Consider the following 144,179-nt stretch of genomic DNA (forward strand, 5'->3'; position numbering starts at 1 on the left):
TAAACTCCATCTGAACAATGGAGAAGCTCTACTGAACCAGCCAACATAAGGAATTGCACATCCCAACATTTCTTTCCACCTTTTTTCTTTTCTGTCAGACTTTCACTCTTTTGCTGATAATAAGGACCCTTAATCTATTAAAAGAAATACGAAAACCACTTCTGACTTGCCTATTCTCTTTCATTACATGCATATTTACATCACCACTGTATGACAAATTATTTCACCTCATAGACCCTGTTTTCTCATCTGTAAAAGTGGTTAATGGTACTTACCTAAAAGGTCGTAACATTTTTTAAAATAAAGTATGTAAAACTTTCAGTGCAATGCCTTGTATTTGTCAAGTACATTGTAAATGGGAGTATTATCTACATCAACATCTTTATCAAGGTTACAATACTGCTCTGACTCATTCCTAACTGATTAAGGTCATGCATTACTTAACAAGGATGTAGTCTGAAAAATTCATCATTAGGTGATTTCATCACAGTGCAAACATCATACAAGGTACTTACACAAACATAGATGGTATAGTCTGCAACACATCTAGGCTATATATGGCATTGTCTATTGTTCCTAGGCTGCAAACCTGTACAGCCTGTTATTGTACCGAATACTGTAAGCAATTGTAACATAATGGTCAGTATTTCTGTATCTAAATGTAGAAAAGGTACAGTAAAAGTAAACTATAGAAGATATAAAGTGGTACACTTAGGCCAGGCACAGTGGCTCACTCCTGTAATCCCAGCACTTTGGGAGGCAGAGGTGGGAGGATCTCTTGAGCCCAGGAATTCAAGCCCAGCCTGGCCAACATGGTGAAACCCTGTCTCACCATGTTGCTGGATGTGGCGGTGCGTGCCTGTGGTCCCAGCTAGTCAGGAGGCTGAGGTGCAAGGATCGCTTGAGCCCAGAAGGTAGAGACTATGGTGAGTTTTTTTCTTTTTCTTTTTCTTTTTTTTTTTTTTTTTTTTTTGAGGTGGAGTCTTGCTCTGTCGCCCAGGCTAGAGTGCAATGACGCAATCTTGGCTCACTGCAACCTCCACCTCCCAGGTTCAAGCAGTTCTCATGTCTCTGCCTCTCAAGCAGCTTAGAACACAGGAGTGCACCACCATGCGTGGCTAATTTTTGCATTTTTAATAGAGACAGGGTTTCACCGTGTTGGCCAGGCTGGTCTCAAACTCCTAGCCTCAAGTGATCTGCCTGCCTCAGCTTCCCTAAGTGCTGGGATTACAGGTATGAGCCACCACGCCCAGCCCATAACCTTTCTTCTGTTTAAAAATTTTTTATTTTTATTTTTTCGCTTTCAGACTTTTTGTTTAAAAATGAAGACACAGCCAGGTGCTACAGTGCAAGCCTATAATCCTAGCTACTCAGATGGCTGAGGTGGGAGGATTGTCCAAGGCCAGGAGTTTGAGGCTGCAGTGCAATATGATTGCACCTGTGAACAGCCACTGCACTCCAGCCCGGGCTGACATAGTGAGGCCTAGTCTCGAAAAAGAAAAAAAAAAAAGGCATAAACACACATTACACATGAGACTAGGCCTAATAGGGTCAGGGGTTTCAATATCACTGTCTTTCACCTCCTTATCTTCTCCCATTGGAAGGTCTTCAGGAGCAGTAACATGCATGGAGCTGCCATCTCCTATGGTAACTATGCCTTCTCTGGAATACCTCCTGAAGGACTGTTTTGCAGTTAACTTTTTTTTAAGTATAAAAAAGGCATTCCAAAATAATAATACAAGTATAATACAGCAAGTACACAAACCAGTAATGCAGTTGTTTATTATCATTATCAAGTACCATGTACTGTACATATTGTATGTATTATACTTTTATAGGACTGGCAGCACAGTAGGTTTGTTTACACCGGCATCATCACAAACATGTGAGTAATGTGTTGTCTCACAATCAGCTCTGACGTATCTGGGCAATAAAAATTTTTCAGCTCCACTGTAATCTTAAGGAACCACCATTGTATATGAAGTTTGTCATTGACCAAAAGGTCGTTATGTGGTGTGTAACTGTAATATAAAAATAGTTATTGTGATGAAATTATTTTAAGGGAGGGAGACAATGGGTTTGGAAATAAAATTAGTCGTTTTGTTAGTTTTTTATTGCTGCTGTAACAGATTATGACAAACTTAAACATTAAAATAACACAGATGGGCCAGGAGCTGTGGCTCTCACACTTATAAGTCCAGCACTTTGGGAGGCTGAGGCAGGAGGATTGCTTGAGCCCAGGAGTTGGAGACCAGGGTAGGCAACATAGGGAGACCCTGTCTCTACAAAAAAATAAAAAACAAAATTAGCCAGGCATGGTGGCACATGTCTGTAGCTCCACGTACTCAGGAGGCTGAGGTAGGAGGATCATTTGAGCCTGGAAGGTTGAGGCTGTAGTGAGCCCAGATCATGCCACTGCACTCTAGCCAGGGCAACAGAGCAAGACCCTATCTCTAAAAAAATTAAAAAAAAAAAAACACAGATGTATTATTGTATAGATCTGGAGATCAGAAGTTTCAAATGGGTTGGCAGGGCTGCTTTCCTTCTGGAGGCCCTAGGAGGAGAATCCATTTCCCTGCCTGTCTCAGCTTCTAGAGGCTGCCCACATTCCTTGGATCTAGCCCCCACATCACTCTGACCTCTACTTCATCACATCACCTTCTCTCCCTTTGTCTCACATTTCCTTTTTTATAAGGATCCTTGTGATTACATTGGGGACATCAGATAACCCAGGATAATCTCCCAATCTCAAGATCCTTAACTTAATCACATTTGCAAATTCCCTTTTGCCATATAACGTAACAGTGATAGGTTCTGAGGATTTGCGTATGGAAATAATGGAGGCCATTATTTAGTTTAACACAGGCATTTTTAAAAAAAGAAATCGGGGCATTTAACCTTCTAGAAACTGAACTGAAATTTCTCCATAATCAATAGAAAACTTTCTATTTTCTCATGTTCCACACTAATGAAACCTGCTTTTCTTCAGTGACACCAGTTGATAAAAATAAAACTATTTCTGATTCAATATGTTGCTTTCCCATTTGGATATCAGTATTTTAATTGAATCATTGACCACAGTTTTATGGCAAATGTGAATTCTGGGTTAAACAAACTAAATTGAGATGCAAATAACAATTTATAACATTGATCCTGTGGGTGAATTATTTCATAGTTCCAACAAATGTACTTATGTTTACCAACTTACAATACAAGGTCTTTTTAAAAGTCATTAATTTATTTTTATTTTTATTTTTTTTGGAGACAGGGCTCATTCTGTCTTGCAGGCTGTTGTGCAGTGGCGTGATTATAGCTCACTGTAGCCTTGAACTTCTGGGCTGAAGTGATCCTCCTGCATCAGCCTTCAAAGTAGCTGAGACTACAGATATATGTCACCACACCCAGCTAAATTTTATATATTTTTTGTAGAGATAAGGATATATAGCCCAGGTATTTGACCCTCCAAATCTGATGTTGAAATTGGATACCCAATGTTGGAGGTGGGGCCTAACGGGAGGTATTTGGGTCATGGGGCAGATCCCTCATGAATAGATTAATGTCCTCCCTGGGTTGCAGGTGAGTGAGTTTTTGGTCTCTTAGTTCCCCTGAGAGCTAGGTTTTATGGAATTATTATTATCATTATTATTATTATTTTTTAGGCTAGTCTCGAACTCTTGGGCTGAAGAGACCCTCCCACCTCAGCCTCCCAAGGTGTTGAGATTACAAGCATGAACTACCTCACCTGGCCAAGAGCTAGTTGTTAAAAGAGGCTAGCCCTTACCCCCTCTTTCTTGTTTCCTCTCTCACCATGTGATCTCCACATACACTGGCTTGCCTTCCCTTTCTGATATGAGCGGAAGCAGCCTGAGGCCCTCACCAGATGTGGATGCCAGTGCCATGCTTCTTGTACAATCTGCAGAATCATAAGCCAAATACACCTCTTTTCTTTATAAATTTCCCAGCCTCGGGTATTCCTTTATAGCAACACAAACAGACAAAGATGTATGCAATTTGCCATTTTAATCATTTTTAACTGTACAATTTGGTGGTATTAATTATATTTACAATGTTGTGCAACCATTACCACCATCTATTACCAAAACCCTTTTGTCACCCCAAATAGAAACTGTGCTTATTCAGCAAAATCTCCCACTTCCCTCTCCTTCCAACCTCTGGTAACCTCTGGTAACTTCTAATCTACCTCCTGTCTCTATGAATTTGCCTACTGTAAATATTTCACATAATGGTATCATACACTATCCTTTTGTGTCTGGCTTATTTCACTTAGCATAATGTTTTCAAGGTTCATCCATCTTGTAGCACGTATCAGTACTCCATTCTTCTTTTCTATGGCTGAATAATATTCCATTGTATGTATATACTGCATCTTGTTTATCCATTTATCTTTTTGTCTGTCTGTTTGTTTGTTTTTTAAAGATGGGGTTTTAACATGTTGGCCAGGCTGTTCTTGAACTCTTGACCTCAGGTGATCCGCCCACCTTGGCAAAGTGCTGGGATTACAGGTGTGAGCCATCGTGCCCAGCCTATCCGTTTTTCTTTTGATAGACATTTTGTTTGTTTCTACCTTTTGTTTATTGTGAATAATGTTGCTATGAACATTAGTGTACAAGTCACTGTTTAAGTTGTTGTTTTCAATTTTTGGGGGTATTGTATTAGGCCATTCTTGCATTGCCATAAAGAAATACCTGAGACTGGGTAAGTTCCAAAGAAAAAAAGGTTTAGTTGGCTCACAGTTCTGCAGGCTGCACAGGAAGCATAGCAGCATCTGCTTCTGGGGAGGCTTCAGGAAGCTTCCAATAGTGATGGAAGGCAAAGTGGAAGCAGACATGTCACATGGCAAAAGCCCGAGCAAGAGAGGAAGTGGGGAGGTGCTGCACACTTTTAAACAACCAGATCTTGTGAGAACTCACAATCTTGATGACAGCTGGAGATGGTGTTAAGCCATTCATGAGAAACCACTCCCATGATCCAATCACCTCCCACCAGGCCCCACTCTAACATTGGGGATTACATTTCAACATAAGATTTGCGTAGGGACAAACAGTCAAACTATATCAGGTATATACTTAAGAGTAGAATTACTGGGTGATAATTCTGTTTTACATTTTGAGGAACTGCCAAACTATCTTCCACAGCAGCTGAACCATTTACATTCTCACCAGCTATATACTAGGTTTCCAATTTCTCCACATGTTCAACAACACTAGTTATTTTTTCTTCTAATTATAGCCATTCTAGTAGGTATAAAGTGGTATCTCATTGTGGTTTTAGCATCTTTTGAGTTGCTTATTGACTATTTGCATGTCTTTTTTTTTAGAGAAGTGTCTAAGTCTTTTGTTCATTAAAAAAATTGAGTTATTTATCTTTTATTTGTTGAGTTGTAGGATTCTTTATGCATTCTGTATATTAGTTTTTTGTCAGATATATGATTTGCAAACATTTTTTCCAATTTTTTGTGTTATCTTTTCACTCTCTTTATAGTGTCACTTGATGCACAATTTTGATGAAGTCCAATTTATCAGTTGTTTCATCACTTGTACTTTTGATGTTATATTTAATGGCGATCATTAAAAAGTCAGGAAACAACAGGTGCTGGAGAGGATGTGGAGAAATAGGAACACTTTTACACTGTTGGTGGGATTGTAAACTAGTTCAACCATTATGGAAAACAGTATGGCGATTCCTCAAGGATCTAGAACTAGATGTACCATATGACCCAGCCATCCCATTACTGGGTATATACCCAAAGGATTATAAATTATGCTGCTATAAAGACACATGCACACGTATGTTTATTGCAGCACTATTCACAATAGCAAAGACTTGGAATCAACCCAAATGTCCATCAGTGACAGATTGGATTAAGAAAATGTGGCACATATACACCATGGAATACTATGCAGCCATCAAAAAGGATGAGTTTGCGTCCTTTGTAGGGACATGGATGCAGCTGGAAACCATCATTCTTAGCAAACTATCACAAGAACAGAAAACCAAACACCGCATGTTCTCACTCATAGGTGGGAACTGAACAATAAGATCACTTGGACTCAGGAAGGGGAACATCACACACAGGGGCCTATCATGGGGAGGGGGGAGGGGGGAGGGATTGCATTGGGAGTTATACCTGATGTAAATGATGAGTTGATGGGTGCTGACGAGTTGATGGGTGCAGGACACCAACATGGCACAAGTATACATATGTAACAAACCTGCACGTTACGCACATGTACCCTACAACTTAAAGTATAATAATAATAAATAAATTTAAAAAAAAAAAAAAAAAAAAGAAACCATTGTCAAACCCAAGGTCATGAAGATTTTTCAATATGTTTTCCTCTAAGAGTTTTATAGCATTTAATATTTAAGTGTTTCATAGCTTTAAATTTAGGTCTTTGATCCATTTTGAGTTAATTTTTGTACATTATGTAAAGGTATAGGTCCAACTTCATTCTTTTGCTTGTGGATATCTAGTTTCCTCAACACCATTTGTTGAAGAGATTGTCCTTTTCCCCATTGAGTGGTCCTGGAACCCTTGCTAAAAATTAATTAACCATAGATGTGAGTGTTAGTTCTGGCCTCTCGATTCTGTTCCATTGGTCTATATTGGTCTATATTGTCTATCTCTGGGCCAAGTCCATGCTATTTCAATTACTATAGCTATGTAGTAAATTTTAATATCAGAAAGTGTGAGTCCTACAACTTTGTTCCTTTTCAGATTATTTTGCCTTGGAGTATTTTGGGTTCCTTGAAATTCTATATGAATTTTAGAATAGGTTTTTCCGTTTCTGCCAAAAGCACTGTTGGGATTTTAATAGCGTGATTACATTGACTCTACATATCATTTTGAGTAACGTTGTCATTTTAACAATATTAAGTCTTCCAACTTATGAACACAGGATCTCTTCCTATTTATTTAAGTCTACTTTAATTTCTTTCCAGAATGTTTTGTAGTTTTCAGTGTACAAGTCTTCTGCCTTCTTGGTTAAATTGATTTCTAAATATTTTATTCTTTTGGGTACTACTGTAAATGAAACTTTCTTAATTTCCTTTTCAGATTTTTTACTGCTAGTGTGTAGAAACATGACTGATTTTTGTGTGATTTTGTATTCTGAAGCTTTACTAAATTTGTTTATTAGCTTTAAGAGGCTATTTTTCGCATTCTTTAGGGCTTTCTACACTCATATCACTTGCAAACAGAGATAGTTTTACTTCTTCCTTTCTAATTTGGATTTATTTTGTTTCTTTTTCTTGCCTAATGGGTCTGACTAGAACTGCCAATACTATGTTGAATAGAAGTGGCAAACACAGGCATCCATGTCTTCTGATTTTAGTGGAAAAGCTTGACATTATTCTCCATTGACAATGATGTTAGCTGTGAGTTTTTAATGCATGGTCTTTATCATGTTGAGACAGTTCCTTTCTATTCCTGGTTTATTGAACATTCCTATCATAAAGGAGTAATGGATTTTGTCAAACGTTCTTCTATATCAATTGAGATGATCATGAATTTTTCGCTTCTTCATTCTATTACTTGGTGTATTACATTGACTGATTTTCATATGTTAAACCACTCTTACATTTCTGGGATAAATCTCAGTTGGTCATGGTGTATAATTCTTTTAAGGGCTGCTGAATTTAATTTCCTAGCATTTTGCTGGGGATTTTTGTATCTATAATGCATTTATAGGGGACATTTGGCCATAGTTTTCTTGTATTTCCTGTCTAGCCTTGGTATCAGGGTAATGTTGACTTCATAGAATGACTCAGTAAGGATTCTGTTTCTCAATTTTTTGGAGGAGTTCGAGAAGGATTAGTGTTAATTCGTTTTTAAACGTTTGGTAGAATTCACCAGTGAAGTCATCAGTTCCTGGGCTTTTCTTTGTTAGGAGAGTTTTGGTTGCTGATTCAACCAAAATTGAATATCATTACTTTTTATAGATCTATTCAGATTTACTCTTTCTTCCTGAGTCAGTTTTGTTGGTTTGTGTGTTTCTAGGAATTTGTCTATTTCATCTAGACTATCCAATTTTTTGACATGTAGCTATTATACGTATTCTCTTACAATCCTTTTTATTCCTATAAATCAGTAGTACTGTCTTTCATTTCTGATTTTATTTGTTGAATATTCTTTTTTCTTAATCTAGTTAAAGTTTTGTCAACTTTGCTGATCTCTTCAAAGAAATAATTTTTTGTTTCATTGACTCTATTGTTTTTCTATTCTCTATTTCATTTAGTTTTGCTCTAATCCTTATTATTCCTTTCCTCTTTATGACTTCAAACTCAATTGAACATAAAGTATTAATAAATTGACTTTTTTCTCAAATGTCTAAAATATTAAGCATAAATATGTCTAGAGTCATCAAAGAGCAGCCTCTTTGTCAGATTTGCTGTTTAATCCATGTAAACAGCTTTCATATAATTCATGATAGACTATTACTATGTTCTTTGGAAGACACTTAGGAAAGACAAAAGGTCATTGGGCAGAACCACCCTAGATTGAATGTTAAGGCCATCTTATAGTTTGCAGGACTTGTGGCAGACAGAGAGAATAATATCCTGGACCTCTTGGGTGTATACAGGACAAACTGAAATAAACTCTCATTTTTAGATCATAATGTCATCATGAAACATATCAATCTTGTCTATTTCTGAAGAAAACAAGCACAATGATACAGTTTGAATGTTTGTCTCCTCCAAATCTCATGTTGAAATTTGATCCCCAATGTTGGAGATGGGGCCCACTGGGAGGTGTTTTGGTTATGCGGGCAGATCCCTCATGAATGGCTTGGTGCTGTCTTCATGGGATTGAGTTCTCACTCCTACCTCCCATGAGATCTTATTGTTAGAAAGAATCTGATACCTTCCTCCCCTCTCTTGCTCTCTTCCTCCCTGACCATGTGATACACAGGTTTCCCTTTGCCTTCCACCATGATGGAGGCTTCCTGAGGCCCTCAACAGAAGCAGATGCTGGTGCCATGCTTCTTCTACAGCTTGCAGAATTGTGTGAACCAAATAAACCTCTTTTCCTTATATATTATCCAGCCTTAGGTATTCGTTTATAGCAATGAATACAGACTAAGACATATGATGAAGACCCTTCGACATCCTATAAACATTGATTTCTCTCTGTGAGAGAAGAGCATGAATCTAAGTGATGCCATTACTGTAACGTGAATTCCACAACGCTTCTCAAAGATGTGGCCCATATGTTCCTAATAATGGCTTTCTAAGAATCTGTTCTGAAGAGGTACCTTCTCTCTGATTTTCATTTGCATTTCCTGCTTAGCTTACACACTTCACCTTGCCTACCCACCTGTCCTGACCCCAATAACCTCCATCATCAGACATCTCATCTTAACTACCTACTTCCTACTTTTCCCAGTGCTTCCCATGCTTCATAAACCATGATCATGAGCCAGAGACACAAGGTCATAGCTAAGGAGATAGGATCAGAAAATCACCTTCTGTGATTTTCTATTATTCTCAATACATAACTTCAATAAAATCAAGAAAAGCATGAAAGGACATCCTAAGGGGTCAGGTGAGGTTGCAATGGGGTTAATTGGTCAATAGTTTATGCCAATTAGGATTTCTGCGGAAAACAATGAAACACTGGTTTAAACAGTAAAGATATTTTAATTCCTTATGGACGCCCATGGTAGATACACTCCAGGTTTAATTCATCAGCTCAATAGCATCATCAAGGACTTAGGTTCTTTCCACTTTCTGCTCTGTCATCTCACTGTGTTGGCTTTATTTTCAAGCTAGCTCCTTCCTGGTTGCAAGATAATTGCAGCAGGTCTAGCTATCATATTTGGACATGCCAATGAGCAGGGCAGTAATCCCGTCCTTGCATTTCTTTCTCATTTTAAGAAAAAAGTGTTTAAAAAATTATACTTAAAATTACTGGCATCTCTGTCAATTGAAAGATGTCAATTTCTTTCATTTTTCCTAATCACTAATAACATCTACTAAAAACAAAATGTCTGTATAAAATAATTTATTTGAATAAAATTAAAGTTGTTGAGTGAGCTTGGCTTTTTAGCAGTGGGAAAGGAGGGGTGCATAGATTAGTGGAAGACAAGAAGCTAGTGGGGCTCAAGTCCAGCAAGAGCAGAAGTTTGGAACCAGGACTTCCCGGCCTCTCAGGGTTTTTTTTAACCTCCTTATCTCAAATGATTTGTGCTATATAACTTGTCCTGGCTAAACTTTCTTAATCTCAACTGTTTCATTTAATCAGTAACAACTACTGCACCACCTTCAAAATATCAATTTTCAGCATTTCATTTACTGAATATCATTTCCTTTCCTTACAGGCTATTTTACTGTGTCAAATTCAATATTCCTTTGACTCAACAGGATCTCCAATCCAGTGATCTCACAAAGTGTTGAAGCTTTATTACCCCATTATTTGTTTATTTCTTAGGACAAGAAAAACAAACTTTCCCAGAAACTCCCCAGTAGACTGCTCCTCATATCTCATTGGCTAGAACTGAGTTGCACGCCCATTCCTAAAACAAAACTGGCAAGAAAGATAGTTACCAAGATTGGTTTAGACCAAATCAGGATTTTCTCCTGAGGAGAGGATAAAGAGAGCTTCCTGGGAGGCAAATACTTACACATTCCAAAGATTCCAAAGACAAAAAGAGAATAAATAGTGGGTCGTTAACTAATAGTAAGTGCTACAGTATTACAGGTAAAGTTTATCCCTAGCAACAAGTGACACCTTCTGAAGCCATTATACATTTGTCATGAATAAGGCAAGTATCAGGAAAAGAAACACCGAAATAACTCTATTTCCATTTATTGCATTCTAGCCCTGGTTCTACCAAATATTTGTTGGATGACTTTAGGTAAAGCATTTAGCCTCTCTGTCTTGATTGCCACATCCGCAATATGAGATAAATATTGTTCTGCATACCTCCTGGGAGAGCTGGGAAGATAAAATGAGATCGTTATACCACGTAAAGCGAAGCAACAACACTTCCATATTTTAGCTTCCCACATTGCCTATCTTATTTTCATTTATTCATTTATACTTTTCAACAAACAGTTGTTGGTAGTTTGCTTAATGTAAGATATGGGATGAATATTTTCATGATGGCCCCTGCATCTAAGTTATCATTTAGCAGTACCCGCCTTATCTCTTGTACCGAATCAGATTAGACAGCATAGGAAGTAAGAATGAAAAGGTGAGGTGGGATAATAAGGAATGTTTGTGGAACCATAAAGGTTGCTTCAATTTGAGTGTAAACTGTCCTTTTTACTGAAGCAATTGCAACCAAGTGTGTGAGTTCACAGGTGCCTACGTTGCTTTTCTGGCTTAGATACTGTTTGGGTTTTCATACTGACTGATATATAATACAAAGCAACTCAATCAAAGAACGATGGGTCTATATACAACAAAACTGAACAAAATCTGAAAAAAGAGTGATTCCTACATGGGCTACTGAGGCAACATGAAATGGACATTAATCGACTAAGTAAAAAACAGATTTCTTGAAGAATTAATAAATAACTTTTGTTTTGGAAGTTCTCTATTGTTTAAAAGTAGCCAGATGTGGTGGCCTGCACCTATAGTCCCAGCTACTCAGGAGGCTGAGGTGGAAGGATCACTTCAGCCCAGGCGGAGGTTGCAGTGAGCTGAGACTCTGCCGCTGCACTACAGACAGTCTCCTGCGTGACAGAGCCAGACCCTGTCTCAAAAAGAAGGGGGGGTGGGGGGCAGAAAGTTCTCTATTGTTTGAAATAATAAGGAAATATTAAATGCTCTAAAGTCAGCTAACCAATAGTCCTAAAGATAGAATGACTCAAAAAGATTTTCCAATTTTGGAAAACTAACATTTCAAAAAGTTCTTTTCTTTTTTTTATGAATCCTAAGATTTCCATATCCTAGAAAACTAACATTTCAGAAAAAAAAAAATAAGATGGTAAAACATAACTGCTATCATCTATGCCTGTTCTGGAAAAATATAGAGAAGAAGAGAGTGTTTGGTTTTTTTAAACCAGGATTTGGAAAGCCATTATTTATCTTTGTGATAGAGTAACATTATGTTTTGGATGGAGGGTACTTCTGGGGGAAATTATATTTCTGAACAATAATTTTGGTTTGTGCAGGAAAATCACCATAGAACAGGACTAGAAAATGTATAGCTAGTTTCCCTCTTTGAAATGGGAATAGCAAAACATATAAAGAATATTGATAATTTAAACCTACCATAATTTTGCATCTGGTTTCTCAAGTAGTTCTGTGGATTTAGAACCAACATTTGCTGGGGGGAAAGAATTACCAACATCAAAGTCCTAGGATGTGTCAGGGCACCAGAAGAGAAGTTTTGTCACTATAAAATAACTCCCTTGGCAGAGCATGATAGACTGTAAACAGCAGGTTACTTCAATGGTTATGTGTGGTTCGGTGAAGTTCTCTACATTAATTGAAGCGCAACTCAAGCAATTCAGTGTAGCCCTGATATGCTGGAGAACAGTCTAGCAGTTAGCTATCAGTGATGGTGTGGTTCCTTTTAAGCAAAGGTAGCTTGTAGTCTTCAGACTTGTGACCTATGCAGCCTCCATATTCAAGTGAGGTTAAATGGCCTGCTGTTGGAACATGGATCACTCCAGCCCTATCTGTACACATGGACCCCTCTTCTGTTGGCTTCCACTGCAACAAAAAGCAAATAAACACTAAATCAACATCTGGCAACTGTTAAAAGGAATGATGCAACAGTAGGGCAGAAAGATAAGAAAGCTCAAACTTTCTTGGCATAGGCACAAAGTTCGTTGCTCAATGTAGTTATGAGATAATAAATAACTATGAAAAACTATTTGTCAGTTTATTTGATTAAGAGAGAAGTGATAATAAGAAACCCTTTAATTCTGCTTAATAAAAGCAACTGATATTTATTTTGGGGCAGGAACTATATAAAGTCTTTATGTAAACTGTTTAATCCTCTCAACAGTCTCATGACTAGGTGTTATTATCCCCACTTTACAATTAAAAAGAATTGAGGCAAAATAATTTAATTTGTTTAATATTTACAGGTAGTAAGAGATGAAGCTGGAATCTGAAAACCAGAAAGTCTAACTTCTGAGACTATGTTCTTAGTCCAGTATTGTATATGCTTACATAGAGAGCCTTCCTATTTCCCTACAGAATTTAGCTGTTTCCTTTCCTTTATTGTTTCATCCCCAGAAAACTATCTTAGTAACCTCTTTAAAAGTAGATGGCTGTAACTTAAAATACTATATATGATACCATGTAATCTATTTTTTTTTTCTTTTTTTTTTAGATGGAGTTTTGCTCTTGTTGCCCAGGCTGGAGTGCAACAGCATGATCTCGGCTTACTGCAACCTCCACCTCCCAAGTTCAAGTGATTCTCCTGCCTTGGCCTCCCAAGTAGCTGGTATTACAGGCATCTGCCACCATGCCCAGCTTCTTTTTTGTATTTTTACTAGAGACGGGGTTTCACCATGTTGGCCAGGTTGGTCTCGAACTCCTGACCTCAGGTGACCCGCCCACCTCAGCTTCCCAAAGTGCTGGGATTACAGGCATGAGCCGCCGCACCTGGTCGACACCACGCAATCTTAAAAGTGGAATGACTATTTTTGAAGTCCTATGGATAATCTAGCAAAAATAATTGAGCTTATCCTTTAGTATAGTAGATTGATTAGAAATGAAGTTCTACTCAAGACCCATTAATGTAGGAACATCAAGTTAAACTTTTTTTCTTTTCCACTCTGAAAAAATACAACAGATAATGTTTGCTTCTAAATAAAATTGCACAACCACTAGCAATTCATTCTCAGTTGGATCTCCAGAGCTGACCATACAAACTTCTACTTGTTTCTCCCATTCCTCTTAGTTGTCAATCCTTTCCCATTATTTTCCCATTTCTCTCAATTACAAATACAAACCACTTCCACATTCCAAGACTTAATTCCTATTCCCCCATCTTTCAAACTTGTCTCCTATGTTACTGTGGAAACTGAGGCCATCAGGCTTGAATTCCGTGAACTCCCTCCTGCCAGATCTACAAATTTATCCTCATGTTCACCCATCCTTCTAACATTCCCTCAGAAGATAAGGTCTCATCTCCTTCTGGCCCAAATCAAAATCTCTACCTGTGTTTTTGGTTCCATCCTCTCCCATCTCTGCAAGGACCTTGAACCATTAATTTTCCTTTCTGCCTCTTGTATTCTGTTAATTTGCCAAATATATTGCTCCCATACTACCAATTTCTTATGAGGGGAGGCGATTTTCCCATGATCTCTGCAAAAGGATAGCCATGTTTTGCACACTGCAAACTTCTCTGTACTACATGATTGGACCAAGTGGTCACCTATGTCAAAGGGCAGCCAATTTACAGACTGCCCAGATAATTCAGACATGGTCTGGTATGAAACGATGAGCACGGCCAGTGACTTCTAAATTTTTTCAAAGGCTGCTTAGTGCTCTAAGAATGAGATATCCATTTTAAGTGAGATGAGTGGATTTTTATCATTAGAAAAGTTATGAAATAATCTTTCATGCATGTGGTGCCTGTGAAAGTCATTCACCTTATTGTTCAGTGGGAGTAAGTATAATCCATATAATTGCTAGAAAGCTAGGCATCAGTTCTATTATTGGGACCACATTTTCATAAGTTAGCTTTTCCTTTAAAGACACTGTTACATTCCTCTTTATAAGCCCATCACCATCTTTACTCCTTTTCTCTTTAAGTGTCTCTTTGGTTTAGAGAGGTGTGCCTCTAAGTTTAGGCGTGCCTGTAAATATTAACCAAGAAGAAAAGTGGCGAACCTATGAATGCTGAAAATTTGGAGACGTTCTGTGCAGGAAACCATCTTTAGGGCAACAGATGTTCTTTTTGATATACTATTTTGTAGCATGTCAATGTCTGAACATTAGTAATGATGACTAATATAGTGGATTGATTAGAAATGAAGTTCTACTCAAGACCCATTAATGTAAGAACATCAAGTTAAACTTCTTCTCTTTTCCACTCTGAAAACATAGTTCTCACTCTGAAATCATAGTTTCTACTCTGAACATAGTAATAACATTAGTAACGATAAAAATATTTATAGCAGCCTATTATATGCATTTTAAATACATCATCTCTGATTATCATGATAATCCCATGATATAGGTTCTAATATTACCAATTTTCAGTTTAAAAAAAAAACACACAAAAAAACTAAGGCCCAGAGAACATGGTAACTTCCCAAGATCACTCAATGAATCAGCAACAGAGGTAATTAGAGTCTGGGTCCAAAGCTTAAGTACTCTTTGTCTTCTTTATACTATATTTGGCTTTTCCCTAGCCAAAAACAAGGAGGTATTGCTTACTTTTACTTTATCATTGTTATCTTGGCATAACATCAAAATAATTAGGAGCAGATGTACCTAAGTGTATAAAACAGGATAAAATCAACTGATGAGGAATTAGGATAAGGAAAGTAAAATCAAACTACGGGCAAGTTTCATGTATAAAAATATGTGCTGTGCCATACATTTTGTAAGTAAGAGTCTCTAAAGATTGCTTCATAAGAAGTGAATAATGACTTTGGGAACACTTGGTAACCCCTAGGACTCAAAACATTGGGTATGAGAAGTGATCATTAATAAGCATATGTATTAGGCAAAATACAGTGAGATGAACCTGGCACAAATGCTCGCTGAATGCACTTAGAAATATCAGGCAACTCATCCTATAGAGCATACAGGTTAGAATGTCTATTTTAAGAAGGAGCGGATATTTACTAAGTACTAATTTAAGCAAAGTTCTACAAAAATATCACTGGCCATGAATATTCAGGCATTGACATGCTACAAAATAGCATATCAAAAAGAACATCTGTTGCCCTAAAGATGGTTTCCTGCACAGAACGTCTCCAAAATTTCAGCATTCATAGGTTGGCCCCTTTTCTTCTTGGTTAACATTTACAGGCACGCCTAAACTTAGAGACACACCTCTCCAAACCAAGGAGACACTTAAAGAGAAAAGGAGTAAAGATGGTGATGGGCTTACAAAGAGAAATGTAACAGTTTCTTTGAAGGAAAAGCTAACTTATGAAAACGCGGTCCCAAGTTCCTTAAATCTGGATCACCATACGACTTTTGTAATACTTATTATTTCCCCAGCTGGCATATAAACTGGAGTTTAAGTGGGAAAAAACAACGTATTGTTCAGATTTATGATTTTTTGGATCAGGCAAAGATTCTGAGCAATAACCTATTAAAAAACCCAGCTGCTGATTTGAGTATGTAAGTATATGGGAGGAACGTATGAGGAACACATGTATCTGGAGTGGTGGTAAATACAGAGCATGTTTGCTTCACAAAGCAGATTAGCTCATACTTAATAATAGAGTAAATCTGCTGGGCCATGACTCAATGCACCCAAATTTTCCAGATTGCTATGTCTCTACTCGCTAAGCCTTCGGGATCAACAAGCACAAAACTTTGAGGGTGCTGTCTCACTGATGTCCGTATGAGCTCTGGTAGTCCAGGTCAAGATTATATCAAAGATTCAGGACTCAAATTCCTGCAGAATGTAAGCCCCTTTCCAAGTTCTCTGCTTTATTGTATCCTGTTTATTTTCAAACTCAAATGGAAAAACAAACAAACAAAAAAAGACAAACACCTTGAGCTTCAAGAGGCACCCTGCGGCAAGGCCCAGCGATGTGAATTTTCAACAACCGTCTCAGGCAGATTTCATGCTGATGGTTCAGGCACTATACTTTGAAAAACACAGTATCACAGCTGTCCTGTTTTGGCAGCCTGGGAGGCTAAGGTTTAGTCTGGGCTTTATTCACACCCAAAACAACTAAAAAAGCGGAGGAGTCTTCGAGTCAATCCCTGAAGCTCTGGCTAAGAGGAAACTCGCCCACGCTCCAGGGCAGCGACGCCGGCTCCACCTCAGCCACGGCTGTCTCCAGCTTCTCCGGGTTTTCCGCCGGCTCCACCCGAGCCACAAGTCTACTACAGGGCTCCTCGGAGCTTTCCGCCGGGACGCAGGACCCACCGCCAGCTGTCGGTACCTCCTCGACTACAGCGAAGCGCATCCCGACGGCCGTCGGCCGGAAGCGCCCTCCAGACCCGCCCCCTGCCCTCCGGAGCCGGAAGCTTGGCAGCGGCAGCCGGCTCGGCGCCCTCCACGGTCTGCACCGACAATGATCCGCGCGCCCCGCTGCTTCCTCAGGATCTCCGTAGCGCCTGCCGCGGCCCTGGCTGCGGCGCTGCTCTCGTCGCTTGCGCGCTGCTCTTTTCTAGAGCCGAGGGACCCGGTGGACTCGTCGCTAAGCCCCTATTTCGGCACCAAGACTCGCTACGAGGATGTCAACCCCGGGCTGCTGTCGGGCCCCGAAGCTCCGTGGCGGGACCCTGAGCTGCTGGAGGGAACTTGCACCCCGGTGCAGCTGGTCGCCCTCATTCGCCACGGCACCCGCTACCCCACGGCCAAACAGATCCGCAAGCTGAGGCAGCTGCACGGGCTGCTGCAGGCCCGCGGGTCCAGGGATGGCGGGGGCAGTAGTACCGGCAGCCGCGACCTGGGTGCAGCGCTGGCCGACTGGCCTTTGTGGTACGCTGACTGGATGGACGGGCAGCTAGTAGAGAAGGGACGGCAGGATATGCGACAGCTGGCGCTGCGTCTGGCCTCGCTCTTCCCGGCCCTTTTCAGCCGTGAGAACTACGGCCGCCTGCGGCTCATCACCAGTTCCAAGCACCGCTGCGTGGATAGCGGCGCCGCCTTCCTGCAGGGGCTGTGGCAGCATTACCACCCTGGCTTGCCGCCGCCCGACGTCGCAGGTGATCCCTCGGGCGGCCCGTGTGCTGTCCCGGTCCTCCCACCCGCCTTGGATCCTCTCCTGCCTTCCCCAGACCCTGGGCTTTTCCGATGCCCACAGCTCTCTTTCCCTTTTTCCCAAGCCGTCATCCCTCGGGCTACGTCCTCCCTGTCGCGGGATATTACAGACTTGGCTATCTCTTTTTCCCCTTACACGTATGTTCATGTATTCATCAGGTGTAAATTCAGCATCTTCTACATGCTCCCTGCTTTAGTAGAGTTGGGGATCCAACAGGAAAGGGGACAGACAGGTCTCCCGCAATTTTTGCGCTCCCATTCCCAAATTGAATTGCCCCTTCGAGCGCCAACCCATCCCTTCCCCCTTCCCTGGCGTCCAGTTTCACAATTGGGCGCACTTTTTAAAAAACAGAATCTAGAATTTTCTTCCTCAGGCTTTGCTTCCGATACTAGTTTTTCCTCCTTCTTTTTTTTTTTTTTAAACTCATCATCTTCTTCAGATGGCAGTTTTAGACCTACAGCCTGTTTTAGGAACCTGATCTCAAGCCTTTGTGCCCTTCTTTTTTCTTCTGTTTTGTTCATGTTTTTACTCTAGCGTTCCCATCATTGTAGCTGTGGTGCATGGTCACATGCAGCATTTATTCCATTAATTATACTTTTTCGAAATTTGAGAAATCATCTAGTAAGGCCCCATTGTTTCACAGGTGAAGAAACCGAGCCCAAGAGTATGCCTTCTTAATTGTCTTTTTTAAGGTCTAGAATCCAAGTCTTCTGTTTTCCTAGAATGGGTCTTTTTCTCTTAGAAAATGTTGTAATAGTTACAAATAATAATGATAGCATACACCTCATGCTTATTGTGTGCCAGGTATGCCTCACATTTATTTTACAAAATCCTTACAACCACAATCCAGAGTTGATAGTATTTTCCCCCGTCTCAAAAGATGAGGAAATTGATACACAAACACATTAAATAATTTGCCCATTTTCGTACAGCTAGCTGTGGACCCAGGAAATCTGATTGAGAGCTTGCTGTCTTTACCATTTTGCTATATAGCTTCCGTTTGTCCAATAGCATACCTGATAAGAAAAAACAGGTAACACTTTTGTACCACAGAGATGAACAAGCGTTAATCGTTTCTTGTTCACTTTTAAGGCCAGAACTGAAGTGAGGATTATTGTTTAGCTTCAAAGCCCAAGTGAAAAATTAGAAGTAGGCTGGTTTGTAATTTCTTCTGTAGCTGTTAAACAGTGAAACCATCTGTAAGGGATTTCTCCACTGATTCTGTGTCATGTTATTGTGGGTAATTCAGTTAGCTGACCTGTGTCTAATTATTTGTTGAATTGTGTTTTTTTAAAGATATACTTTTTCCATTAACATGAGTGAAAATTCCTCATAAATCTGTTAAATTAACAGAATGTTGAAAGCAGAGCATATTTTAATAAAACGCAATATCTATAGTGACTTTCTGGAACAAGTGAATTTTTGTTCTCGGATGGCATTGTGAAGACTGGCATTTGTCTCTCAATACAGAGCCAGGGATGAAAATATTACAGTTCGGAATAAGCCCACTCCTGACTGTTTTCAGTCTCAGATGGTAAACCCTTTGCCTAGCCACTTTGTTATTCTCTATAGACAATAGTTTTGCCTATTATGTACATCTGGTCTTTTGAGGGAGTCTGCTGAATTAGATTTGTAGTTTTATAGAAACAGAACAATGCCTTTGTTTTTGTTTAAAGACTAGCAATAATTAGATAGTAACAAGGATAAAATACCCAGATCCACTTGGGAAATTACATTTTAGCAGCCACAGAAAAAAGGTGATAAAGTTAGCTTATTTTCCTTGTCAAGATATTTTCTTAAGAATTGCAATCCAATTGACAAAGTGGGCAGAATTATCCATTTCAAGAGAGACACTTAAACATACATATTGATATTTTTTTGCATACACATCCAAAGCCCAGATAAAACTATATTCAGTTTTCTCGTATTTTATGTACAGAAATGATATACTTGGTGTTCTTTTCATGGCAAATTGTTGGATAAGTGATTGAAAAAAAAGCGTGTTTTGAATATGACTGAAAATAAGGGCATGCCAGTAGTTGAAGAATGATTATGCATGCTTCTCCAATACATATTTGTTGCCAAATTGGGGGAATAATGTAATTTATTAAAGACTAAATAGAAAGTTATCTGGGGCTTCAGTTAGAAGATAAACTAAGTCACAGGCACCAGCACAGTGAAGCATAGGAGACCCGGAACATCAGTGCGTTTTGTGCTTTTGTCAGTCGTTTTTGTCCAAAGCAGAATCTTTTGTAAAGTAACACAGAGTTGTGAAAGTCAATTGAGAAAATAAAATACTCTGTTTAGACTTTGGCTTAGAGTGAAAAAATAGATTCCATATGTTGAATTCTCTCTCACCTTGTAAGTGGAAACTTTGCTGATTTTTAGTTTGGTTTCTCAAGTTTTCCGTGCCTGACAGAAGCAGTACTTATAAATGTATAAAGCAGGTTCATTGCGTAGCATCACTACAACACATTTAATCTTCAATCTCTGTTTCTTTAGTCTTTTCTAGCTATTCTCATGCATTACAGACATTATAAATCAGGAATAATTTTACCCTATGACTTTCCTGATCAATATGTGCTTATTTCAGCTATGCGGATTAGTAAGATGTTAGTGTTCCTTTTTCACACTTAACATTTTCAATAATTTGAAACTCGTTTATGTCAGTGATTTACAAATATATATATATATAAATTTTTCTCTCTTTCAGATATGGAGTGTGGACCTCCAAGGGTTAATGATAAGCTAATGAGATTTTTTGATCACTGTGAGAAGTTTTTAACTGAAGTGGAAAAAAATGCTACAGCTCTTTATCACGTGGAAGCCTTCAAAACTGGACCAGAAATGCAGAACATTTTAAAAAAAGTTGCAGCTACTTTGCAAGTGCCAGTAAATGATTTAAATGCAGGTAATATGCCTGTTGTCTTTAAACTTATGGTTTCAATAATTTTGAACTGTGAAAATGAAAAGCAAGGAACCAGAATTTTTTTTAAAGGCCCCAATTGATTTAGGTTAAGAAAATAATATGTTCTAGGTCAAAAATATTGTATACCTTGTGCTTACTATTTACCGTTTTTAGATTGATATTCTTCTTTGAGTGTTATTTAAATTAATGCACAAGATTCTAGCTATATTCTGGAATTTTTTTGAGGGCAGAGTATATAAAGCCTCAACTGTAGGCATTATTTTTAAAACAAATTATCTTTTCTGAATTTCCCCCTCACAAAGTGATACAAATGAAAAAATCATATAATTTCTTTAGCTTTTGAAGCAGTTCAAATGTACCTTTTAATGTGTAAGAGAGGTAAGTTTTAGAAAGTGGAAAGCAAAGTACTATGATGTTTTTTGAGTCTTTTATATGTAGCCATGCTGAGAAGATGAGCAGTCATGTCTATTATAAGTTATTGCAGTGGATGGGCTGACCATGCAGCTTAGCATCCAAACTGGTGGGACACTTTTGAAAGTGAAAGGGAACACTATTAATAATTTTGCCAGGAAAGCAGGTGGGAAACCAGGGCACATGGTCACCCAGCAATGGGAGATTAAGAAAATAAGATTTTTTTCTGTTTTCTAGGAATTTATATGCCGTAGGGCAGATGTTGACAAAGATATGTGCAAAGATTGTAGATTACATTATACTCTGAATTAATTTCCAAAAGACTGGAAGTAGATGTTGGGGAAAAAAAATAGATTAGAATTTGTCAGTCACAGGGCCTGGATGCTTTATAAGGATCAAAAAGAAGATGTCTAGACTAGCATTTGAAGTTGAATGTTTTCTGTCTCTCCAAACTGGCAGTACATTGGCATCACCCATGGAGCTTTAAAACTTATTTACTTTATTGGGAAATAATTCAAACATAAAGATAACAAAAAAGGCTAATGTAGTGAACATCCCTATACCCATCACTTGTTTTTACTCAATTTTAACTTTGTGCTTCACTTACTTGCCTTAAATAAATTGAGGTCCATTGGTCCCTTTCCTGGATCCCATTCTTCTTCCCTTCTCACCAATGGTAATTGTTGTCATGAATTGAGCATTTATATTATCCCATGTTTTATACATAAATAGGATATTGTTTTGCAGATTTTAAAACTTTTAAGAATGATATCAAAGTTTATACCAGTCTGAAATTTGATTTTTATGCAGCTTTTTGTTTTTGAGGTAATGTTTGTAATTCTAGTCCTACATTTTAAATGTATGTATTCCATTCTATAAGTATACCAATATCAAGCCATTATTCTGTTAGTAGGCATTTAGGTTGTTGAAAAAGATTTTATTTAACCTATTTTTAGTCTCTGAATGGGCAAGAATTATGTATTTTACTGATGGAGTAACAGCTACTTCTTTTCGGAGGCAATATTAATATAGTGGTTAAAATAATGTATTCTGGAATTGGACTATTTGCATTTGAATCTTGACTCTACTATCCTATTGAATAACTGTGATTTTTCACAAGTTTCTTAATATCTTTATGCCACAGTTTCCTTCTTTGTAAAATGAATGTGGGAATTATTCTTGTCTTGTAGGATTATTGCAAAGATTATATAAGATTAATTCATACAAAGCATTTAGTACCTGGTACAGTAATTGCACAATAAATACTTTTGCTATTTAAATACCTTTTTGTTTACATAGAGGGGTGATGCTATATGTATTTTCAGTAACTTTACTATTTTTACTTAACAGCATATTTGTCTCTAGACAAATACAGAACTGTCTCGTTCTTTTAAATCCTGTGTTATTTCATGGGACATATGAATGACTCAATTTGTAAGTCAATGCTAGTTAAATTATTTAACCCATCATCGAATTTTACTGCTGTAAGAGGCTGTTGCTAATGCAGTCCAGATTCTTTTTATATAAACCGTTTTCCTACTGAAGTTTTTCTTAGTTTTTAACTCTTTCAGGTAATGCTACAGTGAACACTCTTGTAGTCTGTTTTTTATACTTGAGAGTTTATTTGTAAGATAAAATAGGTGAGGCTGGGTGCCGTGGCATAACCTATAATCCCAACACTTTGGGAGGCCAAGGTGGTTGGATCACTTGAGCCCAGGAGTCCGAGACTAGCCTTGGCTACATGGTGAAACCCTTCCTCTATCAAAGATACAAAAATTAGCCAGTCTCATAACCTGGTCTCCAAATAAATAAATAGATTTTAAAAAACGTTTTTTATAGGTAAATAGGTGAAATTGCTGGGTGAACACACATGAATATTTTGTATCTTGACATATACTTTGAAATTATTCTCTGAAGGTGTAGTAAAAATTTATATCCACGGTATATGAGAATGTTCATTTTCCCATATCTTCCAACAGTAGATATTATTAGTCATTTTAATTTTTGCCAATTTGATTAATGAAAAATAGTACCTAGCTTTAATTTGCAGGTCTTTGATTACTTCTGAAAGTGAACATCTTTTCATGTTTAGTAGCCATTTGCATTTCTTCTGAGAATTGCCCCTTCATAACTTTGTTCATATTCTGTTGGGTTATTTTTGTTTTCTTATGAATCACAAATACCTTTTATGTGTTATAGGTATATTAATTATATCTTTTAATTCTGCCTGACAAAAGATTCTCCCTTTGCTTGTTGTATGTTGCTAATATTTTAATTTTTTCCTTATTTCTTAGGTTTGTTGATGGTGCCTTTGATTGCACAGAAGTTTACATCTTTTAAATAGCCATATCTGTCCTTCATTATGGCTTCTGAGTGTTGTATTTTGTCCAGGAATCCTCCCACTCCAAGATTATTATATTTTTCTATTGTCTTCCTTTTTTGTTGTTTTATTTTTTTCTCAGGGGAGCGGAGGGAAAGGGTCTGTTTCGTTTCTTAAATATTTAAATTTCTTACCCACCTGAAATGTTTTTGAGGTTCTGAAAGATTGACCAAGAAATCAGAAGGGTCATAACGGATAAGTCAGAGCTGCAACTTAAATAAGATCATGTGTCTAACTTCTTTACTTTGTAAGTGGGGAAATTGACACTTAAGAGAGCTTACCCAGGATAATTAGTGGCAAAGTCAGGTCTCAGCCTGTCTTGATCTGATGCTTTTTCTCCCTGTACTCTGAAGAGTTGTTTGGTGATTTTTTTTTTTTTCCAGTAAACTCTCTTCCAGTTAAAGAATATACCATTTGGACTGACTTCATAGTTTCGGAATTAGAGCTTTGAGTGTAAATAAGCCAGGTCCTTTCATCAAATGTACCTGGTACTTACAAGCCACTATATTGTATCAGGTATTGAGATTATAAAACTTTTTCTTTACATGAGCAAAGTTTTGAATGGCTTTTCTGTATATTCCCAATGAAATATATTTTTTTGTGTTGTATACTGCTTCAGGGGAATTCTGTAAACTCAGAACTAGCACAAAATGTATGTAACATCAGTTGATTTTTGGTCCCATTTGCCTTTAGGAAAACAGGAAACGCAGTAAAATTAAAGAAAAATCGAAGCAGTGGAGGCAACCACAGCAGTTGACTTTTTTTCTCTCTAGCGTTAAATATCATCCACTTCTCATGGACTAGCAAGCAGCAGTGTTTTATTTACTAACAAAGGCTACTTTTTATAGCCCAAGCATTCATTCCCTTATCCCTTCTCTTCAATACCCATATGTATCTCAAAGTAATGTAATCAGCAAATTAGCAGTGTAAAAATCCTAGATAACTTATTCTGAAATCCACTTCTGAAATCATTTAAGCAGCTAAGTTTGAAAAACTGATGTTGGTACCAATGTTTCGCTCTAGTGTGTGATTTTCCCCTTTGTGCTTCTGTTCTTTGGCTGTCTCTCCTTCCCCCTCACTTACCTTGCACCTCTTCCCTCTCTATCTCTGTAGTCTTCTCTCTCCTTTTGTATCTTCTCTGTACTTACTGCTACTTCTTAGTTATAAAATGAATTGTATAATTTAAACTGTTCAATAAATGTACTTTGTTATTTGTAATTTTTCAAGTCGGGTACTAAAACCTTTATAACCTTAGCCCCCCCTCCTTGAACCCTCTAAAATTAACAAAATCATGTTAAGTTTTATATAGCAAGTCCTTGGATTACACTTTTTGTTGATATTGCTAGGCAAATATGTTCTTAACAAGTAATTACCTGATACAGGAGGATTGCTTGAGCCCAGGAATCCGAGGTTGCAGTGAGCTGTGATCACCACTGCACTCCAGCCTGGACAACAGAGCAAGACCCTGTCAAAAAAAAAAAAAAAAAAAAAGGCGGGGGAGGCAGAAAAAAGTTACCAATTACAGAAAATTTCTTAGTTTTTTTGGACTGAAATTTATACTTCTCATGGTTTCTTCCTGATAGTTCAGTTCTGCCCCCTTAGATTATACAGAGCAAGTCTCTTAATGCTTTGATAGCCAGGAAGAAACTAAATAATTTCTTCCCCAAACCAAAGATTTCCATTTTATTGAACTGTACCACACAAAGATATTTAACCTTTGAAAAATTGCAGAAAATAATGACCCACAAAATTTTACCTTTTTTTCCCCCCCCAGATTTAATTCAAGTAGCCTTTTTCACCTGTTCATTTGACCTGGCAATTAAAGGTGTTAAATCTCCTTGGTGTGATGTTTTTGACATAGATGATGCAAAGGTAAGTATTATTTTTGCAGTTCCTTTGCTTTTCTAAAAAAATTTTTTTTGGCTTGCTTGTCTGCATTTGGTTACTTGAAGCAGCTTTTCAGAAAATGAGCAGTTAGGGAACATAAGCTGTTTTGTGACTAACTCCTAATTTTCCTTGAATAAAGAGAGACTAAAGGTTCACATTGGTCCCACCTACTTGTAAATAGTTCAGGTTCAAAAAACTCTGGAAACATTTTTTCCATGGTGATTTGATTTCTAAATCAACCCATCTACAGACCTACCTTTAACCAACCCATCATCAAATTTTACTGCTCGGAAGGGATTGTAGATCTGATATAATCCCAGATTATTCTTATAGGAAGCCAAAGCTCAGAGAGAATAAATGGTTTTCGAAAGTCCTAGCGACTGTTTTATAACCTTTTTCATGGGAAATTGTGTTCTGTGTTTTACAGTGAACACTCGTATGTCCTTCGCCTATATTTACCAGTTGTTAACCTTTTTTGCCACATTTCCTTTATGAGTCTCTCTACTATATGAGTTTCCTATTGCTGCTCTAACAAGTTATCACAAACTTAGTGGCTTAAAACAATATAAGTTTATTATCTTATGGTTCTGGAGGTCAGAAGTTCAAATTGAATCTTACAGGGCTGAAATCAAGGTATCAATAGAGCCGTATTCTTTTAGGGGGCTTTAGGAGAACATCCATATCCTGCTTTTTCTGATCTCCAGAAGCTGCTTGCATTTCCTGTCACTCAAACTTCTGATGGGTATATCTCCAACTCTTAACTGTCCTTCCTGCCTGCCTCTTGTAAGGATACTTGTTGATTACACTGTTGATTACACTGGGCCCACCTAGATAGTCCAGGATTTATCTCTCCATCTTGAGATTAATCACGTTGGCAGATTCCCTTTTATCAGGTAAGGTAACATATTCATAGGATGTCAAGGATTAGAATGTGGACATATGGGAGCAGTTTTTTCTGTCCACCATGTATATATAATCTTCTTGTACCCCCCACCATCAGGATGCTTCACTCTTAAATACTTGGGCATGCATCTAGGACAAGAACATTCTTTTGTATAACCACAATACAGTATACCATAGTTATATTTATGTGTATAATGTATACCACAGTATTTTCTAATATACAGTCAACTTTCAAATTTTCACATCCTAAGTCTTTTATAGCTGTTTTTTGTTTGTTTTGTTTTGTTTTGTAAGATTCAGGATCTGATAAGGGGTCATTCATCGCATTTGGTTGCATTTCTTTTAGTCTCATTTAACCTGAAAGAGTGCTCCAGCCTTCCTTTTGCCCTTCGTACATTGGTGTTTTGGAGGAGTCTAGGCCAGGTTTTTTGCAGAATGCTTTTGGATGTGTCTGATATTTTTTACTTAGGATTAGATTCAGATTAAACATTTTTGACAAGAGCCCTACATAAGTGATATATCCTTTTCAGTGCATCATGTCAGAAGGACTGATGTCCATTTGTCACATCATTGATGATGATGATTATTATTATTTTTGAGACAGTGTCTCTCTCTGTTGCCCAGGCTGGAGTGCAGTGACACAATCTTGGCTCACTGAAGCCTCCGCTCCCCAGATTCAAGTGATTCTTGACCATTTGATCATTTGATTACAATGGTGTCTGCCTGATCTCTTTATTGTAGAGGTACCTTTTTTCTTGTAAATAAAGAACTTCTTGACCGGGCATGGTGGCTCATGCCTGTAATCCCAGCACTTTGGGTATTTTCTATTATTTTCTTCTTCAGTGATTTGATAGAAAATAATTTATCCCTGCTTTGGACTTTCACTGTGAAATAGGTTTATATACTGAAGTATTTACAGGTGAAATAAAATGATACCTGGGATTTGCTTCAAAATAATTCAGTGGTAGTGGTAGGAGCAAAGCTGAGATGTAATGCTGATTATTGTTGAAACTGGATGAGTACACAGAGGTTCTTTATACTACTGTCTTATATTTTTTATGTGTTTAAAGTTCTTCTTTAAGATTTTTTTTTTCTTTTTTTTTTTTTTTTTTTGAGGCAGAGTCTCCCTCTGTCACCCAGGCTGGAGTGCAGTGGACCGATCTCAGCTCACTGCAACCTCTGCCTATTGTGTTCAAGCAATTCTCCTGCCTCAGCTTCCCAAGTAGCTGGGATTACAGGCGTGTGCCTTCACGCCCAACTAATGTTTGTATATTTAGTAGAGATGGGATTTCACCATGTTGGCCAGGCTGGTCTTGAACTCCTGACCTCAAGTAATCTTCCTGCCTCACCCTCTGAAAGTGCTGGGATTACAGGTGTGAACCACTGCGCCTGGCCAAGAATGTTTTTTACAATTAAAAATGAATAGACATTTATGAAATTCTGAGATAATTAGATATCCTGGACCTTGAGTACCTTCAGCAAGCATTTTTTGAGTTTCTGTTCTGTGACAAGCACTTGCTTGGAACTGAAGACACTAATATTAGATAGATACTGTCCTCAAAGAATGCTGCAAGGAATGAAAGACATGTAACTAAACCATTGCAAGATAATAGAATGTTTATACAGTAATAGAAACATACGCAGATGCTCCTTGACTTACTGTGGGGTTGCATCCAGATAGACCCATGGCAGGTTGAATATCTTAAGTTGGAAGTGCATTTCTGATTTACAGTGCGTTTATCCAGACATAGCCTCGTTGTAAGTCAAGGAGCGCACTGAATGTGTATTGCTTTTGAACCATTGTAAAGTTGAAAAATTGTAAGTCAAACCATCATATGTTGGGGACTACCCGTAAAAGGTGTAGTGATGCACAAAGGAGAAAATTAATTTGTAGGATAGCCTTTTTGCAATTTGTGTCTTTAATAAGTATGTCTAGATTTTCTCTCTCTTGGAATTAGTTTTGGTATTTAATGTACCTATAAAAGTCAGTCATTCATGTTATCCATTATTTGCTGAATTAAGCCAATATATCTTTTGATTTTAAAAAGTGTTTTCCTTCTCTGAAATTATTTCCCCATAATTACGTGTGTATTTTTGCTTTCAATTTTTTCTTTATGACAGTAGTTTATTGTTTACTAATTTATTTTTTCCCCAAGAAACAGTTTAGCTTTATCTGTTTTTGAACTTTATATTATGGAATTACTCTATGTATGTTTTTTTCTTTTGGTATCTAGCTCTTGTTCAACATTAAGTTTTTAAGATTTATTTGGGAGCTAAATGGTGAGAACGCATGGACAGATAGAGGGGAACAATATACACTGGGGCCTTTCAGAGGGCAGAGGATGGGAGGAGGGAGAGGATCAGGAAAAATAACTAATGGGCACTAGGATTAATACCTGGGTAATGAAATAATCCATACGACATACCCCCATGACACAAGTTTAAAAAAAAAAAAAGCTTCCCATTTATAGATTGCTACTTAGAAGGCAGGAATTTGAACTGGGAGGAATTTAAAATGATCTTGACCTGTTGTGTTATGAAAAGGTTCACAAATTTCAGGAAAATGTACCTCTTCTCAAATGGATTGTGAATTATGAGGTCACAGACATTTCTCAGGATTCTGTAAAACATATACTTGTAGCAGAGTATTAGAGGAGATTGAAGCAAAGGGGCATGAGGTAACTTCTTGGGGGTGATTAAGTCATTGTATTAACACGGCGGGGGTGGGTTATACACGTGTTTATATTTGTCAAAAATCAACCTGTATATTTAAATCACGTGTATGTAAATTACAATTTAATAAAGTTTTTAAGTTGAAAAATATTTATGAGATTGCATATAGCTACAGTTTTTAATTTTCATTACTATATAGTATTCCATTATATGAATATTTTACCGTTAATTCATTATCTTTTTGGTAGACATTGTTTTTAGTTTGGGGCTGTTATGAACCTTGTTGCTATGAATATTATGTATATGTTTGTTGGGGTACAGGTATACCTGTTTCTGAAGGTGTATGTCTGTGGTAGAATTGTCGATTCTCGTGTTTCAGCCTCCTGAGTAGCTGGGACCACAGGCACCCGCCACCACACCTGGCTAATTTTTGTATTTTTAGTATAGAAGGGGTTTTGCCACGTTGGCCAGGCTGGTCTCTAACTCCTGACCTCAAGGGATCCACTTGCCTTGGCCTCTCAAAGTGCTGGGATTACAGGTGTGAGCCACCGCACTGGGTCTTTTTTTTTTTTTTTTTTTATATAAAGTTTTAATAGTAAGCACTTGAGAGTTTTAAAAATCTCAGTTGCCTCTTTTTATTTCTAATAGTAGATTTTATTTCTTGAATAGATTGAACAGACTTTTATCTAATTCCTTTTAATTCCTTTTTAAATTTCTTAAGTGTTTATGTCTCTTTGCTAACTTCTTGATTTAATTGCCTTTGGGTAAGGACAGACTCTCCAAAGCTGTGTTTTTCCTCCGCTCTCACACCACCCCCACAATCATCAACACAGAAGACTTCTGTGACCAAATGTGTGGGAGCCTTTCCCCTGCACACCAAGCAGGAGACACCAGCTGGGTGTCCTCCAGTTCGGTTCTGACACTGTCTACCTGGAGGTAGTGTTAGATCCCACAGGTTGAGGGCTCAGTCCCCAGGTGCCCCATTGGTACTCTTCTGCTCAACTGGCTTCAAGTTGGCGTTCCCATGACCTCTTCTTTGGGTTCAGTTAATATGCTGTAGCAGCTCACAGAACTCAAGGAAACATGTTTGCTGATTTATTATAAAGGATGTTACAAAGGATACAGATGAAGAGATGAGTAGGGCGAGTTGTGGGGGAAGGGGCGTGGAGCTTCCATGTCCTCCCTGGGCATGCCACCCTCCAGGAAGTTCCACATGTTCAGCTTTCTGTAAGCTCTCCAAATCCAGTCCTCTTGGGTTTTTATGGAAGTATTCCTTCCCCCCAGGATATGAGGCAGGACCCTTTCAGGGCAGGATCTTAAGACCCCCAGAAAGGCAGAAAGATGAGAGTTCTGCCTCTGCACTGTGGAAAAGGAGGCAGGAGAGAGATTCTGTTTCCTGAGGCCTGCCCCTGAGGCCTCACACACCCAGTATTATACCAAAAGACTTCAACAAGGGATATGGGAGTTACAAACCAGAAAGTGTGGACGAAAGCCAATATATACATATCATAACACCACAGGTCAGCCCCTGGTTTTCAAAGAGGGATACCTTACATCAAAAGAGTATACACAGTCATTAATAATTAGTCCAGTCCATCATCTTATATGAATGTCTTCCAGGGCGAGGCCACTAAGGTTTGCCAGCTTCCTTTCAATCCGGATGGTCAGGTTCCAAAACCAGGAGTGGTTTTGGCAAATATATAGCTTCACCGTCTCATGCATCTGTCAGTTGAGCTAAGAGACAGTGTCACCTTTTGCTCGGAGCCTCGTTCAAGGCGTTCATGTAATATTTCATTTCCTTTATAACCCACTTATTCATCGTTTTACCCTCAGCTATTCTCCTTTTCTTCATTAATAAATATCTACACTTCTGCCTTTGGAAGGGACACAAGTTGCCATTGTGCTATGCTAGTCTAGATTGCAGGCAGCAATGATAGTGTAGCAAGCAGCTCCTCCTCACCCCTTTAATGTATTTTTTATTTTGTTTTTACATATGGCACTGACCCACCCCTGCTCTTAAAACTTACTATGACTTGAACTTTGTTTCTCTAGGAGCTCTTTTGGGAAGAAAGGTTCGTGACTATTGAACCTCTTTTGGGTTACATATTTTAGTCCTCTAGTTGTGGTTTTAGCTACAGGTTTTAGTTCTAGATAGAGGTTTTAGTTCTCCACTTCTACATGAGCAAATGATCAAATGATACATAAGTGCAAAATTTAACCCTCAGATAAAGGCTACTTAATTACCAGCTCTCCATTCCAGACCTTGCAGCAGAGATTAATCACTGTAATCAGTGATAGGTAAGTTTCAAACTGTTCTCTATACTTGTATAATATGTATCATTCTTAGAAATATAAAGGGTATAATGTATATGTGTGTGGGGGGGGTAATAAATGGTATTATAGGGTATGTATTATTTTTAACGGACTCTTATTCAACATTGTGTCTTGGAGCTCTTCCATGTCAGTACATGGAGATCTATAATACAGAACTTTTTGATAACTGCAAAGTATTCTGTAGTATGTGTATACCATAGTTTATTTAACCATCTACCGACTGTTGGAATTTAGTTGTTTTTGGGGATTTTTTGGCATCTATAAGCAGTGCTACTGTAAGTCATTCTTGTATATTCTCGCTGGTGTTCCTCTGTGAATATCACTTTATAAGAAATGGAATTAAATGGGTCATAGAGTATGTGTGTTTTCATGGATTTTGCCAGTTTTGCCAGTTTGCCCTCTTGAATGTCTATACCAATATACATTCCTCCCAACAGTACCCATTTCCCTGTATCCTTGGTACACTTTTATTATTATTTTTTTCACCAATGATACATGAACCAAAGTAACTCATTTTCTATTTGACTTCTGCCTTCTCAAAATTCTTAAACATTTCTCATCCACTGTTGTTATCTTCTGTGTTTTAATGAATATTCTTCTTCTTTATTCTTTCTTCTAAATGTATCCTTGACATATGACATAAATACTATATTTTGTGCAGAATGGTAATTAAACACTGTAACTATTTCTTAGAGAATCATTATTAAATCAGGGAATCTGTTATGTTTTTGAAAATATATTAGAAATGATTTTTTAATTTTTTTTAGGTATTAGAGTATTTAAATGATCTGAAACAATATTGGAAAAGAGGATATGGGTATACTATTAACAGTCGATCCAGCTGCACCTTGTTTCAGGATATCTTTCAGCATTTGGACAAAGCAGTTGAACAGAAACAAAGGTAAGAACTTTCTAAAAACTTTGAAGTACATTTTGAGTTTACTATTAAACTTCTGGAAAATTTTTTATAATGAGTAATTTTAAAAAATAGTTTTTGCTTGTGTTTTAAAAAATATTTTTTAATGTAATGTGATACAAAAGAATTAGATAACATGTGTAAGTTATAAAACATATGAAACCTTCCACTCTGCCCAAGAACTACAATATTAATAATAACTTGGATTTGTTTACTTATGTGTTCCTCAACTGTTCCGTTTTCCTGCCTCCTCTTGCTCTTCCTTTCTCCAGAAACTACTGTTTGGAATTTTGTATTTGTCATTCCTTCGCCTCTTTAAAATGGTTTATATTATTAATGTATTGCTGCCCAAATAATATATTTAGTTTTTCTTGGAATCATACTGCTTATTGTCTTTTGGACATTGCTTTGTTTCCCCCTCTCAACTTTATGTTTTTAATATTCAACATATTATTGCATATAGCTGTAGTTCATTTTCACTATAATACAATATTCAATAATGTGAATACACCATAATTTATGCCATGTACTCTTGTCGGTGGGCATTTAGATAGTTCCTATCTTTAGCTATTATAAATAGTGTAATTGTGAACTCTATGTGGCTCCTGCTATGAATGTGCGAAATGTTTTTAGTTTGAAAGAGAAAACTTTTGTTAATATTTATAATCAATTAAAAATAATTTTTCAAGACTTTAACCTTTGATAGAACCTCAATTCCATTTTATTTGTCAGATTTGCTTCAGTGAAGGCTTATACACTTAAAATTTGAGACAAAAATCATGCTCTAAAAATTGAGATAGAAAAAAACTAGAGATGGTGTGTTTCATTGTGTTTCCAGTACTACATTTTATTTACAAAAATATGTTTTGTTTGTGGATATGACTCTAGTTTGTGGAAATTTCTTGAGTTTGTTGGGAGTTCAGGAAGAAAAACCAAATTGAGTATTTAGTTTCTGCTACCAAAAAGTTGTGTGGCGATTTCATTCAAGGCAAGTACCTTTGAAATAGGAGTTAACTTTTTTCCTGCTCAATTTTATGAATGGTTTATAACCCTTAGACTTTATGAGATAATATATCTTTATTATTTGTTCATTGCTTGTCTTGCTTTTGGATATGAGGTATGATAAACTTAAAACTGTGTTTGGAAGATTTTAAATAATGTTTGCTATTTTATTTTATCTTCAATTTAGCACTTTAAGAAGTTTATCATTGGTGTTTTAAAATAAGTATTTCTGTATACTGAAAACTACAAAACATTTCAGAAAAATGACCCAAATAAAGGAAATATATATAATTTTTATGGATTGGAAAACCCAAATTAGTAACCTGTAGATTCTCTATCAAAAATCTCAGTACTTTTTTTTATAGAAATTGAGAAACTAATTCTAAAATATATGCAGAAATTTAAAGGACCTAGAAGAGCTAAAATAATTTTGCGAAGGAACATAGGGACTTAAAGCACCAGACTTCAGAACTTATATAAAGCTATATTAATAGTCAAATATTAATAGATCAATAGGACAAAATAGAATCAAGAAATAAACTCAGATATATATGGTAAATTGATTTTTGACAAAGATGCCAAGCTAATACATTGGGGAAAAGGGTAGTATTTTCAACAAATGGTACTGAAACAATTGGATATACATCTTGTCAAAAAATGGCACCTAGACCCCTCACACTGTACACAAAAACAGATTATTTAAAGTAATATATAAAACTGTAAAATTTCTTAAAGAAAATACAGGGGCAATGACCTAAATATAAGAACTAAAACTATAAATCTCTCAGGAAAACCTAGGGGTAAATCTTCATGACCTTGGATTAGGCAAGAATTTCTTAGATGTAACACCAAAAGTGTGATCTGCTAACAGAAGTTCATAAAATGGTCTGGGCGTGGTGCCTCACGCCTGTAATCGGCCTTTGGGAGGCTGAGGCTGGGCCGGCAGATCACCTGAGGCCAGGAGATCGAGACCAGCCTAGCCAACGTGGCGAAACCCCGTCTCTACAAAATATATAAAAATTAGCCAGGCATGGTGTTGCATGCCTGTAGTCCCAGCTACTCTGGAGGCTGAGGCAGGGGAATCGCTTGAACCCTGGAGGCGGAGGTTACAGTGAGCCAAGATCGCACCACTGCACTCCAGCCTGGGTAACAGAGCAAAACTCAAAAAAAAAAAAAAAAAAAAAAGTTGATTAAAATGAACGTCAGAATTTAAAACCTTTTACTTCAAAAGACACTATTCAGAAAATGAGAAGACCAAGCCAAATATTTGAAGAAAGTGTTTGCAAAACATACATGATTAAGGATTGAATTCAGAATATGCAGACAATTACAACTTATACCAAAACAACCAGTTTTTAGAAGGGCAGAAGATTTGAACAGATTTCACTAAAGAAGATGTATGGATGGCAAACAAGCACATGAAGGGTTGTTCACTGTCATTAGATATTGAAGCCACAGTGAAATACCACTAATGAATCCTCTAAATTAGCTAAAATAAAAAAGAGATTGTCTTAAGTGTTGGTGAGATGTGAAGTAACTAGAAACCTCATACATTGCTGCTAGGAATATAAAATTGTATAGCCCCTTGGGAAAAGTTTTGCAGTTTCTTAAAAAATCAAACATGTCGGGCTGGGCTGGGCTGGGCTACGCGGCTTGAGCCTGGCTCTATCCAGAGCGAGACCCTGATGGCTGCGGTGTTTCTGGTAATGCTTTATGAATACTCGCCGCTTTTCTACATTGCGGTGGTCTTCACCTGCTTCGTTGTGACCACCGGTCTAGTATTGGGATGGTTTGGTTGGGATGTTCCAGTAATTCTGAGAAATTCAGAAGAGACCCAGGTCAGCACAAGAGTTTTCAAAAAGCAAATGAGACAAGTCAAGAGTCCTTTTGGCTTAGGGATCACTAATCCATCTTCAGCTTCAGTTACAACTGGCATAACCTTGACAACAGATTGCCTTGAAGATAGTCTCCTTACATGCTACTGGGGGTGCAGTGTTCAAAAATATTATGACGCTCTGCAGAAGCATGTTTATTGCTTCAGAATAAGCACTCCCCAAGCATTAGAAGATGCTTTGTATAGTGAATATCTCTATCAGGAACAGTATTTGTATCCTGTTATCTGATATACCCATTAGCACTGAAAATTAGACTTCTTATGGATAAAGTGTTGCTAACTTATTGATCATTTTTGGTATATTTTTGTTCTTATGGTTGTAGTGGCAATTTACCTTTACATTTTCAAAAAGTATTAAAAAGGATAGCAAAGAAGAAATATATTGCCCGTTACCAAGAGATAATAAAATTGAAGACTTTGGCACAGTGCCCACATCTCGCTATCCATTGGTAGCGCTATTGACCTTAGCTGATGAGGATGACCGGGAAACTTATGATATTATTTCCGTGGTGTCAGTGATTCATATTCCTGATAGGACTTATAAGCTATCCTGCAGAATATTGTATCAATATTTACTCTTGGCTCAAGGTCAATTTCATGATCTTAAGCAACTTTTCATGTCTGCAAATAATAATTTCACTCCCTCCAACTGTTCCTCTTCAGAAGAAAAAAACACAGGCAGAAGTTTGTTGGAAAAGGTGAGACTCTCTAAAAGTGAAGTTGAGCCATCGGAGAACAGCAAGGACTGTGTTGTTTGCCAGAATGGGACTGTGAACTGGGTGCTCTTACCATGCAGACACACCTGCCTGTGTGATGGCTGCATGAAGTATTTTCAGCAGTGCCCAATATGCAGGCAGTTTGTTCAGGAATCTTTTGCACTTTGCAGTCAAAAAGAGCAAGATAAAGACAAACTGAAGACTCTTTGAAGACATTGTAACACTGAAAATTATACTTTCTACTAAAGATGCAGAAATTGATGATCTTGGAATTCATTATAACATGGAATCTACAGTATTGGCCATCAATGAAAATTATATTTGAACTTCATATTTGTATGGTACATGGATGATAAAAATTAATTATTCCTTTCTGCTTAGTGAGTGAATACTGAAATCCATCTGTGTTGATACATAAAAATTCATTCAACTCTTGAAAAGAATCTAAGAGTTTGGCCTTTTATTAGCTAGATTTCCTCTCACGTTAATTAGAAAAATCATTCTGAAAGGCAATCCATTGAAAATTTGAGGAAGTTAAAGCCTTAAGATCACTAAATGTTTTACCTTTGATGTAATCTGGAGAGCAATTAAGAAAAAACTTAATTCTGCTTAAAGTAATTGTGTGTTCCCTAGTTTATACAAAGGAGTTGGAATGAGCTTCTTTAAATCTTTTCCTGAAATACCAGTTTTTATAAATATCCATCTGTTTGGTTTCTAATCTCCCTTATAGTTACATAAATACAGGTCATAGTTTTTAAATACTCGTTCTTAAATCATAAATACAAGATATATATATATATATAAAGTCAAACATGTATCTATACGACTAAGCAAATTTATTCCTATCTACCAAATAGAAATGAATGTATGTGTCTATACATAGACTCATGTCAATGGTTACAGCAGTGTTATTCGTGATAGCTAAAAACATGATAGCTATAAACAGCTCAAGTGCCCATCAACTGATAGATGGATAAACACGTGGTACATACATATGATGGAATACCACTCAACAATTAAAAAAGAATGAACTACTGATAGTCAGCCAAATGGATGACTTCAGAAACATGCCAAATGAGAGAGGCCAGATACATAAGACTATATATTGAATGATTCTGTTGGTTTGAAATTTCTAAAAAGCACAAAACTTTGAAGACAAAAGCAAATCGTTGGTGGCCTGGGTCTGGAGGTAGGAGCAGAGATGGGCACAGGGAACCTTTTAAATTAAAAAACAAAAATGTTTTTGAGACGGGGTGTTGCTGTGTTGCCAGGCTAGTTTCAAACTTCTGGGATCAAGCAGTCCTCTCCCTTTGGTCTCCCAAAGTGTTGGGATTACAGGCATGAGCCGCTGCACCCAGCTGAGCACAGAGAACTTTTTAGGTGGTCCAAGTTTTCCCAAACTGGATTACGCACACAGCTGTATACATTTGTTAAGATATCTCACTCTCTAATTAAAATTGGTAGTTATGCTTCAGTAAAACTTAATCTGAGTATTTAACAAAAGTATTTAAAAAATGGAATGAAATAATTTTTTGGTAAAAGTGGAAAAAATTTTTTTAAAGAAGACTCCATTTTTCTGAATTAGTAAATTTTTTTTTTTTACAAGGCAACACCAAAATGCTTATGACATAATTACTGAAAAGGTTTTAAAATTATTAGATCACTTCACTGAGTTGATGTGCAATATATTAGAAAATAATTGAATTTTTTAAATTAAGGATTTTACAGTGTCATAGGGTCATTATTTTTTAAAACAGTTTGAGAAATAATTCATATGCAGGCATGTCTCAAAGATACTGCAAGTTCAATTCCAGACCACTGCAAAAAAGTGAATATCACAATGAAGGGGGTCACACAATTTTTTTGGTTTCCTGGTACATATAAAAGTTATGTTTATACTATAATAAGCATGCAACAGCATTTTGTCTTAAAAAACAGTACATACATACCTTAATTTAAAAATGCTTTATTACTAGGAAATGCTAATGATCATCTGAGCCTTCAGAGAGTTGTAATCTTTTTGCGGGTAAAGGGTCTTGCCTCAGGTGTTGATGGCTGCTGACTGATGAGAGTGGTGGTTGCTGAAGGCTGGGGTGGCTGTGGCAATTTATTATAAAAGAAAGTATCAATGAGGTTTGCTGCATCAGTTGACTCTTTCATGCATTTGTTAATAGCATTTTACCCACAGTAGAACATATTTCAGAATTGGGGTCAGTCCTCTCAAAGCCTGTCAGTGCTTTGTCAACTTTCTCAATCCTTTGTTGTCATTTCAACAATATTCATAATATCTACACCACGGGTAGATTTCATCTCAAGAAACCACTTTGTTCATCCCTAAGAAGCAACTCCTCATGTATTCAAGTTTTATCATAATATTGCAGTAATTCAGTCATGTCTTTGGGCACCATTTGTAATTTTCTTGCTATTTCCACCACATCTACAGCTACTTCCTATCATCCATGAGGGTTGGAATCAGCGTCTTCCAAACTCCTGTTAATGTTGATGTTTTGACCTCCTCCCATGAATTACAAATATTCTTAATGGCATCTAGAGTGGTGAAACCTTTCTGGGAGGTTTCCAGTTTACATTCCCCAGATCCATTAAAGGAATCACTGTCTGTGACAGCTATAGCCTTATGACATAATTATTTCTTAAATAAATAATATTTCTCTTTTATACAAAATTTACTTCTTAAATATTTCTCAAATTTATTTCTTAATAATAAATTTCTTAAAATTTATTTCTTAAATGAAGTAAAAATTACTACTTGATCTATGGGATGCAGAATAGATTTTGTGTTAGCAGACATGAGAACAACATTAATTTCCTTGTACATCTCCATCAGAGCTCTTGAATGACCAAGTGTATTGTCAATGAGCAGTAATATTTTGAAAGGACTCTTTCTTTCTGAGCAGGCGGTCTCAGTAGGCTTCAAACAGCCAGTAAACCATGCAATGTAAAAACAGATGTGCTGTCATCCAGGCTTTGTTGTTCCAATTATAGAGCACAGGCAGAGTAGAGTTAGTGTAATTCTTATGGGCCCTAGAATTTTTGGAATGACCAGTGAGCATTGGCTTCAACTTAAAGTCAGGAGCTGCATTATCCCCTAACAAGAGAATCATCGTATGCTTTGAGGCAAGACATTGATGTTCTAGATGGTGTCTTCTTCCGAAAGAAGGCTGTTTTGTCTACATTGAAAATCTGCTTAGTATAGTGACCTTCGATGATCTTAGCTAGATCTTCTGGATCACTTGCAGTTTCTACATCAGGACTTGCTGCTTCACCTTATATTTTTGTGTTATGAAGATAACTTTTTTCCTTAAACCTCATGAGTCAACCTCTGCCAGCTTCTAACTTTTCTTTTGCATCTTTGTCACCTCTTAGCTTTTACAGAATTGAGGAGAGTTAGGGCCTTGCTCTGGATTAGGCTTTGGCTAAGGGGAATGTTGCAGCTGTGTGGATCTTCTACCAGACTACTGAAACTTTCTTCCTATCAGCAATAACATTCTTCCACTGTCTTATCCATGTGTTCACTGGAGTAGCACTTTTAATTTCCTCCAAGAACGTTTGCTTTGCATTCACAACTTGGCTAACTGACCCAAGAGACCTAGCTTTTGGCCTATTTCAGCTTAGGACATGCCTTCCTCACTAAGCTTAATCATATCTAGCTTTTGAGTTAAAGTGAGAGATGTGTGAGTCTTGCTTTATTTGAACCCTTAGACGCCATTGTAGGATTATTAATTGGCCTAATTTCAGTATTGTATCTCCGGGAATAGGGAAGCTAGAGGAGAGGGAGGAGGATGGAGAATGGCTGGTCGGTGGAGCGGTCAGAACATACACAACATTTATCAGTTAAATTTACCATCTTGTATGGGTGGGGTTCATGGCACCCCAAAACAACTACAAAAGTAACACCAAAGATCACTGATCACAGATCACCATAACAGATATTATAATAATAGTAAAATAATAAAAAACTTTGAAATATTGTGGTAATTACTAAAATGTGATACATTACTAAAATGTGATACACAAAGTGAGCACATGCTGTTGGAAAAATTACACGGATGGCCTTACTTTACTCAGGATTGCCACAAACCTTCCATTTGTGGCAAAATGCAGAATCTACGAAGCACAATAAATCAAAGCACAACAAGATGAGGTGATGCCTGGATCATATACAGTTTACCTACTTAAAGTGCACAATTCAGTGTTTTAGTATATTCACAGAGTTGCACAACCATCACTACTGCAACTTGAGAACATTTTCATCACCTCAAAAAGAAATTCTATATGCTGCGCCTTAGAAGTCACTCTCCATTCACCCTCACTCCGCCATCCCCTGCAACCACTAATATATTTTCTGTCTGTATGGATTGGTGTATTCTGGACATTTCATATAAATGGAATGGTACAATATGTGGTTCTTTGTGACAGGCTTTTTTGATTTAGCATCATGTTTTTAAGGTTCTTCCATGTTGTACATGTAGCAGTAGCACGTATCATTCTTTTTCATGGCTGAATAATATTCCTTTATATGACTATACCATGTTTTTGTTCATCTTGCTTTTTTAAAAAAATTTGCTTATCTCACCTACAAATAAATTACAGAGGGAAAAATGCAACTAATTGAGCACTCCATTTCTGTTAGCTAGTAGCTGATGGTATTTTAATAAACTGAGAAGATAATGAGGCGAATTTTCATGCATGGCTTGTGGCAGTAGGTGCAGTTCTGTGGTGTAGAGGCAATATGATGTAGTAGGCAGATGCTTGGATTTGTTTTGACTCCTGGTCCAGCTTTATGGATGCTGCAGATTCCTCACTTTGGAAAAGAGGAATGAAGAATGATGCCTAGCCTTCATTTGAAATTCGAAATGCTCCAAAATCCAAAACTTTCTGAGTGCAGACATGATGTGGCAAGTTGAAAATTCCACATCTGACCTCATGTGATGGGTTGTAGTTGAAATTTTGTTTCATGCACAAAATTCTTTAAAATGTGTGTAAAATAACCTTCATGCTATGTGTGAAAGGTGTATATGGAACATAAATGAATTTCATGTTTAGACTTGGGTCCCATCCTCAAGATTATATATATGTAAATATTTCAAAATCTGAGAAAATTTGAAATCCAAAAGATTTATGGTCCTGAACATTTTGGGTAAGGAATACTCAACCTGTACCTCACCTGACTCATAGAATTGTGATAAGTGAGATAATATTTATTAAAGCACTTAATATAATATGATATGCTGACATGGTATTAGTATTATATGTGATAGTTCTCTGGCCCAAACATGTCCTTAGTGTCTTTTTCAGATATTCACACACCCTTCCCCTCCACCACCCCCAAACCCCTTGGCAATTGTTCAAATAATGAAAATGAGTACTTTGTGAGACTTATTCTTTTCAAACTTTATGGCCTCATTTATTAAACTACATTGCAAGATGGAAAACATTTTTACTTCTTTTGAATGAGTGTGCCTTTTCTTGTGCATTGAAAAGAATATTCATTCAACAAAGCAACTACTATGTTTGTATGTCAGGCAGTAATGAGTGAGGCAAAGTCATTGCACTGTGTCTTTTACAGTCTAGAGAAAATAAAAGTGTAAGATTGTGAAACAATGTGAGAAGTTGAAAGAGGGAGTTTGACCCTTTAAGACAGGAAATCGTTTTGACCATTGCCTCTTGTAACTGAAGAAGGAATCAACAAACATTGTTCAGCAGCGAGTGATGATGAAGAAACTGGCAGATGGTTTCCTGGGACTGGGTATCTCTGTACTAAAAGACTGATGAGGGTTTTAAAAGATACTTATTTTGCTGAATTAAAATTAAATCTTAAAATAGGAAAGGAGAAGAAAGTATCGTTTGAGACTTCTGTCAGATTTCTCTCCTAAAAACAGATTGACCAATGCTGTGAGCAGTGCTGGTGAAGAAAATCAATATATGCTCAGCAAGGAGCAAGTAAGTTGTTTTTTGTTTGTTTGTTTTTAATTAATGGACTTTTAAAAGTAATTTTAGGTTCACAGGAAAATTGAGTAGAAAGTACAGAGTTCCCACTTAACTGCTTTTCTCCAGTGTGGAAGAATAATAAGATTGTAATAGATTATTTATCTTTGTATTTTTCCTGATCTCTTCTATCAGAACATTAGCCTTTTTTTTTTTTTTTGTACATGACTTAAATCCTTTTGTTAAATTTGAGAGTTTATAAATGAGTATTTTGACATTCATATTTTCTGACAAAAAGACTTTCACATAATTCCCAAGTTCCCAAGCTACTTTTTGCTTTCTCCATCCCACCCCTACCCCCTTGTTGGAATGTTAGTATGTATACAGATTTTATATATATATATAAATATATATAAACATTATATATATATATTTATATATATATAAAAACATTAAATCAGAGACATTCTTCAGTGCCACTGAATTTTTTTTTTTGACATAATTTTAATAGCATGGTTTTACTTCATGGAAAAAATGGAAGATTGCAAATTGTTAAATTTTCAGTTAAATATAACCGGCCCTTGAAATTCAACTCCTTGATTTTATTAGGAACTTGACTTTTATTTTCCGTTTTGCACCATCACTATAGTAATGGGATTAAAGTTAAAACTAGCAAATTCAAGCAGATATTTCTATTTAAGCAGCTGTGATTAGAAAAGCAGATCTAATTTACTGAAGAAATGAGTTACCTCTAGATTTTGTTCTACTGTCTCCTTCCCCATATATCTGTTAATTTAATCTTTTTGGATTTGGGGAATTCAACAAGTTACTTCATGTTTTCTCGAAGTAAGATTTATTTTGGGTCTATAATTACTTGCCTCATGAGATCTTCCATTTTAAATTAATTACTATAAAAATATTTTTTACTGTTACTAAATACCTCAACTCTCAGTGTTAACCTTTTTTTCTACCTTTTTGTTGGGTTTGAAATCATTGATATTTTCAGATTTCATAGTCTATATTTTGAAGCTGTGTAGTCCCATATGGTAACGTAAGATGGCAGTATTGAGATAAATGTGTAGTGACACCAAGTGATTTTAGTTATTTAGTCAATTAGCCCATTGTAACAGGGAAAACTTGCTTCTTTAAAGTTCTTAGAAATGTATGCCAATTCTAGGTCTTTTTGCCAACTTTTTGAAGTCACAGTTCCATGGAGTTTAGCCAGGGGTATCAGGAATCTTTTCAGTGCTAGGAATCTCTTTAGTATTGAAAGATACTGACTAAATATTTTCTTTCTTTTTTTTTTTTTTTTTTTTTTTTTGGAGACAGAGTCTTGATGTATCCCCCAGGCTGGAATGCAGTGATATCATCTCGGCTTACTGCACCCTCCACCTCCCAGGTTCAAGTGATTCTCATGCCTCAGCCTCCCAAGTAACTGGGATTACAGGCACCTGCCACCATGCCCAACTAATTTTTGTATTTTTAGTAGAGACAGGGGTTCACCATGTTGGCCAGGCTGGTCTTGAACTCCTAACCTCAGGTGATCTGCCTGCCTTGGCCTCCCACAGTGCTGGGATTACAGGATTATAGGTGTGAGCCACAGTGCCCGGCCACATACTGGCTAAATATTAATAAGTAAAAGTTTATATAACTAGCCTGGCTGTTCTCTGAATTTATATTCAAATGTCCAGCTGCCTTTTGAATAGACACTTTTTGACTATCACTAGATTGTAGGTCTACTAAGTCGTTATTCATTATATCTGCACAATTATTTTACCTTTGTACATTTTTTAAAACTATTCTTGTTGAATTGTATCCAGTTTTTAAAGGATTACTCTTAAATCTATTGTCATATCTGTTCTCGCCATAGTTGGAGAGTATACCTACTCTGTGCTGACCCCAACAGTAGAACGGGGAGGCAAATCTTGTTTCAGTTATTATTTTTAAAAAAGAAACCTCAAACACACAAAACCCCACAACTTTTTAATACCTGTTAAATCAGTAGAATAGGCTGTTTTGTGAAGTAGTAAGTTTCCTGTTTTAGAAGTATGTTAGTCGAATCTGGATGACTGTGTCAGAGATTCTATAGAAGAAATGCTTCTACCACATAAGAGGTTAGGAAATGATTTCATTATTCCATAACTGAAGGCTCAGTTCATTTCAATTCAGCAAGCAGTTTTTGAGCACATACAGTGTGTGGTCATAGTGCTAGGCATTGGGAATACATAAACAGGGTAAGAAGTTATACCCCCTACATCCAAGGGGCTCTCAGTCTAGTAAGGAAGATGACTTAAGAAAGCAATTTAGTCAAAAGCAAAAGGATGCTTGGGAAAGTAAGTCAATCTCTGCAGTTCATGGTAGTTGGAAATGACTTCTGTGTGGAGGTAAGATGTAAGGTGAGCCTTAATCATTGACATTGTAGTGGGATGGAATTTACATTGGTATAGGATTATTAAAATTCAAATCCTTGTTCAGCATTTCCTAACCAAAACTTGGTCATCTTTAAAATTCAGGTAATACTCATGTTTCAAGATGTTGAGAAGGTTGACTGGAGTTCTGTGTTCATGTATGTATGTGTACCACACAAATACATGTAAAGACACACTTATCTTTTACCACTATGCTTTACACAATTATTAAGTATTTTATTAATTGTTATTAATACCATCATGACAATCATTCCAGGCAAAATTTGGCTAGGAAAGAATAAGGAAGACATCAAGGAAGAAGAGTATTGAGCAAAGGCCTACGTGGGAATGAAAATGTAAAATACCAAAGTTAATTTGATGGTTTGAGTTAGACAGTGTTGGGAAATAAGCTATTAAATAGGGTGTTATCTATGCCAGAGAAAAACAGTATACTTTACCTGTCATTTAGATGCTGATTTAAAATTTTTCGTGGCTGGGCTTGGTGGCTCAGACCTGTAATCCCAGCACTTCGGGAGGCCAAGGCAGGAGGATCGCTTGAACCCAGGAGTTTGAGACCAGCCTGGGTAACAGGGGGAATCCCTACCTCTACAAAAGAAAAAAAAAAAAATTAGCCAGGCGTGGTGGCATGTGCCTGTAGTCCCAGCTACTCAGGAGGCTGAGTTGGGAGGATCACCTGAGCCTGGGAGCTCGAGGCTACAGTGAGCCATGATCATGCCACTGTACTCCAGCTTGGGCAGCAGAGCAAGACCCTGTCTCTAAATAAATAAATAAATAAATAAAATAAGATTGTTCCTATTTCTGCTTTAGTTATTTGTGTTAATTTTAAATAAGTTCCACGTATTCTGAGGTTTACACTTAAACATCTCTCTCCTTAATTAGAACATAGACAAGTAAAATCTATTGTTATTTTTCAGGAATATTTAGACAAATCTACTGAAATAAATACACAGCTTTTTCCAGGTTATTTTTGAGTACCTGTTATGTTCAGGTTATTTGACTGGCAACAGAGGGTATACAAAGATGAATGCATTGAAATTGTCTCCAAACACAGTTTGGAGAACGAGTATAATAGCACTAAAACAGATAAAAACAAAATTACTGAGAGAGAATTAATTTGAACTCTTTGGGGTTTGGTAAAGGCTTTATAAGGAGTGTTTGAAGTAGGCTACCAAAGACTTTTCTTTCACTAATATCAGCATATCAGCCCTTAGTAATTGTTTTGATGTGTTTTTTAATAACCCGATTGAGGTATAATTCATGTCAACTATACATATTAAAGTGTACACTTTGGTCAGTTTTTACATATATATACACCCATGAAACCATCACCATAGTCAAGATAAAATATCCGTCACATCCAAGTTTCTTTGTGACCCTTTCTAATTCACTTTCTACCCCCATTTTCAGGTAACCACTGATAGGCTTTCTGTCACTATACATTAAGTTGTATTTTCTAGGATTTTATATAATGAAATCATAGTGAATATTTTTTTTGTTGGGCTTCTTTCACTCAGCATAGTGATTGTAAGATTCACCTGTGCTGTTGATGAATCTAATAGTTCATTCCTTTTCAAGACCAAGTAGTATTCTGTTATACAGATCCACCACCATTTGTTCACCTTTTGATGGACATTTGGTTATTCACAGTTGAAAGGCTATTGCAAATAATGCTTCTGAATATATGTGATCTTCGTATGTTATGTTTTGATTTTTTGGGAACCTGTCTAATTAGATGGAATGACTGAGTCTTACGTAGGTGTATTTTTTACTTTTTTTTTTTTTTCCTTGAGACTCTCACTCTGTTGGCCATGCTGGAGTGCAGTGGCATGATCTTGGCTCACTGCAACCTCTGTCTCGTGGGCTCAAGCAGTTCTCCTGGCTCAGCCTCTCAAGAAGCTGGGATTACAGGCATGTGCCACCACGCCCAGCTAATTTTTGTACTTTTAGTAGAGACTGGGTTTCATCATGTTGGCCAGACTGGTCTCGAACTCCTGACTTCAGATAATCCTCCCGCCTTGGCCTCCCAAAGTGCTGGGATTACAGGCATGAGCCACTGTGCCCGACCGTAGTTTTCACTTTTTAAGAAACTGCCAAGCTTTTCCCACCAATATATGAGAGTTTCAGTTGTTCCACATCCTGCCAACACTTGATATGGCAGGCCTTTTTAATTTTAACCATTCTAATGGGTGTGTAGTAGTACTTTGTTGTGGTTTTAGTTTGCATTTTCATAATGATCAGTGATACTGAGCATCTTTTCATGTGCTTGTTTACATCTATATATCTACTTTAGTGAAGTCTTTAAATATTTTGTCTGCTTTTTAATTGGGTTATCTTTATTACTGTTCTGTGTGTGTGTGTGTGTGTGCGCGTGCGTGTGTGTTGTCTAGGTACAGTCCTTTGTCAGATTTATGCCTAGAAATATGTTATCTTAGTCTATGGTTTGCCTTTTTAAAAAAAATAATAATATATATTAATGGACTGATTTTGCCCCATTATTGAGGCATTTCACCCTGAGTATTTATATGTACCCTGTGTATTTTGAGGTTTTCCTACTCTGGCTTGTGTGAAAACTATTCTTTTTTGTGTGTTAGCTTTGGGAATTGTTTTTTTATTTTTTCAGACGGGGTCTGTTACCCAGGCCAGAGGACAGTGGTGTGATCATAGCTCACTACAGCCTCAACCTCCCAGGCTCAGGCAGTCCTCCCACCTCAGCCTCCCAAGTAGCTGCGACCACATGCATATACCACCATGCCTGGCTAATCCTTAAAAAATGTTTAATACATGGAACTTATTTATTTTTATTTATTTTTCTTGCTGTGTTGCCCAGGTTGGTCTCCTGGTGGGCTCAAGCAATCCTTCCTTTCTGCTTCCTGAGTCACTGGGATTATAGATAGGAGTAATCTGTAATTAACTCTGCTAATTTTTACCTATTCCTTTTCAATGTTTTTTCTCTGGGATTTGGATAGTTTTCTCATATGCATGTGCTGTTCAGTGCCAGCTGAAAACTTGAGGGAGCCCGTGCTGGTCTGCAGCACTCTCTTCTCAGGTACTCTTCCTGTGAATTCAGCCAGTGTGGCCTTCCTAAATTCTCACTCCCATCTCAGCTGCTCAGGGTGACTTCCGAGCTGTTTGGGTGTCCCCTCCCTGTGCTATAGTCTGGAAACTTGGCAGTAAGCAGGGGCAGTTGTTGGAGTCACCTCCTTTGCCTTCTTTTTCTCATACTATGACTATTGTTGAGTGTCTGAAACTTTGTGTGTTTTGTTCAGCTTTCTGGTAGTTTAAGGTAGGACAGTAAATCTGGTCCCTGTTACTCTGTCTTGACCAGAAGTGGAAACTGTTTCAGTGTATTTTTGCTTCAGGAATAAAAATGTCATACTTGAGTCATTTTTGTTCCTGATTTATGTTAAGCTGTTGGATTGATGCTTCTCCAAATACTCCCTGGAACTGATGTTTCAATTAGATGTGGAAGACTTAACAAAAATTTTTTTTCTGGTAATTTTCTTCCCAAAGCATCTGGCAGTTCATGTTGCTTATTTGTATACTTACATAAATATGGGAATTACATGAGTTGTGTAAAGCTGTATTTGATATTCCTGAATCATGTTTAAAAACATACTTTGCATAACATCAATTAAGTGTGAAATGTGAATTAAGAGCTTAGAAGGATCTAGCTGAGTACATTTAGGGGGAAAACATGCAATTATTAGTTCTTTTAATGGTTGAGCTTTTTGAATGACTTGAAGTAGTTGCTTTGTATCCTTTATCTACTTTGAACACACACATAGTTATTAACCCTCATTAAAAGACAGGATTTTAGACTTAAACTTTGTTTTTGGTTGAAGACATAGTAAAATCTCCTCACTAATTTCTGTAAGTAAAAGGAGGAGTGTAATTTGGAGAACTGCAGTAATCCACTTAATCATTTCGCACTATTATTCCTAAAATAAGAAGGGTTGACCAGATCTCAAACCTAAAACATTATGATTCTGTATATTTCTATCCAGACATTTATATAGATTACTCATTTGCTTTCTTATATTTGTATTAATAGTTTACATTTTCAGGCAAAATATGTATCTTTTCAAGTGGTTTTGTCACTTTTTGGAAAATGCAACATTCCAAGTTTAATGCATTTTTATCAGGGAGAGAGCAGAGTTAAAGGTATAATTCCTGTTCTTTGGGATACTTCTGCCAAGAGTCTCAAAGAAAGAATAGTAATTGTAATGACTATTATAGTCATTACAATGTAATGGGAGATGTAAGTTAATTTGAGAACTATGACTAATTGGATCAGAATGCAGAACATCTGAATTATTCTTAATTTGGTGTTAATTATTCATTCTGCTTAGACATTTTAAATATAGTATTAGGACAAAATTATCAGACTTTTGTGGAATATATATGACTCTAGGGACACAAACCAATATGGGACAGAGTTACAGACATATTATTCCTCAAGATGTCACATTGTAATATGTAGCACAGGGATTCTTGCAGTATAGAGTCTGAAATCCCGAAACTATATTCAAGTTTTTATGGGCCACATGCGTTTCTCTAGTACGAAGTTCCATTTTCTTAGATTCTCAGATGGTTTCATGTCCTTTGTGAAAGTTAAGAATCACAGATGCAGTAAGCATTGAGTGATTGCCTTGGCAGCCCTCCCTTAAAAAACATTTACATCTTCCTGTATTTTTTGCTTGTTTGTTTGTTTGTTTTGAGACAGGGTCTTACTCTGACATCCTGGAGTGCAGTGGCATGATCGTGGCTCATTGCACCCTCGACTTCCTGGGCTCAAGTGATCCTCACACCTCAGCCTCCCAAGTAGCTGGAACTACAGACATGCGCCACCACACCTGGCTAATTTTGTGGGGTTTTTTTGTAGACACAAGGTCTCTCCATGTTTCCCAGACTAGTCTCAAACTCCTTGGCTCGAGCAGTTCTTCCATCTGGGCCTCCCAAAGTGCTGGGATTACAGGTGTGAGCCACCTCTCTCAGCTTATTCTTCTGTTAAAGGAAAAACTTGGTTCTTTCTGTCATGGTATCCTGAACCTCACAACTCTGTTTATTGAATGGTAGTGACAAAGCCACATGATACCGTAGATAAAATAAAATATAGCAATCTTTATGCTCTCAGCAGTCTTATGACAAAATATATGCAGGGGTTTTATATAAGAAAAGCATAATTATGAGTGTCAACCGAGAAGGAATTCCTTTCACATTTGTTCTCTTTTTTGCCCTCCTATACCTACATACCTATGTTTCTCTCTGTGTGTCTCTCTCTCTCCTCTCTCTGTCTCTCTGTCTCTGTCTCTCTCTCACACACACACACACACACACACACACACTCACACACACACACACACTTTCTTACTCCCTCATTCAGACATATACACATACTCATACCCATTTATTGTTGCCAGTATTTTGGGCTTATTCATAGACCAGCTTTGGTTTGTTGGAGAAGGTTGGAAGTGAAACCAGAAAAGTTCTCATACCATCTTTGGGACTTTGGTATATTCAAGGAGAAACTGGAGATTTGGTTCCTTCAAATAGTGATTGGGCATATACTAACTGGAGTTAGGCTTAAGAACTCCAGTTAGCTAGGAGATGGCTTAAGAACCAGATTGGACTCTTTTAAGATTAAATTGTGACATACGGCAAAGAGCAGTGTGTTCATAGACTTGGGACCAAATCACTTCTTCACAGAAATTACTGATTTACTTTATACAGTCCTGGCACATACCTTTAATGGCTTCTGGTAAAAATTGGATCATAAATAAATACTTTTATGAATTTGTTTTGGGTGTTTAAAAGTTATGAAAACAAACAAACCCTACTGTATGTGTGCACACACACACAAACTCCGCAACTGTCTCAGCTTCTACCAGTTGAAGGTATCCAAGTCTCCATGTTTGGAGTCCACATATTTGGCATAGAAACATAATATGTTTTTTTTATTTGACACTGTGCTACTTAACTTTGTCAAATAAAACAGAAATGTGAGTTAGCCTTTTATATGGGCAAACAGGGATAAGCATAAACAACTGTTGAAGAAGGATTGTATATTAGCTCTTTGGAAGCTCTTTTGATAATAGATAATTCCCTGGAGGCAGTTGGTTTTTTATATACCTGAGTTTGATATTTTGCCAGTTGAGTTTCAAACAATGAAATAGAAATTCGTTTATATATTGCTTAGTCATTCTTGTTTATAAGAAGAGCATTCTGAAATTCTTAACTATGAATGGGCCCTTGATTTGAAACATATAGTTTAAAATGTCTGAAAAATTATTGGCTAAGTCCTCTTGAATTTTATACCTCATCGTTATGAGTTAGATGTTTCACTTATTCCTTCTTTGAGAGTTGTTTGGGAAAAAACACTGTTTTTCCTCTGACTTCACAACAACACAACAATAGTCAACACAACTTCTGCGTTAGTCCATTCTTGCGTTGCTGTGAAGAAATACCTGAGGCTGGGGAAGAGACGTTGAATTGGCTCACAGTTGTGCAGGTTATAAAAGCATGGCTCCAGCATCTGCTTCTGGTGTGGGCCTCAGAAGGCTTCCACTCATGGTGGAAGGGAAAGGGAGCCGGTGTACCACATGGTGAGAGCAGGAGCAAAAGTGAGAGAAGGAAGAGGTCCCAGGCTCCTTTACACAACCAAATCTCATATGAACTAACTGAGCAAGAACTCACTTATCACCAAGGGAATGATGCTAAACCATTTGAGAGAGATCCTCTCCCATGACCCGGTCACTTCCCACCAGGCCCTACCTCCAACATGGGGAATCACATTTCAACATGAGATTGGAAGGGGACAAACATCCAAACCATATCATTCCAACCCTGGCCCCCCAAATCTCATATCCCCACATTTCAAAATACAATTATGACTTCACAAGAGTTTCACAAGTCTTAACTCATTCCAGCATTAACTCAAAAGTCGCAAGTCTGAAGTCTGCGGAGTCTCATCTGGAGATGAGTTTCTTCCATCTATGAGCCTGTGAGATCAGAAATGAGTTATTTACTCCCAAGATACAATGGTAGTACAGACATTTGGTATACCTCCCATTCCAAAAGGGAGAAATTGGCCAAAAGAAAGGGGCAGTAGGCTCCATGCAAATCTGAAACCCAGCAGGGCTGTTGTTAAATCTTTTTTTTTCTTTTTCTTTTTTTTTTATTTTTTATTTTTCTCTCTTTTTTTAAACAGAGTCTCACTCCGTTGGTCCAGGCTGGAGTGTAGTGACATGATCACAGCTCACTGCAACCTTGACCTCTCTGGCACAAGCGATTCTTCCACCTCAGCCTCCCAAGTAGCTAGGACCTCAGGAGTGCACCACCATGCCTGGCTAATTTTTCTATTTTTAGTAGAAACGGGGTTTCGCCATGTTGCCCAGGCTGGTCTTGTCCTTCTGAGCTCAAGTGATCTGCCCACCTCGGCCTCCCAAAGTGCTAGGATTGTAGGTGTGACCCACTGTGCCAAGCCAGTCATTAAATCTTAAAGCTCCAAAACAATTTCCTTTGATTCCCCATCCCACATCCAGGGCAAACTGGTACAAAGGTGGGCTCCCAAGGCCTTGGGCAGCTCTGTGTCTGTGACTTTGCAGGGTGCAGCCCCTATGGCTGCCCTCATGGGTTAGAGTTGAATGCCTGTGGCTTTTCCACACCGAGGTTACAAGCTTCTGATGGCTCTACCATTCTTGGATCTGAAGGACAGCAGTCCCCTTCTCACAGCTCCACTGTACAGTTCCCTGGTGGGGACTCTGTGGCGGGACTCCATTGTGATGTTTCCCCCTGGCACTGCCCTAGAAGAGTTTCTCTATGGAGAGCCTCTGCCCTTGTGGCAGGCTTCTATGTGGGTACCCAGTCTTTCCCATAAATTCTCTGGAATTTAGATGGGAGCTGCCAAGCCTTCTTTACTCTTATACTGTGCACCTACAGGCTTAATACCACATGGAAGTCGCCAAGACTTATGGTGGCTTGTGTTCTCTAAAACTGTGACCTGAGCTGTACCTGGGGCCCTTTGAGCCACAGCTGAAGCCAGAGCTACTGGGATGTGGGGAGCAGTGTCCTGAGGCTGGCCAGGGCAGCAATGCTCCGTGCCTGGCCCCTGAAATCATTCAGTCCTCCTAGGCTTCTTGGGCCTGTGATGAGAAGGGATTCCTCAAAGATTTTTGAAATGCTTTCAAGGCCTTTTTCCCATTGTCTTGGATATTAGCACCTGGTTCCCTTTTAGTCATGATAATCTCTCTTTTTTTTTTTCTTTTGGAAATAGAGTTTTTCTCAGTTACACAGGCTGGAGTACAGTGGCATGATCATAGCTCACTGCATCCTTGACCCCTCAATCTCAAACAGTCCTCCCACCTCTGCCCCCAAGTAGCTGGGACTACAGGCATGCACCATCACACCCAGCTAATTATTTTATTTTTTGTAGAGATGGGGGGTCTCACGTTGTTGTCCAGGGTGGTCTTGAACTCCTGGGCCCAAGTGATCCTCCTGCCTTGACCTCCCAAAGTTCTGGTATTACAGGCATGAGCTAACATGCCCTGGCCATGATAACCTCTTTATGAGGTGGTTGCTCCACAACCTGCTTGGATTCTTCTCCTGAAAATACTTTTTCTTTCTCTATCACATGGCTCGACTGAAAATTTTCCAAACTTTTACACTCCACTTCCCTTTTGTATATAAGTTCTAACTTTAAGTCATTTATTTGCTCCCATATTTGATCATTGGCTGTTGGACGCAGCCAGGCCACATCTTGAATGCTTTGCTACTAAGCAGTTTCTTCTGCCAGATATCCTAGACCATCACTCTTAAGTTCAAACTTCCACAGATCCCTGTATTGTGTGCCCTAGGGTATTTCTAGGGCACACAATACAGGGTAACAGGCAGAGGCTGAAAGAGTTTGGAGGGCTCAGAAGAAGATAGGAAGATGAGGAAAAATTGATGAGGGTATCCCTAGGGGACACAATACAGCAGGTTCTTTGCTAAGATGTGACAGGGGTAACATTTGCTCTAGTTCCCAATAACATCCTCACTTCCATCTGGAACCTCATCAGCCTGGACTTACTGTTCATATCCCTATCAGCATTTTCACAACCATTTAACCAGTCTCTCAGAAGTTCCAAATTTGTCCTCATCTTCCTGTCTCCTTAGCCCTCCAAACTCTTCCAGCCTTTGCCTGTTACCCAGTTCCAAAGGCACTTCCACATCTTCAGGTGTCTTCATAGCAATGCCCCACACCTTAGTACCAATTTTCTGTGTTGGTCCATTTCTGCAATACTATAAAGAAATTCCTGAGACTGGGTAGTTTATAAAGAAAACAAGTGTATTTTGGCTCACGGTTCTGCAGGCTGTACAGGAAGCTTGGCTCTAGCATCTGCTTCTGGGGAGGGCCTCAGGAGATTTACAATCCTGACGGAAGGCAAAGGGGAAGCAGGTATCACATGGCAAGAAAGGAGCAAGAGAGAGAAGGGGGAGGCCCCAGACTCTTAAACAACCAGATTTCATGTGAACTAACTGAGAAGTCACTCATCACCAAGAGGATGGCACTAAGCCATTCAAGAGGGATCCATCCCCATGATTCAATACCTCCCACTAGGTCCCACCTTCAACATTGGGGATCACTTTTCAGCATGAGATTCGGAGGAGACAAACATCCAAACTCTATTAACTTCTGTGACCCAGTGTTGGGGGATGGGGGTTCCCACCAATAAGCAGCAGACACTAGCTAGGTATCCTCTAATTTTGACACTATCTCCCTGGACGTAGCATCAGGTCTCACAGGTTGAGGACTCAATCCCCAAGATTGCCTCCTGCCCTTTTCAGACACCAGTTATAAGTCTGGGCCTCTGGAACTCCTGACTGACTGGCTTCAAGTTGGGGTTTTCACAACCCCCTCTTTGGGTTCACTTAATTTGCAGGAGTGGCTCACAGAGCTCAGGGAAACAGGTTTACCGGTTTAGTATAAAAGATATTAACAGAGGATACAAATGACACATAAAACAAGGTATGAGGGAAGGGATGTGGAGCTTCCATGCCCTCCCAAGGCCACACCACCCTCCAGGAACCTCCACATTTTCAGCTGTCCGTAAGCTCTCCAAACCCTGTCCTCTTGGGTTCTTATGGAGGCCTCATTACTTAGACATGATTAAACTATTGGCCGTTGGTGATCAACTTGACCTTCAGCCCCTCTCCCTCTTCCCTGAGGTTGAGGGGTGGGCCTGAAAATCCTAACCCTGTAATCATGCCTTTGCCTTTTTGCTGACCAGCCCCATCCTGAAGCTATCAATCAATGTGAGCACACAAAAAGACAGCACTTGGGAGATTTCAAGGATTTTAGGAGTTTCTACCAGGAAACAGGAACAAAGACCAAATATATATTATATTTCACAATATCATTGGAACCTTAAGAAAGAAGCCTCTCTCCTTTCTTACGGCACCTGGAGGAATAAAGATAATAATAAATATTGCTTTATTTATGAATAGTAATACTTTACAAAGTAATCTTTATTATCTTTATTCTAGTTTGCCCTTGAACCATTAAAGATTACTAAGTTGAATTCAGGCTAAGAAAAAATAGCAAAGAAAAACATTTATGTTTGAGATTTTAGTGATTTATATTCTGAGATGTTATGTAATGGAAATACTTTTGAGATAAAGCAAAAAATACTTAACATTCTTTTAGTTGTTGCAACTTATTTAAGAGTGTGTGTAATTCTTACCCTTGAAACCTCAACCCAGACATTTAGTGAATTCTGTTTTTGAAATGGGAAATCAAGAATAAAGTCAGGTTTTTAAAAATTGTATAAAACGTGTAGTTGCTAAAACGTAATTTTAAGTCCTCCTTAGGGTTTCAGTTTAATGAACCCTAAGTCCTTAGGGTTTCATGTTGATAGCATATTATATGAAATATTATGGCAGCTTTTTCTATTTTATAAGCTGTTTTTCTCTGAGATAAAATTTCTCCAAGGGGGATTTTTAATAGTCAAGCTTCCTTGACTTTTTTTTAAAAAAGGCATAAACCAAACCAAGTATATTCTAACCTGTATCCAGTAAAGATTTGTGTACATACATTTAGGAGTGATTTATACATATTTCTTGAAGTGATAATTTGTTTTAGGTGATTATATGTTTTATATATATTTGTGTTATACTTTACCAGTAGTGATATTGTCAAGCAGAAAAATTATGCAGCAACATAAAACTAACTTTATTTTCTTTTTAAAAAACATGTTCTTAAGAAACCTTACTTGGACATAATACTAACTTAAAACATCTTCTTTTAATATGTCTTATAGTCCAGTGTCTTAGAAATGACCCAACTCATTTTAGTTACATCTAGGAAATCAAAGGTAAAGATGGAGAGATTGACTGGCAAGGAGAGGAGGTTCATGAATTGAGAGTAGAATGTGTAGGAAATATGAAATAGATCACATCGAGTCTGGATACAACATCAGAATCCTTCTCAGTGCAGTGTTCCAAGTAGCTATTAATTACTGATTGGAGATTTGGCCTAGATACTGGTTTTATGACTAAAAATTGTCATTTATTGACATATTCTCTTTCTTCCAAGCAAGAGTAAAAATTTAGATGCTTACACCCTTGTCTTTATTCATCTGCTTAGAGGCTTACATCATTAGTGATCATGTCATAGGGCAAAATTGGGGTTCAGCGCCAGAGGTCACATGGTTCTTGGCTTCAGGGAGGCAAGAATTCAAAAGTTAGCCAAAAGAGTAGAGCGAAAGCAAGTTTATTAAAAAGTAAAGGAATAAAAGGGAGGCTGCCACATAGGCAGAGTAGCCCTGAGGGCTGCTGGTTGGCTATTTTTTATGGTTATTTATTAATCATAGGCTAAACAAGGAGTGGATTATTCATGAGTTTTCTGGGAAAGGGGTAGGGAATTCTCGGGATCAAGGGTTCCTTCCTTTTTAGACCATATAGGGTAACTTCCAGGAGTTGCCATGGCATCTGTAAACTGTCACGGCACAGATGGGAGTGTCTTTTAGCATGCTAATGTATTATAATTAGCACATAATGAGCAGTGAGGATCAGTGAGGATGAGCAGAGGTCACTGTCATTGCCCTCTTGATTCTGGCTGGTTGTGGCTGGCTTCTTTACCACAACTGGTTTTATCAGCAGGGTCCTTGTGACCTGTGTCTTGAGAAACATGTTCTGCCAAACTATCTTAATCAGCTTTTTTAGAACTGTGCTTTTCATTGAATATTTTTTTTTGTTGTTATTGCATGTGCATTTCAGATGAAACACCCGAGAAATGTGGTCTTTGCCTTTACATTCTTAGAAAAGAATTGATGCCTTATTTAAGAAACAATCAGCTGGGCATGGTGGCTTACACCTATGATCCCAGCACTTTGGGAGGCCGAAGCGAGAGCATCACTTGGGGCCAGGAGTTCAAGACCAGCTTGGGCAACAACGTAAGACCCCATTTCTACAAAAATAAATAATTAAATAAATAAATAAATAAATAAGTGGGGCGTGGTGGTACGCTCCTGTGGTCCTAGTTACATGGGATTCCTACGTGGGAAGAGCACTTGATCCCAGGAGGTCGAGGCTGCAGTGAGCCATGATCACGCCACTGTAATCCAGCCTGGGTGACAGAGTGAGCTCCTGTATCTTTAAACAAAAACAAGGAAAATAATATCATTTTTTAAAAATTTTGCGGGATTTTTTTTTTTACATGTACTTTTGCCAAATTGCATGTTGCTGAAGAGTGTTACTAAGCACTGACAATGGAGTCTTCCTCAGTCAGTATGTTGAAATACGACGTTTCTTCCCACAAATAAGAACTGATTTGATTTTAAATGATTTGTTTTTCTTTTTTTTTTTTCCGAGACAGATTCTCACTCTGTCACCTGGGCTAGAGTGCAGTGACGCGATCTCGGCTCACTGCGACCACCGCCTCCCTGGTTCAAGTGATTCTTGTACCTTAACCTCCTGAGTAGCTTGGACTACAGTCGTGTGTCACCACACCCAGCTAATTTTTTTGTATATTTGATAGAGATGGGGTTTTACTAGGTTGGCCCACCTGTTCTCAAACTCTTGACTTCAAGTGATCTGCCCACGGCCTCCCTGAGTGCTGGGATTACTTGATTTTAAATGATTTTAATCAACAATGATTTGAAAGTAAATTTAAGTGACTAAGAAGTTACTAAGTTCCTAAATTATTTACTCCTCATAAGCAAGTATTTTCTTATCAAAGGCATTAAGGTTTTTCCAAGTAAAATTTTTTGGTATAAACTGTTTCCATACAATTTAATTTATGGTATACCTGTGGTTTTGCTTTTGCATTTGGATCTTTAGCACTTTTGGATGTCTGATGAATTTTAAAATATGCTATTCAACGAAATGAGTTTGTTACTTGATACTGTGTTTACCTTTAGAATAAAGTGTTAGGTACTGATGATATTTTAGGAGAACTGACTTGAACTCATCTGGATTCTAAACTCGACACACCACTAATTTGTGTGCTGGGTCACTTCACTGCTAGAACTGCTGTGGCTCTTGCTGCCACTGTGGCTGTTTGCTATCACTGTGGTAGTGTTTGCCATAGAGCCATCGATCAATCTGATGGCAAATACGTGAGTATTTTTCTGTAGCTCAAATCCAACAGCTTTGCAAGGGAAGTAGCTTATCTTCATTTGGCAGGAAGCCTGAGAGAGATTGAGTAATCTGCCCTAAAATTTGCTCATAACTAGGTTATGCCCTCTAGTTTTCAAGCTGCTTAGTTTTTCCCTCTCTAAAAGGGTATGATAGTACCTGTATCATAGGGTAAGCAATTACTTTGCTAAGGCTACAATGAGCAGCATTTCTGTTTTAAGACTTAGTAGGAATGTATTCATGACCCAGCTCAAACACCACCTCCCCAGCAAAGTGTATTCAATTCTTCCTTAGACAGAAGGATTTGTTCTTCTCTAGGTTTCTCTAACAGACACATGCAAATCTGCAAGAGCCAGAAATGTTTCATTTGTGTTTTTGTTCTTTTGTGCCACTATTCTTCTCCCCTCCCCTCCTCCTCCAAGAAGAAACTAGCATGGTGCCTGGCACTTGGCATGAAATGACAGGGCATGTCACATCTAACAAATTAACCAAATGGATCTTTTGAAAAGTCTCTTCTTTATTACGTTTTGGAAAATTGAGTGCAGCTAATTTGCCCAGGGCCTTTTGTGTGAATACGAGCATCATCAGCTAGTGGCTTTTTCTTGAGTAGCAAGCTACGTTAAATCACAAAGTGTAAAAGTAGAAAAATAATGATTATGAATGAAATTGTGCTCTTTTAAAATACTTTTCATTATCAACAAACTTAAAATATTTATACTTGGTTATTGTAAAAATATATAAATTATAAAAATAAAATTATAAGTTTATTATTCCCTACAGGCACATTTCAATTTCTAAGCAAAATCTTGTTCTTGCTTTTAATGGGCTCTAGTTTTTGTAAACTATTATCCTTGTCTTATTATTATTTTACTAGTGCATTTAACTAGACCTTCAAGATATTGGGGTTTTTTTGGTGTATTTCAAATTTGTATAATAGACATTGCTCTATGTAAGAAGATAATCAATACTTATGGACTTTATAAAAAGTTAGCACTTTTGCTTCCTATTGAAAATTATTTGGAATTCTAAAATACAATTTTAAAACAAATTGGATTCATCAAATGGTAGAAGACAGTAATTTGTTTTTGATGGGATGTTTTACTGTGAGAATCTAATATATAAACTTCCTTGATTTCCCATAAAACTTCCGATAAGCATTTTTAAGTATAATTTTCCTCAAATTTCTTCTGAAGAATTCACTGATTTTAACATATCACTGACAGTAAGGCAGTAAAAAAAAAAAAAGGGAAGGGGAAGGTGTTTCCTGCCTTTTGTATAAACCCAAGGAACCTTGAAATTTACAACTTAAATCTGAGTCACAGTCTAGATTTCATTTCTTCTATAGCTTGGATGCAATTAATGAACTTTGAACTCATAATTTGTGCTAGCCCTTTTGGTCTCTTTCCTTCCCCCAATTTATAGTTTTCATGTGTGTGTTTTTGTTTTTCTTGTATCTTTTCTCCTATTTGCTATTTATTTGATTAACTTTTGAATCTAAGTATGTAAGACTGTCCATACCACTGTCTGTCCTGTGCTCTCCAGCATAGTAGCCACCAGCAACATGTGGTTATTGGGTGCCTAAAAAGGGGCTGGTCTGAGTGAAGCTGTCCATAGTGTAAATTATGCACTTGATCTCACACACTTGGTAGAAAAAAGAATGTAGAGTTCCCAAATGGCATATAAATTACTTGCTGAAATGACAGTAGTTTGGATATATTGTCATATGTTGTCCCCAGTTTATTAGAGTTCTTGGCGTGGGGGAAAGTGGAGAGAGTTACTGACAATAGATTCTTCTGGTTAGATGGTGGAGGTGTTGCTGCTGTTGCTGCTATCCTCCCTGACCTGTTTTGTGTCCTAATAGATTCCGTGGTGAGCAATAACTGAAAGTTGAATTTAGGATTGCTTCTGGCTTTGAGGTTTTTAGGTTTCTACCTAATGGCTAAAGGATTTAAAATGTAAACCAGTATATTTATATTACTTGTTTTTCTTTTAACTTGTATCCTTATTAAATTTCATTATTTAGATGATGACAGTGGTGTTAGCTTAGACTTGAATATACTGAGATGTATAAAGGAGCCAGGCAAGTAACAAAGGAATGAATTCATCCTACGTTAGATCATGTGGAATGATACGTGTGCTGTGCAACAAGTATGTGCCCTTTCTAGAGGTTGGGTAACATTATTCCTGTTTAGCTGATTATGGTCTTATGGGTATATATGGACTTGTGCTGCCAGATCTTTCAGATTTCTAAGAAGAGCCAAAAATCTGGATTTTTAAGAATCTTAAACCTCTCAATTTTTAAATACTGATAAGTAATGCAAAATTTAAAAATACTTATGCTGGCCAAACTAAATATAGCTGTGTTCTGAATGCCACTGCTTGGTACTTCAGCCCTGAGAGGCTGCTTCTTGGAAATAAATATAAGTTGTAGGTATTTTAAATGACCTAATTAAAGTATACCAGTTATGAACAGAGGCTTGGGAAGCTCCTGTTGATGAATGGCTTTTAAGTTTTACACCTTTTAGAGAATATTAATCTCAAAGTAGTGGATAATTGTCTTTTAGTTTGCTTTGAAATACTGTTAACAGTTTCAGTGTACTTTTTGAGTATATATTTCTAGCGTATTCTTATATATGGAAGTTATTCTGCTCATTTTTTCTTACATGCTTTTCTGTAGTTATTTTAGTATGAATTGTTTTCCTGAACATTTAGAAAAAGGTTTGTGTCAGATTGCTTGTCTCATCTCACAGAGCCCCCCCCCCCAACCCCCACCCCGTTCTGGTGTGTGTGCTGTTCAGAAGTATGATGGGTTGTTTTCTGAGATTTCCTGGCTCTGTTCCCCTCCCCCTACTTTCATGTGGACTTACTTTTTCCTTTATCTCTTCTGTCCCTCTCCTGCTTGGCCGGAATTTCACTCCCAGCAGTTTCTCTAGTGTGAGCCCTGTGTTTGGAGAGTTCACAGGAGCTCCAGGTTTCTCCAGCCCCAGGCATCACTGCAGGCCTGCCTTGCACTCACCAAGTCCTGGAGAGGACTAAATACTTCCCAATTTGAGCTGCTATCTCCAATTCACCCACAGCGCTTCCAGTGAATACCTATTGGCTGTTGGGGATTCTCCTGTTCTCAGATTGCTCAGATGCTCTGTGGCTTCTCTCTGCTTTCTTCAACAGATACTGATAATATCTAGTGCTTGGGACTGGATGCTACTTGGAGTGGTTCATAGAGAATACTTTTCCACCTAGTTATGTTGTAAATGTTTCCCATGGGTTTTGGATTTGCTCTCTACTTGCTCTGTTTATGTGTATTGAGGGCAGAGGGAATCAGGAAGGTCTAGAACTGCTGCTTCTGTCCTCCCAGAAAATCCACATGCACTAAATTGGTAACCTGATGAGTGGTGGCAAAAAGTCAGACAGTCATGTTTGAATAGGTTTACAAATTATATTTAAGAAAAACAGTATTTTTTCTATAAAAGTAGGGAAAAGGCTAAGCAGTCATTCACTGCTTCTTATAAAAATTCTTTACCAGAAAAAAAAAAAATCATAGAAAACTTCAAGAAAAAGAATTGATTTAGCTCAGTGTTGAAAGTGGTTTGTATTCCTGGCACTTTATACTCCCACTCCCAACCAGAGACACGTTTCAGCCACAATAGGTTACATCACTAACCTTTTGTGGGTTTTGTAAACCATTGAAGGATTGAGCTCCATGGAGTAATATTTACTAAGGGCCAGTTTGCTCAGTTTTATGCACAGAAAGGCAATACAGTGTTGAAATACACATCTGTTTCAAGTTCCTGTATCTATAAGACACTTGTCTCTCTTTAAACTTAAAGGAAAATGTGTATGCACACTGTTTTATATGGATTTGCAACAGTACAGTGATCCTGAATTTCGGAACTTAACTTTCGGTATAAAAAGTTTGGTTCTCTGCCACACGGAATTTCAGCCGTATGCTTGAGTAATGTATATAAAGATTTAAAAAATAGATGGGATTATTTAAACTAAAAAAAGATGGGAAAGTTACTCCTAAGCGTAAATACTGTGTTCTATGACAAGAATATATATACCTTATTTTCCCTTCATTTCTGTTTGAAGGTCTCAGCCAATTTCTTCTCCAGTCATCCTCCAGTTTGGTCATGCGGAGACCCTTCTTCCACTGCTTTCTCTCATGGGCTACTTCAAAGACAAGGAACCCCTTACAGCTTACAATTACAAGGAACAAATGCATCGGAAGTTCCGAAGCGGTCACATTGTACCTTATGCCTCGAACCTGATATTTGTGCTTTACCACTGTGAAAATGCTAAGACTCCTAAAGAACAATTCCGAGTGCAGATGTTATTAAATGAAAAGGTGTTACCCTTGGCTTACTCACCAGAAACTGTTTCATTTTATGAAGATCTGAAGAACCACTACAAGGACATCCTTCAGAGTTGTCAAACCAGTGAAGAATGTGAATTAGCAAAGGCCAACAGTACATCTGATGAACTATGAGTAACTGAAGAACATTTTTAATTCTTTAGGAATCTGTAAGGAGTGATTACATGCTTGTAATAGTTAGACAATTCCTTGATTACAGGAAGCTTTTATATTACTTGAGTATTTCTGTCGTTTCACGGAAAAACATTGGGTTTCTCTTTGGGTCTGGACATGAGATGTTAGAAAAGATTTTTCACTGGAGCGGCTCTCTTAAAGGGAAACAAATCTATTCAGAGAAACAGCTGGCCCTGCAAATGTTTACAGAAATGAAATTCTTCCTATTTATATAAGAAATCTCACACTGAGATAGAATTATGATTTCATAATGATACTTGAAAAGTGCTGGAGTAACAAAATATCTCAGCTGGACCATTCTTAACTTGATTGAACTGTCTAGGAACTTTACAGATTGTTCTGCAGTTCTCTCTTTTCCTCAGGTGGGACAGCTAGCGTTTTCTTAATCAGGAATATTGTGGTAAGTTGGGAGTATCACTTTGGAAGAAAGTAACATCTCTAGATGAGAATTTGAAACAAGAAACAGAGTGTTGTAAAAGGACACCTTCACTGAAGCAAGTCAGAAAGTACAATGAAAATAAATATTTTTGGTATTTGGTATTTATAAAATATTTGAACATTTTTTCAATAATTCCTTTTTACTTCTAGGAAGTCTCACAAGACCATCTTAAATTATTATCTGTTTGGACAATTAGCAACAAGTCAGATAGTTAGAATCAAAGTTTTTCAAATCCATTGCTTAGCTAACTTTTTCATTCTGTCACTTGGCTTCTATTTTTATATTTTCCTATTATATGAAATGTATCTTTTAGTTGTTTGATTTTTCTTTCTTTCTTTATAAATAGTTCTGAGTTCTGTCAAATACCATGAAAGTATTTGCTATAATAAAATTCTTGTGACTTTACTACCAGGTCTTTTCTCCTTTCCGTGTCAAAATACAATCAATAATTGATGGTAAAAGTTTGGAAATCCAAGCAGCTTTGACTGACCTGGCAATTTAAAACAATTTTCTTTAAATAGAAATTTCCTCAAATAATGGATATGTTAATGCATTTTATTTTAATTCATATACACGTTAAAGGTAAGATATTTCAAAGGAAAATCTGATATTTTTCTTTAAAATATGTGTTTATTCTTATTAAACAACATGCAGCAAAATCCCCTACCAGAGGCTCCTCTTACTAGTTTTATGGTACTTTGCTTTCAAGGAGACAGACCATAGGAAAACCAACACATGTTAAGGATATCCGTGTGTCTGCATACAGATTGTCATATGTGACTTGGATTAGGACATTTTCAAGCCAAACTTCAGTTGATAAAATTGGAAAAATCAGTTTGAGGCTTAAAAAAAAAAAAGGCAATAAGATCTTTTTTATCACCGATAGTTGAAATATTTTCTAGTTAATGCTTAGTCATTTGAGTTTTTTAGCCAATGAAGTTATCATATGCTAATTTAGAGAAAAGATAAAAATATTTTTAATGCTTTCTCTATTAGTAAGGAAACCTTGTGTTGCTTTTGGTTTACAAAGTATGACCCAGGGACACCTTTAAAATGATGTCATATTAACTGTTGGGTTATGTGACCTTGACAATACTTTTTTGAATAGATCTTCTAAGGTTAAAAAAAAGTAGCACTAATGAGTAGGTAAAAGAAACAAGCTGAAAAACACTGGGAGCTGTAAATATAGTATGCATGCTATGAAAAGATGAAGAAGGACCATTTCAACATGGGATTTTCAGAAACTGAATTATTCCCGAATGGACATGATATATAAAATATTCTCAGAACACAAATTCTAGAAAGAAGATATAAAGGTTAGAAAGAAAGGATCCTGGGTTGAAGTGACCTTGGGAAACATGGGGTTATCCTATGGAATGTCTCTGGCTTTTAATGTTCTATTGTTTATTATGAATAAAGGAGGCATTATAGTAGGTTGCATTTTTTTCTATCTTGCTTGACCTGAGTACATTCTCATTTACAGTCATCATAGATTGTAACTCCACATCAGGAAAAGAGATATCATATTCTTCCGATTAAAGATTTATAGTTTGAGTTCCGTACTGGAAAACTTGGGAGGAGGTTAACTTTAAAAACTTGAACTATTTTGTCATTACTGAAATAATGTATTTTAAGATGAAAGGATTCTTAATTTCATTCTTTAAAGTAGCCTCAATTCAATACTCCATGTACTATATTCTGTGACTCACCACCCTATAGCCTAAAGGAACCCAATAGCATGTGTTTCATCCAAAATTTTTCAAAGTTTCTAATTTATAATCTATGACAATTTACAATCTATGACAATTGTAAATGAGAATGTACTTTGAAAATTTTTGGATTAAACTAACACATTCCATTTGGGTTCCTTTCAGGCTATAGGGTGGTGAGTCATGGAATTAAATATAAGTGGAGGAAAAATTGTACTCAATTGTAAATCTAAGTGTCACAACTGTGTATTGAAATTATGAGATGCAGAGATCCCTGATTTTTTGATTAGAGATCTTCAAAGGAATGATGTTTTATAAAATAGATGATTAGCTGGTATATGCTGCTGGTGCATTAATACACACTGCTGATTCTGCAAAGTTCTGGTGTTCTCATTTCTTTAAAAAAAATGTAAATATGCAAACAAGAAAACAAAATGATGAGTACCATATCCATCCTATTTTATCAAAATTAACATTATAACATTTGTTTTAGATTTAAATAAGCGCTGTTTTGAGGACTTTTGTATACCTCCATGATTCTATTAGCCCTATACCCTGTCTAGAGGTAATCATCAACGTAAAATTCAGTTTTCATCATTGCACTGCATGCTTGATTCTGGAAGCTTGCAGTATTGTGGGAGTTTTACATTTTTCTATAAAAAGACTTACATTCTCTGTATCATTCTTGAATTAGTAATTTGTTTTAACTGCTCTATTTGTTTTTCAAGACTTATAAAAATCCTGATCATTTGTTGCAAATTAATACCTTCAATTTATCAATGCTGGTTGAGTACTTTTATATACAAACACTATACTTTTAGTCTGGGCATATAAAGATGAATGAACTTAGGGTTTTTTTTTTTTTAATTATTAGTCAAGAAGTTTATCTTAAAAGATCTGAAAGCATTTATTGTCTGACACATTAACTTAATATTTTGTATCCTTTGAATACTTTTCAAAGTATCAAAGACTATGAAAGTTTCATAGGAATTAAATTTCATTGTTCAATAGGACATGACTATATAGTCATCTTTGAATCTATAAAGATATATTTTAAATATTTCATATGAAAATACTGGATGGAGGTTAAGCGTGGTCCATTTTTGCTAGTGTTACAGAAGTTGTGATACTATTCTGGTGTTATTTAAATGTCTAAAATGAGAATCTCTAGATAAAAACTAAAGGTATTATCTAGGATAGGATATGTGAAGAGTTGAACATTGAAAAAAATAATCTTTGGCTAACAAGAGTTCATTCGTAATAGGTGACCAAATTACTCAGTTATGCCAAAGTTTAATCTTTATTGGTTTGACATTTTGGTTGATTAATTTCTATGGACATTAGCTCTTTTTTCTGTCTCATCTACAGCTACATGTGCATTGTACTGTACTTACTGTTTTCTGTGGTCATGTCGTCATTTTGAAGTTCCTGCTATCCAACACACACTTACTTGATACTGCTTTTGTGGATGATCTTGATCTTAATTTTAACACTGAAATCAAAACTCAATGTGTAAGGGAAAAAGTAGTTCATTTTTTCCAGGCATATTCCACTGTTATGATACCTTTATTGGAATACTTTCCTTTTGTAAACTGCAGAACTACCAATGCATGCTCTTAGAGATGTGAGGGTTACATACAGCCTGACCAGAATATAAACTGTACAGTTTTGGAACACAGTTTTCTGAGATGGTATTTCATGTGGTTCATTGATGATAGTGGGAATTTGGACTGTCTTTTGCCAAATGTAAGCTGAAAATATTTGCATTACTTGCATGTACAGTTTGCTTATATCTAACTATTACCCTGAACTTAGATCAAAGATCACCCAACTCTCTGTTAACTGTTCTTTTTCCATATTCATTTGTTTCTTTCCATTCACGTGGCAGCCTCTTTTCAGTGTATTTAGCTATGCTTTGTTCTGTGTATGTGTGAGAATAATAGTATTTTTGACAGAACTCCACATCAGGAAAAGAGATGTCATATTCTTCCAGTTAAAGATTTATAGTTTGAGTCCCATACTGGACACCTTGGGAAGAGGTTAATTTTAAAAACTGTATTTTGTCATTACTGAAATTATTTTACGATAGAAGGATTCTTAATTTTATTATTCTTTAAACTAGCCTCAATTCAACATCTTCCGTGTGCTACATTCTCAGATTTTATTTTATTCTTATTTTTAGAGACAGATTCTCACTCTGTGGCCTAGCCTGGAGTGCAGTAGTGCTATCATAGCTCACTGCAGCCTCAAACTCAGCTCAAGTGTTCCTCCCACCTCAACCTCCCAAGTGTCTGGGACTACAGACACACTCTACCATGCCCGGCTAATTTTTAAGTTTATTGTAAAGATGGGATCTCACTGTGTTACCCAGGCTGATTTTGAACTCCTGGGCTCAAGTAGTCCTCCCACATCGGTCTCCCAAAGTGCTGGGATTACAAGCATGAGTCACTGCATCCGGCCCATTCCCAGATTTTAAATACCATTTAGACCCAAGCAATCCATGTTCACACTTTTGTTTGTTGTACTGGGAGAATAAATATTTGTTCATTAAAATGACAGCCTTCAGAATTGGGTAATACTACTGGTAAAGTTGATTTATTTTACATTATTTCTAAGATGGCTAATGTGGGAAATTAAGTTGGAATGAAAGTCTGTAGATTTTTCTCTGCATTAACAATTTGGGTGCTTTGGGAAACTTTTTCAACAAGTATTATGGAAAAAAATACAATTTTGATATAAATTACTTAAGTATATGCTGGTGAAATATATCCTTGGATACATACAGATAAGAAAATCTGTTTAATTGATAAAAAAGGTTCTTAACTGGAAACGCTAATTTTGCTCCAGCCATAGTTGCTCTTCGAGAGACCATTAGTTTCTTTTTCTTTTTCCTATATATATATATATATTTTCTTTTTTTGAGACGGAGTCTCTGTCGCCCAGGCTGGAGTGCAGTGGTGCAATCTCCGCTCACTGCAAGCTCCACCGCCTCCCGAGTTCATGCCATTCTCCTGCCTCACCCTCCCTAGAAGCTGGGACTACAGGCACCCGCCACCACGCCCGGCTAATTTTTTTGTATTTTTTTTTTTTTTTTTTTTTTTTTTTTTTAGTAGAGACGGGGTTTCACCATGTTGGCCAGGATGGTCTCGATCTCCTGACCTCATGATCCGCCTGCCTCGGCCTCCCAAAGTGCTGGGATTACAGGCCTGAGCCACCGCGCCCGGCCCTCTTTTTCCTATTTTTTATGTTTTTTTTTTTTTAATTACTGTTTTTCGAGATACAGTCTCACTTTGTCACCCAGGCTGGAGTGTAATGGCACAATCATGGCTTACTGCAATCTTGACTTCCTGGTCTCAAGTGATCCTCCCACATCAGCCTCCCAAGTAGCTGGGACTACAGATGTGTCACACCATGCCCTGCTAATGTTTTTTTTTTTATTTTTATTTTTATCTTTTGTAGAGACAGGGTCTCAATATGTTGCCCAGGCTGGTCTTGAACTCCTAGACTCAAGCAGTCCTCTCACCACAACCTCCCAAAGTGCTGGGATTGCAAGTGTGAGCCACCATGCCTGTCGGATTCTTTCTCTTAGATATTTTTCTGTCTTTTGCCTTCATGAGATGAGAAGCCTAGTTTTGGGGAGACAGGATAGTGTTTTTTTCTCTTCTGTCTGTGCAGCTTTGCTCCCTGAAGCTTTCTGTCAGTATTTGCATTATGAAAATTAGGTTAAGGGCCTGGTTTTCTAATTAGTCTCTTTTAGATAGTCATACCATGCAAGTGCCATTTATAGTGGGAAAAAACAACTGTCTCAGCTTTTCTTCCTACTTCAGTGCTATGAGACTGAAAAGACTCTTCTCAGAGAAATTGAGATCCTTGGGGCAGGACATAAAAAAAATAAAATAGAAACCACAGCCTTCTCTGCATTTTCCTTGCTGAGAGGTAATACACAAAACTCCCAGATTTAGACATAGGTTCCAGAAGCAGCTAGGATTCTATTAATACATCCCTATTACTCTGGTTGCAAGACTTCAGGTTTTTCTAGTTAGGAAAATAAGGGTAGACCAGCCAACACTGTGGAACTTTTCAAATAGACTGCTAATTTTTGCCTCAGTCACCTGCTGGAGGTAGGAAAGTCAGTAATACTCGCTTTTCAAGTCTAGTTGCTATCAGCCTAGCTCTTGAAAAATAGCTGGAAGCATGGCTAGAAGACTTTCCTGCAGCCCTGTGGCCTACATGATGTTTCAAAGGACTGTTTTCTTTAACAGGTCTAAAAACTGATGATGTAAACGAAAAATAAAATTCTAAGCCCCCCAACTGACTGAATGGACCCCTTCTTGGCTAAGGAATTCCAAGAAACCTGAACAACTAGTTCAAGCCATCACAGAAAGAAGGGGTTGGACATACCTTGTTACATCCTCCCTTTGAAGTTCAGGAACAACTCACCAGCATTAATGTGAAAATAGAGATGGTAACAATGACAAAACAGACTTTAGCAATAAGATACCAAATTCCAACGTGACTCTGGTACAGGATCACATAACAGCAGGCTCTGAAGTAAATCAAAGTATTTTACCCCAAAACAAATTTCTTTGACGTATTTTGAAATGGCCCTGCAAAGCTGTCTTTTGTGGATGAAATCTGCATTCTGTAGAGAACCTCCTTCCCTTCCTAGGTCTTTTCCAGAGTCTGATACCTTTTAAGTTTCGACACGAGATATTTACCATCTATTCTGTCTGAAGCCTACTACATGGAGGCTTCATCTACATAAGAATCTTGGCTTCCACAACCTTCCCCAGCTTTAACATTTCTTTATGCTGACTTCAGCTCTTCAGGCAAAGCTCAACTCTTTCAACCAAGGGAAGTCTTGGAATCTACCTATGACCTGGAAGCCCTCCCACATCAAGATGTCCTGCCTTTCTGGGCTGAACCAATGTATACCTTACATGTATCAATTTATGCCTTTGCTTGTAACTTCTGTCTTCCTAAAATGTATAAAACCAAGAGCTATAACCCAAACACGTTGGCCGCATGTTCTCAAGACCTCTTGAGGCTGTATTATGGGCGGGGTCCTTAACCTTGGCAAAATAAGCCTAAATCGATTGACTTCTGTCTCAGGTACTTTTTGGTTTGAATTACAAACTATTTTGTAAGCCCCATTATAGACCTAGGTACATGTATTTGTTGGTATTTGTGCAAACACAGGTGAGTAAAGTCCAGTCTTAAGAGAAAATCATCTCATGTTACAGAGCATAATGCATCAAAGTACTTTGTAATTCTCAGTACTCAGCAGCGTACCTGATGTTAATTAATCTGTAAAATAAATCATGTATTAATAATAGTTGCCATTAGGTAAAAGAAATATCTACACTTACCAAGCACTATAAATGGTACTTTGTTATTCTACATAATCCTCTTTATAGCACTGTGAAGTTGCTAGTATAAAACCCATTTTGCAGATGAGGAAATTGAGGCATTTCAACTTTGTGTTGAAGATCCTGTAGTAAACAGAATAATTGATGAATCCAAGAAATGCCAGAAAACGCCAGAAGACCCTTGGTAGCTGCTGCCTCTGGCCCTTTTTTTTTTTTTTTTTTTTTTAGATGGAGGCTAGCTCTGTCTGTCAGGCTGGAGTGCAGTGGGGCAATCTCAGCTCACTGCAACCTCCACCTCCCGGGTTTAAGCGATTCTCCTGCCTCAGCCTCCCGTGTAGCTGGGATTACAGGCATGTGCCACTATACCTGGCGAATTTTTGTATTTTTAGGTAGAGATGGGATTTCACCATGTTGGCCAGGCTGGTCTTGAACTCCTGACCTCCAGTGATCCACCTGCTCCCTCAGTCTCCCAAAGCGTGGTATTACAGGCATGAGACACACCACGCCTAGCCTGGGCATATATTTAAACGTCATAAGGGAAGAGCCCAAAGTGCAGAGAACTGGTGTCAGCAGGTACATATTATGACAATGTTGAGTTTGACTGATCTTCCATCTTTGACCTGTTTATACAAGGATAGGATATATGAAAGAAGAAAAGAAGAAGGTACCTTTTTTTTTTTTCCGCATGATAAGCACTATTCAAATTTGTTACAGCAATATCAGTGGTTGAAGTGGAATTTGGACCTAGTTTATTTGGGGTGTTTTGATTTGCAGATTGTTTCAGTAACAGAATGATTGCAACTAATTCTTGATTATGCACACCACTGCAATAAAATCGTTTTGAATATGATGCTACCCTTTGGCCTTTTCTGTAGCCATTGGCCTCTATAATTATTGGCCTCCATAATTGCTGAGGCTGAGAAGTTGCATGCTTAGCAGGAAATGGAAAGGAAAAGAAAGTGTCAGCCTCTTCTGTGACCTTTTCTAAGACAAATCAATTGTTTCTATTTCTCCAGGCTCTGCTGACTATATTATGCACCTGGTCTAGAACGCTTTCTGAGTTAACCAGGAGGGTGGGACGAGTTAATTGATTCTTCTGCTGTCCCTTAGAAATGTATTTGTAGAATTTTAAAGCAAAGCACATCTCAGACCTTGTTGGAAATTCAAAGTTGTTTGGATTTCAGAATAATGGGAACTATAGTTACATTGTTTATTTTCTCTTTCATTGCTTTTGTAACCCTTTTAAGCAATAACTACCTAACAGGCATGGGATTAGGCACTGAAGATAAAATATTCTGTGCCCTCAAATATTTTATGTACATACATAGAGTGTATGTGTTAATTGTTAGTCCTGTTTTAGAAACAATGTCCCTTAGGAAGTCCTCCATCTTAGGAGGATTCCCAAAAGAAGGATGGTTTCTGTTCTTGAATTACAATTTTATGCCCTATCTACCCTCCACCCCATCTCTATTTAGTGAAGTAGTTGTAATCTACGTATGCCAGCCCTCATAGCCTCACTCCTGTAACTCAACTGTAGAGTCCACAAAACCAGGCTCATTGCAAACACAGCAGTGGCAGCTGACAGGTGTTTACCAGATATCTATGATGCAGAATTTTATGGGGGATGAAGAAGTCAAGAATTTGCTGCAGACTTGTCAGAGGCAAGTTGCATACATTGCCCATGACAATGATCTCTGTCCTACTGCATCTTATAAACTGAGTATACCACTTTGACTGTCATCACAACAATTTGTGTGACAGCAAACACCACATGACCACCAGGTGTTTTATATCAGTAAAATATTATTACGTACAGACATTGCTAGAAAATATTTCCCAATCTGAGGACTGACTATAAAATTTGATCTCCCAGTGATGACCTTGCCACAAATGTGGCATCACCTGGGGACTTGGGAGCCGATATGTGAGCTTTGCCTATATATCTACTTCTAATTGATTTTTCTGAACCTTGGTTTGGGGGGTGTGGCAGTAGGGAGTTGGTCAGGAGGGCTGTTTCTTGTCCTTTCTATGATCTGATTCAGTTCCCACCCCATTTGTATCTGGATCTTCCCTTTCCTTTACCCTTTTTGTCCCTGTCCTGTTTAATATGGATTTTTATTCCCAAGGGAGTCTCCTCAAAGCAGCGATGTATCCTGGAAGGGAACTTCAGCTGGTGAAGTTTGAGAACTCATAGGGCCCACCTGCTCAAATCCCTTCATCACTTAAGGTAAACTTTTTGTACAACAGCAGTTTGTCTGCTGTTGTCTGTGGTCCTCTGCATTTTCAGTGAGTACCTTTGGGTGACTTGGGAGTTCCTCAGTTCTTAGGCCTATTAGCTACCCAAAGCTTCCTTCTGCTGCTTCCTACAAAGATGATGTTTATGCGGTGGGAGTCTTATAGCCATCAGTGGCTTATCACACACTCTCAGATTTGGAAATTCTTGGGTGTCAGATCCAAGAGAACTTCCTCTTCAAAAGTTTAGTTTGTTTAGTTTCTTTGTTCTCTGCTTTCAAGGTCCAACTTCCTTATCCTTTGTGCCTCCCTGCTCCTAGTTCCAGTAAACAACTCTCCTGCCAGTCCTTAATCTACAGAGCCCACATCTACTACTCTAATTTACCCCTCCCACTGTGACGGCTCTTCCCCCCAAAGCTGTCTTTCCAGTTAGCCAATCGTGTTCAGTTTAGATTGTGCAGTCCAACTTCAGCCAACGGAGACAGGACACAGTAGTAGAGACAAGCTGCGTTAGGAATAAAAACCCTTCTCTCCTTTGTTCAGTGTGCTCTTGCAATCAGACAGATGCAGGCAGCACCCTTCTGCAAAAGTAAATTTGCCTTGTTAAAAAATTTTCTGTCTAAGTGCTGGTTTCTCACTGCGGCACCAAGCACTTGTTACTAACATTGGGGATAATTTATCACATGGTTTTGTTGTAGATGTTGTCTGTGGGTTTTTGTTTTTTTCATTTTATTTAAGACTAGTCAAGTGTAGTAGTGAGAAAAGGGAAGAAGTAGAAACAAGGAGTTTGATCTGTGACTGAACGATCAATTCAAACAGCTCCCTTCATACCAGCCTTTTTTTTCTATTTTCTCTTTTTTATTTTATTTTTTTTATTATTATTATTTTTTGAGATGGAGTCCCTCTGTGTCGCTCCGACTCATCTCAAACTCCTGGGTTCAAGTGATCTTCCTGCCTCAGCCTCCCCAGGAGCTGTGATTACAGGCATATATTGCTGTACCCATTTGCCACTTTTGTTGCTGTTTTTATGTGGGATGGAGGTGATGGATTGGAAAGATTTTTAAAATCATGTGATTACCATCATATGAGAATTTTCCTACATCTTTTAGAGAATTGCATATTGAATATATTTTAATGTACTTATATGTACTTATTCATCATTCATATATCTTCTTCGGTAAAGTGCCTGTTCAAATATTTTGCCCATTTTAAAAGTGTGTTGTATAAGGAAGGATGGCTGACTAGATGCATTTTGTACTTGCCTTCTCCACTATGAGAAACCAAAATAGTGAGTAAATAAATCACACTTTAAATAGATCATCTGAGAGAACACTGGAAGTCAACAGAAAAGTGACAGGAAACACTTAAGGCAAGGAAGGAGAGGAAAGTAAGGCAAGCTGCTTGGCTGGGATCAGCTGGGAACCAGGAGACACTCTCCAATGTGGAGAAAGGGTAAGTGAGAAACCCCCAGTAGAGCACATTCCCACCATGGTATTCTGCTATCTTAGCCACAGGAGGGCTCTTGAGCCCTCCCAGGCCCTGTAACTAACAGAGGGAGCTACCTGGAGACCATGCAATGGCACAGCTGCAAGGATGGAGGTTGCATTGGGTCCCACGTACCCCCTCCACCAAACCATAAGCAGCTACAGCAAGGCACCATTTTGAGAGCCCAGCCCCCAACAGGCTACACATTGCCCTGGGGCTCAGCAGCTCCAGGGCTAGGGCACAAATGAAGCATGGACTGCTGTCCTCAGGGCTGAAGCACAAGCAGGGTGATTGTGCCCTCCCCTCCCCAGTGACAGGGCCACAGCATGACTGCTGCCACCTCACCCAAGCATTCTACCAGGGACCTTGAGATTGCCCCACCACTGTCCACCCTGGCAGGCACTTGCACACACCATCAGGTGGCCTGAGAACAAGTCTGCTCAAACTGGCTTGGCCCCCACCTCATGTCAGAGCATGTAATCTAGGGGCTTAGGGATTGCCAAGCCCAGCCCACCACCATTGGCACCTGAGCACTCCTCTAGGGGTCCTGAGATTGAGCCTACCCAACCTGCTGCTACCACCACAGCTGGCATCTACCTGCACATGCTACCTGGGGGGCTGGAGACTAGCCCACCCAGGCTATCACAGCCACCACCAATAGTGGCACATACCTCTTGGGACCCAGATAGTCATCTCAGTACTGCTACTGCCATTGCCTAGAACATGCCAACTGCCCAGAGGCCTGAGAACATTCTCACCCTCACAGCTACCATTGCTGCCACTACTGGCATTCAGACAAGCCACCTGGAGGCTCAAGAACTGGCCTGCCTGGACTTGCTGACACTGGTGCCAGCATATGCCACCTTGGGACCCAAGGACAAGCAGGCTCAGCCCACTGGGGTCTGAAGACTGGACCATGAGGGTTCTCAGTCCCCAGCAAAACTTCACCACAGTCTCCACTAATAACTGTACCCTAAGCCATCAAGGAAATCATAGATACCACTGATGCTGCTTGTAGCCAAAGAAATCATACAGAGACTATTCTACTCCATGCACCTAGAATTAAAGTCAATGTGCACTACCCAACCAAAACCATAGACACATCTTCAGGAAAAAGTCCTCCCATACCAAAGCAAACTCATAAAATTGAAAGAAATGACTGTTATACAACATGTACAGTTACCAATGTAAGAACACAGGAAACATTGAAAATGCGAGAAAATATGACATCTTCAAAGAAACAATAGTTCTCCAGGAACAGATCCCAATCAAAAACAAATTTACACAATCCTGGAAAAAGAATTCAAAATATTGATTTTAAAGAAACTCAGTGAGATACAAGAGAATACTGAAAAACAAAGAAATCAGAAAAATTTCAGGATATGAATGAAAAATTCAACAAAGAGACATGCCATAAAAAAGAACCTAATAAAATCTGGAACTGAGGAATTCAGTGAATGAAATACAAAATGCATTCAAAAGCTTCAATAATAGCCTAGGTTAAGCAGAAGAAAGAACCTCAGAATTTGAAGATACAAGTCTTTTGAAATAACCCAGTCAGACAAAAATAAAGCCAAAAAAAAAAAAAAAAAAGAGAGAGAGAGAGAGAGAGAAAAGCCTGTATGACATATGGGACACTATAAAGCAACCAAATATTTAAACTTTTGGAGTTCCAGAAGGAAAAGAGAAAACAAAAATGTTAGAAAACCTATTTAACAAAATAATAGCGAAAAACTTCTCAAGACTAGCAAGAAATAGAGGTCTAATAGATCATTAGAGACTATTATGAACAACTATACACCAACAAACTGAAGTGGATATATTCCTGTATTTATATAATGTCCCACAATTGAATTAGGAAGAAATAAAAAACCTGAACAGATCAATAACAAACAATGAAATTAAAGCAGTAATAAGAAGTTCCCCAACAAAGAAAACTCCAAGACTAGCTGGGTTCACTGATGAATTCTACCAAACTTTCAAAGAAGGACTAATATCAATTATACTAAAACTGTTACTGAGGCTTGAAGAGGAGGGAGTTCTCCCTAACTCATTCCATGAGGCCAGCATTATCCTGACACCCAAACCAGAAAAGGATGCAACAACAAAAAAGAAAACTATAGATTAAAATTCCTGATGAATATAGATGCAAATATTCTTCAAAAAATTCTTCTTCCTGGATTGATCCTATATCACGATATACTGATCTCTTTGTCTCTTCTTATAGTTTTTGTCTTGAAATCTATTTTGTCTTGTGTAAGTATGGCTACTCCTGCTCTTCTTTGGTTTCCGTTGGCATGTAATATCTTTTTCTATCCCTTTATTTTCAGACTGTGTGTGTCTTTATAGGTTAAGGGTGTTTCCTGCAGACGACAGATCAGTGGATCTTGTATTTTTATCCATTCAGTCACTCTTATGTCTTTTAACTGGAGAGTTTAGTCTATTTACATTCAGTGTTATTATTGATAAGTAAAGACTTACTCTTGCCATTTTGTTATTTGTTTTCTGGTTGTTTTAAGGTCTTTTCTTCCTTCCTCCTTTCCTTTCTGTCTTCCTTTTAGTGAAAGTGATTTTCTCTGGTGATATGATTTAGTTTCTTACTTTTTGTGTATCCATTGCATATTTTTTGGTTTGAGGTTACCATGAGGCTTGCAGATACTATCTTATAACCCATTATTTTAAACTGATAACAACTTAATTCTGTTTGCATAAACAAACAAGCTATAAGAAAACTAATAAAAACTCTATGCTATGCCTTAACTTCATCCCCTTGCTTTTTAATTTTCTGTTGTTTCTATTTATATCTTATTGTACTGCCTATATCTTGAAAAGTTGTCGTTATTATTATTGATTGCTTCATTGTTTAGTTTTCCTACTTAAGAGTAGTTTACACACCACAGTTACAGTGTCATAATATTCTGTGTTTTTCTGTGTACTTACTATTACCAGTGAGTTTTATACCTTCAGGTGATTACTTGTTGCTCATTAATATCCTTTTCTTTCTGATTGAAGTACTCCCTTTAGCATTTCTAGCAGGACAGGTCTGATGTTGATGAAATCCTTCATTGGACTACCCCCAATGTTCCCTTAAGGCTTGAAGTCTCTTCAGTCAGTTTGTGGTGAATACTGCCTGGCCTGCAACTGACCCTTCAGGACAGTGGGCTCTCCTCCGGCCCAGGACAGGTCCAGAAATGCTGTCCAAGAGCCAACTCCTGGAATCAGGGACCCCAAGAGCCCACTTGATGCTCTACCCTTCTGTGACTGAGCTGGTTCCTGAAGCCAGCAAGTCTCAGGGTCTCACCCAAGGACCTCAACATAGTACCTAGGTATCACTGCTGGTTATTCAGGGCCCAGGGGCTCTTCAATTAGCAGTGATGAATGCCAGGACTGGGTCCTTCCCTTCAAAGCAGCAGGTTCTCTTTTGGCCCAGGTTGTGTCTAGCTCCAGTTGACATTTCTAGACATACCCGGGGCCCGAAGGAAAGGGGCCTCATATCTCTGACCCATGCCCTATCCTCTTGTGGCTGAGCTGGTATCTATGATGCAAGACAAAGTCCTCTCCACTCTTCTTTCTCCTTGCCTCAAATAGAACGAAGGGGTCTCTTTTGGAGCTGTGAGCCGTGCAGCCTGGGGTTAGTGAAGGGGCAATGCTAGCACTCCCTTAGCAGCCCCAGGTGATGTCTCAGTAGGTCATGTGCCTAATGAGATCAACAATTCCTCTCTGACTAGGGCTGGTTTCAATGTACCCTCTGTGGGCAGGCGTCAGTTGAGTTTGGTCCAGTTTTCCTTTCTGCTCTAACAGGACAGCACTGAGTTCAGTAACTCACAATTGCTGTGCTTTCCTTCCCCCAACACATAAGAACTTGCAGTACCATGCAGCCACTGCAGGGGGTTGCGGGAGGGGTTACACTGGTGACTCAAGAATGTTTTTTTCTACCTGTTCAATGCCTCTTTCAGCAGCAATACAAAGTGAAAACCAGGTACTGTGAGTGCTCACCTAATATTTGGTTCTTCTGAAGGTGCTTTTTTGTGTGTAGTTGTTAAATTGGTCTCCTTAGTGGGGGGCAGGGTGCAATTGGTGGAGTCTTCTATTCTCCCATCTTGCTCTGCCTCCTCCTGGTAATCCATAAAATTAATTTTAATTTCGTCCTGAATGAATTCATGATCTCACTGTTTTATTTTTTTCTCAGCTTGTGATTTATTTTTATTTGGAATGTCTTTGGTATGCTTTCTTAGCATAGAAGTTGTGTTCATTTATGTCTTCTTTTTCTCACTTTCTTCTTTCTCCTCTTTTCAATCTTTCTGTCCGCACCCTCTACCTGTCTAGTGGTTTTACAGTTGCCACAACCTAGATGCCTATTCTAAAATGTCTTATCAGGACATTTGAGGGTCTCCTGTATCATCAGGCCATTCCTAGTCACTGGCTTTGTCCTCCTAATTGCTGAGGCCGATTGCTTCTTCTTCCCCTGCCTCCCGATGCCTTCTGCTTTCTCTTAAGCCAAAGTTCCTGGGGGTGGTCAGGAATCAGTTCTTTTTCATCCTTTGAGTCACCAGACTATGGTTTCAAGGAGTAAGTCATTCGTTTCCCATTTAATTCGAGAAATTCTTAGTCCCCATTAAATTTCAGAAGTTATGAGTCCAGCCTCCTCTGCCTGCATCATGGCCAGCAAAGCTAGCCCCTCTTGCTGCTTTATGTTACTCTTTGTTTCTGGTGTGTGGAGTGTACGGCCCATTTTTTATGTCCTCTATGTCTTTAAATTTTGATTTTAATATTTTATTACTACTATTTGAGCAGAGAGGGTATGTCAAATTGTGGACTTACTGAGTCATCTTGACTAGAAATCCAATTTGCATCTTAAACTTTTGTACCTACTTACACATTTGGGCCAAGTTATATAATTTCTCTGAGCCTAAATACATCTAAAACAAGGCTATTTGACCAAGTTCATTAAGGTCCATTCCAACTGTAAATTCCATAGGTTTATGTAGCCTACAACCTATGACTATATTCAGGTTTACTCAGATAATTTGTAGTATAGGGGACTTGGAACCTGTGGGGAAAAGAAAGAGAGATCAGACTGTTACTGTGTCTATGTAGGAAGAAGTAGACTTAGAGACTCCATTTTGTTCTGTACTAAGAAAGATTCTTCTGCCTTGAGATGCTGTTAATTTGTAACCCTAGCCCCAACCCTGTGCTTGCAGAGACATGTGCTGTGTTTATTCAAGGTTTAATGGATTCAGGGCTGTGCAGGATGTGCTTTGTTAAACAAGTGCTTGCAGGCAGTATGCTTGTTGAAAGTCATCACCATTCTCTAATCTCAAGTACCCAGGGACACAAACACTGCGTGAAGGCCGCAGGGACCTCTGCCCAGGAAAGCCAGGTATTGTCCAAGGTTTCTCCCTATGTGATAGTCTGAAATATGGCTTCGTGGGAAGGGAAAGACCTGACCGTCCCATAGCCCGACATCCGTAAAGGGTCTGGGCTGAGAAGGATTAGTAAAAGAGGAAGGCCTGTTTGCAGTTGAGATAGAGGAAGGCATCTGTCTCCTGCTCCTCCCTGGGCAATGGAATGTCTCGGTGTAAAACCTCATTGTATGTTGTATTTACTGAGACAGGAGAAAACCGCTGCTGACGTAGGGCTGGAGGTGAGACTGGAGGTGAGATGTGCTAGCGGCAGTGCTGCTCTTTAATGCACTAAAATGTTTGTGATGTTTGTATACATGCACATCAAGGCACAGCACCTTTCCTTAAACTTATTTATGACACAGAGATCTTTGTTCACATGTTTTCCTGCTGACCCTCTCCCCACTATTACCCTATTGTCCTGCCACATCCCCCTCTCTGAGACGGTAAAAATAATGATCAATAAATACTGAGGGAACTCAGAGACACAGTTCCGGTGCAGGTCCTCCCTATGCTGAGCGCTGGTCCCCTGGGCCCACTTTTCTTTCTCTATACTTTGTCTCTGTGTCTCTTTCTTTTCTCAAGTCTCTTGTTCCACCTGACGAAAAATGCCCACAGGTGTGGAGGGGCAGGCCACTCCTTCAGGAACCCACGTTTTCTGTTTTCTGACACAAGGGCTGGTTCTGCCATATGTCATAACTATCCTCATCGCGAACACAGCGCAGAATCAAGAAACCCAATCCATGGCATGCCATATCTGCCTATTTTATTCCTCTAACTAGAAAGTTGGGGATTTCGCTAATGTTTCTTGCAGGCAGAGCTAGCTCTTATACTACTTTCTGGAATTCCAAACACAAGATTGGATAAGGTTTTGAAAATAGAACCCCTTGGACAGAAAAATTAGTTCTTATGCAAACAACAAAGGGCAGAAAGCTTTTTAGCACAGATTATCTCTGAAAACGGACAATAAATAATCAATGCAAACAACATGCCTGATGTAGAACTGGAAAAGATGAGCATTAGGGGATGGGTCTTGGATCACAAAAACAATTACAATTACCGTGAGCAGTGGCAGAGATCAGAATTACCCTGAGTTACTGGCGGGAAATCTGTATGCATCTGCAGCAACTTCAATTCTTGCCTCTTCAGAAGAAAGAATTCGACTGAGGGGCATAAAGCAGAAAAAGAGACCTCGGCAAGTTTCAGAACAGGAATGGAAGTTTATTTAAAAGGTCTTAGAACAGGAAAAAAAAAAGGAAAGTTCACTTGGAAGAGATCCAAGAGGGCACGTGAAGGTTAAAGAGAGAGATGTCAAGTGCCCCCTTTAACCATGATCCTAGGACTTTTATAGGATCGCCTCTTTCCAGTGATTCTCCTTTTAGGGTGGGCTGCCTGCCCGCATGTGCAGAGCTCTCCTTACCCTAGGGAAGTGGGAACACACAATGTGTTTAGGAAGTTGTACACATGCCCATCTGAGGCCTTCTTCCTTTTTCTGGTGGAGTGTACCCAGAAGATCATACTTTGCCATTTTTGTCTCTTAATGTGCATGCCCAGGAAATTTCTTCTCCCTGGAGTCTGCCTTTAATTAACACTTTAATGTTAACAGATGTGGACTGTCAGGAACTAGCCTCTTCCTAGTACTGGCGGCCAATTTATCACATTTAGAGAGTCAATGCAATAATTGCTGAACCATCACCCAACATTTCAGTGGGTGGTAGGGAGAGTCCTCTCCTGACCCGCTCATGCCTAACTACCTGTAACATTACCACATCATCAAAGAAGGACTTGGGGGAAAGAAAATCTGTTGTATGCTATTTACTAATTAAACCAAAGAGATTATTATTTTGTTTTATTATACTTTAAGTTCTGGGATACACATATGCAGAACGTGTACCTTTGTTACATACATATACATGTGCCATGGTGGTTTGCTGCACCCATCAACCCATCATCTATATTAGGTATTTCTCCTAATGCTATCCCTCCCCTTGCTCCCCACCCCCTGACAGGCAGGTATGTGATGTTCCCCTGCCTGTGCCCATATGTTCTCATTGTTCAACTCCTACTTATAAGTGAGAATATACGGTGTTTGGTTTTCTGTTTCTGTGTTAGTTTGCTGAGAATGATGGTGTCCAGCTTCATCCATGTCCCTGCAAAGGACAGGAACTCATTCTTTTTTATGACTGCATAGTATTCTGTGGTGTATGTGTGCTGCGTTTTCTTTCTCCAGTCTATCATTGATGGGCATTTCGGTTGATTCCAAGTCTTTACTATTGTCAATAGTACTGCAAAAAATGTAAGTATGCATGTTCTTTATAGTAGAATGATATATAATTCTTTGGGTATATACCCAGTAATGGGATTGCTAGGTCAAATGGTATTTCTAATTCTAGATCCTTGAGGAATCTCCACACTGTCTTCCACAATGGTTGAACTAATTTGCACTCCCACCAACAGTGTAAAAGCCTTTCTATTTCTTCACATCCCCTCCACTATCTGTTGTTTCCTGACTTTTGAATGATTACCATTCTAACTGGCCTGAGATGGTATCTCATTGAGGTTTTGATTTGCATTTCTCTAATGGCCAGTGATGATGAGCTTTTTTTCTTGTTTGTTGGCTGCACTTTTGAAAAGTATCTGTTCATATCCTTTGCCCACTTTTTGATGGGGTTGTTTGTTTTTTTCTTGTAAATTTATTTAGGTTTCTTGTGGATTCTGGATATTAGCCCTTTGTCAGATGGATAGATTGCAAAAATTTTCTTCCATTCTGTAGGTTGCCTGTTCACTCTGATGATAGTTTCTTTTGCTGTGCAGAAACTCTTTAGTTTAATTAGATGCCATTTGTCAATTTAGGCTTTTGTTGCCATTGCTTTTGGTGTTTTATTCATGAAGTCTTTGCCTATGCCTAGGTCCTGAATGGTATTGCCTAGGTTTTCTTGTAGGGTTTTTATGGTTTTAGGTCTTACATTTAACTCTTTAATCCATCTTGAATTAGTTTTTGTATAAAGTATAAAGAAGGGATCCAGTTTCAGTTTTTGGCATATGGCTACCCAGTTTTCTGGACACCATTTATTAAATAGGGAATCCTTTCCCCGTTGCTTGTTTTTGTCAGGTTTGTCAAAGATCAGATGGTTGTAGATGTGTGGTGTTATTTCTGAGGCCTCTGTTCTATTCCATTGGTCTATATCTCTGTTTTGGTACTAGTACCATGCTGTTTTGATTACTGTAACCTTGTAGTATAGTTTGAAGTCAGGCAGTGTGATGCCTCCAGCTTTGTTCTTTTTGCTTAGGATTTTCTTGGCTATATGGGCTCTTTTTTGGTTCCATATGAAATTTAAAGTAGTTTTTTCTAATTCTGTGAAGAAAGTCAATGGTAGCTTGATGGGAATAGCATAGAATATATAAATTACTTTGGGCAGTTTGGCCATTTTCACAATATTGATTCTTTGTATCCATGAGCATGGGATGTTCTTCCATTTGTTTGTGTCCTCTTTTATTTCGTTGAGCAGTGGTTTGTAGTTCTTTCTCCTTGAAGAGGTCCTTCACACCCCTTATAAGTTGTATTCCTAGGTATTTTCTTCTCTTTGTAGTAATTGTGAATGGGAGTTCACTTATGATTTGGCTCTCTATTATTGATGTATAGGAATGCTTGCAATTTTTGCACATTGATTTTGTATCCTGAGACTTTGCTGGAGTTGCTTATCAGCTGAAGGAGTTTTTGGGCTGAGATGATGGGGTTTTCTAAATATATAATCATGTCATCTGCAAACAGAGATAATTTGACTTCCTCTCTTCCTATTTGAATACACTTTATTTATTTATCTTGTCTGATTCCTTTGGCCAGAACTTCCAATACTGTGTTGAATAGGAGTGGTGAGAGAGGGCATCCGTGTCTTGTGCCAGTTTTCAAAGGGAATGCTTCCAGCTTTTGCCCATTTAGTATGATACTGGCTGTGGGTCTGTCATAAATAACTCTTACTATTTTGAGATATGTTCCATCAATACCTAGTATATTGAGTGTTCTTAGTAGGAAGGGGTGTTGAATTTTATTGAAGGCCACTTCTGCATCTATTGAGATCATCAAAGAGATGATTTTTGAATTTGTCTCAGCAGCTTCCAGTGGGACATCTTTTGTCCCTAGCACTTGCCCTGTACTGTGACTTGAGGCACTGAGTTGATTATTACTGCTTCTGTCTAATCCTATGTTAAAATTTTCCTGCTTGTGCTGTAAATCATGCAAATCATTTCCTAAAGCAAACAAATGCAGGCTATCTACCTGAATTTCTTCTGTCTTGTATCAATCACTTTTCCCCCAATTGAGATCAGCTGCTAATTTTCTATCTTGGACCAGATGACAGCCCAGTGTCAGAGTGTAGAGTTTGTAATTGATAGGGACAGAAGGCAAGGAAATTCTAGGCAGAAGAGGGCAGGTCCCCGGTGAGGGTCCCACCCTCAAGCCTGGAACTGTAGCCCAAAGTGAGAACATGCATTCCTGTTTTCTCTTGTGAATGTTACCTTTTCCAAAACCACTTATGGCCCACCCCACCCCCCATGCTATGCCCATAAAAACTCCAGGCTCCACTGACAAAGCAGAGAAGAGGAGAAGCAGCTGGATGTAAGAGTCTACAGTTTGATGTTGGAGAGAGGCAGCTTGACTTCAGAGGGATGGCTTGACCACGTTGCTTCGGAGAGGAGTCTGGCCATCCAGACTCTGGGGGAAGATCACCTTCCTGCTCCATTCCCTTTCCACTGAGAGCCACTTTCATCAGCAATAAAATCCTCCATATTTACCACCCTTGAATTCATGCATGTGACCTGATTTTTCCTGGATGCCAAACAAGAGCTTGGGTGCCACAGGTGTGGATGCTAAAGGCCGTCACACTGACCCTCTGCCCTCACTGGTGGAGAGCAACCACCACATGCAAAAAGACAGAGGGTCCACTGAGCTATTTAACACGTAAGCTGTCCAAAAACAGCAAAACTAAAAGAGCAATGTAACACATGCTCTCTGGGACTTCGGGGGTCATGGGTCCCTCCCTCTAGATGCTGCCACAGGGCCTGCGTGGAGTTTTGCTCCTGCTGTTGCCCAAAAGCACTCACCCAGCTCCTGTACCTACTCACCTGCATGCTCCCTCCTGTGAGGGGTTCAGTGCAGTGGATTCGAGTGAGTGGAGTTTGCCCCAACTGGCACCTAAATAGCCAGCTATCCCCAGCACCCACACTCCAGTTTCCACCCACACTCCAGTTTCCACCCACGAAGGGGTCAGGGGAAATTTCCTGCTTTATAATGACTTGGAACTGAGGGGCAGGGGCTGAGGATTTTATCCCTTGAGTCAAAATCTAGAGTGGCCTTGTGAGAGCAATACTCACTTGGGTCAGAGCCTCCTGACCCTAGCTGTGACAAAACTGAAACCATGGAGAACACATCCTCTGTTGGTGCCCTCTTTTATTTGCTGGCCGTGGATGCTTAAACTTCCCTTTTGCTTCCTCTTCTCCTCTCTTTGATACCCTGCCTGGGGGTGGGTCAGGGTCAAAGACAAAGACATTAACATGAAGACAGATGGAGTTAAGCTCTGACTGAGTAGGGGGCAGGTTTGAGGTGCAAGGAGTCAAGGACTTGAATCCTCTTTGTGGTTGTAGTGAATTTACTTCAATTGGGGTCACCCTTGGGGTTTCAGCATTTACAACCAGTGCCTAGCACATAATAGGGGCTCAATAAAATATAGTCGGGACTGGGCACGGTGGCTCACACCTGTAATCTCAACACTTCGAGATGCTGAGGCAGGAGGATAGCTTGAGCTCAGGAGTTTGAGTCCAGCCTGGGCAACATCGCAAGACCCTGTCTCTACTAAAAATTAAATTTAAAAAAATCAGCCAGACATGGTGGTGCATGCTTATAGCCTAGCTACTCAGAAGGCTGAGGCAGGAGAATTGCTTGAGCTGGGGAGAATGAGACTGCAGTGAGCTGCAATCATGTCGCTGCACTCCATCCTGGGCGATGGGGTGAGACCCTGTCTCAAAAAAAAAAAAAAGTGCATTTATACTGAATATGTACAGACTTTGTTTTCTTGTCATTATTCCCTAAACAATACAGTGTAACAATATTTACATAGCAGTTACATTTTATTAGGTATAAGTAATCTAGAGATGATTTAGAGGATATGGGAGGATGTACATAGGTTATATGCAAATATGGCAGCATCTTATATCAGAGACTTGAGCATCTGGATTTTGTTAGCCATGGGAGGTCCTGGAAGCAATCCCCCATGGATATGAAGGGACAACATATGTGTTGAATGAATTGAAGGAGGTAAAGTTCTGAGCCTGGTAAGATGGCTGCTCCCAACTCTGTCTTCTGGCTTTTCCTCTCCCTATGGTGGGTGTATCCAGGCCAGGAGTCCCAAGGCTCTCACTCACCTCCTGAGAATGCCTAGGCCAGTGGGGCTGTAGGTGAGGCACGCCTGCTCTCTAGAACATGTCACCCCTTTGCTAACGTGCCAGTTATTTCTAGAGTCCCTTTTTTCTTACTGTGAGAGTAGTCAGATCCAGGGAACCAGGATTTGGGCTTTGGGAGGAAGGGGCTGGAAGAACTGCTTTTTTCCTAGGTCCTAGCCCTGCCTTCAGCCATGTGAAAGGGATCTTCCACATGGTCCTGTTCAGCTCACCATGGTCTGCACGGGAGTTCAGGTCAAAGTCTTATCACATGTATTTTCTTGGCTTTGGCCTTTGTGCTGTTGTTTTTGTTTCTCTCAAGAACCTAAGGAGGGAAGGGGTCCCAGGGAAGGGAAGGAAAGGAGAGAGGTGTTTGAAATCCTGAGTCCTTGCCATCCCTCCCTCTCTATGTAAATCTCTGCTCCTTTACACTATGACTTACTTATTCATGAAAATCTGTCTGAGGGAAGGCTGTGGTCAGAAACTGGAAGATAGTCCATCCTCATGCCGGCTTACTGTCCCATTCATTTCAGTTGCGCTGACAGGCAAGAAAGAACAGCAGGAGAAGCTAACAGATCATGTGCTTACTCTGTGCTTGGCCCTGGTCTACGTCTTTCACTTACAGTCTCAGATTCTCGCAGTAACCCCCAAGGTCCATACTATTATGATTTCTATTTACAGATGAGGAAATGAGGCTCATCAAGTAGTACCTTGTCCAAAGTCCGAATCTGCCCAAATTCTAGGAGACAAGTTCAGCAGTCTGACTCTGGAGCCAGTGTTCCTACCCATCATGTTTGTCTCTCTCCTCCTCACATGCATACTAAGGAAAAGCCAACAGCTGCTTACTGCGGTTCAACCTGACTACTACATACAAGGAATTTGCTCCTGAGGGTGGAAGGAAGTTCATCAACCTTGAAGAACACACCCACACAGCAGGGCTGGGATGCCACCATCAGCTTTCCTTTTGACTTAAAGCTTGTTCACGTTGTCATCAAGTCACACACCAAATCACATCAGTCATTTCTTCAGCATGAAAGAATAAATTCGATATTTTCCTGGGTGGAGTGTTTATATTTTAATACTTCTGCCTAGAGAGTTGCCATTTGGGCTTAATTGTTATTTGTCTTCATAGATTTATCCATATCTGAGTTTCCCAGTTTGCCAGTTGTTTCTAAAACATTTACTGACCAGTGTAAATAGCAACCTTTTGTAGCATTTATGGATAATTTTGGAAACAACCTATTGACCCAATAATTATTTTAATCTAGAAAGTTTCAGCAAGAGAGCTGAAGAAAGTGAACGTGGTGGGACAACTCATAGCCAGAGGGAATAGTATATTTGTTCTCAGTGAAATCATGGTTTGCTGGCACTAAAAACAAGTTTCCAGCCAGAATAATGAGTGGGTCAGCCAAAGGACAAGAATACCATATTTCTTTTCAGTAATCTAATTGGGTGCCCTTGGAAATCACTAGTGTCTGTCTGTGAAGGAGGAAAAGACAGAGAGAAGCTCTGTATTTGTCAGAATTGTAATGAACTTTTAGATGATTTTTTAAAAAAAGTCTCTAGAGTATATTTAAGGAAACATTTTAAGGAATAACAACCTTATATGCCAAACACATCTTTAGCAAATAAAATGACTTTATTTTTCACACAAATTTGGCTTCCCAAAAGAACTGGTTTTAACTCTGTTGAACTAGAAAAGGGAGGCTCAGATTTTCTTCACATCTCCCTCCTTGCCTTCCAGACATTTATGAATGTTTTCTGAAACTGATTCGTTCTCAGATGCTCCATTCAAGATAATTGGGCAATAATACGAGCTACAACTATGTCAAAGGTCACAGCAAACTGGGATCATAAAGAAAATAATTGGTAGGGTGTTTACAAATTAAATAATGACTTCTGGCTGCATCCATGTCGCTGCAAAAGACATAATTTTTTTCCTTTTTTATGGCAGTGTAGTATTCCATGGTATACACATACAACAGTTTCTTTATGCTCCACCATTGATGGGCACCTAGGTTGGTTCCATGTCTTTGCTATTGTGAATAGTACTGCAATAAACATATGAGTACACATGTCTTTTTGGTAGAATGATTTCTTTTCCTTGGAATACATACCCAATAATGGGATTGCTGGATCAAATGGTAGTTCTGTTTTAATTTCTTTGAGAAATGTCCAAACTGTTTTTCACAGTGACTGAAGTAATTTACACTCCCACCAACAGTGTATAACGCATTCCCTTTTCACTGCAGCCTTTTCAGCATCTGTTGTTTTTGACTTTTTCACAATAGCCATTCTGATTGGTATGAGATGGTATCTCACTGTGGTTTGACTTTGCATAACAAATAACTTTTTACTTTTTAAGTCTAAGTATGTCCCAAATATTACATAGGACATACTTAATAAGTTGGGTGAACTGTAACTCGATAAATTATTGGTATGATCAGTGATTTTTATGCTGGAGAAGCACTGGCTTGGAAGAAATTGGAGTTTTGAAACAAAAGAATAAACTCTACAAAGTATGTGGCTGTGGATGTACATATGTGGGGGCAGGGGGGAATGGTAGGAAAGGCGAAGAAAATTAGTTAATTTTAGAAATCCAGAAGCTTATCCAGGATTGATTAATATATTCTCTTAAAAAGAATTTTCATGAGGTTGGTTAACAAAAACAAAATCAACAAGTTTGTAAGAACCAATTGCTTGAAGCCTGTACCAACAGGATCTGAGTTTGGTACTGTCTTAGTCCATTTTCTGTTTATATCAGAATACCTGAAATGGAGCAGTTCATAAGAAATGAAATTTATTTCTTACAGTTCTGGAGGCTGGGAAGTCCAAGGTCAAGAGGGTGCAACCAATGAGAGCTTTCTTTTCTTGCTGGTAGGGATTCTCTGCAGAATCCAGAGGAGGCACAGGACATCACATGGCTAGGGGCTGAGCTTGCTAGCTCAGGTTTCTCTTTCTCTGCTTATAAGGCCACTAGTCTCATGCTCATGATAACCCATTAACCCATCAACTCATTAAGCATGAATAGATGAATGGATTCGTGGATTAATGGGTTATTACGGATTAATCCATTCATGAGGGCAGAGCCTCATGACCCAATCACCTCTTTTTTTTTTTTTTTTTTTTTTGAGACAGTGTCTCATTCTGTCAGCTAAAGTGCAGTGGCACGATCACAGCTCACTGCAGCTCTGACCTCCTTGGCCTCAGGTGATCCTCCCACCTCAGCCTCCCAAATAGCTGGAACCACAGGTGTGTACCACCATGCCCAGCTAATTTTTATATTTTTTGTAGAGATGGGGTTTTACCATGTTGCCCACACTGGTCTCAAACTCCTGGGCTCAAGTGATCTGCCCACCTCAGCCTCCCAGAGTGCTGGGATTATAGGCATGAGCCACCTCACCTAGCCCCAATCACCTCTTAAAGGCTTCACCTGTCAATACTGCCCCATTGGGAATGAAATTTCAACATGAGTTTTGGAAGGGACATTCAGACCATAGCAGGCATGTTACAACTTTTCAGCAGACTGAAATGGTATGGTTCTTGGCCTCTTTTCAAAGTATAAATCTTGCTTTCAGGCCCTTAATATGTCAGACTCTGAATCTATTCTCTTCTCTCCTAATAGCACTGCCAGGTCTAAGATTCCTTTGCTGGTGGGTGGATGGTACATACTGGACCAGCTGAAAGGTCGCTGAGTCTACCAGTCTACAGAACACAGTCTATGCCTGAAACTATGGGGAGGTTTTCAAAAGCAAACATGTCTGACCTTCAAGAGTTTGTAATCCTATTGGAAAAGTCTGGAGAAAAGATGATAGATAATTGTCAAATTGAGTCACTTCATGGAATATATGTTCTATGAAGTCTTGGTTGGTTTCACCACTGTATCCCCAGTGCATAGAAGAGTACCTTGCAAACAGTGAGTGCCCCATAAACGTTTGATGAATGAATAAATCAGTGTCGGCTGCATTCACCAAGGCAGGCTTAATAAAGCAGTTTGGACTGAAATGGGACTTAAAGATCTGGATGAACAGAAAGTATCATCATTGCAGCTGCTATTTACTGTGAACCAGGTTCTGAGCACAGTACTTTATAATAATTCTATACATGTTCTAATAGCCCTTAAACATTTAGGTCTATCTGGCCCAAAGCCTATTTTGCTTCTGCAAATCAGCTTTAATATCATCTCAGGGAAACATTCTCTGACCATCCTATCAAAAAGCATTTCTTCTTGCTATTCTCTATCTCAACCCACTGTGCTTTCATAGTATTTAGGACAACTTAGTGTGAGTTTATTCAGTGTTTCTTGGCTGTCTCTATAGTCCATGAGGGCAAGGAGTATGTCTGCCTTATTACTACTGTGTCTTCAGCACCCATCTGCCAGCTCATTCCCTGACACTTAGTAGGCATCCTATAAATATTTATTGAACAAATGCATTTGGTTTTCAGGCCTGTCTGCACAGAATCATCTCAGCTTAAACAAAAAAAATGGAAAACCAAAAAATATAACCATCAAGCTCTTATCCCAGAGATATTCAAAGGTAGATATTTGAAGCCCAGGCATCTTTTTTCTTTTTTTCTTCTAAAATTCTGCAAGTAAATCTAATCCATAGCCAAAGACAAGAATTTCAATGAGTGGATGCCACTGTAAGGAAACTATATGGATACACATTAAAATCTGATGGATAAATTTTTTGTCTATGCAATCTTTCAAAGAAAGCTTCATAGAACTTTCTCTAAGAAACACATTGGCCATGACCTTTGCCTCAATGTAAACTTGTTTCGTACCTAATCATACTCATCCTGTTCTTTCTAACTTTAAAAGTAAGAAAATACCAGCATCAGCAGCAAACACTTGAATTAAAATTTGTTGCCTGTGACCTTTAAACATATGAAGAGATGCTCAACCTCATTCAAAATAAGAGACATGGAAACTATAACTATACTGAGATATCACTTCTTATCTGTCAAATGGCAAAAATGCAAAAGGATGACAACATATTTTATTTGCAGTACTACAGGAAAACAGCTTCTCTACTACATTGCTGGTGAGAATGCAAAAATAAACCAAATGGAGGGAAATTTGTTCATTTCTGGCAATATTATATATGTATATATCTTTTGTCCCGGCAATCCTACTTCTAGAAATCTATCCCAAAGGTGCACTGACATAATAGCATACACTCAAGATTTTCATTATAGTATTATTTATAATAACAAAAGAAAAACACAAATGTCTATAAGTAAGGAATTGGTTGAATAAACTATGGTACAAACATATGATGGTCTAGGCAGCACCCCCCTCTTACACAAAAATGAGGAAGACTTCTATCTACTGGTATGGAGTAATCTCTAGAATATATTTTTAAGTGAAGAAAGCAAGGTGCAGAACAGTATTTAGAACATGCTATTCTTTGTGTCAAAAATGGAGGGAAATCTGAATATATATATAAACATTTGTCTATGTTTTTAAAAATAATAAAAGGATAAGTAAAAAATAAAATATATAAGGGAGCAAAAGGAAAAAATTAGACTGTTTAAAAATTATTTTTTATTTAATTAATTATTTTTCTTCAACTTTTAAGTTCCAGGGTTCATGTGCAGAATGTGCAGGTTTATTACACAGGTGAAGGTGTGCATGTCATGGTGGTTTGCTGCGCAGATTAACCCAGCACCCAGGTATTAATCCCAGCATCCATCAGCTATTCTTTCCAATGCTCTGCCTCCCCCCATCACCCCCAGCAGGCCCCAGTGTGTATTGCTCCCCTCCATGTGTCCATGTGTTCTCATGATGTAGCTCCCACTTATAAGTCAGGACATGTGGTGTTTGGTTTTCTGTTACTGCATTAGTTTGCTGAGGATAATGGCTTCCAACTCTATCCATCTCCCTACAAAAGACATGATCTCGTTTCTTTTTATGGCTGCATAGTATTCAGTGGTGTATATGTAACACATTTTATTTATCCAGTCTATCATTGATGGGCATTTGTGTTGATTCCATGTCTTTACTATTGTGAATAGTGCTGCAATGAACATATGCATGCATGAATATTTGTAATACAATTATTTATATTCCTTTAGGTATATACCCAGTAATTTATTTATTTTTTGAAACAGAGTCTCACTCTGTTGCCCAGGCTTGGGTACAGTGGTGCCATCATAACTCACTGCAGCCTCAACCTCCCTGGCTCTGGTGATCCTCCCACCCCAGCCTACCTTGGTAGCTGGGACTACAAGTCACACTGCCAACGCTGGGTATTTTTTTCTAATTTTTGTAGAGACAGGGTCTCACTATGTTGCACAGGCTGGTCTTGGACTCCCGGGCTCAAGTGATCCACTCACCTCGGCCTCCCAGAGTGCTAGGATTATAAGCATGAGCCACCATGCCTGGCCATCTTTCCTAATATACTTCATTTTAAAATTTTCATTTGGTGACTAGGAAAATGCTTTATATAATTAAAAAACAAAAATAAGTCAAAAAGAAAAGAAGTAACTACTAAGATGAAAAAAGCAAACACAAACAAAATAACCTGTATATCAGGTTGATGACATAACTACACTGAAAAGAATTATTTCACATTAAAGCACCGGAGGTTAGGGTATATACTAAGCAAAAAGAAGTGAAACATATTTAATAGTCTTATTTTTTCTGAACCTCCAAACATAGCAAAATCAGTAGTCTTATTATTGGTGGTTATACTGTTTTATATTTTGGTACTATTTACATAAAATATGTTGTTAGTATCCAATTTTTTTTAGCTGGAAACTTGAAATCAAAGATATTAAGTAAAACCTTTATAATCTTAAACTTAAATTGGAAATACTAGTATAAACTTGTGATTTTTTTTCCTCTCTAAAAAATACATATTTCATAGCTCTGCCCACTGAAAAGGTTTAAGAACAATGATAACCCAGTAGCAATTTCCGGATGATGTTCTCTAAATACCATTCCCACTAGAAGGAACCAAGACACCTTGAAGAAATGGCTGACTCCTGGTATGGGGCAGGAGTGTACAAGATGACCCTGGCACATTTTTGTGCTGAAAGCAAGAAAATGCTCACAGTCTGATGGGGTCATGTCAAAAGGACTGGAGCCAATCTGGAGGGACTTCTAACTGGCCATAGATGTGACAAATTAAGCATCAAAATTGGTGGAAACTCATTGAACATAGAAAAATCTATGAGTTCAAAATAATACTGAATACTGAGTAATACTATTTGTGAGTTCAAAATAATACTGAAAATATACATATTTAAAACAAACTATTCACCATCAGAGGTAGCTAGTGCTCTAACAGCCTACTTTGAAAATTGACCATTAAAAGGAAATAATTAAACATTTACCTTGCTTGGCACCACTATAGTTTTATTTGTGGAGCTGCCACACAAATCTGGAACTGCCCAATTTTAAAAATATTTTACATGCAAGAGAAACACTAGGTGTTCAAGTCTCTTTATTGGGGTTTCTGTTATATACAACGGAACCTAATTGTAACTGATGCAACATGTAGAAATGGAACTCTCTATTTTCTTAAGAAATTAGGTTGCTTTCTTCACTGCCAATTGAAATGAAGGCTGTTGAGACAGAAATAACTTGATAAAGATTTATTGGAAGCCAAATTTGATGATTGACCTGGGAAGACACACCAACAAAGTCGGGTGTGTTCCGAAGTCCATTACAAGTTAGAATGCTTTTATCAGAAACTGTAAAAGGAAGACTCCTCATTTTGGAGTTGTCCTTTTCACTGGGGGGTACAATGCAGACATTACAACCGTTGGCTACAGGTGACAGCATCATAGGCTAGAGTGTTTTATGCACAAGGTTACCAGTAAAACTGAATGATTCAGAAACAAATCAATTTCTTTACAATATCAGCAGGTTATGTATTAATCAGTAGGTCAACACTTTGAGGAACTCATGATAAGATCTGAGTAACTTACAATAAAATTCTTTAGTGAAAGACAGAATGTAGTCATGAGTCTTAAGACCTTCCTGAGGTAGTTAATTTGGCAGCCTGCCAAATGCTACATATAGGTTATTTTCCCAAATAGCTAGAATCCCTTCACCCTTTGCTCACTGTATAGTTTCTTGCCTTCTTTCAATCCCCCTTATTGAAATAATAATTATGAATCAGGGTCTCATAATTTCAGCTCAGAAGACAGATTCCTGGTTCACAAGAATTAAGTACAGTTTTCCATGGCAGCCTTCCCAAATTGAAAGATATAAACAATATTTTAAGGATGGTGGGGAGGAAAAGAGGAAGATGATGGGAATTTTGTGAAATAGTGACATTTGAGCAAAAATGGATGAAAGTCCACACTCTCGTAGCCATGGTATAAAAAGAACAGGGGTATCAACTTCAGATTCATAATCAACTAATACTTAGTCAAGGATGGTCTAAAGGATTTCCCATACATTTTCTGATTTAATCACCACTGATTTGATCTCAGGTCTCTATTTTTTGCCATGTGTTTTTCCTTCCTTCATCAAACTTTTATTAATTATAAATGAGATGTTGACATTTTACCTTTTTTATTGTTGTCATTAGAGATGGGGTCTCTAATGACACTATGTTGCCCAGGCTGGTCTTAAACTCCTGGGCTCAAGCAATTCTCCCACCTCAGCCATCCAGAGTGCTGGGATTACCATTCATTTTGCCTTTTTTTTTTTTTTTCAATCACCACCCTTCTCTGGAAGTGCTAATGAAAAGTAAAGTAGCCAGAAGCCACATTGGAGAAGGCTGTTGTGGATCCCCAGCAACGTCTACGGCCCTGAAAGGTTACTTGGCACAGGAGAATTAAGGTAGCAAATGGAATTAAGCTTGCCAATCAACTGACTTTGAGAGGGGTAGATTAGCCTGGATTATCCAGGTGGGCCCGATGTAATCACAAAAGTCCTTAAATGTGGAAGGGGAGGTAAAAGGAAAGGCCAGCGTGATGTGTTGGGATAAAAACTCTACCAGCAGTCGCCAGCTTTGAAGATGGCAGAGGGCCACGTTCCAGGGATGTGCATGGCTTCTGGAAGCAAGAAAGAAGAAAACAGATTCCTCTCTAGAGCTCCCATAAGAGGTACAGCCCTGCCGACACCTTCATGTTAATCTAGTGAGACCCGTTTCAGCCTTCTGGCCTCCAAAACTGTAAGAGAGTAAATGTAAATCGTTTTAAGCCAGCAAGTTTGTGCTAATTTGTTAGACTAGTAATAGAAAATTAGTGCCTCTGGGTACGGCTACAAATTGAAAGAAAAATACTCCACAGATGATCCAGTAAATTTGATGCCTCACAGGTATGGACAGTGGAGTTCAATTCAATGGTGGCCCATTGTACTGAACCCAAAACGATGTAAAGATTTAATGGGACTGACAACTGACAAGGATGGCTTGGTGGGAAGCCATCCTTTACAGGGCATAAAGGGAAGGGATGAGCAGGTCAGAGAAGTCTAAAAAGTTACTGGGGACATCGGGTGCAACTCCTGAGTCCTAAAACCAGGACATGCTTTGACAAAGAGTTACTATAGTAGACCAAACTGACACTCATGTTATTTCTATAATCCTCCTTCCAATCCATGATCCCAGCCCCTAAATGAAAGGTGAAGAATGTTACATTTTTTTCTTTTGTGGGTCAAATGTTCTTTATATAGAACACTTTAAAAAATGAACTTTAAAAAAAAGGTTCAACAAGATATGTCTAGGTGTTGATAGTTTTCCTGTGACTTTTAATTTGCTGGGTATATGATGGGCTCTTGAATTCTGCACACTGTGGTACATCTTCATACCAGGAAAGTTTTCTCTTATTGTTAATTTATTGCTTTTGTTCTGATCTGTGTTTTAGGAATAACTATTGTCTTTTTGTTGACTCTCTAGTGTCTGCCCTACATATTTATATTTTTGCCTTCCAGCTTTGTGAATGCTTATTGGGAGGTCTTCTCAAGGTAGTCTATGAATCACTGCTTCAGTTTTCTTCCATCAGTGTGATGACTTAATTGTGTGATTGTATTTATAGTGGTCTTGCAACAGCTCCGTTATCTCATACAGTTCTTTTGATTTCTGATGCCATCTTAGCTCCTTTTTCATGTTTGTAGTCTTCTCCATATTTCTTCTTTTATTTCAAAAGATCCACATCTTCCTAAACCTTTGAGAGTGTAGACATGTTGTTCTTTAAAATTAATTAGGTTTCCTGTGGAAGTATTTTCCAGACATGTGTTCTTGGGTACCAGATTTTCTATTTGTATTTTGTAATGTTTCATAGGCTTCCCTCACCACTTTTTAAATAGTATCTTTGAAAAGGGAGAGCTGTATTCAGCTCTGGTCCATGCCTGTGATCTTGGGGAAATGGTCAGTGTTTGAGCCTTCCATTTCCATCCTAGAGAGGACTACTGGAGATGCAAAGCAGCAAGCCCATCATTCTGATAACTTGTTGCTTTTTGCGTATTCGTCTTTTCACTGGAAGAGATCAATCCCTGGAACTTTGGAGACTGGGCTTCTGAGCTTCAAAATGAACTTCCCCCCACTCCCTAGGGGAGACTAATTGCTGGCAATCTGCGGTTCAACCCATTTTCACCTCTCCCTCACTTAGAGCCCCTTGGTTATGTCTCTGGGCTTCTCAATCCAGGCTTTGGTACATGGACATTCTTCCTGCTATCTAGCAGATGACCTGAGCAGTATTTCTAGTTTCTAATGCCATTATAACTTTTTCATCTCTTTTATTTGGGTCCTTGAGTATTTTAATCACAAGGGGAGGAAGGGAAATCAATATTGCTTGGCTTCTGCCCTGTCAAAGCTTTGGCTGAGAATCAACAGTTGCTTTTCTGCTGGGCTTTCAGAAAGTTCCCCTACTTTCTTACTTGCCTCAACTCCAAAATAGTGAACCTTCTGCCCAGTGATCCTGGTTTCTTCCTTTTCCCTTTGAAGTGGCACCCTCATTCCATAGCACGTTCTTCGTAGAAGTTTCACAGTTTGGGCTCCTGCAAAGCTGACTGTGAGATGGAGACTAGGGTTGCTAGGGAGTGCTTAGACTCAACACCTGTGGAAGGGAAGACAGGAAGCAAGATTAGGCAGAAGTCAACTGAGATACAGTCCCAAGGAAGGCCTCAGGCAACCCCATAAGGACCTCTGGGGCTGGGATGGCCATTTAAATGTCCTAAACTGGACCTGGAAGAGGAGCCAGGACTTTATATCCTCAAGTGATCATTCTTTGGATATGGGTTGCCTTGGAGGCGGCATGACCTTGAGTGAGGCAGTTTAAACTGGGCTAAGGATTGTCCTCCAGCAGCACTCCCAGCAGCTGAGGGAATAAATCCTTGATTCCTGAAGGGGGATGGGGTGATATAGCACAATGTTTACATAAGGCAGTCACTGGCTAAGACAGCCCAATACTTTGGCCTCTGGGGTCTTCAGGAACTGAGTTGAAATAACATGGAGGTTATTTCATGAATAACCCCTCATGAAGGTACAAGGGCAATATTCTAAACTTCTCACAATAGATTAGAGTAACATAATAACCCTGTGGACTTACATTAGAACCAGAACTGTTTAGAGTACTTTAGGCTAAAAACATTTTTGATGACAATTGGTGAAGGAATTATAGTTTACCACTAGATAAATATCCTCCAGCAGGAAGTGGTTAAGGCTAATTAGAAGTCACCTGTTTTGAGACAGTAAGAACTAATACAGTCTCCTGGATTTGCAGGGAGAATTTGTGTTGTCTCAGTAATCTCCCGACCTGTTACACTTTCAGGGTCTGAAAGTGAAATGATCACAAACTCTAAGTGCCTATGAACTAGATTTGTATTTCATTCAGCTGTGAGTGAATCCTCCATTTATGTACTGTCACTCTATGATCAGCAAGGCCACAACAAAGGGAAACTGTGATTTAGTGCTTGATAATAGTCATTAATAGGACAATTAATGACTAGTGACTGAAACAATTCAAATCAGGGGTTACAAACTCATACACCTGCAGAGGTCAAGGAGCCACGTACGGAGCAGAACAGCCAGAGTCTGTGGTGAACTACAACATGAACACTCTCATTAAGGTGTGGTCCCTCCCCAGCATCAGTTCCCCACTGTGTTGATGTGGGAACACCTGCCTGATCATTGGTTTTGAGGACATGCCACCAAATCATTAAAAAAATTTTTTTATTATACTTTAAGTTCTGGGATACATGTGCAGAATGTGCAGGTGTGTTACATCAGTATACATGTGCCATGCTGGTTTGCTGCACCCATCAACTCTTCATCTATATTAGGTATTGCTCCTAATGCTATCCCTCCCCCAGACCCCCACATCCCAAACAGACCCTAGTGTGTGATGTCCCCCTCCCTGTGCCCATATGTTCTCATTGTTCAACTCCCACTTACGAGTGAGAACATGTGGTGTTTGGTTTTCTGTTCCTGTGTTAATTTGCTGAGGATGATGATTTCCAGTTTCATCCATGTCCCTGCAAAGGACGTGAACTCATTCTTTTTTTATGACTGTATAGTATTCCATGGTGTATATGTGCCACATTTTTTTATCCAGTCTATCGTTGATGGGTATTTGGGTTGGTTCTATGCCTTTGCTATTGTGAATAGTGCTGCAATAAACATGTGTGTATATGTGTCTTGATAGCATAAATCATTTTTTTAAGAAAAGCTGGGAATCCAGATTTCTATATGAAATTCACAGATTTTTTTTAGTACAGGAAACCAGTTCAGATTTCAGAAAATGACAACACTATATGAACCAAACAATAAATTTCTTAAGGTAATATCAGGCCTATGGGTTACCAGATTGTGACCTCTGAGTCAAGGTTTCATCAGAAACCTTTTTGGCAAAGTTCATCAGAGTTAATGTATAAACAGAATGATGCTGACGTTTATTGCAACAGTGGATTGTTTAAATAGCCAACACCAAGAATATCCTCAATATGCATTATAAGGATCATAACCATGTATTTCTTTATATTTACCAATTGTCCAGGTCAGCAAAAAACCTTAAGGCTTTAAACTAAAGGCCGTTATAAAACATTTAGAGACCAAAAATCTAATGCTGTCTGATCCTCAAAGTCAGTAATGATATGGACACATACGTAATTACATATTACCAGTATCCTCTTTCTATGAGAAATAACACCTCTTTGTTTTAGGGAATTACTCTTCCTTCTCTCCATTCATATAATTCCATTGGGAGCTGCCAGGTTTTTACTTTACCTTGATTTCCTGTTCACTATTGGCTGGTCTGGTCCTTGGTGCCTGACCCAAGGCACACAAAACAGAACTCCTTGGGAAAGGGAGGCAGTCCCTCTCTGGTGGTAGGACCTGGCAGCAGCTATGTGCAAGAAATTAGTCTGCAATGAAAGAAAAAAAGCTTAACTCACCTGCAGCTAGTAGAATGGTTATTTCCAAGGCCTTGCTGTATCCCTGCCCTAACTTTGGTGTGGTTGTTTAGGAAAAGATGCTCAATATCTTAGTCATTAATGAAATACGAATCAAAACCACAATGGGATACAATTCACAAACATTCAGGTGGCTATAATTTATTTTTAAAAAAGACTATTGTCTTTTTTTAAAGAGATGAGAGTATGGAGAAATCAGAACCCACATTGCTTGTGAGGTTGTAGGATGGTTGCAGCCACTTTGGAAAACAGTTTGGAAATTCCTCAAAGTTAAGCACAGAGTTACTGTATGACACAGCAACTCCACTCATGGGTGTGTGTGTGTGTGTGTGTGTGTGTGTGTACCCATGCAAATTGGAAACATGGATATTTAAAACTTGTACATGAGTGTTTCACAGTAGCATTACTCATAATAGCCCCAAAGTGGAAAAAACCGAAATGTTTATCTGCTGGTGAATGGACAAATATAATGCAGTAAATTCATACAATGGAGTATTATTCAGCAATAAAAGGAATAAGTACTCATACATGCTCTACAATGTAGATCAACCTTGAAAGCGTTATCATCAACCTTGAAAGCATTATCTGCTAGTATCTCTTCAACGTTACCTCTTCACTAGTTTTTCTGTTCTCTGCTTCGGGCACTCTATTAAGTACATATTGAAGTGTCTGGATGTGTCCTTTTCTCTTTGAACTTTTCATTAGTATTTTCATTCTCTTTGTCTTTGAGCTACATTCTGGTTGATAAACTGTTTGACCTTCTAATTTACTCATCCACTCTGTGGCAGTAAAGAAACTGCTATTAAGAACTATTAAGAGCTGCTATTAAGAGCGCATTTGTTAATTTTAATAACTGTTTTTTTCATTTTAACATTTCTAGTTGGTGCTAGTGTCATAATGCATGTTCTGCTTTCAAACTTCCTCCTCTTGTTTCATGCTTTTATTCTCACCTAAATTTATTTCTGTTAGGATTTTTAAAACATCCTTACTGGGGAGCTTGCCCTCCAGCCCAGTATTCATAGCTACCAAAAAATAAAAGTTTATGAATGGATTAAATCAAAATAAATATCCTAAGAGCTAGATGCTTCTAGGGGAGGGAGAAGCAAAAATGCTCTCCTCTTTTTCTTTTATTTTTTTGAGACATGGTCTTGCTGTGTGGCCCAGGCCAGAGTAGTGGTGCGATCTCAGCTCACTGCAACCTCCACCTCCCAGGTTCCAGCAATCCTCCTGCCTCAGCCTCCCAAGTAGCTGGGATTAACAGGCATGTACCACCACACCCGACTAATTATTGTATTTTTGGTAGAGATGGGGTTTCACCGTCTTGAGTCTCTAGCTCCTGGTCTCATGTGATCCACCTACCTTGGCCTCCCAAAGTGCTGGGATTACAACCGTGAGCCACCATCCAGCCTGCTCTTTTTCTATTTCCATCTTTTCAAAGGATAGCACATGGGGGTGACACAGAGCAGTTTCTAAAATGCATTTTACTCAGAAAATAGTTGTGAGAAATTATATTCCTCTAGAGAAGAACTAGGAAGTTATTTTCCTTTTTCTCCCTTCAAACTGTGATTTAAAAGCCCAAAGGACACATAAACGAAGAACTGTTTGTTGTGCTCAAAAGTTTATAGATGAAATATTATAACAAAGCAGACTGACACAAAAACTTACAGAAACATACAAAACTACATCCAGTAGTTTAATCTGAAGCTTAAATCTGTGATGCAAAACCAATTACTATACATAAGAGAAGACTGTCTTTAACAGCTGAAATCTGAGGTCAGTAATCAGAGAATTTTACTTTGAATGTGGAAGAGATTTAATTAGCATTTTCCTTTTAATAGTTCTAGTTTGCTACCCAAGCCTCACTGGGACAGTTTCTCAAGGCTGCACTGTGGAGCCTCAAGTTTTGCTTTGTTGTTGCTCAATATGGAATAAAACATAACATGAAACAACTGGTTCTGATTAGGTGGAATGAACAGTGAGTCCTGCTAATGTGGAAACATTCCATTACAGGCCAATTTCAGAGAAAAGCAGATGTACTGTTGCTTTGATAATTTCATCCTTGCTAACTCTATTTCCCATTTCTCCTTATGCCCCCTGACATGATATTTTACTCCATAAAGTTTTTCTTATGATTTGCTTTGTTCTTTCAGAGATGGAACATTTTGGAATAATCATCGATAAATGAGACTTTAATCTGACACTGTTGAAATAGCATGGAGGGGAAACCACAGAACTGTTTAATTCCCAGGACTTTCTTAGCTTTTGGCTGTTTGAGTAACCTATGTCCTGAATTACTTTAAGAGTAATGAGTTTTGCTAGTGATAAATTGGCAGTGTTAACTGACGAGCTTAAGTAGTTGTTTTTTGTTTTGTTTTCTTCCTTATGGATCTTTTGGAAGAATTGCTCTGTCAAGATTTCCAGAGAAAACAAACTTAAGAAATAGGGAGCCTGCTTCACATGGTAACCAGAGGCACCATCAGAATATGTTTGTTCACTGGAAAACCTGTGTTACGAGTAGATTTTCATTGTGTTTGGGGGAAATTTTTTATGTCAAATGAATATGCAAAAATATTTTCTAAATCCTGTTGAAACCACAATTGAAGTTTCTAGTGATATTTCAAAAATACATTTTGTTAGAAAATTTCTTGTGCAGTAAAAATGATGGATATATGTTCAATGTATTTATACTTTTCATCTATTTAAGTGAACAACTGTACTATCCAAACCACTGGACTTAGGCACCAGCTTAGAACACAGCTTTGCAAAGGTTTATTTTAAAGCCTGGGTGAATCAAACATACCCATTAGCCAACTTTCCCCTTCTAGTCTGTGAAGTAAACTGCTTCCTTGAAACCTGAATGTTTTGAACAGATCCCCTTATTACACATTTGTTCTAAATGGTTAGTCAGTTTTAGAATTTTCCAAGTGATCATAGAAGTGCCTCAAGCTTTCTGAGTACTTTGGATGTCTTTTGATTTGACTCACAAACCTAGGATTACTCTGGTCTTAAATAGAACCACCAGGCTTGCACTAGAAGACTTAAATATTCCATTCAATGTATCAAACATGCCCCAGACACTGTGCTAAGTAAGAGAGATGGTAGGAACAGTCCTTGCCCAAAGTCCACAATAACCTCTCTCAACACTCTGTTTAAAATAGTCTTCCCCTGGTTTTGGCAACATGAAAGACTGGGCTAATTGCAGGCAAAAACAAATATTCTTGTATTACATAAATTTCCCAACTACGTGCAAGTAGAGAGGAACTGCATTACTTTAAAAACAAATGCATACCCTATGGGTTTCCATGAGAATTTCAATGAGCAATTGTATATGAACATAGTGTAAGGCATATAATAAGCATATAATAATAATGATTGAATACTAGTTCAGTGCCTTTTATGCTTTAGAGGCTAGTCATTAGCTATTGCTGTATAATAAAAACTATCTCAAAACTAAGCATTAAAACAATCATTTATGGTGGCTCAAGAGTCTATTAATTAAACAAATGGTTCTAATTGTGGCTGGACTCACTCATGTAAGTGCAGTCAACTGTAGTATATTTGTAGGCAGTTCTTCTGATTTTGGGGTGGGCTCCCTCACAGGTTTGGGAGTCAGCAAGATGGCTATTCTAGGATGGCCATGGATAGAATGAATCAGCTCTGCTCCATGTGGTCTCTTGACCAGTCTGGGGTTATTCACATGGCAGTCTCAGGGTTCCAATAGATAGACCAGAAGCAGACAAAGCCTCCCAAAGCCTAAGCTTGGAAATATACATGGTTGCTTCTACAACATCTTGTCCAGAGCAAATCATGAGGCCAACCTATATTCAAGAGAGTGGGGAAACAGACTCCACCTCTTCATGGGAGGAGCTACAAAGTCACAAAGTGCTTGCATACAGGGAAGTTTGTATGGTTGGGGCCAGCTTTACAATCTACTACTATGTCTTCAATTAATATGACAGGATATGTGAAAGTAAGAGAGTTGATTTATAAGCAGCTAAATAATTATTTTATTTGAAGTTTCTATTTCCTTTAAATTTTAGGCTTAAAGTTTGTTCTTTTATTCAATGGCATGCAGTAGAAATTGTGGCTAACAGGCAAATATCACATATATGTATAAAACAGGGATGTGAGATAGCTCAGAGAACCTAAGAATTAGCTTCTGCAAGGACAGGAACTCTGAACCATCCAGAATCTAGACAGCAGGAACTCATAGTCCACTTAAGGCAGTGCCACTGAGATTCACATTTCCTGGAGAGAGAGTCCAATTGGCCTCTGAGTTAGGTACTCTGATTTTGGCAAGGGAGGACTAGGCACCTTGACTCTAAAGTCTCACTAAGACTACCTGCAAAGCAGCTGAACAGTTTTTGAAAGTAAAATGAAATGCACTGCCAGATGAAGACAATTCAGGACAGTCAAATACAACAATGTCCTCTACAGAATTTAAACAGCTTAATCTTAGAAAATAAGATCAGTCAATCAGTGGCTCAAGTCCCCTAGTGGTGTGGGCATGGAGGCCCCAACTGCCATTTCCCTCCTTACACGTCTCCCAGTTGGAAAGTAACTAGAGGCAAAGGATACGGATTATGCAGAGAAGGAAGGTAAATTAGATGGGGTTTTCCTCTACCAGTCAGTAGCAGAGACCATTTACTTCCTTAATTTAATTCTTTGTTTGCCCTGACCTAGTCAAAGCATGCTTATAGACAGCAGTCCTTGCTTTGCTTCAAAGATCAATGTAATTGTAATGCCAAAGACAGTGGATATGTTTCTTAAGAGTTATATAAGTTAAAAACGCTTCTGGCTGCTGGTGGCTTTACTCATAGGACAGTTAGTGTTACTAAGCAGGAATTCCCTAAGTAGTGATCCCAGGGTGAGCCCAGCAGCTAACCAAAGTCCTCAAGGACCTCAGTTTCTCCTTTCTGTCCACTCTATCTCAATGTGGCAGGAGCGTCTCTCCTCATGGCTACAAGATGGCTGCTGCTGCTCCCAGCATTATGTCCGCACAGAACGGCATTTCTAGCAGGAAGGAGAGAAAAGGGAGCAAAAAAAGTGTTTGCTTTTCTTGCCTTTCTATGGCTACTACCCTTCAGTAGACTTTCCATGATATCTTATTAGCCAGAACATGAGCATCTTAACCCAATCACTGTAGAAGGGAAATGAGACTGCCATTTGGGCTTATTCCGATTTTAGTTCATCTTCTCATGCTAGGCACATTGCTACTTGTGTCTACGTCCCTGGCACCTTCACTCACGTTTTCTTGGCCTTGTCTCTGATTCCAGCCCCAGCTGGAGTCAGGGTTGGCTTCTTGGGGAATGGGGCCTGTGAAGTTTCACAGGGCCTCTCATTTAGAAGGGCTCTGGGCTTGGTTTAATGCTCTGCTCATGCTGCTTAGAAATTTTTTTTTTTTTTTTTAACAAAGAGCCCTACCTTTTCATTGTACACTGGGTCCTGCAAATTATCTAGCCAGTCCTGGTTTGGGAAGACAGTCTCATGTGGGCTTTGTCTCGCTTCTCCCTGGTAACCTCTTGCTTTCTCTCCTGGGCTTCCCAGAAGCTACAGGCACCACTGAGCAGTCAATCAGCTGGTAGACATGGACAGTTTGGAAGGGAAACTTTGACCAGTCAACCTGGGAACTGATGGAGGAGTCCTACTGGGGCCCATCCTTTAAGGGCATGCCACATGATTCTTGGAAGGTCCTGGTGGTATTGAGCTCCATTGTCCACAGCCGTGACCTTGATAACACACCCTTCTGTTGGCTTTTCTTCCTTCTCTGACCTGTCTCCCTGGTCCCTCATTCCTCATTCCTGGATCATCTTCCAAATAAACACCCATATACTTGCCTTGTCTCAGGCTTTGCCTTCAGGCGAAGCCAGGTTCAAACACCATCCAAATGAAATCAGTGTTTCTTCCAAGAAGAAAGGTGCATGGTTATTTGCCGATTGGATAAGCCACATCAACAGTGTCAGCCATAGTGCTTGTGGGTTCATAAAGAAGCCATCCCAGATCCTGTTTCCCTGACTCCCAAAACAGAACTCTAACATACATACTGTGTACCAGACACAGTGGTTATTTCCAGGTATATTTTCTTATTTCACCTGTACAACAGCCACTTGCAGTAGTTATTATTATCTCCATGTTACTGATGAGAATACCAGGGATCAGAGAAGTTGGTGACTTCCCCAAAGCCAGGAAGTAGAAGACTAGGAATTTAAACACAGTTATTTGGGTATTCTTCCCACACCATCACCCTTCTAAAAGGAAATACATTTGGCCTATAGGCCAACTAGCTGGCCCTTTGGGGAAGTGGGTACAGCTTGGCTTTGGGCTTTGTGGCTTTTCAAAAAATATAAAGCACTTCCTAAGCAGAAAAAACAGACTGGGGGCTCATGCTTGTAACACCAGCATTTTGGGAGGCCAAGGCGGGCAGATGGCTTGAGTCCGTGAGTTTGAGACCAGTCTGGGCAACATCATGGTGAAACCCCATCTCTACAAAAAAATAGCAAAATTAGCCAGTTGTGTTGGCCATGTGCCTCTAGTCCCAGCTACTTGAGAGGCTCAGGTGGGAGGATCACTTACAAAGTTGAGGCTGCAGTGAGCCATGATTGTGCCATTACGCTACAGCCTGGGCAATACAGTGAGACCCTGTCTCAAAAAAGAACAGCTAGAGATCAGGCAGGTATGCCAGCAAAACTTTCCTCTAGGCTTTTTTGGTCCCTGTATTGCAGTTTTCACAGCAGGGTTTCAGGAGCGGAGGGTTGTGGCTAGCACAGTTCTCATGTGTTTTCTTTAAACTAGTAGCAACCTGGCAACTCTATTTTCCAAGCCTGGCGAGACAGATCACTCTATTCTGCTTTGTTGCATTCCAGGGAGTATCCTGCCCCTTCACAGACTCAGGGCTGTGTAGCAGACTGCGTTTACAGAGTGTTCTGGATAATGAGGTCAGGCAAACATTTGAAGAAACAGATCGCAGACTACAGGGACACTACTGTTTTTTTCCAGGGCAAGCTGGGAAAAGAAATTGGACACTAGTCCAGACGACGTTGTAGTATTAGCAGAATTGGGAAAGGGTGCCAATGCCTAGCTGGCAGTCGGGGACATGACTGAAGAAAGAACTGTAATATTATTCTCAAAAGGTGGTGTTTCTGGCACGTAGTATATAATAAAGTATAACCCTCTTCTGTGGAGCAACACAGAATGGAAGTGTGCTTGGTACCAAGTTGCCACCACACGATGAAAAATTAAAGTGAGTTAAAAATCTGTAAATTATATATATAACTTTAGAGAATCTTCCAGTAAGTGCCCTCAGATTTATTTTTTTCTTTTTTAGAGAGAAAGTCTTAGGTCTGTCACCCACGCTGGAGTACAAGGATGTGATCATGGCTCACTGCAGCCTCCAACTCCTGGGCTGAAGTGATCCTTCCACCTCAGCCTCCTGAGTAGCTGGGACTACAGGCATATACCACCACACCCAGCTCTTCTTTATTTTAATCATGTACACAAATTACCTTCGTTTTTTTTTTTTTTTTTGAGATAGAGTCTCACTCCTATTTCCCAGGGTTGGAGTGCAGTGGTGCAATCACGGCTCACTGCAGCCTCAACTTCCTAGGCTCAGATGATTTTCCCCACCTGAGCCTCCTGAGTAGCTGGGCCTACAGACACATGCCACCATGCATGGCTAGTTTTCTGTATTTTTTGCAGACACAGGGTTTCACCGTGTTTCCCAGGCTGGTCTCAAACTCATGGACCCAAGCAATCTGCTTGCCTTGGCCTCCCTAAGTGCTAAGATTACAGGCATGAGCCACCATGCCTGGACTCCATGCCTGGTGTCAGTATTCTTTTTTTTTTTTTTTTTTAGCAGGGGCTCACTCTGTTGCCCAAGCTGGAGAGCAATGGTTTGATTATGCTCACTGCAGCCTTGACCTCCTGGGCTCAAGCAATCCTTTTGCCTCAGCCTCCTGAGTAGCTGGGACTATAAGGTGTGCACCACCAAATCCAGCTAATTTCTTATTTTTTGTAGCGGGGAGATCTTGCTATGTTGCCCAGACTGCTCTCGAATTCCTGGGCTCAAGTGATCTTCCTGCCTCAGCCTCCCAAGGTGCTGGGATTATAGGCATGGTGCACCACACCTGGCCTCAGTATTCTTAATATAAGATAAAATCTGGGATATCCCCACCTCTTGCTGATTTTCTTACATTAATTTCCCTGACTGTCATGTAAAGATACCTAACAAGAAATGGTCTGAAACCTTTGTTGGTTGCATCCCCCATCAATGAAAACTTTGTGCATGAATCTCCAATATATATTTATATATTTACAAGTTGTCTCTCTGTACTGCTACATTAATATTTATGCACAATAAAAAGCCAGGATTAAATTTCAAAGGGTAAGATAAAGATTAAACTATCTTAAAATTACATACAAACTAGTAACAGTGCAAAAGCCCCTGCTTTTGCTAATGAGTAATTTGATTAAATACACTTCTCTCTTTAAAAAAAAAACAAACCATGATTCATCACTCTGTGATACATTGATTCAAAATTTTGGACCAGTTCATTTTATTACAATACTCTTAAAGCGTTTTTTAATTGAGGCTTCATTTCAGTGTTTTTAGCATATTCACAAAGTTATGTAAATATCACACTATCTGATTTTATAATATTTTCATTACCCCCAAAAGAAACACATATTCATTAATGGTCACTGCTATTCCTCTCTACCCCTAACCCCTGGCAACGACTAATCTATTTTCTGTATCTGTGGGTTGTCCTATGGTAGAGATTTCTCATGAATCATACAATATGTGGCTTTTTGTGCCTGACTTCTTTCATGTAACAAAGTTTTTGAGATTCATCCCTGTTGTGGCATATATCAGTACTTTCAGTTAATAGACATTTAGGTTGTTTCTACTTTTTGGCTATTGTGAATAATGCTGCTGTGAACATTTATGTACAATTCTTGTGTGGGCATTTGTTTTGATTTCTCTTGAGAATATACCTAGGAGGGGAATTACTGGGTCATATGCTAACTCTAGGAACTGCCAGACTGTTTTAGAAAGTGGTTGCACCATTTTACAATTCCAACAGCAATAGATGAGGGTTCTAATTTCTCCATATCCTTGCCATGGCTTGTCATTGTCGGTCTGTTTGATTATAGCTATCTTAGTGGATATGAGTAGTATCTCATTGTGGCTTGATTTATGTTTCCCTAATCACTAATGATGTTGCGCATCTTTTCATAGGCTTATTGAACATTCATATATCTTCTTGAAAGAAACGTCTATTCAAATTCTTTGTCTATTTTTAAATTGTTATTTGTCTTTAAATTATTGAGTAATATGAGTTCTTTATGTATTCTGGCTTCTAGACCTTGTCAGATATATGATTTGTAAACATTTTTCCCATTCTATGGGTTATTTTCACTTTCTTGACAGTGGCCTTTGAAGCACAAAAGCTTTCATTTTGATGAAGTCCAATTTATCTATGTTTCTTTGGTTGCTTGTGCTACTTGTATCGTATCTAAAAAAACAGTGCCTAATTCAAGGTCAGGAAGATTCATATCTATACTTTCTCTTAAGAGTTTTATAGCTTTAGCTCTTACATTTAGATCCCTATCTATTTTGAATTAATTTTTGTATGTGATATGTAGCAGGGGTTCAAATTTATTCTTTGAGTGTGGATAGGCAGTTGTCCTAGCACATTTGTTGAAAATACTATTCTTTCCCCCATTGAATTTTTATATTACCCTTGTCAAAAATCAACTGACAATAAATACACGTTTATTTTTGGACTTTCACTTCAATTCCATGGGTCTATATGTCCTAATACTTGGTTTTTAATATATGTCACAGCTGAAAAGATAACTTACAAAGATTCATAGATCAAATACAAAAGTGAATCATTGCCTAGCTTTACTAATCATTTTCTGTCACATCCATCAATTCTGGAAATATCTGGCTGGTGAGTTTCCATCTTCTATGTTGTCTGTGAATTGTTCTTGCAAACCAATATATTAAGGTATTGCATTTTTTTCTTCGTAACACATATACAAAACCCACTAAAGCTTTTCCTTTAGAAGATTTTTGAAACAAATCAGCAAATTCTTTTTTGTCAAGTTTTCAAAAGTGCAACTATGAGAGTTTTTAAAAGGTGTTACACGTGGCCGGGCGCGGTGGCTCACGCCTGTAATCCCAGCACTTTGGGAGGCCGAGGCGGGCGGATCACAAGGTCAGGAGATCGAGACCATCCTGGCTAACACTGTGAAACCCCGTCTCTACTAAAAATGCAAAAAATTAGCCGGGCGAGGCGGCGGGCGCCTGTAGTCCCAGCTACTCGGGAGGCTGAGGCAGGAGAATGGCGTGAACCCGGGAGGCGGAGCTTGCAGTGAGCCGAGATCGCGCCACTGCACTCCAGCCTGGGCGACTAAGCGAGACTCTGTCTCAAAAAAAAAAAAAAAAAAGGTGTTACACGTTTGTAATTTTAACAATAAAGACTACAGGACAATGAAAACATTTCTAAACACAAATTTAGAAAATAATCTTCTCATAGCTTAAGTTTGTTTGTTTCAAGAGGACTTAATTTTTTTTCTGAAAAGCTTATACTAGAAAGTATTAGAAATGTCAGCTCTTCATTTTTATTGGTTGTGATGGTAAATAATGTCAACTTGATTGGATTGAAGGATGCACAGTGTTGATTCTAGGTGTGTCTGTGAGGGTGCTGTCAAAGGAGATTAACATCTGAGTCAGTGGGCTGGGAAAGGCAGATCCACCCTTAATCTGGGTGGGCATCATCTAATCAGCTGCCAGGGCAGCTATAATATAAAGCAGACAGAAAAACATGAAAAGACTAGACTGGCCTACCTTCCCAGCCTACATCTTTCTTTCCTGCTGGATGCTACCTGCCCTTGAGCATTGGACTCCAAAGTCTTCAGTTTTGGAACCTGGACTGGCTCTCCTTGTTCCTCAGCTTGCAGATGTCCTGTTGTGGGACTTTGTGATCATGTGAGTTAATACTTAATAAACTCCCCTTTATCATTTTGGTGGTTATTCTCGGAATTTAACGTATATACTTAAAGTATAAATTTGGTGAATACATTTCTCTTTTTAAAAGTACTTTGCCTGGTGCAGTGGTTCATACCTTTAATCCCAGCACTTTGGGAGGACCAGTTGGGAGGATGGCTTGAGCCCAGCAGTTTGAGAACAGCCTGGGCAAGAAGGCAAGACCCATCTCTACAAAATGTTTAAAAATTCACTGGGTGTGGTAGCATGCACCTGTAGTCACAGCTACTCTGGAGGATGAACTGAGAGGATCACTTGAACCCAGGAATTCAAGGCTACAGTGAGCCATGTTCATGACACTGCACTCCAGCCTGGGGTACATAGCAAGACCCTGACTCAAAACACGAAAAACAACAAAAAAAAACCCTTAGAATGCCTGACTCTCAAAACAGCCACCTCTAGGATACATACTATTACTGTCCGGCCTTTTATTTCTTTCTTACTCTTTTTACCCCTAAAATGAAACATTAATTTATATTTACCATGGGCAATGTTTATATTTATCTACATGTATTACTGCTGCTTGGGATTTATTGGGCCTTCTAAACCTGAATCATTCATTAATCCTGATGAACTTTCAGCCTTTATTTGTTTCTTACTCTTTTTACCCCTAAAATGAAACATTAATTTATATTTACCATGGGCAATGTTTATATTTATCTACATGTATTACTGCTGCTTGGGATTTATTGGGCCTTCTAAACCTGAATCATTCATTAATCCTGATGAACTTTCAGCCTTTATCTCTTTGAATATTTCGTGTCATTCATTCTCTCCTTTATTTCATTCTAGAAATCTGATAAAATATAACTTGGCCCTTCGCTTGCTACCCTCCCCATCTCACTGTTTCTTTTCTATGTTATCACGTTTTCTCTCTTAGCTGCGTTCTGAGTATTTTTTTCAGATCAGTCTTCTAGCTCAGCATTTCTTCGCCAGGAAGAGACTGAATGTACAAAGGCCAATGGCCAGACCACACAAAATAGGATACTGATCCACACGAGAAGCCCCAGCAGCTAAACCACAACCTCTATAGCAATCTGTTCAGAACAAGAAAGACTTAATCAGCAACAGCCAACTTTCCTTTTTTATTTTTTATTTTTTAGTGTTTTGTTTTTTAAGACGGTCTTGCAATGTTGCCTGGGCTGGTCATGAACCCCTGGGTTCAAGGAATCCTCTTGCCTCGGACTCCCAAAGTGCTGGGATTACAGGTTTGAGCTACCATGATCAGACCGAATTTTCCTATTTTTTTGCTCTGGTCTCCAAATGATCACCAACCAGAAGTCCAGATATCTACTCCAAACCCATGACATGAAATGCTCACTTCTAGTTAGCCCACCTCTAACTGCCCCAACACCAAAACCTCCAATCAGAGGACGCCCGCAGCCTTCACTTTTTGTCAGTGGAAAGCATTTCCACTCCCCTGCCAGCCTTAGACTTTGCTTATCAAACTCAAGTGGTGGTGGCTGACTCCTTTGTTCTATAGCAAGCTCCAAATACATACACGGGCTCTGTTTTCATTTGGGTGGTCTGTTTCAGCACCAGTTAGGGCTATTCTGCTCTTTGATGCTTCTACTCCGTTTTTTAGCTCAACCTCTGTATTTTTCAGTTTTAGAAGTTCCATTTGATTCTTTTTCAAAACTGATCATTTGTATCACTTCTTGTTCTTTTGTCGTCACTTCTATTTATGCTAGGATATTAAATATTTTCCCCAATGATTCTAATATGTGTTGTCCTTATGGGGGTGTTTTTATCACTTGTTCTTTCTGCAGTCTTTCATTATGGTAGCTGATTTTTCTTGAATGTTCTTTGATTACTTTTTTCAAAATTGTGAGCCCAGATTTGTCATGCTTTCTTTGGGAGTTGCCTGAGGCCTCACCTGAGGGCACACTGTCTAGGAAAAATTTGCATTTGCTTCTCCTGGGCACCTGCGGGCATGAAAAGTTACTTTAGATGAAGTTTTCTTTGGGAGTTTTTTTAATCTACATTGTAAAATGTGCATCTACTACCCTTTGGAGGACACCGCATGCAAGTGAGATCTTTTGTCATGGCCTGGTGACCATGTGTATTAATAATGATGGGTTCCAACTGAGTATGTAGATAGACATTGACTATTAGATCCTTCTGAATTCCTAAATGGGAACTTTTAAAAAATACCCTTAATATGAAATAGGTGATTCAGATATAAGAAAAAATGTTTTAACAAACACTATAGTATTTATTGTCCTTCTTTTGCATACAGAAAGCAAATCTAAGTGACTCCATATTCTTCCCTAATTGTAAAATTACTTTTAAAAAAAGACATGGATTGCGGAAATCATGCGTTGAGCTCCAAGAATTTGAACTGTTTTCTGCCTCTTCCAAAACAATTCTTTAAACTGTATCACAGATTTCCTGTGTTATCTCAGAATCCATAATTCTTATAGAAACGCCAGTGACTAGGTCTAAATGGTGGTCTGTATTGACCTTGCCTTTTTCGTATTCTTGCCAGCATTCCACATTTCAGAGCTCCAGTTCATTCATGACCCTAGTTCTTATGCTGGATTAGGCTTCCCAGAAATATAAAAATGAGTAAGGCAGGAGCTCACAATCTAGTGAAGAGTAAATAAACAACCGTGAAGGAAAACAGACTTTAACAGTGTTATAGCCCAGCAACAAAGTTGTATGAAGCATAAAAGGAGGAGGAACCATTCATACTGAGGGTCCTGGAAAGGATCGTTTCTCACCCAGCTAGAAAGCTAAGAAGAATTTGACAGGGGCTGGCTTTCCTGACAAAGATGTGGTTTCCCTATGGATCAGGCCTACAAAAGAGTTCTGCCTGTGAGCTGAGAAGTAGTTAGGAATTCAAAAGACTTTTCACCCACTGGGTGAGTGGGACCTGAGCCAGGAAAGCTTTGGCTGGATTCATTTGGCTAAATGGAAGTTTCCAGAACTGAGTAAATTCCAAGAGTTACTCTTAAGCTCTGTTCCTATTGTTTCACAGGACATGAAATCACATACCTGCCCATGTTTTGTACACAGATAACCATTCCTTCCTGTAATACAATATCACTCAAGGCAATGGATCTAACCATGTGTTACCACCGGGGCCTCCTGCTGAGGAGAACAAGTCAGCAGAACAGAGGATAAAGGGCATTGTTACTTCCTGCCCCTTCCCTTTCCTCTGCCTACAAGTCTTGGCTGGCAGCAATAGGAGAGACGGTAGAAGCAGATACCTGAGATTACTGTGCTTTTGAAGAGAGAAGGATAATAACTAAGAAATATCTACATTTGAATTTTAATACTAGAGAGTCTGAGAAGAAGGGCTTTTTTGGAAGGAGTGGCCAGGCCTGGAACAAGCACATGCCTAGAGCACGATCCCATACTACATGTAAGGAGGAAGCTCAGGCCAGCAGGCAAGTGCAGGAGAAGGCAAATGGACAAAACTTGATCCCCTGAAAAATTGAAGATAGAAAGAATGAGCCCCCTAAGTTCTAAAAGGGCTGATATACCAGCTGATGTCCCTGAAGCAGGAACAGAGGTATGGGTGGGACAACAACAGGAGTGAGTGGGGAACTACATAGGGTGCCTTGCCTAAAAGTGGGCACAAGGCCATGATATGATCATAGGCAATAAGCCAGGAGCCCAGTTACCAAGACAGGCATGAATGGCTGGAGATGGTGGGACTGGCTTAGGGCTCTAGAATATCCTGTAGTCACTAACTTTTTTTTTTTTTTTTTTTTTTTTGAGACAGAGTCTTGCTCTGTTACTCAGGCTAGAGTACAGTGGTTATCACAGTTCATTGCAACCTGGACCTCCTGGGCTCAAGTGATTCTCCCACCTCAGCCTCCTGAGTAACTGGGACTACAGGCACATATCACCATACCCAGCCAATTTTTAAATATTTTGTAGAGACAAGGTCTTCCTATGTTGTTCGGGCTGGTCTTGATCTTCTGGGTTCAAGCGATCTTCCTGCTTTGGCCTCCCAAAGTGCTGGGATTATAGGCATGAGCCACCATGCCCGGCCTGTAGTCATGATTTTGAGTAAAGCTGAACCCCCCAGTAGCCGACTTACTTAGAGGGACAAAGTAGCCCAAGGAGAAGAAGATCCGAGGATAAGAGCAAGGGCTTTGGCATTCGACCTGGCTATGAATTCTGTGCCACTTGCTGGATTGACAATGATGGGAGTGTTGCCTTCTCTCTTTGAGAACATAAGGCCCATGAAACTCAATATGTGGCCCTGACAGTTTTACCTGCAGTGAACTTTGAAACACATTTCTTGGGGTGTTTTAAGCTGGCCTTGCCATCAAGCTGGTGCTCTCATCTGGGCCTTATGTTCTCAAAGAGAGAAGGCAACACTCCCATCATTGTCACATGTGAGAACATAGTTTTATCATCTGTAAAATGAGGATGATTATAATTACTTCATAAAGCCCTTGTAAGAATTACATGAAAAAATGTTTTGAAGCATTTAGTACATTGCCTGTACATAGCAGCCACTCAGTTGTAATTACTATCATCAATATGGCAAGCAAAGACTGACAAAGAATCAAAGTGTGCTGAAAGTGTTCTACCATCTAAAGGGTAACCCCTCTAGGTTGTCTGATTTGGAATGTATGGGAGCAATTTTAACAACTTTGTAATTTGTAGATAATTGATAACAATGTAATGTAATTCCTGTCTGTAGATACAGATTCTGTCTTGTCTGGTAGAGGTTCAATTGACTTCCCTTTATTTTTTTCTTTCCAACTTTTATTTTCGGTTTGGTGTGATTATTTTATCACCCAGGTAATAAGCATAGTATCTGATAGGTAGTTTTAAAATCTTCTCCTTCCTCTCACCCAACTTCTCTTTCTTACTCCTTCTGGAAAAAGCAGTTTTGCCTTGACTCATGCACTCATTTCAACATTTCTCATCTCATTTCAACATTTCTCATCTATAAGCAAGGACACCTCTGGAAGATGCAAGGCCCAGCAAATATTTTTGATATAAACTACTTGATGTACACTTTAAATGGATGAATTGTATGCTATCTGAATTATATTCCAATGAGACTGTTAAAAACACTTGTGGGTTTTTGGTTGTCTTTTTAGTTCCCCAGTACTGTTCTGGCAATTCTGGGTCCCTTCTGGCATGATTTCATGAAAGAACCCAGGCAGGAGTGATTCAGGCCGCCTCTCTGAAATTGGGGCCCAGGCCACAGGGCCCTAGGAAAGCTTCATAGTTGTTAAGCCCCAGAGCTCCTGGGGCATCAGGACATTCCACCATAGAGATTTGTTTCTGCCCCACCCTAACTGATAAGTGTTCTTTGTAATCTCCCCCACCCTTAAGAAGGGTTTTTATAATTCTCCCCACTCTTGAATGTACTTTGTGAGATTCCACAGCGGAGAAAATGGACATGTGGCCAAGTGGGTTCCAGTCTGAATTACAGACTGAAGGGGACTTAGAAAATTTCAAGGATCAGTTGGATAAATTGAATATGTTAGGAAAAAGAAAAAGAAAAAGAAAATTTCAAGGAAGGTGCTTCAAAGTGGAGAGGGTGGGGAGGCTGGAGAGGAAAGGCTGGGACACAGGCCCCTCATGCCCTGCTGTAAGGGCAGGTATCACTACAAATAAAATGTTTCTTTCCAAAATGCTTGCCGTTAGTGTTAATTGAACTCTAATGATGTCATTCCTCTCCTGTGGAATGTCTATAAATGCACACTTATTGAACTGGGAAACGGAATAGAGCAGAAATAGAAAGCGATTTTAAATCTGGGCTATAAAATCTTCATGTACCCTGATCCTTTGAGTTGTTAACCTCTAGACAACTTTCAAACTCGCATTTGTATGCTCTAGGGCCTTCCACGTCTGCAAATCCTTTTTCTAGAGTCTTTTACACATGAAACAGATCAAATTTCCCTAGAAGATATGCTTCCTTGCTTGCTTTATTTCCATTTCCAGGAAGTGTTTTACATCTGCATTGCAAAATAGCAGCCACCGCTTCTCACCTACCAGCCCAGCGTGAATGTGATTTTCCTGACAAACAATTTGGATAGCTTCCAACCCCTCAGGCTCTGTTCACCAGTAATTTCTATGGAAATTACTTCCCTTTCCAGACAAGATTGTTTTCTCCAGTACAAAATGGATTTTGTACTCTTTTGCCCTAACTCAAACTGCCTTTCCCCAACGATTCTCTAGAGGTCCAATGCTTCCAGTGAGGAAGCTGAGTAAATCATTTCTGACCTGCCACACTCATCTGCTCCCCACATGCACGCTGGGTTGCCAGCCTCCATACCTTTCATAATGTCCTTGCCTGCACCGGAGTTACCCTCTTCAGCACTCCCTTTCCCCCGTGTCACCACCACAGATGAGAGCACCAGCTTGATGGCAAGGCTGGCTTAAAACACTCCAAGAAATGTGTTTCAAAATTCACTGCAGGTAAAACTGTCAGGGCCACATACTGAGTTTCATGGGCCTTATGTACTTTGCCTTTGTAGGCCCCTGCACCCTGTTTCACGCGTCCGCGTGAAGGGATCACCAAACAGGCTTTATGTGAGCAACATGGCTGTTTATTTCACCTGGGTGCAGGCGGGCTGAGTCCAAAAAAGGAGTCAGCAAAGGATGGTGGGATTATCGTTGGTTCTTATAGGTTTTGGGATAGGCGGTGAAGTTAAGAGCAATGTTTTGGGGGCAGGGGTGGATCTCACAAAGTACATTCAAGAGTGGAGAGAATTATAAAAACCCTTCTTAAGGGTGGGGGAGATTACAAAGAACATTTGTCAGTTAGGGTGGGGCAGAAACAAATCTCTATGGTGGAATGTGATCAGTTAAGGCTATTTTCACTTCTGTGGATCTTCAGTTGCTTCATGCCATCTGGATGTATATGTGCAGGTTACTGGGGATATGATGGCTTAGCTTGGGCTCAGAGCCCTGACATTCCTGTCTTCTTACATTAATTAAAAAAATAAAATAAAATAGTGGTAAAGTGTTGGGGAGGTGAACAATTTTGGGGGTGGTATGGAGAGATAATGGGCGATGTTTCTCAGGGATGCTTCAAGCTGGATTAGGGGTGGCGTGGGAACCTAGAGTGGGAGGGATGAAACTAAAGAAAGATTTTGGGGTAAGGGGTGATATTGTGGGGTTGTTATAAGGAGCATTTGTCATATAGAATTATTGGTGATGGCCTGGATGCGGTTTTGTATGAATTGAGAAACTAAACGAAAGACACAAGGTCTGAATAAGAGAGGGAGAAAAACAGGTATTAAAGGACTAAGAATTGGGAGTACCCAGGACATCCAATTACAGAGTGTCAAAGGGAGTTCAGTGTAATTATTTGCTTGGTTGGCGAGTTTTTGGACTCTATCCTTGAGGTTTTTTTATGTTGTCATATACCAGGCCAGATTGATTTAGGTAAAAACAACATTCTTCATTTAAAAAAATACAGAGTCCACCCTCCCCCCTTTTTTTTAGCAGTGAGTATGTCAGGGCCTCATGGAATTTGGAGGAAAGAGAAATGCAAAGCCAGCAATTGTTTGTTGAAGAAGGATTAGAAACGGCTAGGAGAGAGTGAGATTGATAGTGTGGAGGAGATAGCTGGGGAGAGGTAGTGGGCGGCATAAGAATGGGAACGAGAACAAGAGTATAAAAGTAAAGAATAAGACTTCATCAGGGTGAAAGTATTGGAGTGTACTTTGTCACTGAAGATCTTCTATCCACTTAAAGAGAGACTTAAGGGTGGCAGTTTGAGGTAAAACCAGGAGCCACTAAATACCAAGAGCCTGAGAAACTGCTTGGGTGATTTGGCTAATAAAGGCTGGTCCATTATTGGACTGTGTAGAGGTGGGAGGCCAAACTGAGGAATTATGTCTGACAAAAGGGAAGAAATGACCACGGTGGCCTTTTCAGACCCTGTGGGAAAGGCCTCTACCCATCCAGTGAAAGTGTCTACCCAGACATGTTTCCTGACTTGAGGCATGTAAGTAAAGTCAATTTGCCAATCCTGGGCCGGGGCAAATCCCTGAGCTTGATGTGTAGGGAAAGGAGGGGGCCTGAATAATCCCTGAGGAGTAGTAGAATAGCAGATGGAACACTGAGAAGTTATTTTCTTAAGGATAGATTTCCACGATGGAAAGGAAATGAGAGGTTCTAAGAGGCAGGCTAACGGCTTGTAACCTACATGGAAGAGGTTATGAAATGACAATAGAATAGAATGGAAGGAGATATTTTCTTTGGTCCAATAACCATTTGCCTTGTGTGAGAAGAGATAGGTGGAAGTTTCAGCGGGTGAGTAGGTGGGAGTGACCAGATGAGAAGGAGAAAAACTGCCATGAGGGACAGAGGTTGGAAGCTAGCTGCTTTTTTAGCTACCTTATCAGCATAAGCGTTGCCCTGAGTGATGGGATCTGATGCCTTTTGATGGCCCTTGCAGTGAATGACTCCAGCTTCCTTTGGAAGTAAAGTGGCCTTGCGAAGAGTTTTTATTAATGAGGCATTAATGATGGAGGACCCTTGTGTAGTGAGGAAACCTTTCAGCTTATGGTGGGGCAGGATATGGGGTCAGTATAAATATTGACATGCAGTCCCTTTACAAGAGTGAGGGCCCAAATTAAGGCAATGAGTTCAGCTTGCTGAGAGGTAGTGGAGGGGGGCAGAGCAGTAACCTGAATGATAGATGTGGAAGATACTATAGCATAGCCTGCCTTTGCTGGTGTGTGGCGATTAGGCCTGGTAGAACTGCCATCAATAAACCAAGTGTGAAAAGGGTGAGGAACAGGAAAGAAGGAAATATGGGGAAATGGAATGAATGTCAGGTGGATCAGAGAGATACAGTCATGGGGGTCAGGTGTGGTATCAGGAATAATGTGGGAGACCGGATTGAAGTCTGGGCCAGGAACAATGGTAATTGTGGGAGACTCAACAAAGAGTGAGTATAGCCGAAGGAGCCGGGGAGCAGAAAGTGTATGTGTCAGGTGTGAGGAAGAAAATAGATTTTGGAAGTTATGAAAACTGTAGAGAGTGAGTTGAGCATAGTTTGTGATCTTGAGGGCCTCTAAAAGTATTAGGGCAGCAGCAGCCACCACACGCAGACATGAGGGCTAGGCTAAAACAGTAAAGTCAAGTTGTTTGGACAGAAAGGCTACAGGGCGCAGTCCTGGCTCTTGTGTAAGAACTCCAACCGCACAGCCCTGCACTTTGGCTGTGTGTAATGAAAAGGGTTGGGATGAGTTAGGGAGAACTAGTGTGGGGGCAGCTTCTAGGGCTGTTTTTAAGGAATGGAAAGAGGACTGGGGAAAGGATTTAGAATCTATGGGGTCAGCTAGGTTTGCTTTTGTGAGTTTACATCATGGTTTAGTCAGGATGGAAAACTAGGTATCCAAAGGCAGAAGTACCTAACCATGCCTAGGAAGGAAAGGAGTCCATCAGGGTTATATGAGAATTTACCTAGGTCTATTTTAATTTGTTTTAAGTCTGAGAGAGAAAATGGTACATGCACTCTGGCTGGGCCGAATTCTCTTCCTTCCACTGCTTGGAGGGGGCATAATTGGGGAATATTGGCACTCTTTGGTTCATTGTTTACCCCTTTGTCTGTCTTCTTTTGGACCGAATGGGTTGAAGGGGGGTCCTTATTAGTTGGGGAAGGAGTCAGGGGGGCACTGGGGTAGGGAGGAAGACTCTGAGGGCTTCCTGTAGGGCATAAATCACACTTTTTACATAATTGTGAGTTGTCTCTTAATGAAAAGAAAGTTTGTACTTATGGCACTTCACTCCATTTGGCTTCTTTTCTGCAAAAGAGGTCTAGCTGTAAGATGGTGTTGTAATTTGTACTTCCCTCAGGAGGCCAGGTTTCTCCCCCTTGAAGAGGATATCGTGGCCAGGCGGTACTGCAGAAGAATATAAGTCATTTCTTTCTCAGTGTCTGAGGGTTGAATTGGTCCTAATTCTCCAGAATGCCTCTTAGGGGCATTTTTGTCTTGGGAGAACATTTCTCATCTGAAAAAAGAACACAGGGATGCCAGCACCCCTAGTCATTTTCCGATGAGCATTAGTCCTAGAGCGTCCTCTATGGTCATAATGCTTATTCCTTTCCAGGGTGCGTAACCACCGATGGACCTCTGCTTATCGGATTAGTTATACTCACCGATGTAGCAGTCCTGCACCTGTTTTCCCACCTCTCTTGACCACAGAGAAAGGGGTCCAGGCTGCTGGATTCTAGTGGTCCTTTACCAGCATGCCCAACATTGCCTTTGTGCTCAGGGGTGAGTTCCTTTCCAGGGTGCATAACCACCCACGGACCTCTGCTTATCAGATTAGTTATGCTCACCTATGTAGCAGTCCTGCACCTGTTTTCCCGCCTTTCTTGACCACAAAGAAAGGGGTCCTGGCTGCTGGATTCTAGTGGTCCTTTACCAGCATGCCCAATATTGCCTGTGCGCTCAGGGGTGGGTCCTAGAGCTGGACTGGGTTCCTATTTCATAACAACCCAGCTGCCCCATCAAGATGCATTCCTATAAACACTTCTTATGTAAATTCATTTCAGAGAGGGTGTAGCCAACCTTTTGAGTCAGGACTGAGATAGTCTTTTGATTCTGTAAGTACTTTAAGGCTTGGCTAAGTGCAAACAGCTCGCATGTTTGAGGAGACCAATTATTAGTCAATTTTTTGACTCTGCTTCCACAAGAGTCTCCGTATCAATTACTGAATACCCATTGGGCTTTTTTCTCAGTCACCTGGGAGGAACCATCTGTAGTCCTGTCCTGAAGGGAGTTCCTCCTAGGTCTGGTCAACCTTGTATGGTAATTAAGATTTAAATCCTGTTGTTTTGTAGAAGGGGTTCAGGTTTGGGAGATTAGCCGGACACGATCAGCAGGGAGAGCACGTGTGTTTTCATGGAGAATTATGTCAAGATAGGTAATAGATGAGGAAGAAATCTGGGCTTGACTGAAGTAATGGGGGCTGTCCATGAAGCCTTGCAGCGGTACAGCCCAGGTAATTTGCTGAGCCTGATGGGTGTCAGGGTCAGTCCAAGTGAAAGCAAAGAAAGGCTGGGATGAAGGGTGCAGGGAAATAGTGAAAAAAGCATCAAAAGATCAAGAATGGAATAGTGAGTTGTGGAGGAAGGTATTGAGGACAAAAGAGTGTATGGGTTGGGCACCACAGGGTGGATACACAAAACAGTTTGGTTGATAAGGCGCAGATCCTGAACTAATCTGTAAGACTTGTACAGTTTTTGGACAGGTAAAATGGGGGAAGTGCAAGGAGAGTTTATAGGCTTTAAAAAGGCCATGCTGTAACAGGCAAGTGATAACAGGCTTTAATCCTTTTAAAGTGTACTATGGGATGGGATATTGGCGTTAAGCGGGGTAAGAGTGATTAGGTTTTAATGGGATGGTAAGAGGTGCATCATTTGTCACCAAGGAGGGAGTAGAGGTATCCTATACTTGTGGATTAAGGTGGGGAGATATAAGGGGAGGATGCGAAGGAGGCTTTGAACTGGGGAAAAGGCGGCAATGAGGTGTGGCTGTAGCCCAGGAATAGTCAGGGAAGCAGATAATTTGGTTAAAATGTCTCAGCCTAATAAGGGAACTGGGCAAGTGGAGATAACTAAAAAAGAGCGCATAAAAGAATGTTGTCTAAGTTGGCACCAGAGTGGGGGAGTTTTAAGAGGTTTAGAAGCCTGGCCGTCAATACCCACAACAGTTATGGAGGCAAGGGAAACAGGCCCTTGAAAAGAAGGCAATGTGGAGTGGGTAGCCTCCATATTGATTAAGAAGGGGACGGACTTACCCTCCACTGTAAGAGTTACCAAAAGCGTCTGTGATGGTCCTGTAGGCTTCCCAGGCGATTGGGCAGTGTCAGTCTTCAGCCGCTAAGCTGAGAAGATCTGGGAAGGAGTCAATCAGAGTCTTGGGCCAGTTGCACAGTCCAATTTCCAGCGGGGTCCAACAGAGATGGGACACAGCTTAAGAGGAATCCTGGGCTACGGGCATTCCTTGGCCCAGTGGCCAGATTTCCAGCACTTGAAGCAAGATCCTACGGGAGGAAGTCCTGAAGGAACACCTGACTGCTGTGGCTTAGGCATTTTGAAGTTTTTGTGCACTGGAGATGTGGATGGGGTTTCTCTCACAGCAGAGGCAAGTAATTGCAACTCTTCTCTGTTGTTGTACACCTTGAAGGTGAGGTTAATTAAGTCCTGTTGTGGGGTTTGAGGGCTGGAATGTAATTTTTGGAGCTTTTCCTAATGTCGGGAACTGACTGGGTGATAAAATGCATATTAAGAATAAGATGGCCGGGGCCGGGCACGGGGGCTCATGCCTGTAATCCCAGCACTTTGGGAGGCTGAAGCGGGCGGATCACGAGGTTAGGAGATGGAGACCATCCTGGCTAACATGGTGAAACCCCGTCTCTACTAAAAATACAAAAAATTAGCTGGGCGTGGTGGTGCGCGCCTGTAGTCCCAGTTACTCCGAGGCTGAGGCAGGAGAATGGTGTGACCCCCGGGAGGCGGAGCTTTCAGTAAGCTGAGATCGCACCACTGCACTCCAGCCTGGACGACAAAGCCAGACTCCGTCTCAAAAAAAAAAAAAAAATTAAGATGGCCTTCTGGCCCCTCTGGGTCTAAGGCGGTGAAGCATCTAAGGGTTGCTGCTAAGCGTGCTATAAACTGGCCTGGGTTTTCGGCTTTACCTTCCTTGGGTAGTTTCTTTAAGTTAGTTGTAATTAACAGCTTTGTAAGCTGCCTTTTTAAGCCCTTAAACTAGGCAGGAAACCATGTAATCTCACCTAGCTATACCTGGGGAATCTGCCTCATAGTTCCATTGGGGATCTTCTCAGGGAACTGCTCTAACGCCTTCCTGGAGGTCTGACTCATGAAGCCAGCGGTTATCAGCGTGAGATTGGGCTAGAGAAAAAACTCCCGTTCATCTGGAGAGAGGGTAGAAGTTAGGATGACATTTAAGTCACTCCAGGTTAAATTTTAGGACAGAGTTAGATATCAGAATTCCTGTATATATTTAGTGGGGTCTGATGAGAAAGAGCCTAAACGCTGGCTGATTTGGGAGAGGTCTGATAGAGAAAAAGGCACATGTACCCTGACTATGCCTTCAGCTCCAGCCACCTCTCTAAGAGGAAATTGTTGGGCAAGTGGGGAAGAGCTAGTCTAGTCACAGAATGAAACTGTAAGCCAGACCGGGTGTGAGGAGGGGAGTTGATAGAAGGATTATAGGGTGGGGGCAGCAGAGGCTGAGGAAGAATCGGGACCTGGCTTGGCCTGGTGAGGAGCAGCCTGGGGAGAAGGGGAGAGATCAGATGAGTCCATAGAAAAGGATTCAAAGGACTCAGAGCTTGGGGTGGAGACTGAAGGAACAGACAGGAGAGAAAGAAGAAAGATTTGGGACAAGTCTCATTGGGAGCAGAGACTAGGGAGGGACCAATGTGTAAAAGAATGCCTGGACGTCAGGCACCTCAGACCATTTGCCCATTTTTCGACAAAAGTTATCTAGATCTTGTAGGATAGACAAATTGAAAGTGCCATTCTCCGGCCACTTGAAACTACTGTCAAGTTTGTATTGGGGCCAAGCGGTGTTGCAGAAGAAAATAAGACGCTTAGATTTTAGGTCAGGCGAGAGTTGAAGATGTTTGAAGTTCTTAAGAACACAGGCTAAGGGAGAAGAAAGAGGAATGGAGGGTGGAAGGTTGCCCATAGTGAAGGAGGCAAGTTTAAAGAGAAGGGTAGAGACACGGAGAAGGGGGTGGGGAGCAGTCCTGGACTGCAGCGTGGGTGAGCAGCCAAAGCCAGCGTCCCCGTAATTGACTTGCCGCCAAGGGAACGTGGGTGAATGATCAAGGCAGGCATCCCCGCAGAGATCAGATACCAATGGAAAACGGGTGAATAATCCGAGAGGCGTCCCCACAATGATTGAACACCAAGGGAAGCCTGCCTTCCCTAGTCCGTGACCGGCCCCGGAGTTTTGGGTCCATGGATAAAACGTGTCTCCTTTGTCTCTACCAGAAAATGAAAGGAATTGAAATTAAGAGAAGGGAGAGATTGAAGGGTGGCACAAAGGAGAAAGAGGTTGAGAGATAGAGAGGTTGGAGAAGACAGTAAAAAAGAGACTGCTTACCTGATTTAAAATTAGTGAGATGTTCCTTGGGCTGGTTGGTCTGAGGACCCGAGGTCGTAGGTGGATCTCTTCATGGAGTGAGAATGAGGACAGCGGACTGGTCTCCCAAAGGAGTCCTGCTGACCCGGGTCTTCGGCACCAAATGTTTCATGTGTCCGTGTGAAGAGATCACCAAACAGGCTTTGTGTGAGCAACATGGCTGTTTATTTCACCTGGGTGCAGGCAGGCTGAGTCCAAAAAAGGAGTCAGCAAAGGGTGGTGGGATTATCGGTGGTTCTTATAGGGTTTGGGATAGGTGGTGAAGTTAAGAGCAATGTGTGGGCAGGGATGGATCTTACAGAGTTCATTCTCAAGGGTGGAGAGAATTATAAAGAAGCTTCTTAAGGGTGGGGGAGATTACAAAGAACATTGATCAGTTAGGGTGGGGCAGAAACAAATCACAATGGTGGAATGTCATCAGTTAAGCTATTTTCACTTCTGTGGATCTTCAGTTGCTTCAGGCCATCTGGATGTAGACGTGCAGGTTACTGGGGATATGATGGCTTAACTTGGGCTCAGAGACCTGACATACCCCATCATCCATTTTCATTGGCTCTGAATGGTTTTTTTTTTCTGGTGTGAAGGAAAAAAACAAACATTTTCTTTAATCCTAAGTTCACTTTTAAGTTTTGATTTTAAAAGAAATTAAAACATTTTGGTGGGCCCCTAAAAGTATTGTGGAGTTCTAGGCCAGGGGTCCTTAACCCCCAGGCCATGGACCAGTATCAGCCTGTTAGGAACTGGGTCACACAGCAAGAGGTGAGTGGTGGGCGAGTGAGCGAAGCTTTGTCTGTATTTACAGCCACTCCCCATCGCTCACATTACCACCTGAGCTCCGCCTCCAGTCAGATCAGGGGCGGCATTAGATTCTCATAGGAGCATAAACCCTACTGTGAACTGCACATGTGAGGGATCTATGTTGTGTGCTCCTTAGAGAATCTGATGCCTGATGATCTGTCACTATCTCCCATCATCTCCAGAAGGGACTGTCTAGTTACAGGAAGACAAACTCAGGGCTCCTACTGATTCTACATTATCATGAGTTGTATAATTTTATTATATATTACAATGTAATAGAAATAAAAGTGCACAATAAATGTAATGTGCTTTAATCATCCCAAAACCATCCCCCACCCTGATCCATGGAAAAATTGTCCTCCATGAAACCAGTCCCTGGTGCCAAAAAGGTTGGGGACTACTGTTCTAGGCATTATGACTGATGAATAGTCAGATCTGAGACTGTATCTTATGTAATATGAAAAAGGTAGTTTGGCTCAGCCACAGTGGCTCATGCCTGTAATCCCAACACTTTTGGAGGCAGAGACAGGCAGATCACCTGAGGTCAGTAGTTCAAGAGCAGCCTGGCCAACATGGCAAAACGCCATCTCTACTAAAAATACAAAAATTAGGCCTGGTGGTGCACACCTGTAATACCAGCTACTTGGGAGGCTGAGGCAGTAGGCTCACTTCAACCAAGGAGGTGGAGGTTGCAGTGAGCCAAGATCGTGTCACTGCACTCCATCCTGGGTGACAGAGCAAGACACCATCTAAAAAAGAAAAAGGTAGTTTGGTATATGATATGGTTTGACTGTGTACCCACCCAAATCTCATCTTGAATTATAGCTCCCATAATTTCCACATGTTATGGGAGGGACCCTGTGGGAGATAATTGAATCATAGGGACAGTTTTCCCCATACTGTTCTCATGGTAGTGAATAAGTCTCACAAGATCTGATGGTTTTATAAGGGGAAACCCCTTTCACTTGATCCTTATTCTCTGTCTGCTGCCACGTAACATGTCCCTTAGCTCTTCCTTTGTCTTCTGCTATGATTGTGAGGCCTCCTCAGCCACATGGAACTGTGAGTCCATTAAACCTCTTTTTCTTTATAAATTACCCAGTCTTGGGTATATCTTTATCAGCAGCATGAAAACAGACTAATACAGTAAATTGGTACCAGTAAGGTGGGGTGCTGCTGTAAAGATAACTGAAAATGTGGAGGTAACTTTGGAACTGGGTAACAGGCAGAAGTTGGAACACTTTGGAGGGCTCAGAAGAAGACAGGAAAATATGGGAAAGTTTGGAACTTCTAGAAACTTGTTGAATGGTTTTAAACAAAATGCTGATAATGATATGGACAATGAAATCTAAGCTGAGGTGGTCTCAGATGGAGATGAGGAACTTGTTGGGAACTGGAGTAAATGTCACTCTTGCTATGTTTTAGCAAAGAGACTGGCAGCATTTTGCCCCTGTCCTAGAGATTTGTGGAATTTTGAACTTGAGGGAGATGATTTAGGGTATCTGGCAGAAGAAATTTCTCAGCAGCAAAGCATTCAGGAGGTACCCTGGGTGCTGTTTAAAGCATTCAGTTTTAAAAGGGAAACAGAGCATAAAAGTTTAGAAAATTTGTAGCCTGACAATGTGACAGAAAAGAAAAACCCATTTTCTAAGGAGAAATTAAAGCTAGCAGCAAAAATTTGCATGAGTAACAAGGAGCCAGATGTTAAGCACCAAGACAATGGGGAAAATGCCTCCAGGGCATGTCAGAGACCTTTGCGGCAGCCCCTCCCATCACAGGTCCAGAGGCCTAGGAGGAAAAAATGGTTTCGTGGACCAGGCCCAGGACCCCTCTGCTGTGTGCAGCCTAGGGACTTGGTGCCCTGTGTCCCAGCTGCTCCACATGTGGCTCTAAGGGCCAAGGTACAGCTCGGGCCACGGGTGCAAGCCCCAAGCCTTAGCAGCTTCCACATGGTACTGAGACTGCAGGTGCACAGAAGTCAAGAACTGATGTTTGGGAACCTCTGTCTAGATTTCATAGGATGTGTAGAAACGCCTAGATGATCAGGCAGGAATTTGCTGCAGGGACAGGGTCCTCATGCAGAACTTCTGCTAGAGTAGTACAGAAGGGAAATGTGGGGTTCAAGCCCCCATACAGAGTCCCCACTGGGGCACTGCCTAGTGAGCTGTGAGAAGAGGGCCATCATCCTCCAGACCCCAGAATGGTAGATCAACATGCACCTGGAAAAGTCACAGACACTCAATGACAGCCTGTGAAAGCAGCCAGGAGGGAGGCTGTACCCTGAAAAGCCACAGGGCAGAGTGCCCAAGACCATGGGAACCCACTTCTTGCATTAATGTGACCTGGATGTGAGAGAGACATGGAGTTAAAGGAGATCATTTTGGAGCTTTAAGATTTGACTGCCCCGCTGGATTTTGGGCTTGCATGGGGCCTTTAGCCCCTTTGTTTTGGCCCGTTTCTCCCATTTGGAATGGCTGTGTTTATCCAGTACCTATACCTACACTGTATCTAGGAAGTAATAATTTGCTTTTGATTTTACAGGCTCATAGGCGGAAAGAACTTGCCTTGTCTTGGATGAGACTTTGGACTGTGGACTTTTGAGTTAATGCTGAAATGAGATAAGACTTGGGGGACTGTTGGGAAGGCATGATTGGTTTTGAAATGTGAGGACATGAGATTTGGGAGGGGCCAGGGGTGGAATGATATGGTTTGGGTGGGTTCCCACAAAAATCTCACCTTGAATTATAGCTCCCATAATTCCCATATGTTGTGGGAGGGACCCAGTGGGAGATAATTGAATCATGGGGTGATTTTCCCCCCATGATTGTTCTTGTGGTAGTGAATAAGTCTTGCAAGATCAGATGGTTTTATAAGTGGAAACCCCTTTCACTTGATTCTTATTCTGTCTTTGTCCACCACTATGTAAGACATCCCTTTGCTCTTCCTTTGTCTTCACCATGATTGTGAGGCCTCCCCAGCCACCTCTTTTTCTTTATAAATTACCCAGTCTTGGCTGGGCACAGTGGCTCACACCTGTAATCCCAGCACTTTGGGAGGCCAAGGTGGGTGGATCATGAGGTCAAGAGATCGAGACCATCCTGGCCAACATGGTGAAACCCCATCTTTACTAAAAATACAAAAATTAGCTGGGTGTGGTGGCACATGCCTGTAGTCCCAGCTACTCAGGAGGCTGAGGCAGGAGAATCACTTGAACCAGGAAAGCAGAGGTTGCAGTGAGTCGAGATTGTGCCACTGCACTCCAGCCTGGGCGAAAGTGCGAGACTCCATCTCAAAAAAAAAAAAAAAAAAAAATCACCCAGTCTCATATATGTCTTTATCAGCAGTGTGGAAACAGACTAATGCAATATAAATGTTCAGAGTAGCAATCCTGGAGCAAGGCTGTCTGGGTTTGAATCCTGACTCTGCTACTCTTTAAGGTCTCTGGGGGACCTCAGGGGAGTTATTTAATGTCTTTGTGACTCAGTTTCCTCATTCATACAATAGAGATAATACTATCACCTGGTTTATAGGGTTGTAGCAATGGTTAAATGGGCTAATATGTGCTAAAACCAGTGACTGACACATAGCACTATATGTTAGCTATCATCATCATTAATTAATTAATTATTGTCAATATTAGGTACTCGATCAATATATAGAATAAAATGAGCAAAACAATGGAACTCTTCTTATGACAAAATATTATTTTCAGCAGTATCAAAGCATTTTAAAATAAGGATTCTGTGCTGGGCACAGTGGCTCACGCCTATAATCCCAGCACTTTGGAAGGCCAAGGCAGGCAGACTGCTTGAGCTCAGGAGTTCCAGACCAGCCTCGGCAACATGGCAAAACCCCATCTCTACCAACAACACAAAAAATTAGCCAGGTATAGTGGCTATAGTGGATTACACACCTGTAATCCCAGCTAGTTGGGAAGCTGAGGCTGGAGGATTCCTTGAGCCTGGGAGACCAAGCCTGCTGTGAGCTGAGATCATATCACTTCAGCCTGGGTGACAAAGTGAGAGCCCATCTCAAAAAAAAAAAAAAAAAAAAGGAAGGACTTTACATTTGGACATAATTATTTCTATTTTTGAGAAAGAGGAAAAGAAAATAAAACCCTCTGGGAGATGAGGCAGATTCTTGATAGTATATGAATGCATCTTTTTCTGCACATTTTTAGAATCACAGACCCTTTTCAGCTGGAAGTATTTAAAAGACCATGTAGCCCAGCCTTGCAGAAAGTGAAAACAATTTTTCCCATGACACAGCTCGTTGAACACTTAAAGGAACACAGAGTTGAATCTTTCCTCGAGCGTCTTACTTCACCATCAATCAGGTCAGGTCTTAGAATGTTCTGCCATATATGCTGGCTAAAATATTGTCTCCCTACAGCTTCCATCCACTTATCCTGCTTCTGCCTGTTTGAAGCTACTTAGAACAAGCTCATTCTCTTTCAGATAACAAGCTCCCAAGTATTTTCAGACAGGGCTCGAGTATTCTTTTGTCTTCTGTCTTCCAAGGTAGTATTAATTTTTTCATCCATGTCTTGGGGGCCATGACTTGCAATTGCTTCACCAACCTGATCTTTCTCCACAGGGTGCAGCCTAATGTCACTCTTACTACATGGCATCCCAATGTGAACATGGTACACCACCTCTGCTCTGGCCAGGCAGGGAGCCCTGAGACTGTCACCTTCTTTGTATTAGTAGAAATATAGATTAAGATTACTTGAGATGTTTAGGTTGTTGCATTATACTTTTGGTTTAATTAAACTATAGTTATCAAGCCAGGTGTGCTGGGCCGTTTTTTTGTTTTGTTTTGTTTGTTTCTATAAAGCAATACCTGAGACCGCATATTTAAAAAGAAAAGAGATTTCATTGGCTCACAATCCAGCAGAATGTACAGGAAACGTAGTGCCGACGTCTGCTTTTGCTGAGGCCTCAGGAAGCTTACAATCATGGTAAAGGGGGAGCAGCACTGTTCTCACTATGAGAGGCACTTGCCCCCCCTTTACCATGATTGTAAGCTTCCTGAGGCCTCAGCAAAAGCAGACGTCGGCACTACGTTTCCTGTACATTCTGCTGGATTGTGAGCCAATGAAATCTCTTTTCTTTTTAAATATGCAGTCTCAGGTATTCCTTTATAGAAACAAAAAAAGCAGTGAAGAGCACTGAATTACATTTCAACATGAGATTTGGAGGGGACAAACATCCAAACCATAGCATCAGGTTTCTCCATCCTTTACTTCTACAATTCATTTATAAACTTGATATACCCTGTTATAACCACTTCTGATCTTACTCTTTTGGCGCAATATCTGAACTTATTAAGGCTCTTTTAAATCTTGATTTTCTTTTAGCAATTGCATTTGGTTTCCCATCCAGCCTTTTGCCACCTACAAACTTGATAAGCATATGATTGCATCCAAGTCAGGCGGCACCTACATCTTCCCCAAGGCAGAGTCAGACCACTCATTTAAGGGACTGCCTCCGGGTTGACATATGTTTTTGGATGTAGTTACCCAACCAGTTTTGAAGTCCTAATTACCATCATTTAACTCAAATGTCTTGCTCTTAACTACAATGTGATCAGGATGATAACAGGCCAATTCAAATCAACATTTAGTTTGTCGGGGCCAGTAGTCTGCAAACCTAGATGCCCTTCAGAATCACCTCTTTTCAAATAAAGGCTAATACAGTTTTGCATGTCTTGCCTCTGAGACTGAGTCATAAGGTTTTAAGCGAGGCCTGAGAAGTAGTAATTTAAAAGCACTCCAGGCCAGGCACGGTGGCTCATACCTATAATCCCAGCACTTTAAGAGGCTAAGGTGGGTAGATTGCTTGAGTCTAGGAGTTCAAGACCACCTGGGCAACATGCTAAAACTCTGTCTCTACAAAAGAATACAAAAAATTAGCCAGGCAGGGTGGCATGTGCCTGTAGTCCCAGCCATTTGGGAGGCTGAGGTGGGAGGATTGCTTGAGCCTGGAAGATCAAGGCTGCAGTGAGCCATGATCCTGACACTGCACTCCAGCCTGAGTGACAGAGCGATACCCTGTTTCCAAAAAAAAAGGCACCTGAATGGTGATAGCACTAGTACTTAGGAACCAAGTGATCTTTGTAATCAAAGTGTGGCCAAAGTGTAGTTGCAGCACCTGGGGGCTACTTGGGAAGGCTAAACCTCCTGCCCTACCTCAGACCTGAATCAGAATCTATGCTTGAACAACATCCCAGGTGATTCATAGGCACATTAAAGTTTGAGGAGCACTATATGTGTGCAATTCCCACAAGTTAGTCCTCTAATTACTTAAGAAGGAAAAGAAGAGGAAGAAAGGCGAGAAAAAGAGAAGTTCCACCTTCTCAGCTTATCAAAATTGCATACGAATTTAAACTTGGGCAAATTGCTTCACCCCTTTTTGCGCCAATTCCTTGGTCTATCAAGTGGGCATGGTGATCATAGCCAGCTCACAAGGATGTCCTCAGGATTAAGGGAGTGAATGCTGGTGAAATGCCGAGAGCAGCACCTGCCCACGCCAAGCTCTCAGTGTTACGGGTTGAATTGTGTCCCCTAGAAAGATATGAAGTCCTAACTCGTGGTACCTGTGAATGTGACCTTATTTAGAAAAAGGGTTTTTATACACGCAATCAAGTTAGGGTGATGTCATTAGGGTGGGCTATAAGCCAATAGGACAGGTGCCCTTATTAGAAGAGGCAAATGCCACCTGAAGATGCAGACATAGGGAGAAGGCCTTGTGAAGATACAGGCAGAGATTGGAGTGGCGCAGCTGCAAGCCAAGGAGCATCAGGGATGACTGGCCACCAGCAGAAGCTAGGAAGAGCAAGGAAGGATTCCTCTACAGATTTTGGAGGGAGCAAAGCCCTGCCAACATCTTGATTTTGGACTTCCAGCTTCCAGAACTGTGAGACAATAAATTTTTGTGGTTTTAAGCTACCTAATTTACGGTGCTTTGTTATGGCAGCCCTAGAAAACAAATTGAGTGTCTTAGTCGTAATGACTATGGTTGCTACTATAATTGCTAGCAATTGCTGGCAGGGACTGTGGTGACCCTGCCCTCAGGAAGATGACAGCCACAAACTGTGCCTGGAGGGTGGTAGTAAGTGGATTTCACCCATCTGGTGGTCATTTCAGAGGAGGATCGCAATAGGGGAGTGGGTCAGGAGACACTAAGCAATCTTGGGTGCCCAGAAAGCCTTCCTAGAAGAGATGTCACCTATGCTGAGGGACTGGTAGGGTGAGGTAGGTAAGAAGGCTGCATAAGCTGTTCCAGGCAGAGGGATGGTCTTCAAAAACCCCTGAGATGAGAGAGGCAACCAGTAACAGCTCTGAAATTATATCTGCCATTTCCCTGGTCTGCAAGTTGTCTGCAGACAAAGAACAAGTTCCATTAAATGGCCAAGTGTCCTCATTTTCTCCCCGGCACCTGGAACATAAATTCCCTCCTTGTAGTGGGTGCTCTTTACGCTCATTTAAAGACTCTTGTTGAGAAGACAACTGAAAAATGTCCTTGAGTGATCCCGTCATCTCCTTTAGCCTTTCTTTATTCCCCCTATTGCTCCAAACATGTGCTGACTTGGTCCTTCTGTCCTCTGTAGTGTTTCCATTTAATCTGGGTTATGGTCTCCTCAGTACTTTCCTGACAGTTGCTGGGATTTGTCCCTCATTAAGCAACACATCTTGCCTCTTCCAGGCTTCATTTGTGTATATTCTTTCAAAAATGTCCCCTCATCAGAAAGCTACCAATGTAGCTACACATTTATTTGCTTTAGAGCGATCTAGAAAATTACTTTTATTCTCACTGAACTGATTCCAGGTTTTAGATTTGGTTATTTTCGTTTTGAGAAATTTCCATCCCTGTTGAATGTATTCTTTTTGGGGACTTCTAGACATGGGTTAATCTGTCTTCTCTGAGCTTTTCAAAGATGTTTTCCTAAAAGCAGTGATGTATTTGTTCATTTCTTCAGTTAGTATTTATTGAGTGTCTACTATACAGTAGGCACACAGATAACTGAACAGCATGATCGGCTGTCTGTACCCTTGTAGAAATTACAGTCTAGCAAAGGTCAGGTTTGTATCTCATTGGGCCACGGAACTCTAAGAGGACACAGATTCACTGACAAGATCCTGACAGGAAAGAAACAAAATACTGACCTGGGGTTCGTGAGGAAGGCCAATGAAGAGACAATCTACAAAGCTATGGGGAGGGTTGAGGGAAACACAAGGGATGGGGAGACAGTCAAGGGCCAGCAACAACAGGACACTGCTAGCACGCCTGCTCCTGAAGACCAAGAAAAGAGAGCAGCTGAAAGACAGGGCCACCCACCAGGAAGGATGGCCACCCTCAGGAAATCACAGCCAGCGCCAGTGTGCAACCTGGCAGGGAAGGAACGAGGACCGTGAGTGCTTGCCATGGTTAAGTTTATGTGCCAACTTTGCAAGGCCATGGAACTTAGATTGTGGTCAAACACCAGCCTGGATGTTGCCGTGAAGATATTTTTTAGATGTGATTAACATTTGAATTAGTAGACTTTGAGTGAAACAGAGTACCCTCCATAATGTGGGGGCACTCATCCAATCCATGGAAGGCCTCAACAGGAAAAAAGACAGGTTCCTCGGAGGAGGAAGGAATTGTGTCTCCAGACTGCCTTCCGACTGGTGACTGCAACATCAGCGATTCCTTGTGTCTCTGGCCTGCCCACAGCCTGCCCTGCAAATTTCAGACTTGCCAGTCCCCACGGTTGGTGAGGCAATTCCTTAATATAAATCTCTCACCTCTCTCTCTTTATAGTATAGTGTATATATATATATGTGAAATATACATTCACACCCCATTGGTTTTGTTTCTCTGGAGAAGTCTGATTAATACTGTATCTAGCCTCTCTTTCTTCCTACCCTTTGGTTTCCTGCCAGTGCCTGCCAAATGCAACCAACCAATCCCCCGCAACCAAGCTGCGGGGAAGGGAGCCTACAGATGCTCGCTGTGCAGGTCAGCCTCCCGGGGCGCAGAGCAGAGGGGAGAGGATGGACAGGTGATCTGGAGGATCAACTCAAGATTGTCAAGCACCAACGGTTACTCTCCCACCGAGAAGCATTTTCCCTGCCCAACTCCCACCGTGTTACTACTGCCTTAAGACATTTCGCAAGCTCCCTGTCAAGGGTGGAGATGTCCCACACAGCCACATCTTTTGTGACCTCAGCCCTTCCTTTCTCCCCAGCCTTCCCTCCTGCCTCTCCCTCACCTCCCACTTTGTGTTTCTGAGGTAATTCCCTGAAGCACTTGAGATTTCCCACACTGGGCAGGTTTTTAACGTGCTGCTGTGACTCTGTACACAGGCTCCATCTGCTGTGCTGCCCTTTGCCCCTGTCCATTTGCAGAGTCTTGTTTATCCTTCCAAATCCAACTCATGGGGCATATACTTTGTGAAGAGTCTTCTGTTTGCCCAGGCCCAGAGTACCCTCAGCTTTTCCCTGTTACCTCTATATGATTATTATTGCATGTGTTACACAGAATTCAGTGATTCATACAGAGGTCCATCCTCCCCACTGCACTGTGAGCACCATGAGGACGAAGAGAGAGTGTGATCTGTCTCTATCTCAGCATCCAGCTCAAAGCCTAAACCAGGCACCTGTAAAAGAGGTTCTCACAGCCAGGTACAGTGGCTCTTGCCTGTAATCCCCATGCTTTGGAAGGACAAGGTAAGAGGATCGCTTGAGACCAGGAGTTCAAGACCAGTCTGGGTAACATAGACCCCATGTCTATGAAAAAAATTTTTTAAATTAGCCAGGTTCCCACTTGAGTCCAGGAGTTGGGGCAGCAGTAAACCATGATCATGTCACTGCACTGCATCCTGGGCAACAGAGTAAAGATCCTGTCTCAAAGAAAAAAAAAAAAAAAGAAAAAGAAAAAAAGAAAAGGAAGAAAAAAGAAAAGAAAAGAAAGAGGTTCTCAGGCTTCTTCTCATTGGGATGCAGATGTGCTACTCTTCTCAGGAGAGTTTCAAATGGCAGCTTCAGCTTTCTGAAACCCCTACATTCTGAATATGCACAGCATATATTTTGAAATAGCCTAGGAAATATATTGGAGATTTAATGTATTGGCAAGTATCTGATGTCAACCTCACTCATACCAGCTACCCACAGTGTATACAGAAACATCCTGAGCAACATTCTTCAGCTGCTTCGGGCAGAGTGAAGTGCATAAAAAGCAATTCAACAGTTGGACAAGGCTCTCTTGGTTCCTCTTGTCCTGAGGTCTCAGCACCAAGTCAAGCTGTTATAAAGCCCTTTTCAAAATTGTTTTGTCAGTTGCACACTAGAGATTCATTTCATGGAGTTCTGTTAAAGAAAGTGTCTGACACACAGATTTGTATGTGTATTGGGGGAGTGCAAGGGGAAGATATAAACAGGTTTATTTAGCCCAATTTTTTTTAGTACAACCCTTTTTCTTGTTCCCTTGAAACAAACTACAATGGCCAACTTCAGATCAGTTTTCAGACTCTCTAACCATAACATGGAATTTCACACTGCCAGTAAATGCTGAAAGGCTGTATTTCAAGCTGAAGTTCATTGCAAACAACACCCCACCCACTAAGAATGAGCCTCTTTTTAAAAAAGTTTAAGCCACTGGAATGAGTCTTTGACTATTTAGGAAGGTTGGGATCAAAAACACAACGGCCAATATGATAACATAATGAAGGAGAATAATTCAATTAAATGCAATCTTGCTAGATTAGTAAATTTTGTGTCATTTCACTTATGTTTAATTCCTGAAAAATGCAATTCCACCAACACTTATTTGGCGATGTGTTTGTGCGAGGCACAGAGCTGGTTGATCAGAGGAAGCTCGGTGAGATCCATCCCTGCTCTCAAGGAGCCTGCTGTATACAATGCCACCCCCTCTGCAAACTTTCCAAGCTTGTCCCAGCAAATTTCTCCTTCCCTTGGCTTATGTTATAGTGGACCATGAGGTGCCCAAAGCCCCTCTGGACTTTGCAGTTCCAAGAACAAATAGTAATTTCCTTTTTTGCTTAAGTCAGTTTAGTAATTGTCATTCAAAACCAGATGAACGCCTTGAAGAATGGCAGAATTTCAACAGGTAGAGACGGGGGAGAATATCATCGTAGAAAATGGGAACAATACGGGCCGGGCGTGGTGGCTCACGCCTGTAATCCCAGCACTTTGGGAGGCCGAGGTGGGTGGATCACAAGGTCAGGAGATCGAGACCATGGTGAAACCCCGTCTCTACTAAAAATAGAAAAAATTAGCCGGGCGCAGGGGCGGGCGCCTGTAGTCCCAGCTACTCGGGAGGCTGAGGCAGGAGAATGGCGTGAACCCGGGAGGCGGAGCTTGCAGTGAGCCGAGATTGCGCCACTGCACTCCAGCCTGGGCGACAGAGCGAGACTCCGTCTCAAAAAAAAAAAAAAAAAAAAAAAAAGAAAATGGGAACAATACGGATCAAGGTATAGAGTGGATCTCGTGCAGGGTCCCCTTGGTGAACAGTGGCCATGTCCGCAGCATTGGGTGCATTGGAACAGGTAAATGGAGAGGAGATAAGGCTCAAAATACAGCTTGTGAGTCATATGCTAATGAGACTTGAATGTCTCCTTAAAGAATTGTAGGGAGAAGGCAGTAGAGAGCGATGTAAGGGTTTGGGCAAGGACATGCTTGGGGTCAGTGGCTCTGGGGTCAGTGGCTCTGGGATGGGCATTGTAATGGATGGATTTAAAGTAAGAGCCACTGGCACAAAGTTCTCTTGGTGTTTATAACTTTCCTTCTTAATACCTTACTGCTTAGATTTTATGATATGTTACAGATTAAGATGTACAAGTTGTGTATTCATGCCTTGCTCCCTCTCTCAGAGATAGCCTTTCTGGCTCAGTGAAATTATTCCCTCTCCTATCTGCATTACGAAGGTAGCCCCTACAATGAAAATACATGTTACTTCTTGTATGCAGCTGACTTGAGTTTTTTACCCCTTCTAGTAAAGGTTAAGTGCGTGCTGTAAAATATTGACCGATGTGGCCTAAAGTTGCAAAGTGATCTTTTGTCTTAAAATGTGAACTCCTTGATCTAGCAATTCCACTGATGAGAATTTGTCCGAGGGAAATAGGATGGCCACAAAGATATATCTGTAAAAACATTAATCTCTGAATGAGAATTTTAAAACTTGCAAGCAGACTAACTGTCCAAAAGGATGTTGGGTTAATAAGTTATATAGCCAATTAAGTACTTTGTAAAAGAATATCTAATGATATGGATACATGTTATAATTGAGTGTTAAATTTAAGAAGCAGATTACAAAACAATGGTGTTAAATTTAGGAAGCAGATTACAAAACAACGTGATTCTTATTTTATTTATTTATTTATTTATTTATTCATTTATTTATATATTTAGAGACAGGGTCTTGCTCTGTTGCTCAGGCTGGAGTGCAGTGGCATGACCACAGCTCACTGCAACATCAACCTCCCGGGCTCAATCAGTTCTCCCATCTCAGCCTCCCAAGTATTTGGGACTACAGGCATATACCACCATGCCCAGCATTTTTTTTTTTTTCCTTGTAGAGACAGGGTTTTGCCATGTTGCCTAGGCTGGTCTTAAACTTCTGGGCCCAAGCAGTCTTTCTGCCTTGGCCTCCCAAAGTGCTGAGATTACAAGTGTGAGTTATCATGCCCAGCCTGACTCTATTTTTTTTAAAAAAAAAGAAAATTAAGAATTCACGAAGGAAGATTCTAAGGATATTGACCAAACTCGTGTGGGTATTTTTATTTCATTCTTTGGCTTTTTAAATATTTTATAAATTTTCTTCAATGAATACATAGAAATGAATATCAAATAAATGAATATTGAAAAAAAGTTTTGGTAATCAGGAAAAGATGCTACTTAATTACTTTAATGGAAGAGGGGTAGAGTGCAGTTCAGAACTATTGTTAGTTACATTCCATCTCTTGGGTGAATCTAGGCTTCAGAGTCTCCATTCGAATAGGGTGATTATTGCAGATAAACTCAAAGATCCTCTACAACTCTAATGTCTTACCACATGATTATGCCTGTCTCTGTCCTGTAGCACCAGGTATGAACCTCGTCATAGCAGCCATCACAAGGTAAGTCGTTCTCAGTTATGTGTTTGCCTCTCCAATGGACTAGAGAGCACCTTGGGGGCAGGAACAGTCTTGTAGCTTTTCTCTTTGATAGGAGTATCTGGTTTCAAGTGACAAAAAGGAAATTACTATTCATTCTTGGAGCTACCAAGTCCATAGGTAGATCTATTTCAGATGTAGCTGGATCTAGTGTCCAAATGATTCTATCCAGAGTCTGTCTCTCTCAGCTCTACATTGGTTTCTGTTGGCCTCTGTCAGGCTGCTGGCTCAAGCTCAAATTCTTACAACTTCTGTCTCCACTAGGGGAGAGATATTAATCTTCTCAGTAGTTCCACAGAAGTCCCAGGATTGCTTTTCTTTGCGTTCCATGCACGGCACAGTGGCCAGGGGCTTAGCTTATGCCAGATACACCTCCTGTGGCTGGTGGGAGTCATGCGGGGAGGGATGCAAGGCTGGTCTCTCCTAAAGCATCCACATGCACCAAGAGTAGGAACTGGTGGTTTCCCAAAGGACAATCAAGATGCTGTCACCAGGAAAGGGGGAAACAAATTCTGGGCAAGAAAATAACAGTGAAATCTCCACTTGTGTCCCTTGCCCCTTGTACCACACTGGGCATCAACGGGGTAGGGCCTCAGTAAAACTTGTAGAATGAGTGAAGGGTCAGTGCAAACTGTCACTCCCCCCACCCCATAGAGAAACTTAAATCTCACTTGATTCTGATTACCCAGGTGCAGACTGACTTCTGATTTCTATGATTATAAATTCTGGCTCCTAGTTTTTAAAATACTTGGCTTAATCTCAGCTACTTATAAAAATTTGAGGCTATTTTTATAAAGTCATTTTTATAAAGCCATTTGCCTCTTCAGCCTTTATACACATTCATTTTTTTAGTTTCAAGTAAGAATTTCTGTTGGATTAATATACATGAACATGACCATTGTAATTCTCAGTTCCAATCCAGGCACTGTCATTAACTGATTTATACTTTGTCTTTGAAAGACTGTTGAAATATTTCTCTTTATAGTATGTGGGAAATAGTCCAACTCAAATACAGGCTATTTTACTTCATAATTGCAAAACTCTCTTGCTAGAGAAGCGAAGCAAAAAGCAGTAGGAATTCTATTGTTCAACACTCTGCTTTAATGCAGGATTTTTCCTAGTGATTAAACTTCTATATTATGATTTTCAAAGATTTAATATAAGCATATGTAAAAAAAATTAAATAGTACATAAGAATATATACTGAACAGTAAGTCTTTCTTCTATCCTTGATCCCCTCTCATGGAGGCAACTACTGCCAATCATTTTTTATGTATCTTTCCAGAGATATACAATGCAAACATAAGCATATTTAAAATTTGCAAATACAACACGTACTTACCACCATAGCTCCTTTTTCTTTTTATATAAATGGTAAGATCAATGTACCTGTTATACATTTGTTCTACTTAACATTATATCTCAGAGCGTGTTCCATATTAGAACAAACAGCTCTACTTTGTTCTTTTTAATGACTGAATAGAATTCTAATATAAGAACATACTCTAATTTTCCTAACCACTCCTCTACTGATGGACATTTAAGTTGTTGAGTTGAGCACTCCAGCCTGAGCAACAGAGCAAGACTCCATCTCAAAAAAAAACAAGACATCACTGAGGAACTTACCAAAGAGTAAACAAAAATAAAGACGTCTGGCATGACAATCGTGATTTCTGCATCAGATGAGAGGCTTAGGGGAAGGCCTGGGCGGACTTCCGGAACAATGACTGTGGAAAAGTCATTAAAATGGAACCACTGCCAGAGTTGGCAGCCAGGTTCCAACCTCGTGGCACACTGTTCTTCTCTCTCAGCTTAACCACAAAAGCAGCTTAGATTTGGGGAGTTTTGGCATCCCTCGGATATGCCTTGAAGGTCTTTCTTATGAGGGCTTACTCAACCCTCTGCTAAATGGTTTACATACTTCACAGTGGAGTCCATAGCATATACATGTTTAACTTGCAAGAATTCTATCATATGTCCTTCCTTCACAGAAGGAGAAAGAGAATTCATATAATGTGGGGAATGTCCCACTAGTCTACTGGATGAGCATGTGGTGGGCAGTGGGCACAAATGTGCTTGAAACCAGCAACGCTTGTTGGCTGAAACCTTTGGAAATACTGTGTATAAGCCAGGTATGGTGGAGTACACCTGTAATCATCTCAGCTACTTGAGAGGCTGAGGTGAAAGGATCATTTGAGCCTAGAAGGTCAAGTCAGCCTGGGCAACATTGTGAGACATTGTTTCAAAAAAGAGAAAGAAAAGAAAAGAGAGAAAAAGAGAGAGAAAGAAGAAGGAAGGAAGGAAAAAATGAAGGAAGGAAGGAAAGAACGGGGCATGGTGGCTCATGCCTGTAATCCCAGCACTTGAGTTAGACTGTCTCAAAAAAAAAAAAAGAAAAAAAAAAAAAAAAGAAAGGAAAAAAAATGACTATAGTCATTCACCCAAAAAAGTGAAACCATTGTATCTGATAGTAGGTATAATAGGAGTCATAGAGGAATTTACTGAGGATAATTAACAAAGAGCCACAGAGTCTGGGAAAACTATCTTCAACATTGACCACACCAAACTGTATTTGGAACTATACTTGGAAGTGTACTTGGTTTTGTATTTGAAGAATTTTCAAGGTTATCGTTCACTATATGTATACGAATTTCACTCACAGAAGCTGACTTCTGAACTTAATCCATGTTAGATGTGATCCCCACCGTATCTCACCTGAACATCCTGAGGCTCAGAGGTAAAGTGCCATGTCAGAATTCACAAGCCAATAAATAAACATCAGGGCCAGAATTCAAACCCACATCATCAGCAGGGCCTAATCACATACCCACTGGTGTTTATTGCATCCCCATGTTAAATTAAGTTTAGACTAAAGCTAAACTTAATTTTTATTTTTAAGTTCAGCCTAAAGTTTTCTTGTACATAATGAATTGCAATCTAACTGGATGTGTAAACAGACTGTAACCTACTCTTGTGCCAGTCCCTGAGTTTTGACCAATCAAAGGCAGCCAAGTGTTCAAAATGTGTTCACATAGGCAAATGCCATGTTGTAGCCAATCCAGCTGTTTCTGTAACTCACTTCCATTTTCTATATGTCACTTTCCTTTTTCTGTCCGTAAATCTTCAACCATATGACTGCTGCTGGAGACCCTCTGAACCTGTTTTGTTTTGGGGGCTGTTCAATTCACAAATCACTCTTTGCTTAATTAAACTTTGTTAAATTTAGATTGTCTAAAGTTACATGGTGTCAAAAGCAGAATTTGAAGTAGAGATTCCGGTGACTCCCAGGAGCACCAAGGGACCAAGCAGGGACCTGCCGGGCCCCACTGTGTCCATTGCTGTTTCACGGCAACTGGGAATCATAAGTTCTCTCTTGGATTCCAGAGCTCCACGGATTTGTGTTTTGAGTTATCTGAGGTTGAGCACATTTTTTATCTGAACTGGATTCAGAAGTCATGACAAAAGCTGGTCTGGGTCAAGCATTGAACTGGATCCAATAATTAACTGACTTGGATCCAGTTAGAGGACTCGGATGCCTGAGGGGGTCAGGGGGAAACTGGCAGTAAATGGCAAAACTGCAGGGGTGCAAACTTTAGCTTTTGGAAATTTGCAGGTATTTTTGTGTTCTACCCCCTTTGTTTCTTTTTCTTGCACACTTTAAGTAGGGAAAAATCACTGACTAAGTTGATTAAGAGAATATGAGAACCAAAGCCAAGATTCAAGGTAAAAATGAGATCATTAATTTCTTCAGAAATTCAGAAATTAAGGAATCTACCTTCCAACTATGCCTACATTTACATGTATTAATATTAGGTCCCAGAAGCAGTAAATGCTATAGAAATGGCAAAATCTTACCAAAGATAATTTAACATTCCAGTGGAACATTCCAGGTGGACAACACTGCACTTTAAGAAATACATTTGATAGGCCGGGCGCGGTGGCTCAAGCCTGTAATCCCAGCACTTTGGGAGGCCGAGACGGGTGGATCACGAGGTCAGGAGATCGAGACCATCCTGGCTAACACGGCGAAACCCCATCTCTACTAAAAAATACAAAAAACTAGCCGGGCGAGGTGGCGGGCGCCTGTAGTCCCAGCTACTCAGGAGGCTGAGGCAGGAGAATGGCGTAAACCCGGGAGGCGGAGCTTGCAGTGAGCTGAGATCCGGCCACTGCACCCCAGCCTGGGCGACAGAGCGAGACTCCGTCTCAAAAAAAAAAAAAAAAAAAAAAAAAAAAAAAAAAAAAAGAAATACATTTGATGATGGCCATAAGGAGCTGTTAAAAAAGTACATTTGAAAATGAGGGCTCCTGAATTAGAGTCATCCAATGATACCTATTAATGTGAAGTTTCTAAAAAGATATCAATGTTTATATTGCTTTCAAAAAAATATTCTTTATAAAAGGCAAATAAAAAGCTTAACTGTTTAATTGATAAGAAGAATTAAATCTGCTAAATGTTTGACTTAGTTACTATCCCACCCTGAAGGTGAAAAGAAAGCTATCCTGGGTAAAATGTTTATGAAACATTTTGGTAGACTTGTTAGAGATAAAATAGACTTGCTTCCTTTTCAGATCTATCCATGCTGAGTCCAGGGATAGAGAATGCTTTCTTTGCTTTATTGCTTAACAGGCTCCACTCGGAACTCAGTAATTTTAGCTAAGAAACAGTAGCTAAGTTAAAAAACAAAAACAAACAAACAAAAACCACACCACATCTAGAACTAAAATACACCTTTCTGGCATTTAATTGGCTATTTTGAAACCTTTTTTAAAAATATATTTACATCTATAAAAGAAATCTCCATTTGTAAGGGTGTCTGCCTGTGTACATTAGAAACTTACCATTCTTTTAAATTTACGTAGCAACTCATACCTTTGTTTGAGGTACTTTTCTGGACAGCTTGTTTTAAGTGAACTTTTACTTACACTGTCTTTTCCTTGGCTTGAGAGAATGATGGTACAGTATTTAGTTGTCAAATCTTATTTCTGTGCTTTTGAGATATAAACTTTCTGCCTTGTTTCACCTGAGTTGTCCCTTTAGAAATGCAAGTTTAGGGTTGCCTAGCTAACAATTACTTAGGGCAATCAAACAGATAATTGGAAGATTGATAGTGTGAATGGGGAAAAGAAAAACTATTTCGAAGCTAGCAAATGAGAATCCTTATGAAAGGTATAAAATCTGCTTCTGTCTGTGTGTCTGTATATCTATATGTGTTATGTGTATGTGATAGTATTTGGGAAATAAAGCCAGTGTGAAAATTGTTGATAAAATAGGAATGGATTCAAAATTGCCAGTTGAAAATAATTAGACACTTGCTTGATTTGACAGACTGTGAACTTATATTTTTGGTTTTGAGCCTCTGGAGTTGGGTGTCTGAATAGGTGGCCATGGTGAGGCCTAGGGACATGTTCTCAGTGCCCAGACCAGCAGTTACCAGGCAGAACCAGGCCCAATATGGCCCCTTCTTAACTGCCTCAGCTTTGCCTCCTGGCTATTCTGGGAGGGGTTCCATCTTCCAGGCCTCTCCTTCACAGCTCTGTCTTCTGTCCTTAGCTCCTCTACACCTGGTATGTAAATTAAGGACTCAGGCCCTGCCCTTCACAGCCTTCCTGGGTGCCACTTGGCTACTTGGGACCCAGGATGACTGTGGAAAACATTAGAGAGGGTTCCTTTGTCATAGTTTCAAAATTCTTTTCAGTAATTTAGAATCTCTTTGTGTTTGAGATACGGTCTCACTCTGTCACCGAGGCTGGGGTGCAGTGGCGTCATCATAGCTCACCGCAGCCTCAAATTCCTAGGCCCAAGTGAGCCTCAGGTCAGCTGGGACTAAAGGTGCAAACTAGCACACCCAACTAATTTTAAAAATATTTTTGCTATGTTGCCCAGGCTAGTCTCAAACTGTTGAACTCAAGCAATCCTCCTGCCTTGATCTCCCAAAGTGTGGGGATTACAGGCGTGAGCTACTGCGCATGGCCAGTAATTAAAAATGTAAATTTGGCCTGGCGCGGTAGCTCAAGCCTGTAATCCCAGCACTTTGGGAGGCCGAGACGGGCGGATCACGAGGTCAGGAGATCGAGACCATCCTGGCTAACACGGTGAAACCCCGTCTCTACTAAAAAATACAAAAAACTAGCCGGGCGAGGTGGCGGACG

General features: G+C 39.7%; 1 protein-coding gene and 1 long non-coding RNA gene across 13 annotated transcripts; one reads left to right on the top strand and one right to left on the bottom strand.

Moving 5' to 3' along the window:
• Positions 1–9,640: 9,640 nt before the first annotated feature.
• On the bottom strand, positions 9,641–17,094 carry LOC102131195 (uncharacterized). Its single transcript, XR_280738.5, has 3 exons — positions 16,668–17,094; positions 12,242–12,685; positions 9,641–10,957 (listed from the first exon to the last, which is right to left on the bottom strand). It is a non-coding gene; the product is annotated as an uncharacterized lncRNA (long non-coding RNA).
• A 61-nt stretch (positions 17,095–17,155) lies between these two features.
• On the top strand, positions 17,156–88,059 carry MINPP1 (multiple inositol-polyphosphate phosphatase 1). 12 transcript variants are annotated; one of them, XM_005565870.4, is made up of 6 exons: positions 17,156–17,833; positions 20,603–20,800; positions 25,384–25,481; positions 32,174–32,307; positions 41,835–41,895; positions 62,013–63,313. In XM_005565870.4, the coding sequence occupies exons 1-6, from the start codon at positions 17,197–17,199 to the stop codon at positions 62,211–62,213; spliced, it is 1,329 nt and encodes a 442-aa protein (XP_005565927.2). In that variant the 5' UTR covers positions 17,156–17,196; the 3' UTR covers positions 62,214–63,313. The 12 variants fall into 12 exon arrangements, 8 of the variants coding, with proteins under 8 accessions (XP_005565927.2, XP_073858252.1, XP_073858257.1 ...); XM_074002151.1 differs by lacking the exon at positions 62,013–63,313 and adding an exon at positions 49,033–49,191; XR_012417918.1 differs by lacking the exon at positions 25,384–25,481.
• The last annotated feature ends 56,120 nt before the right edge of the window (positions 88,060–144,179 follow it).

Source organism: Macaca fascicularis, chromosome 9 (assembly GCF_037993035.2).
Source record: "Macaca fascicularis isolate 582-1 chromosome 9, T2T-MFA8v1.1".
NCBI classification, from domain to species: Eukaryota; Metazoa; Chordata; class Mammalia; order Primates; family Cercopithecidae; genus Macaca; species Macaca fascicularis.

Excerpts from the sequence above, each read along its gene's own strand:
- MINPP1 (XM_005565869.3), top strand. The coding sequence starts at position 17,197 with ATGATCCGCGCGCCCCGCTGCTTCCTCAGGATCTCCGTAGCGCCTGCC. Across the intron at positions 20,801-25,383 it reads AGTAAATGATTTAAATGCAG|ATTTAATTCAAGTAGCCTTT; the intron begins GTAATATGCCTG and ends TTCCCCCCCCAG. Across the intron at positions 32,308-62,012 it reads GCAGTTGAACAGAAACAAAG|GTCTCAGCCAATTTCTTCTC; the intron begins GTAAGAACTTTC and ends TTCTGTTTGAAG.